A 144,179-nucleotide genomic window follows, 5' to 3' on the forward strand; every position below is an offset into this window, starting at 1 on the left:
GAGTCTTAACGGGTGGATCGGCGGCCGGCTCAGCCTCAGCCGGCAGCCAAGCGGACCAAGTCCGCCGATTCGAGATCGGGAGGTCAGAAGGGCCGCACTTGCGGGAAGTGCCGGAAGGGTCACGAGGGGGCATGTCGATCGGGTGCTTGCTACAAGTGTGGCAAGGAGGGGCACATTGCTAGGGATTGCCCCAAGGGATTTATGGTTTGCTTTCATTGCAACCAGACCGGCCACTGGAAGGCCGAGTGCCCCCAGCTTCGCCAGGGTTCTACGCCTGCTGCCAGGGTTACCGAGACTCGGCCAGCGAAGGCTGAGGCTCCGAAGGCTCATGGAAGAGATTTTCAGTTGACTGCGGAGGAGGTCCGCGCCTGATGTCATAGCCGGTATGTATTCTTTCGCGTATTTACTTTTATGATAAGGTATTGTGCTTATATTATGATACGTGTAGGTACTTTTCTTGTGAATTCTATACCTGCTTTTGTCACAACTGGAAATTTTGTGTCATGTAATCTAAACATTCAAGTTAATGCGAATCAAAAACTTCAATCAAATACATTATACAAGTACTACAAGTAGTCATCAAACAATTGGAAAACCCTAGAAGTTCTTGTTAAGTCTATTTTGGACTAGAACTTCCTTATTGGATCCAAATGGACCAATAAGCTTCCAATTGGACTATCATGGGCTTAGAACCTTAATTGGGCTCTAATTGGACTCACATCTATTTATTTCAATATTGTGAGCCATGTTGGACCTAGAATGAAATAAATTAATGACTATGAACCATAATTAACCTAATTTGACCCTAACAAGTCATAAAAATCACATTTAAATTTATTTGGACCAAAAATCACTCAACTTAACCATGAAAATTGGGCTTAAGTATTTAAGGCCCAAACACCCTCATTTCCTCCATTATTCTCGGCCCAAAAGCTCAAGCCCAAGAAGAGGGTTGACCTTAGTGTGCCACCTCCTTATTGTCTTGTGGATCTCCATGCAAATCCATTCCATGTATCCATGCACATCACTTCATGTCTATATCTCCCTCTCTCTTCTTGAACTCGGCCGAGAGCAACACCACACACAGACAAAACACTCACAAACTCTCTCTAAAATTCACTCAAGACTTCTTCCTCTTCTCCATCCAAAATCTCGAAAATTAGGAAGCATTCAAGGAAGTTCTTCCACAAAATCATCATCTAAGGTAAGGTTTTGCTTGGATCTATGACTTGTATTCCTTATTTATCAAAAATCTCTTCCTAATCCATGCAAAAATCATGATCTTGCACTCTAGAAACCCCATAAACTCGAAAATTTCATCAACGAGTGCAAAGGCCAAAAATCACTTCATTTCTTCCAATCTTTCTTCAAAAACCGAATCAACACCCAAGGTGAGCTTCATACCCCCTATTTTTTGTTTTTATGAGTTTTGTGGTGGGGGAATACAAGTGAAAGTGTAGATCTATATGTGTTTTGTATGCCTTGTATGATTTCCATGCTTATATGTATGCATTTGTGTGTTATAATGTTGGATCTAGCCATAAAACCCCTCAAAACCGAGATATATCTTGTGTGAAATGATTTTAGCTTCAAATATATTTCTACATACAAAGTGGTTCAAGAAAAATGGCTAAGTGGTTTAGTAACAATTTTCTTTGGATTAAAAACACAAATTTTGGGCCTAAAATGTGAAAAATACAAAATTAAGGGTCCAAATTGGCATATCACGAATTCTGCTGGATGAAGTGTGCCAAAACAGTTTCCATAAATCAATTTCTGGAAATATACTCATTTAGGGGATTAAAAACATAAATTCCAAGCTTAATGGGCTAAAAATGACATTTTTGGCCCAATGAGGCCCATTATGCGAATTTTTCTGTTTTGGAGGGCCAAAACTGTGATTTTCTGTAAAACAGTGGACTATAAGTGTTCCAAATCCTTTTCAAAGGTTTAAAATGCTTTTTAAATTTAAAAAGGGCCAAAGTTGCAAAAATTTTCCAATGTGGGCCAAAATTGTCAAAGTTGCGAAAAGAAGGGATTAAAACCGAGAAAACTGCATTTTCAGGGACTTAAACTGTTTTCTATGAAAAATATGCTGAAAAATATTAATTTCAATAATTTTTGGTGTTAAAATGTCAAGAAAATTAGTTTAAGGACCAAACCGGGAAGTATTTAATAAAAGGGTTGAAATTGTAAATTTTACAAACAATGAGGGGCTGGAAACAGAAAAATTTCAAGGCTAATTCAATATACACAATTTGATCAAATAATGGCACCGCGGCTTTCGACGAAATACAATACAATACAATACCAAAAGTCGTTGTTAAACGAATTGGCTCGGTCTCGAACCAATAGAAATCTACAACTACTAACACTACGACACTACTACACTACGATTCATACAAATAACGTTTGGGAACTTAGCTTACATACGAGTGTGCACAGACGTCTACGCACCATCTTCGGGCCCCAAAAGTGTAAAATCTTGCTTGTTGGGCCTAGCTAGCCCAATGACCTGATCTTAAGGCCCGAAGACGCATATTTTCTACGAAGTGTTGAGTTTCACCGACTTGGCACAACGTAGAGGGACTTTCAATGGCTTGTATACCACTGGTCCCCAAGGGTCCTTGGTATTGCTAGAAAAGTCTGCATATTTTGCGAGGCGGGTCGGGGACCCCTCGTACGCATATTATCCCCAACCGATTAATAGAGTCATCGAGGCCTTCGTGTCCTCTTACTCTTCGGATGTGGGACGACACATAGTCAGGGCGGCTGGATAACGTGATTTGTACGAACGACGCCTTCGGGATCGTTAGTATTACTATGAATTGGGCGTTTGTGTAATGCGGGTTTGTAGTAAATAATCATGCTCAAAAATAATCCAACGTCGCCTGGGAATGACACTCCTATCTTTGTAATGGTTTCAACGCAACTTAACGGATATCAAAGGATTAGGAAAACATCGGGTTTTCCTAGGTTTTTCAAACATATCGGACTCGAAATGCATATAATTTTTAATAAACAATTTTCACAAGTACAGAAACAAACAGGCATACCTATGGATCTTCACAAACATTTTCGAAAGTTTTTCATTTCAGAAAATATCGGAATAAAAGGTGGTTTTCAAACAATACAAACATTGGATTTCAAACATTACTTATGAACTCACCAACATTTCATATGTTGACGTTTTTCAAAATACTTGTATTCTCAGGGAACCAGTGAATCAAGGGAAATCATATTCAGTGACGGTTGCAGTTTATCTATGTATGAATTGAACAATTTAATTTTTGGGAATGTAATATTTAACCAATGAATTTCATGTAAACGCTACTGGTTGTACTGTATTGATGAATGGCGACGAATGTTGTTATGTTTCATATATATTCAATGTTATGGTATACAATTGAGTCACGATAGCCCCCGGACGTTTCCGCCGTCTGGTTCGGGGGTGTGACAGGTTGGTATCAGAGCTTTGTTTATAGTGAACTAGCATGTCGAGCCATACATTGATATGCAACTATAAACCAAAAAGAGGGACTAACATAACTCTGAACAAAACAAGTAAATAAAACACACTTGCTTGCATTAGGGATAAGAACCTAACGCCGAATCAAACACAATAACACTGGTATCTCGGTTAATTCGGGACTGTTCTTAGTGATACCAAGGAGTGAATGTAGCCTGATCAACTACATTCTCTCCAAGGTAAAACTAACACACGTCTTGATGAGATCGGGATAGCTAGGGAGCCTAAAACTATACCCTTTATCCCCCAAAAAGAGAATGTTTGCTTAGTTTGTATAATAGTCATAGTACCCTAGGAATAATGTTAGCATATTCACGTACTCGCGCAGACAACATGGCTGGTTTTCATCACCCTGGAGACCCCTACTTCCCTAATCAGGGAAACAACGGGTGGCTAGAGGAGGAGGAGGAGCCTGAGGAGGAGCAGCAGGGTATTCAGTATCATCAGGCCTTAGTAGCTCACGGGAGGCTTGTGGATGAGCCAGGAGAGAATCCAGGTGAAGCACACGATGTCGGACCCGACGAATACGTAGACACTGACTACGAGTTTGGAGGAATCGACAGTGACGACGAGGAAGGTCAGGCTGGGGACCAGGACCCCATCTCGCCATGCGAGGACGAGGCACAACCAGACCACCCCGCTCCACCAGCGAACCTCCCAAGAGAGAACCGTTCCCTCGAAGCTGAGATCGCCGCACTGCGACAACAGCTGTATGCTATGGAGGCTCGGGCAGTGCAAGCAGAGCATGAGAGGGATGAGGTTATAGGAGACATGGCAGAGATGGCGCAGCTACTGGCACAACATTTCGGCATATGACCCCGGCACCACCTCCTGACGCAGCTCATCGCGATTAGGGACAGACTTATCATAGTAGGTTATTAGGAACTATGTTATGTACTCCGGTTCTATGTTTAAGTGACTACACTACTCATGGAGCCGTTATGCTGTCGGATTAGTGTTGCTTATGTATGCTCTTACGAGCAAATTTTCTTGTACTAAACACGGATAATATTAATAAACTTTTGTGTGTTTTGCTATGATATTCTTAGTTGTTATGTGTTGAGACGTTATGATTATATGCTCGATGGTAGTAATGTTTAGGTTCGTGTCATACACCTAGTTAGTAGGGTCGCCACCTCACAGAAACCACGTACACTCAACATCTTTCCGTTTCATGACAGAAAGATGCCTCGCCCAGCTACTCGCGGAAATCCCGAACCAACCCCGCCCGAAGTTGACTCCACTGCTTTCCAGGCAGCCGTGTCTGCTGCGGTCACAGCAGCTATGGCACAACTTCACCGAGGGAACAACGGAGGAGGTAACGGGCAAGGATCCGGAAGTTCGAACAACGGGGCGAACCAAGGACTCACTAAAACGTGCACCTACAAGGATTTTGCGAACGCTAAACCCCGAACTTTCAACGGCACTGGAGGAGTGATCGCTCTAAAGCGATGGATCGAGAAGGTAGAGTCGATATTCGAGATATGCGAGTGCCCCGAGCAGATGAAGGTGAAGTTCGCGGCCTGCACTTTCGTGGACCAAGCACTCACTTGGTGGAATGGTCACGTAGAAGCTATGACACTCCCTGTAGCCAACTCTATTCCCTGGGCAGAAATGAAAGAAATGTTAATGGCGGAGTACTGCCCCCGAGGCGAAATACAGAAGATGGAGCAGGAACTATGGAATCTCACGGTGCAGAATGGGAATATCGATGCTTACATATCGAGATTCAGTGAACTATCTCTATTGTGCCCGGGTATGATCACATCAGAGGGAAAGAAGATCGAACGATTCATCTGGGGACTGACATCCCCTATTCAAGGGAATGTGATAGCTGCGAACCCTGAAACGTTTGACAGTGCAAAGAGATTGGCAAAAAGACTATATGATCATAACCACAAAAAGGGCGAGAAACCGGTAGAGACTGAGAAGAAGAAAGAGAGTGATGGTAAGAAAGGATGGAACAACAAGAGAAAGGGGCGTCAGGGCCCCGAGACCTCTAAAAAGCAGCAAACGGTGGCAGTTCACGCTGTCACTGCGCCGGTTCCAGTCACATCACATGCTCCAGCCTCAGCTGCTTCAAATGCTTCAAGACCCTATTCCGGTAATTCTCCCAAGTGCAATAAGTGCGGGTTCCATCACCATGGAGAATGCAAGTAGTTCCATTGCACCAGTTGCAACCGAAGGGGACACACTGCAAGGTTCTGCAGGACTTATCCTTCTCAGAACCAGAGTCAGGGAAACAACCAGAACAACAACAACCCCCGCAATAACATCAACACCAATACCGGCGGCAACAACGCAGGGCCTAGCCACACCTGTTTTGGGTGTGGAAGGACGGGGCATTTCCGTCGAGATTGCCCTAACAACAACAACTCAGGAAACAGAGGAGCAGGAAGAATGCTGACTATGGGTCAGAGTGATGCAGTTCAGGACCCCGCAGTTGTGACCGGTACGTTCCTCCTAAACCACACTTATGGATGCATCTTATTTGATATCGGAGCGGAGCGAAGTTTCGTAAGCGAGAAGTTTAAACATTTATTAAAACAACAACCCCAGAAGCTAAATGAAACCTATACGGTGGAAATGGCCAATGGGAAAACCGAATCCACTAGGGAGATCTACATCGGATGTACCCTAACCCTCAACCAACACGTCTTACGAATAGATCTGATGCCAGTATCAATTAGGAGTTTCGATGTGATTATCGGCATGGATTGGTTAAGCCCCCACCATGCTGAGATTATGTGCCATGAGAAGGCCATTCACCTTCGTCTCCCAAATCACGAAACCCTAGTAATTTACGGAGATAAACCCAGTACGAATCTTCGTCTCATCTCGTGCATCCAAGCACAAAAACACTTGCGAAAGAACAATTTGGCGTTCTTGGCTCACATAGTGGACAAGACCAAAGAAGAAACTAACATCCAAGACATTCCAGTAGCGTGTGAATTTCCGGACGTGTTTCCCGAAGATCTTCCAGGAGTACCCCCAGAGAGACAGGTTGAGTTCCGAATCGACCTCGTTCCAGGAGCAACTCCTCTCGCTAAATCACCATATCGGTTGGCACCTGCTGAAATGCAGGAATTGTCCAGCCAACTCAGTGAGCTTCTGGACAAGGGATTTATCCGACCTAGCTACTCGCCATGGGGAGCTTCGGTGCTCTTTGTCAAAAAGAAGGACGGATCTTTCAGAATGTGCATCGATTACAGAGAGTTAAATAAACTCACTGTCAAAAACCGCTACCCACTCCCACGAATCGATGATCTATTCGACCAGCTCCAAGGAGCTAGTTATTTTTCTAAAATAGATTTACGGTCCGGATACCATCAACTCAAAGTCCGAGAAGAAGATATTCCTAAAACCGCTTTCCGAACCCGCTATGGACATTATGAATTTGTCGTAATGCCCTTCGGTCTAACAAATGCAGCCGCCGCATTTATGGACCTAATGAACCGAATCTCTCGACCGTTCTTGGACAACTTCGTCATTGTGTTTATCGATGACATCCTCGTCTATTCTCGAAGCAAAGAGGAGCATGGCCAACATCTCCGACAAGTCCTAGAGACGCTGCGATCGGAAAAGCTTTACGCCAAGCTCTCTAAGTGTGAGTTTTGGCTACGGAGCGTGAATTTTCTAGGTCACGTAGTTAGCCAAGACGGAATTCATGTGGATCCCTCTAAGGTCAAAGCTGTGGAAGGATGGGCAACTCCGACTACGCCCACAGAAATTCGTCAGTTCTTAGGCCTAGCAGGCTACTATAGGAGATTCATCCAAAACTTCTCTAAGATCGCCAAGCCGCTTACCTGGCTTACGCAAAAGAGCGTGCCATTCAAGTGGACAGACCGACAAGAGATTGCGTTTCGAACCTTGAAGCAAGTTCTTTGTAGCGCTCCTGTGCTATCTCTACCTGAAGGAACGGAAGATTTTGTAGTCTACTGTGACGCGTCGAATCAAGGCCTAGGTTGCGTTCTCATGCAACGGGGAAGAGTGATAGCATATGCGTCCCGCCAACTAAAGACGCACGAAGTAAATTACACGACCCATGACCTAGAACTGAGAGCCGTGGTCTTCGCTCTGAAAATTTGGAGGCACTACCTGTACGGCACAAAGTGCACCATCTTCACGGACCACAAGAGCCTCCAGCACATCTTGAATCAGAAGGAGCTGAACATGAGACAACGAAGATGGGTGGAATTGTTAAACGACTACGAATGCGAGATCAAGTACCATCCAGGCAAGGCCAACGTGGTAGCCGATGCCTTAAGTCGAAAGGAGTACTCTAATCGCCGTACGAAAACGCACTCGATAACCATTCAGTCTCATCTGGCCACTCAAATTGCATCAGTCCAGGCAGAGGCTATGAAAGCGGAAAATAGAACTAGCGAGGCATTACGCGGAATGGAGAAGAACCTAGAAGTCAAAGAGAATGGGGTATACTACTTCATGAACCGTATTTGGGTCCCAAAAATCGGAGGATTTAGGGAGACCGTTATGAAGGAAGCCCACAAGACGCGATACTCCATTCATCCCGGTTCGGACAAGATGTATTTGGACATCAAGCAACACTATTGGTGGCCTAACATGAAGGCGGAAATCGCGACTTATGTTGGTAAGTGCCTTACGTGCGCCAAAGTAAAAGTGGAGTACCAGAAACCTTCCGGATTGTTACAGCAACCGGCAATCCCTGAGTGGAAATGGGAGGGGATTTCTATGGACTTCGTGACCAAACTGCCCAAGACGTCGGACGGACTGGACACCATATGGGTAATAATCGACCGACTGACGAAATCTGCCCATTTCCTACCAATCAAAGAGTCCTACAAGATGGAAAGACTGACGCGGTTGTACCTACGAGAGGTCGTAAGACTCCATGGAGTGCCAAAATCTATCATCTCGGATAGGGACAGTAGGTTCACGTCGCGATTTTGGCAATCACTCCACAAAGCAATGGGAACTCATCTCGATATGAGCACCGCGTATCACCCACAAACGGACGGTCAAAGCGAACGAACCATTCAGACGCTTGAAGACATGCTTCGTGCATGTGTAATAGACTTCGGAAAGTCTTGGGATACCCACCTGCCGTTGATCGAATTCTCATATAACAATAGTTATCATTCGAGCATCAAGGTGGCCCCTTTCGAAGCACTGTACGGGCGTAAATGTAGATCACCGTTATGTTGGGCTGAAGTAGGTGACACCCAGCTAGCAAGAACACATACGTCGGACAGGGCACTAACAGGACCGGAGATTATTCGTGAAACCACAGAAAAGATCGTTCAGATCAGAGCTCGATTGCAAGCGTCGCGTGACAGACAAAAGAGCTACGCCGATAAACGGAAAAAACCCTTAGAATTCCAGGTCGGTGATCGAGTACTGTTGAAAGTCTCACCCTGGAAGGGGGTTATACGTTTCGGAAAACGGGGAAAGCTGAACCCGCGATACATTGGACCTTTCGAAATCGTCGCCCGAATAGGTCCAGTAGCATACAGACTACAACTACCCGCGGAGCTAAACGGTGTACACCCCGTGTTTCATGTCTCTAATCTGAAAAAGTGCCTATCAGATGAAACCCTTGTCATTCCTCTTAACGAAATCGAAATCAATGAGAATCTCCTGTTCGTCGAAGAACCAATCGAAATCATGGACAGGGAGGTGAAGCGTACTAAGCAGACCCGCATCCCGATCGTGAAGGTACGGTGGAACGCAAAGCGTGGGCCAGAATTCACGTGGGAACGCGAAGATCAAATGAAGCAGAAGTACCCTCACCTATTCTAGCATTCTCAAATCTAGCTTTCAAACAGAATTTCGGGACGAAATTCCCTCTAACGGGGGGATGATGTCACAACTGGAAATTTTGTGTCATGTAATCTAAACATTCAAGTTAATGTGAATCAAAAACTTCAATCAAATACATTATACAAGTACTACAAGTAGTCATCAAACAATTGGAAAACCCTAGAAGTTCTTGTTAAGTCTATTTTGGACTAGAACTTCCTTATTGGATCCAAATGGACCAATAAGCTTCCAATTGGACTATCATGGGCTTAGAACCCTAATTGGGCTCTAATTGGACTCACATCTATTTATTTAATTATTGTGAGCCATGTTGGACCTAGAATGAAATAAATTAATGACTATGAACCATAATTAACCTAATTTGACCCTAACAAGTCATAAAAATCACATTTAAATTTATTTGGACCAAAAATCACTCAACTTAACCATGAAAATTGGGCTTAAGTATTTAAGGCCCAAACACCCTCATTTCCTCCATTATTCTCGGCCCAAAAGCTCAAGCCCAAGAAGAGGGTTGACCTTAGTGTGCCACCTCCTTATTGTCTTGTGGATCTCCATGCAAATCCATTCCATGTATCCATGCACATCACTTCATGTCTATATCTCCCTCTCTCTTCTTGAACTCGGCCAAGAGCAACACCACACACACACAAAACACTCACAAACTCTCTCTAAAATTCACTCAAGACTTCTTCCTCTTCTCCATCCAAAATCTCGAAAATTAGGAAGCATTCAAGGAAGTTCTTCCACAAAATCATCATCTAAGGTAAGGTTTTGCTTGGATCTATGACTTGTATTCCTTATTTATCAAAAATCTCTTCCTAATCCATGCAAAAATCATGATCTTGCACTCTAGAAACCCCATAAACTCGAAAATTTCATCAAGGAGTGCAAAGGCCAAAAATCACTTCATTTCTTCCAATCTTTCTTCAAAAACCGAATCAACACCCAAGGTGAGCTTCATACCCCCTATTTTCTGTTTTTATGAGTTTTGTGGGGGGGGAATACAAGTGAAAGTGTAGATCTATATGTGTTTTGTATGCCTTGTATGATTTCCATGCTTATATGTATGCATTTGTGTGTTATAATGTTGGATCTAGCCATAAAACCCCTCAAAACCGAGATATATCTTGTGTGAAATGATTTTAGCTTCAAATATATTTCTACATACAAAGTGTTTCAAGAAAAATGGCTAAGTGGTTTAGTAACAATTTTCTTTCGATTAAAAACACAAATTTTGGGCCTAAAATGTGAAAAATACAAAATTAAGGGTCCAAATTGGCATATCACGAATTCTGCTGGATGAAGTGTGCCAAAACAGTTTCCATAAATCAATTTCTGGAAATATACTCATTTAGGGGATTAAAAACATAAATTCCAAGCTTAATGGGCTAAAAATGACATTTTTGGCCCAATGAGGCCCATTATGCGAATTTTTCTGTTTTGGAGGGCCAAAACTGTGATTTTCTGTAAAACAGTGGACTATAAGTGTTCCAAATCCTTTTCAAAGGTTTAAAATGCTTTTTAAATTTAAAAAGGGCCAAAGTTGCAAAAAATTTCCAATGTGGGCCAAAATTGTCAAAGTTGCGAAAAGAAGGGATTAAAACCGAGAAAACTGCATTTTCAGGGACTTAAACTGTTTTCTATGAAAAATATGCTGAAAAATATTAATTTCAATAATTTTTGGTGTTAAAATGTCAAGAAAATTAGTTTAAGGACCAAACCGGGAAGTATTTAATAAAAGGGTTGAAATTGTAAATTTTACAAACAATGAGGGGCTGGAAACAGAAAAATTTCAAGGCTAATTCAATATACACAATTTGATCAAATAATGGCACCGCGGCTTTCGACGAAATACAATACAATACAATACCAAAAGTCGTTGTTAAACGAATTGGCTCGGTCTCGAACCAATAGAAATCTACAACTACTAACACTACGACACTACTACACTACGATTCATACAAATAACGTTTGGGAACTTAGCTTACATACGAGTGTGCACAGACGTCTACGCACCATCTTCGGGCCCCAAAAGTGTAAAATCTTGCTTGTTGGGCCTAGCTAGCCCAATAACCTGATCTTAAGGCCCGAAGACGCATATTTTCTACGAAGTGTTGAGTTTCACCGACTTGGCACAACGTAGAGGGACTTTCAATGGCTTGTATACCACTGGTCCCCAAGGGTCCTTGGTATTGCTAGAAAAGTCTGCATATTTTGCGAGGCGGGTCGGGGACCCCTCGTACGCATATTATCCCCAACCGATTAATAGAGTCATCGAGGCCGTCGTGTCCTCTTACTCTTCGGATGTGGGACGACACATAGTCAGGGCGGCTAGATAACGTGATTTGTACGAACGACGCCTTCGGGATCGTTAGTATTACTATGAATTGGGCGTTTGTGTAATGCGGGTTTGTAGTAAATAATCATGCTCAAAAATAATCCAACGTCGCCTGGGAATGACACTCCTATCTTTGTAATGGTTTCAACGCAATTTAACGGATATCAAAGGATTAGGAAAACATCGGGTTTTCCTAGGTTTTTCAAACATATCGGACTCGAAACGCATATAATTTTTAATAAACAATTTTCACAAGTACAGAAACAAACAGGCATACCTATGGATCTTCACAAACATTTTCGAAAGTTTTTCATTTCAGAAAATATCGGAATAAAAGGTGGTTTTCAAACAATACAAACATTGGATTTCAAACATTACTTATGAACTCACCAACATTTCATATGTTGACGTTTTTCAAAATACTTGTATTCTCAGGGAACCAGTGAATCAAGGGAAATCATATTCAGTGACGGTTGCAGTTTATCTATGTATGAATTGAACAATTTAATTTTTGGGAATGTAATGTTTAACCAATGAATTTCATGTAAACGCTACTGGTTGTACTGTATTGATGAATGGCGACGAATGTTGTTATGTTTCATATATATTCAATGTTATGGTATACAATTGAGTCACGACAGCCCCTGGACGTTTCCGCCGTCTGGTTCGGGGGTGTGACAGCTTTGGTTTTATTTGACTCGGGTGCGAGTCGGTCTTTTGTATCGTTGGCTTTTAGCCAGCACATCGGTATTGATCGGGAGGTGATGAGTTGACCCCTGCGGGTTTCTATAGCAGATGAGAAAGCGGTATACGCCACTGATGTGATTCGAGGTTATGTGCTCGAGATTTTCGGGGTCAAATTCCCTATAGACTTGGTTCCTATAGCGATGGGGGATGTCTGCGTCATTGTGGGTATGGACTGGTTGAGTAAGTTTGGGGCAGTCATTGTCTACGAGAGACAGCTGGTGACGATTCGAGACCCTAGTGGGGGAGTGCTTACGGTGTATGGCGAGGGGACCCGGTGTGGGTCGGCGTTTTGTTCGGCTGCCAGGGCGAGGCAGAGTTTGCACCAGGGCTGCAATGGATTCATAGCCTACGTGGCGGATACTCGAGTGGCCGCGGGGAGGCCCAATTCGGTTGATTCCGTTCTTGTTGTATGCGATTTTTCGGATGTTTTCCCCGAAAAGTTACCAGGTGTGCCTCCGGAAAGGCAAGTGGAGTTCCGTATCAATTTAGTTCTGGGAGCGGCGCCCATCGCCAAGGCGCCTTATCGTCTCGCTCCACCGGAAATGCAGGAGTTATCCTTGCAGCTTCAGGAACTGTTGGGGAAGGGGTTTATTCGACCGAGTAGCTCACCTTGGGGAGCGCCGATTCTATTTGTCAAGAAAAAGGATGGTTCGCACCGAATGTGTATCGATTATCGGGAGTTGAACAAGTTGACGGTTAAAAACCGATATCCGTTACCTAGGATCGATGATCTGTTCGATCAGTTGCAGGGGGCATCTTGGTTCTCCAAGATAGACTTGAGGTCGGGTTATCATCAAATGAGGGTTTGGGATGAAGATATTCAGAAGACTGCATTTAGAACTCATTATGGACATTATGAGTTTGTGGTGATGCCTTTTGGGCTCACCAATGCCCCGGCCGCGTTCATGGATCTTATGAACCGGGTGTGCAGGCCGATGTTGGATCGGTCGGTGATCGTATTCATTGATGATATTTTGGTATATTCGAGGTCTAGGGAGCAGCATGAGGAACATTTGAGGGAAATTCTTGGGGTGTTGAGATCGGAGAGGTTGTATGCCAAATTCTCCTAGTGTGATTTCTGGTTACGAGAGGTCCAGTTCCTCGGGCATCTTGTTAACCAGAAAGGGATATTGGTCGACCCGGCCAAGATTGAGGCGGTGTTGAGGTGGGAGGTGCCGAGATCGCCCACTGAGATCAGGAGCTTCCTGGGGTTGGCTGGATATTATCGCAGGTTTATCAAGGATTTCTCCAAGATCGCCATGCCACTTACTAGGATGACCCGGAAGGGTGTTGCGTTTTCATGGGGACCGGAGCAGCAGTCCTCCTTCGAGACCCTCCGTCAGAAATTGTGCGAGGCTCCAGTGCTTGCACTCCCGGAAGGGATGGAGGATTTTGTGGTGTACTGTGATGCATCTATAACGGGTTTGGGGGCGGTGCTTACGCAAAGGGGACATGTGATAACGTATGCTTCGAGGCAGTTGAAGCCTCATGAGTCGAGATATCCCACCCACGACCTGGAATTGGGGGCTGTGGTGTTTGCCCTCAAGATCTGGCGGCATTATCTTTATGGGGTTCGGTGTACCATCTACACGGACCACAAGAGTCTGAAGTACTTGATGGATAAGCTAAATCTAAATATGCGACAGAGGAGATGGTTGGATGTGGTGAAGGATTACGATTGTGAGATCCTGTACCACCCGGGCAAAGCTAATGTGGTGGCCGATGCGTTGAGCCGTAGGGCGGTAAGCACCCCGATCCGGGATATTTGTATGAGGTTGACAGTGATGACCCCGATTTTGGATACCATTCGAGGAGCTCAGGCTGAGGCTGCGAAGCCAGAAAATCAGAGAAGGGAGCGAGTTGTAGGTCAGGTATCAGGATTCATTACGGATGGTCGAGGGCTTATGACTTTTCAGGTTCGGATTTGGGTACCGTTTGTAGGCGGTACGCGTACTATTTTGATGGATGAAGCACATCGATCGAAATTCTCGATTCATCCCGGGGCTACAAAAATGTATTTGGATCTAAGGAAGGAGTATTGGTGGCCCTGTATGAAAAGGGATGTGGCATGGTTTGTTGAGAGATGCCTGACTTGTCGGCAGGTGAAGGCCAAGCACCAGCGTCCGCACGGTAAATTGCAGCCGCTAGAGATTCCCGAATGGAAGTGGGAACAGATTGCCATGGATTTTATCACCAAATTGCCGCGGACTGCGAGGGGAGTCGATGTGATTTGGGTGATCGTGGATAGATTGACGAAGAGCGCTTATTTTCTAGCCATCAGCGAGAGCTCTTTTGCGGAGAAGTTGGCGGAATTATACGTGAGGGAGGTGGTATCGTGGCATGGGGTTCCGATGTCGATTATTTCAGATCGTGATGTGCGTTTTACTTCCAGATTTTGGAAGAAGTTTCATGAGGAGTTGGGTACGAGACTGCATTTCAGTACCGCATACCACCCGCAGACGGACGGACAGAGCGAGCGAACGATTCAGACACTTGAGGATATGCTCCGAGCATGTGTTTTGGATTTCGGAGGGAGCTGGGACACCTATCTACCTTTAGCAGAGTTTTCGTATAACAACAGCCATCATTCGAGCATTGGTATGCCACCCTTTGAGTTGTTGTATGGGCGGAGATGTCTCACCCCCATCTGCTGGGGAGAGGTGGGCCAGCGGGTGATGGGTAGCACGGAGATCGTACTCCAGACGACCGAGCAGATTCAGCAGGTCAGGCAGAGGTTGTTGACCGCGCAGAGTCGCGAGAAGAGTTATGCGGACAGGCGGCGGTCCGAGCTCGAGTTTCAGGTTGGTGACCATGTGCTCCTCAAGGTCTCTCCTTGGAAAGGAGTGATACGATTCAGGAAGAGGGGCAAGTTGGGACCCCGGTACATTGGACCCTTCAGGGTAATTTCTAGGGTAGGCCGGGTAGCCTACCGGTTGGATCTACCTGCTGAGTTGGGGCAGATCCATGATACCTTTCATGTCTCGCAGTTGAGAAAATGTATTGCCGACGAGTCGGCAGTGGTGCCATTGGATGATATTTAGGTGGATGCAGGCCTGAACTATGTGGAGAGACCGGTAGCGATCAGGGATCGGAAAGTTAAGGTTCTGAGGAACAAGGAAGTACCCCTGGTACAAGTACAGTGGCAACATCGGAAGGGGTCCGAGCTGACATGGGAGTCCGAGTCTGAGATGCAGGATCAGTATCCGGAGTTGTTTACAGTATGAGACTTCGGGGGCGAAGTCTGATTCTAGTGGGGGAGAATTGTAACAGCCCGAAATCCAGGTATTCTTCATTTGGCCTTGCATCTTGGTTAAGTTGATAATTTAGGGTTTTCATGGTAGGCGAGTACGCTGGGCGTAGAAGGTGTACGTCGCGCGTACTCGCGCGCCTCATTTGGACGCGTTCCCCCTCAGGTACGCGGGGCGTACCCAAGGTTATGCTCGGCGTAACTCATTCAGATCCAAACCCTAATTTCCTTTGGAGGGGCTATAAAAGGAATGTGTGGCTGGACTTCTCAGCCACCATCTGTAACAATGGAAAATTTTAAAACAATTTTTCATTTCTTAAAAATATATTTCCATACAAAATAAGTCATAAAGATCCAATGTTTCATGTCATAATACAAATCATATAAATCCCCAGATCATAAATCCTCCATCAGTGTGTACAGATCACGCCGGCGCCTTCCCACGGTCCTCGCTGGTGCCTGAAACACATATCACAACAACTGTAAGCATAATTGCTTAGTGAGTTCCCCAAAATACAACCTACGCACATACGCCTTTCCTGGCCCTGACCTTCCGGTCCATGTGTCTCAGGGGACTTCCGTCCCGACTAGGTAAACCTTCCGGTCCTACCCACGCCAACCTTACGGTCCACATTACAACGCCTTCCGGCCCATAACATATTCGCCTTCCGGCCCATAACATAATGCCTTCCGGCCATATCAAGCATATCATACATGGCACATATAACGATTAACTTATCACACACAACACATATATCTCATACCATATCCGACCTTCCGGTCACACAATCAAACCCTTCCAGGTATAGTATAGTGAGAAGACTCACCTCGTGGAAAGTCTAAGATCTCGTGTCCTCGCTAACACCGACCCCGAACGACGGCTCAACCTCGCCTAAACATAAAAATATCATTTATTACACAAGGACTTCCACCACTTAGGACTTTACTCCTTATCATCATTCCTCAAAGGGTAAAAGACCATTTTACCTTTCCTTGACCTAAAGTCCTCAAGTTGACCAAAACCTTAAAAGTCAACAAAAGTCAAATCCTGAGAGTACGCGGGGGCGTACTCTAGATGTACGCGGGGCGTACGTCGCCAACCCCTACCTGATCGGGGTCTCCACCCAGTACGTTGTGCGTACTGGAAGTTACGCCCAACGTAACCCCCAGAATCAGCCACTCTCCATTTCTGGTCTTAATCGGTTAAGCCATTACTTCCACTTCTAGATCCGACTCTTCTAGTGTGTCTAAACCCATAAAGTTGAGACCTTTAAGCCTTGGCACGGTTGTAAAGGCTCCAACATCACATAACAACCCTTTATTCAAACTCAAGGACCTAGATCTCATGCATGGTGCAAACCCCACGTCCAAGATGCCATTTTTATGAGTCTACAACCCCAATAGATCAGAAATATGAAGTATCTAAGCTTATGGAGGCCATTTGCACAAAATTCTCCACCTTTGGGACTTAAACCCTAGAAAATGACCTTTTAAGCATACAACATGAACCAAGTGACAAGATCCGAACTTTATACCTGGAAATGAAGCTTTAGCCCTTGCAAAGTTCAGATCTACACTTGAGCACCACTTCTAGCCTCTCCAACAAGCTCTTCTTCTCCTTTGCAACCTTGAAATGACACCACCAAGCTTAGAATACACACACAATGGACTAAGAACGAGGGTACACTCTTTTTAGGTTTCACTATGCGGGATGGTGGCTAAGAAGACCAGCCACATGTCCCTTTTATAGCCCCATCAAAGGAATTTAGGGTCTGGGTCTGAATAAGTTACGCCGGGCGTAACCTTGGGTACGCCCCGCGTACCTGAGGGGAAACGCGTCCAAATGAGGCGCGCGAGTACGCGCAACGTACACCTTGTACGCCCAGCATACTCGCCTACCATGAAAACCCTAAATCATCAACTTAACCAAGATGTAAGGCCAAAAGAAGAATACCTGGATTTTGGGCTGTTACAATTCTCCCCCACTAGAATCAGACTTCGCCCCCGAAGTCTCATACTAGAAACAACTCTGGATACTGATCCCGCATCTCAAACTCGGTCTCCCATGTTAGCTCGGATCCCTTCCGATGATGCCACTGCACTTGAACCAGGGGTATTTTCTTGTTCCTCAAAACCTTAACTTTCCGATCCCTGATCGCTACTGGTCTCTCCACATAGTTCATGTTGGGTTTTGAGCAATCTAACACTTCCTAAGTGTGCATGCAACCCTAATAAACCTTGGATCTATGTTTGTCTAAATACATGCAAAATAATTATTTTTACAAGGTTCATAACCTATCTAACATGGCATGGGGTACTTTTAAACATAAAAGAATTAGATGAGATTACTTACCTTTTGATGATGAGTTCAATTCCTAAGGAGTTTGAGGGCCAAGCACCAATAGTGTGAATGCCTCAAATGGAATCACAAATCACCACAAACTCTTGGAAAACTTTGAGAGAGTGTATACACACATAGAAATCGGTCACACACAAACACCCATACTCTAGTAACACTAGTCACACTAGTGGCTATTTCATGCAACATAAGCATGCTTATATAGTGTACATGATTAGGGTGAAACCCTAATAACCCATGTCTTTTCCTTTCCAAGGATCCAAGGGTTAAAAGCTCCATGGATCATCCATGGACTTCCATATAAGCCTAGCCCATTAACAAATGAGTGTTAGCCCACACCATATAAAACAATAGCCCACATATTAATTAGTCTTCCTTTTAATCTCTAAATTATTCATAATTAATTTAAGACTAACACTAATTAAATAACTTCATATTAATATATTATAACTTACAATATATTAATAAACATTTGTGTATAACTCTCATAAAATTATCCATAAATAGTTTGGATGAAATGCAACCCAAATGGACCATGCCGGGTCGGGTCAAGTATATACCAAATAAGTTATGGACTTAGACACCTTATCCAACAGACTCCCACTTGGATAAGTCTAATAACTATTTTTGCGTATGTTACTTCAGGAACCAACCAGCAATCGTAGCTCTCGAAAACTCTGTTGAACTATGAAGCGCCATTTTAGATAAGTGATCATATAATCCTCTGTTCTCATGATATCAGCCGGAGAAATACATGGGACAACGTCGTACTTATTGTCCAGCAGTTTGTTTCCCGATTTTCGATTTGTTTGACAAAGAACTTAATCGAACACATCAATTTTAGTTCTGACCGGCCGGTACATAGGTCACAACAAAATCATCGAGGGGCCCAGATATCGCTTCTATTTCTAGAAGGAACAGATAAACTTCGACTCATATGCTTGTTCTACTACCTGTTGAATTGTACACAAAGGCACGTTTTATAACATCAAGTTACTGATGCGTTTACGTGCAATCAATGCACAACCAACTCATAGGTAACAACTCATATCTCTAGGTTTGAAGATTTATATGATATTACCGTCTCACGATCACTCGAGATAAATTCCATGAAGTGATACAAGTGAGCGTGGGTTTATTCCAATACTCATAACTTATGAGGACTCATGAATGTTGTAGCAACCATTGCTATGACTAAACCCATTTAGCCATCTACAAACTCAATTCATGACAGTCTTGATTCATACCTACTTCCAACATATGAACGACTGTGGAGTGTTTAAATAACTTAGTCATTCGGAAAGAATAACCTAGCTATTTTGGAAGTCAAAACATGCAAAGTGAAACACAATAATAATCAAATCCAATATGGTCTCAGAACCCTTTTGAATATAAATAGAACCACCTTTTATTTATCACCATATTGATTACACATTATTCATTGTATAATGTTTCAAACAATCAACTTAAGACTTGAATAAAAAACAACAGTCGTCCCATGCTCCTAGCATGTACAATTTGTTTTTCTAAACAATAGTTATGCCATACTCCAAGTGTGCACACTATGTTTGACTATGATCCTTACATTGTGATGTAGATCAATTGAACATGATTCCATTGATACTCATTTCACAATCCCAAATCCTTATTGTAAATGTGAGAATCCCCGATTCCTATCATTTACCAAAAAATTTGTTAGATGTTAAACTTTTATGCAATGTTCCTCTTGTAATGATTATGCACAAAGTCACCAAAACCTTGTCACCAGTTATTACAGAGTATTCCAAAGAAGGTCAACTTCTATGGAACGGAAGTCTCATATTCAAAGTACATTGCTTTGAACATCCTTCTTGCATTAAGGTTTTCTAATCTTACAATAGATTAAATGACTTCAACCTATGGAGACATTTCCATAGTCTCATTTTGACTATCACTTCCGAACAAGAGTTACTTCTTTTCAGAATATGTCAATATAGTCCTTTCCGACAACTTACATCATACTTCCAACTTTCCCTAAGCAACCAATCTTTGGCGAACCTCAGATTTGTCCTCGACAATTGCTTAATCACTTTAGTCATATCCAGTTCCAAATTTTTCGCTTCTCAATGCCTTAAGCATTTGGAAAATTTAGAAAAGATGAATATTATAGCACATGCAATCGATCCTATATCCGAAGCATATGGGACACGATTCATGATGTTTGACATAAAGACATGATACTAGACTAGTCTTTTGCTACAATATTTTTTTATTTGCCATGTTTTCAAAATTTAACTATGAAGAGGGATGCCGTAATCATAATCGAATTTTGAAAACGCAATATATATAGAATTTCTTCAAGTTGAACCATTCCAACATAAAATTCATATATATATATATATATATATATATATATATATATATATATATATATATATATATATATATATATATATTCTTGACTAAAGATGATTAAAATCTCAATCTAAGCTTTAGAATTGAAATGAAGTATAATTTCCTCTCCCTTAATTATAGCAAAACAACTTTTCAACCCCTGCAACTTCACGAATTGAAACTTTGTTTTCTATAGTTAACATTGCTAATTTGCAACACTAAACGTAATAATCATGCTCCCACTAACATGATGATTATCAGCATAACACTTATGCTCCCACTAGCTCTGACATATTTCCAGAAATCTGCTGGACTTCTGAATTTTAGATTCACACACCCTTTCTTAGATACCTCGCATGTGTGTCTAAAAAATTTTCAGGACTATGAAAAGGGATGCCGTAATCATAGTCTCAACTGCTTAGGCATTTGCCATTTCTCACAAGTCCATGTTAGTGTGCCGGTTAACCACACGCGCTCCACTAACGAATTTTGAAAATGCAAATAACACAATTGATATCTACGTAAAATCTACTTAGTGAAAGCGTTTCCTCACCATCATTTTCATGAATCGGAGAGAAACCTTATGACACTTAGATTTTATAGTGTATGAGTTCCTATCCATGTGAATTTGTCAAAACCATAATCACAAGATAAGGTTAGTGACAAATTCAGCCTTACATGGATTAAACTTGTTCAATCTTAGTTTCTTGTCACCTTGGTAGCACAAGGCCCACCAATGCTTCCAAGTTGAACTCTGATAACTCACATGCAAATTCAACTTATTTGAAGTAGGTACAGAAATAAGAATTTTGTCAACACGATAGGTTGCAAACCTTAAGTCATGTGCTAGTGATAAATTACAGGTTTTACTCTTGATTAAATCTTGAAACTCTTTCAAGATCTTTAAGGCTCCCACTTTCCCCTTGACATATAAGTTTCCCCAGTCAAGAACCATTCCTTGACAAAACAAATATTCAAGGAACAATGCGGATTCTTATCAAGACTAACACTTCACACAATTGGTCTTAGTTGGTCTTTGTCTCATCCAAGACATCACAACTTACCAATCTCAAATGTACAAGAGTAGAAAACATTTTACTCTTACATTTGACTAGTGTTAATAAATCTTCCTTTATGTCACTCAAAGTTACAATCTTGGAGTATGACTCTAAGAATTGTTTTGGAACGAAGTATGACTCATCTTCTCGATCTTAACCAATCCAACAATTCATGACCTCTGTTCTTAGCCATAAAAATGCACTAAGACGTCCTTAGAGTATGAATTTGTAATATGGTTTCATAATCATTAAGATGATCATGAAATATGATACTAAAGTACTCTCCCATCCTTTCAGATTTGAGAAACTTTTATCTTTCTGCCTAATTTGATTCTTCTCATTTGTTTTGTCATACATTGTAACCTTTCCTATGTTACAGAATTATACTTAACCTCATAAGTATAATCATATTTACTAATATTTAGTAAATCATGAAAAATCAATCTTTGTGGTGGTGCTTGACCAGCGCACACCCAGTGTACCTAATTCCTTAGTCCTTCAATTGACTCACATATACATGTGATCAAAGAATTAGTCTTAATTTTTCAAAGATGAAAATTCTCATTCATCATACAATACAACTTGTATGATTCCAAGTTTCTGTCCAATTGAAACTTGGGTGATGAAAACTTTCTTCATTCGGTAAATTCAGACACTACCACAAATGAAAGAATCAAATCCACTTTCCAATATTGCTATTACTGGAAACATATATGCAACAATTTTCCACAGATGCCATTGTAAGGATATTTTTTTTTAAAATAAATAAAATTAAAACCCTTTTTTCTTTTATTTTAAAACTTTGCGGAAAAACTTATCCTTACAATCCACATGAAAACCTTGTTGTTATCTATTCATAAGCAATATATTATAACTCTTAAGCAACAGCTCAAAATTCTGATTACTGAACCATGCGATCGAAACCCACCTTCGCAATCAGAATCAACATATACTTACTTTAAGCTTCCTATCTTTTCTTTGATTCTTAAAAACATCAGCATGTGACCCATTCACATTATGTAATAAGAATTTCCAAATAGGAACTTAATAGAGTTAGATAGTGGACTTTACCCGAAGTAGAGTCAAATCTCTTGACTTGATCAACCTTATGACCTTTCAGGTGAATAGGGCAGCTTCGCAACCAATGCCCCTTCCTTTGGCAACAAAACACATGGACCCTTTGGTAATGGCACATGAGACCATCTCAGACTTAGCCTTTCTCTTTACCATTTGGTCAACCGAGTTGACTATGGCCGATCCCTTTCCATTGGGAAGAGAAATGCTTTTCTAGATATCCAATGCTACCATTGTCAATGTCCATTTAAGACTTGGGAAGTTGTTCTTTTAATCAAATTTTCTTTACTGGTGTTCCAAATCATTGTTGATTCCGCAACACCAAGCAAATAGATAACATCATGGAGCGTTATGTCATAGTCTGTCTCATAGTAGTCCCAAAGAGACTTAATATGTTACTAAGAAAGTGATTGAACATCCAACTTTCACGAGACTTTGACACCCAACTCTCCCGGCTTGTCAATATGTGACTTTATCTCCAAGATGTGAGCACACATAGACTATGCTTGCCAATAGGGATTGAGTGAATTTAAACTTTTCAAGAACTTGTGGGTGAGGGAGAATAATTTAGGAGGTGGAGGAAGTGAAGCATGATGTTGAGGGACACCATCTTCAAGAGATTTGGGAAGATAATAGTTGTCTGAACTAGACATCTATATTGGGAGAAAATCAAGTTAGTTGATTCAAAGTCCTTAATATAACACCCAATATGAAATATTAAGGCTAGGACCCAACACAATATTTTATAATTTGGAAGAGGGATGCCGTAATCCAAGCTATAAAATATTTGAAGGTAGGCGAATGACGATTCACCAATTTCCACCATGAAAAACGAAATAATTTATTAGGTTTTAATTGGATTTGAAATTCCTAGATCTTTTGAGATTCATTGAACTTTTCAACGGCATGTTTCAATCTCGAGTGTGCCCTCTCAAATTTTGTGACTGGGATGCCGAGGATCACAAAACAAGGTGTGAATAACCATACCAATTCACTTGGTACCCTTAATATTATCACATAATCAATGTGCCGGTTAACCACACACGCTCCATTGATCTATGACAAACATTAAGTCACCCTTCGTGATCCTTACCAGTCCAAGTTAGTGTGCCAGTTAACCACACACGCTCCACCAACGACTTGGTAAGGTACAAAGTGTGAATTCCATGGGCTAGCACCAAATTCACATTTTTCCTAAAGTAACTAAGATTGGGAATTAAATAAAACATTTAGTTACTTTATAATATTCATTATACTTTTAATGAGGATTTAAAGTCATTGTCCTACCCGTTCCGCTAACGACCCTCCACCAGTCAAGCAAGCGGTGGGTGAGAGTGAACACCCATTAAGTTGCCATTTTATAGGCAACAACCTTATACCCACCTTATAGACCGGCTTCGTGAATGAGGCCTACTACCGGTAGAACGACTTATTCTTATACATATATATAATAATTAACCATTAATGTTATAAATAGTATAAGGGTTGAATTTTAACTATTAAAACTCTAAGGGTTGGAATTAAAGTTTATTAAAGTGTGTGAAACTTTACAAATTCCAAAACTTGAGGGCAAGTTTTGTAACTATCCAAAACTTTTCATTTCATAACTTATGAATTAAAGGTTCATAAAAATGAAGACTCTTCATTTTCATGTAACTTATGTGTTTAAATGTGTGTGTTAAAGAAAAGTGACCTTTGGATATCCATAACTTGAGGACAAATTATGGACTCCATTAAAACACATAAATGATCAAGAATTAATTCTAAACAATTCAGCAAATAATTCCTATCATCTTTTAAATTCATAAGAACATGAACATGATCATCAAAATTTCAAGAATTATATGAACACATAAAAATCATGGAATTTTGATATATGCTATTGTAAATGGATTAGAACAACCATTACACCAACTAAAACAAGTTTTAAAACACAAAAGCAGTTTAGGGTAATGTTTCTAGTCCATTTCCAGCAGCAAAAGTCGAAATTCTGCATTTTGATCATTCTACTCGCCGAGTGCACGAACCTACACGCCGAGTAGGATGAATTTTGCCTTGAACTAGGCGAGTCCCCCCATGGACTCGACGAGTCCATCAACCAGACAGCAACAATTTCAACTTTTTTCACTATTTTAAATCAAGTATCAAACGAGCAAGCCTAGGCTCTGATACCACTGTTGGGTTTTGAGCAATCTAACACTTACTAAGTGTGCATGCAACCCTAATAAACCTTGGATCTATGTTTGTCTAAATACATGCAAAATAATAATTTTTCCAAGGTTCATAACCTATCTAACATGGCATGGGGTACTTTTAAACATAAAAGAATTAGATGAGATTACATACCTTTTGATGATGAGTTCAATTCCTAAGGAGTTTGAGGGCCAAGCACCAATAGTGTGAATGCCTCAAATGGAATCACAAATCACCACAAACTCTTGGAAAACTTTGAGAGCGTGTATACACACATAGAAATCAGTCACACACAAACACCCATACTCTAGTAACACTAGTCACACTAGTGGCTATTTCATGCAACATAAGCATGCTTATATAGTGTACATGATTAGGGTGAAACCCTAATAACCCATGTCTTTTCCTTTCCAAGGATCCATGGGTTAAAAGCTCCATGGATCATCCATGGACTTCCATATAAGCCTAGCCCATTAACAAATGAGTGTTAGCCCACACTATATAAAACAATAGCCCACAATTTAATTAGTCTTCCTTTTAATCTCTAAATTAATTCATAATTAATTTAAGACTAACACTAATTAAATAACTTCATATTAATATATTATAACTTACAATATATTAACAAACATATGTGTATAACTCTCATAAAATTATCCATAAATAGTTTGGATGAAATGCAACCCAAATGGACCATGCCGGGTCGGGTCAAGTATATACCAAATAAGTTATGGACTTAGACACCTTATCCAACAGTTCAGGCCTGCATTCACCTGAATATCATCCAATGGCACCACTGCCGAGTCGTCGGCAATACATTTCCTCAACTACGAGGCATGAAAGGTATCATGAACCTGCCCCAACTCAGCAGGTAGCTCCAACCAGTAGGCTACCCGGCCCACCCTAGCAATTACCCTGAAGGGTCCGATATACCGGGGTCCCAACTTGCCCCTTTTCCTGAATCGTATCACCTCTTTCCAGGGAGAGACCTTTAGGAGCACAAGGTCGCCAACCTGAAACTCGAGCTCGGACCGCCGCCTGTCCGCATAACTCTTCTGGCGACTCTGCACAGTCAACAACCTCTGCCTGACCTGCTGAATCTGCTCGGTCGTCTGGAGTACAATCTCCATGGTACCCATCACCCTCTGCCCCACTTCTCCCCAACAGATGGGGGTGCGACACCTCCGACCATACAACATCTCAAAGGGTGGCATACCAATGCTCGAATGATGGCTGTTGTTGTATGAAAACTCTGCTAAAGGCAGATAGGTGTCCCAGCTCCCTCCAAAATCCAAAACACATGCACGGAGCATATCCTCAAGCGTCTGAATCATCCACTCGCTCTGTCCGTCTGTCTGCGGGTGGTATGCGGTACTGAAATGAAGTCTCGTACCCAACTCCTCATGAAACTTCTTCCAAAACCTGGAAGTAAAACGCACATCACGATCAGAAACAATCAACATCGGAACCCCATGCCGAGATACCACCTCCCTCACGTATAATTCCGCCAACTTCTCCGTAGAAGAGCTCTCGCTGATGGCTAGAAAATGAGCGCTCTTCGTCAATCTATCCACGATCACTCAAATCGCGTCGACTCCCCTCGCAGTCCGCGGCAATTTGGTGATAAAATCCATGGTAATCTGTTCCCACTTCCATTCGGGAATCTCTAGCGGCTGCAACTTACCGTGCAGACGCTGGTGCTCGGCCTTAACCTGCCGACAAGTCAGGCATCTCTCAACAAACCATGCAACATCCTTTTTCATACAGGGCCACCAATACTCCTTTCTTAGGTCCCAATACATTTTTCGTAGCCCCGGGATGAATCGAGAATTTCGATCGATGCGCTTCCTCCATAAAAATAGTACGCGTACCGCCCACAAACGGTACCCAAATCCAACCCTGAAAAGTCATAAGCCCTCGACCATCCATAACGAATCCTGATACCTGACCCACAACCCGCTCCCTCTTCTGGTTTTCTGGTTTCACATCCTCAGCCTGAGCTCCTCGAATGGTATCTAAAATCGGGGTCATCACCGTCAATCTCATACAAATATCTCGGATTGGGGCGCTTTCCGCCCTACGGCTCAACGCGTTGGCTACCACATTAGCCTTACCCGGGTGGTACAGGATCTCACAATCGTAATCCTTCACCACATCCAACCATCTCCTCTATCGCATATTCAGGTTTGGCTGATCCATCAAGTACTTCAGACTCTTGTGGTCCGTGTAGATGGTACACCGAACCCCATAAAGATAATGCCGCCAGATCTTGAGGGCAAACACCACAACCCCCAATTGCAGGTCGTGGGTGGGATATCTCGACTCATGAGGCTTCAACTGCCTCGAAGCATACGCTATCACATGCCCCCTCTGCATAAGCACCGCCCCTAAACCCGATATAGATGCATCACAGTACACCACAAAATCCTCCATCCCTTCCGGGAGTGCAAGCACCGGGGCCTCGCACAATTTCTGACGAAGGGTCTCGAATGGGGACAGCTGCTCCAGTCCCCACGAAAATGCAACACCCTTTCGGGTCATCCTAGTAAGTGGGACGGAGATCTTGGATAAATCCTTGATAAACCTGCGATAATATCCAGCCAAACCCAGAAAGCTCCTGATCTCTGTGGGCGATCTCGACACTTCCCGTCTCATCACCGCCTCTATCTTGGCCGGATCGACCAAAATCCCTTTCTGGTTAACGAGGTGCCCTAAGAACTGGACCTCTCGTAACCAGAATTCACACTTGGAGAATTTGGCATACAGCCTCTCCGACCTCAGAACTCCAGGAATCTCCCTCAAATGCTCCTCGTGCTGCTCCCTAGACCTCGAATATACCAGAATATCATCAATGAATACGATCACCGACCGATCCAGCATCGGCCTGCACACCCTGTTCATGAGATCCATGAACGCAGTTGGGGCATTGGTGAGCCCAAAAGGCATCACCACAAACTCATAATGCCCATAACGAGTTCTGAAAGCAGTCTTCTGAATATCTTCATCCCGAACCCTCATCTGATGATAACTCGACCTCAAGTCTATCTTGGAGAACCAAGATGCCCCCTGCAACTGATCGAACAGATCGTCGATCCTAGGTAACGGATACCGGTTCTTAACCGTCAACTTGTTCAACTCCCGGTAATCGATACACATCCAGTGTGAACCATCCTTTTTCTTGACGAACAAAATCGACGCTCCCCATGGTGAACTACTCGGTCGAATAAATTCCTTCCCCAACAGCTCCTGAAGCTGCGAGGATAACTCTTGCATTTCCGGTGGAGCGAGACGATAAGGCGCCTTGGCGATGGGCGCCGCTCCCGGAACCAAATCGATACGGAACTCCACTTGCCTTTCCGGAGGCACACCTGGTAACTCGCATACAATAGGAACGTCATCCACCGATTTGGGCCTTCTCGCGGCCACTCGAGTATCCGTCACGTAGGCTATGAATCCATTGCAGCCCTGCTGTAAACATTGCCTCGCCTTGGCAGCCGAACAAAACGCCGACCCACACCGGGTCCCCTTGCCATACACCGTAAGCACTCCCCCACTAGGGTCTCGAATCGTCACCAACTGTCTCTCGCAGTCAATGACTGCCCCAAACTTACTCAACCAGTCCATGCCTACGATAACGCAGACATCCCCCATCGCTATATGAACCAAGTCTATAGGGAATTTGACACCAAAAATCTCGAGCACACATCCTCGAATCACGTCTGCGGCATATATCACTTTCTCATCAACTATGGAAACCCTCAGAGGTCGACTCATCACTTCTCGATCAATACCGTGGTGCTGACTAAAAGCCAGAGATACGAAAGACCGACTCGCACCCGAGTCAAATAATACTAAAGCAGGTACAGAGTTCACAAGAAAAGTACCTACGCATATCATGAAATAAGCACAACATCTCATAAAAGAACAATAAATACATGAAAGAATACATACCAGCCACAACATCAGGCGCCGCGCGGACCTCCTCCGCAGTCAACTGGAAAGCTCTCCCATGAGCCCTTGGGGCCTCGGCCTTCACTGGTCGAGTCTGAGTAGCCCTGGCAGCAGGTGCAGATCCCTGGAGAAGCTGAGGGCACTTGGCCTTCCGATGGCCAGTCTGATTGCAATGAAAGCAAACCATAAACCCCTTGGGGCAATCCCTAGCAATGTGCCCCTCCTTGCCACACTTGTAGCAACCACCTGATCGACATGTCCCCTCGTGACCCTTGCCACACTTTCCGCAAGTGCGGCCCTTATGACCTCCCGTCCTCGAATAGGCGGACTTGGTCCGCTTGGTTGCCGGCTGGGACTGAGCCGGCCGCCGATCCACCCGTTGAGACTCGGCCTCCTCCCTGGCCTGGGTCTCCAACTCGATCTCGCGCTTCCTGGCATTCGCCTGAAGCTTAGCAAAAGTCTGGTATGATGAGTTCGATACAAACTCCCGAATATCCCTCCTCAGCACACCCAAATACCGGCTCATCCGAGCCTGCTCCATGGACACCTGCTCGGGGCAGAACATCGCCCTCTCATGAAACTTCCGCATGATCACCATGACAGAATCATTACCTTGCTTGAGGGATAAGAACTCCTGAACCAACCGTTCCCTCTCTACCGGGGGAACGTACTCGTCTTTGAACATAGTGGTAAACCTCTCCCATGTCACAGCTGAAACCTCTGCCAGAGTGAAGTTTGCCGTCACAAACTTCCACCAATCCTTTGCTCCCAGGCGGAGCTGGTTCAAGGCGAATCATACCCTCAGATGCTCCAGACATGAACAAGTGTAGAAGCATCCCTCGATATCAGCAATCCATCTCATCGCAGCGATCGGATCCTACGTCCCGTCAAACTCAGGTGGCTTCGTGTTGCTGAACTCCCGGAACAGCAACGAGTCACCTCCCTGTGGTCTGGCAGCGGCCACAGCTGCGGTAGCTGCAGCGGCTGCAGCCTCAGTCAACGCGGCGTATCGCTCATCAAATGTCTCCATCAAAGTGGTATTAATAGACCCAAACATCTCCGAAATCTCAGCCCGGATCGCTGCAGCCACCTCCTCATGAATCATCTAACGAATCTCCTCCTCACTCACACTGCTCGTACTGGGTCTGTGGCGTGGTCCAACCATGATGCCTCTGAAATACAACATAGAAATATCAGAGACTTTATCGAGCATAATCGCACTCGATAATGCAACCCTACTCAGTCTCCGATACCCAGGGATTCTTACTTGGGTTGCCCACTGACCCTGTGTTTTCGGTAGTACGGGCCCAATACTACCGACTACACCGCATCAACATTCACCCCCTCCTCCCCAAACCCCGGATCCTGAGTACTCTATTCTTGCCATGCACTAGCTACCCACTCGCTCGCAAAGCACCTCATAGCAACAAATTTCCCTAGACTAAGGCATCACAAATCAGGCCACTCTAGTCCTAATATGAATACCTAGTCTTCTAGCATGCGTATCATATCATATCATATTTCATAACACATATTGTAAGGGTATTTTGGGGATTTTTACCGTTCGGGCGCTGGCTGATCGTACACACTGCTTCATCCTTGGTTATCACAAAATCCTTTATAAAACTTTTATGCTTTTGTTTCTGAAAGATTTCCTCAAATCCTTGGTTTGAGTTCAGTTTCGCTCGAAGGTGCACCCGAATCCCTCAAACCAAGGCTCTGATACCAACTTGTAACAACGGAAATTTTTAGAACAATTTTTCATTTCTTAAAAATATATTTCCATCCAAAATAATTCATAAAGATTCAATGTATCATGTCATAATACAAATCATATAAATCCCAAGATCATAAATCCTCCATCAGTGTGTACAGATCGTGCTGGCGCCTTCCCACGGTCCTCGCTGGTGCCTGAAACACATATCACAAAAACTGTAAGCATAATCGCTTAGTGAGTTCCCCAAAATACAACCTACGCACATACGCCTTTCCAGGCCCTGACCTTCCGGTCCATGTGTCTCAGGGGACTTCCGTCCCAACTAGGTAAACCTTCCGGTCCTACCCACGCCAACCTTACGGTCCACATTACAACACCTTCCGGCCCATAACATATTCGCCTTCCGGCCCATAACATAATGCCTTCCGGCCCATATCAAGCATATCATACATGGCACATATAACGATTAACTTATCACACACAACACATATATCTCATACCATATCCGACCTTCCGGTCACACAGTCAAACCCTTCCGGGTATAGTATAATGAGAAGACTCACCTCGTGGAAAGTCTAAGATCTCGTGTCCTCGCTAACACCGACCCCGAACGACGGCTCAACATCGCCTAAACATAAAAATATCATTTATTACACAAGGACTTCCACCACTTAGGACTTTACTCCTTATCATCATTCCTCAGAGGGTAAAAGACCGTTTTAGCCTTCCTTGACCTAAAGTCCTCAAGTTGACCAAAACCTTAAAAGTCAACAAAAGTCAAATCCTGAGAGTATGCGGGGCGTACTCTAGATGTACACGGGGCGTACGTCGCCAACCCCTCCCTGATCGGGGTCTCCACCCAGTACGCTGCGCATACTGGAAGTGACGACCAACGTAACCCCCATAATCAGCCACTCTCCATTTCTGGTCTTAATCGGTTAAGCCATTACTTCCACTTCTAGATCCGACTCTTCTAGTGTGTCTAAACCCATAAAGTTGAGACCTTTAAGCCTTGGCACGGATGTAAAGGCTCCAACATCACATAACAACCCTTTATTCAAACTCAAGGACCTAGATCTCATGCATGGTGCAAACCCCACGTGCAAGATGCCATTTTTATAAGTCTACAACCCCAATAGATCTGAAATATGAAGTATCTAAGCTTATGGAGGCCATTTGCACAAAAGTCTCCACCTTTGGGACTTAAACCCTAGAAAATGACCTTTTAAGCATACAACATGAACCAAGTGACAAGATCTGAACTTTATACCTGGAAATGAAGCTTTAGCCCTTGCAAAGTTCAGACCTACACTTGAGCACCACTTCTAGCCTCTCCAACAAGCTCTTCTTCTCCTTTGCAACCTTGAAATGACACCACCAAGCTTAGAATACACACACAATGGCCTAAGAACGAGGGTACACTCCTTTTAGGGTTTCAGTCTGAGGGATGGTGGCTGAGAAGACCAGCCACATGTCCCTTTTATAGCCCCATCAAAGGAATTAAGGGTCTGGGTCTGAATAAGTTACGCCGGGCGTAACCTTGGGTACGCCCCGCGTACCTGAGGGGAAACGCATCCAAATGAGGCGCGCGAGTACGCGCAACGTACACCTTGTACGCCCAGCATACTCGCCTACCATGAAAACCCTAAATCATCAACTTAACCAAGATGTAAGGCCAAAAGAAGAATACCTGGATTTCGAGCTGTTACACCATCCCTCAGAGTGAAACCCTAAAAAGAGTGTACCTTCGTTTTTTGGCCATTGTGTGTGTATTCTAAGCTTGGTGGTGCCATTCCAAGGTTGCAAAGGAGAATAAGAGCTTGTTGGAGAGGCTAGAAGTGGTGCGCAAGTGTAGATCTGAGCTTTGCAAGGGTTAAAGCTTCATTTTCAGGTAAAAAGTTCGGATGTTGTCACTTGGTTCATGTTATATGCTTAAGATGTCATTTTCTAGGGTTTAAGCCCCAAAGGTGGAGACTTTTTGTGCAAATGGCCTCCATAAGCTTAGATACTTCATGTTTCCGATCTATTGGAGTTGTAGACTCATAAAAATGGCATCTTGGACGTGGGTATTGCACCATACATGAGATCTAGGTCCTTGAGTTTGAATAAAAAGTTGTTATGTGATGTTGGAGCCTTTACAGCCATGCCAAGGCTTAAAGGTCTCGACTTTATGGGTTTAGACACACTAAAAGAGTCGGATCTAGAAGTTGTAGTAATGGCTTAACCGATTAAGACCAGAAATGGAGGGTGGCTGATTCTGGTGGTTACGCTGGGCGTAACTTCCATTACGCGCAGCGTACTGGGTGGAGACCCCGATCCAAGGGGGTTGGCGATGTACGCCCCGCGTACATCTAGCAGTACGCCCAGCGTACTCTCAGGGTTGACTTTTGTTGACTTTTAGGGTTTTGGTCAACATAAGGACTTTAGGTCAAGGAAGGGTAAAATGGTCTTTTACCCCCTGAGGAATGAAGATAAGGGTAAAGTTTTAGTGGTGGAAGTCTTTGTGTAATAAATAATATTTTTATGTTTAAGCGAGGCTGAGCCGTCGTTTGGATTTAGTGATAGCGAGGACACGAGATCTTAGACTTTCCACAAGGTGAGTTTTCTCACTATACTGTACCCAGAAGGGTTTGTCTGTGTGACCGGAAGGTCGGATATACTACGAGTTATATGTGTTATGTGTGATAAGTTATTCGTTATATGTGCCATGTATGATATGCTTGATATGGGCCGGTAGGCATTATATTATGGGCCGGAAGGCGAATATGTTATGGGTTGGAAGGCGTTGCGATGTGGACCGTAAGGTTGACGTGGGTAGGACCGGAAGGTTTACCTAGTCGGGACGGAAGTCCCCTGAGACACATGGACCGGAAGGTCAGGGCCTGGAAAGGCGTATGTGCGTAGGTTGTATTTTGGGGAACTCACTAAGCAATTATGCTTACAGTTGTTGTGTTATGCGTTTCAGGTACTAGCGAGGACCGTGGGAAGGCGCCGACGTGATTGTACACACTCACGGAGAAACTGTTTTTATGATCATGGGATGTATTTCGTTATGATAATATTGTTCACGTTTGAATTTGGAATATTAAACGATGGGTTTTGATGTTTACAAAAATGAAAAAATTGGTTTTAAAATTTACGTTGTTACAATTTTGATTCCAACATACTCCGATTTCAGTTTTTGGTTTTGATCCGATGACAGTCTTCATAAAGTTCCGATTTGTGATATCCAATTTCAATTTCGAATCCGGTCTTAATTCCAACAATGAACTCGTTCGTTCCTAAATCAATCAATTAAACTTCCATTTACGATTCAACACTTCGCTCCGAATCTAACAATCACAGTTTCGTTTGCATAACAATGACTGTGTGAGGTTCGCTTCAAGTTCAATTACCCACCTTTCGTTTGGTATCCACCAATTACACATCCAAAGCGAACCCAAACGAACGTTCGTTTCCATTCGTTTCTGGGTGAGACTTCCGCTTCTTGTGAGATTCGTGTCTATGAGTTTCGCTTCTGTGACCTTCGCTTCAATGAACGACTTAAGAACTATAAAGCCTTCGCTACCAAGTAATTGCCCAATTAGTAGACTTAAAATTCCGCTTCTAGTTACCAAGTTGGATGAGTTTCGTTATTTTTTTTCGTTTGAAACCAGTGAATTGCAAATAATGTCTATCATATTTTATCATAGTTACGAAATTGACCCCTAGAGAATCAGTGAAGAATCAAATGCAGCCCAATGTATCGACCAAACTTCATCTTTTGAATTTAATTTTTTATTTCTTCAAAGTTCCGAACCAGCCCCTACTAAAAGTACATATGACAGCTTGCATCCACTGTTCACTGCAACATGTCAGAATTTTACCCCTCTTGCTGAAAATGTCTTTTTTCACCCTATCTTTTCATCTTTTTCAGCATTTTGTCATTTCCATCAATTAAAAGTCAATGGAAATTGATTTCTTCAATAAAATATCTCCCATTTGACTGAATCTTCATAAGATTTCACCATATTTTGTCCATTTTTTGTTTTTTTATAATAAAGGACAATATATTTTTATGGGACTTTTGGTACCCATTTAAGGTTCAACATTGAAGTTTGTTTCTTTCAAACCCATTTATTTGAATAAAATCTATCATCTTTTGAAAATAATACCCTCCTTTTAGTTTGAAAACAAAAATTTCCATAAATTTCATTAAACTAACCAAATTCTCTTTTCTTTTCCTTCCAACTTCTAACATTTTTATCTGAAGAAAAATGAGAATTAAGGTTTCTTTGAACATGCTTCACTTTGACTTTATCAACTTTTTCACAAGCATTAGAAACTTGTACATTGGGCATCTAAACCTTCTTTATTTTACTCTTGTGCTTTCTCTTGTTCTTCCTTTTTCTTATTTATAGGCTTCATAAACAAATTTCGGATTTGAACAACCTTTTCACCATTCTGAATCTGATCATAGAAGACTTTGACACACAAACTTTTGGAGTTCGGTAAATCTGAATTTCTTGAAGAATTGGCTTTCTGTAAGGAATCATTCCTTCAAAAACATCATCTGGAACATTCCAAAAATACAACCTAAAAATTTTGTTTTTAAAACATCATTAAAACCATCATTTCATCACCAAAGTATAAAATCAAAAACTAAGTGTTTCGAAATATCACAATATCTATCACATATTAAATCTCATGGAAAATGACATATCAAAATATCAGAGTAGAACTCCCAGGCTGAAGACTGTGGTGTGTGCGATGCGATGAACCCGAGCCCTTCTCTTTGCGTAGTGGAAGTAACTAAAACCAAAACTGAAAACTGTAAGCATGAAGATTGGTGAGCTACCCCAAACTACCACATACCATACAATAATATATATAAAGCAAATACTGGGCCTTGCCCACTGCATCGGACCGAAGTCTGGACTAACTAGGGCCTCGCCCGCTGCGTCGGACCGAAGTCCGGAATAACTAGGGCCTTGCCCGTTGCATCGGACCAAAGTCCAGACTAACTAGGGCCTCACCCACTACATCGGACCGAAGTCCGGACTAACCAGGGCCTCGCCCACTACATCGGACCGAAGTCCGGAATAACTATGGCCTTGCCTGCTGCATCGGACCAAAGTCCGGAATAAACTGAACATAGCATTACATGATCGTAACATATAACATAATCACATATACATGCATGAATCACAAAGACATCAAGCATTCAAACTACTTCTTGGGACTACCTCGACATCGGACCCAAGTCCGGAACTACTATCACCTAAACGGGCCGGCATTGTGGCCGTAGACCTGCTCCTACTGGAAAGAAACTCACCTCGCGTAATTGACTGTTGAAATATTGAGCAGGAATGTCTGACTGGTGCTCCATAATTGCCACAATGACACTTAGTCAAAACACTGATAACTATTGTCAGGGTAAAATGACCATTTTACCCTTAGCAAGAGTCAACATCCTGGTCAAAGTCAACTTCCAGTTGACCTGACTCGCCGAGTTGGCCCTCCAACTCGTTGAGTCCCCTATTCCTTCATTTTTCCTCAACCCGATTCTGCTCGACGAGTTTAGAAAGAACTCGACGAGTACTCCTTTATTCATGATATCGGGAGAACCTTTAACCGACTCACCGAGTTGTATGAACAACTCTTCGAGTCTATCTTCATCATATGAATATGTCTAGTCTGTGACTTGCCGAGTTGTATGAACAACTCGTCGAGTCTATCATCATGGGTTGGGAGATTGCTTTGGACTCGTCGAGTGTGTTCTTCCACTCGCCGAGTCCCATGGTTTCCAGGCCATGGCTATGTCCTAATATGTTGAGTCACTCCTCTGGACTCATTCAATCTCTTCTAAAATCAAATGGGTTCCCTTGAACCCCAATCTGATTTGGGGAATCATCACATGACTCGCCGAGTCCGAAAACGGACTCGTTGAGTCTACTAATGACCAAGTCAATAAGTCGATTTCTGATGTGAAAAACTTAACCATAAGGTAGATCTATGCTCCTAAGGCCGATATATCACGTAAAGTCATAAACTTTGCGTGCTTGCATGAAGCTTTCGAGCTTAAAGAGTCAAAATGGGGGTTAATAGCATGCATGGGGGGTTCTTATGGCCATAAAGATGGCACCTTTATGCCATGAGGACCCTTCAAGGTCCAGATTTGAACGTGTATCAACTTGGGCCGTCCAAATCCCAAGACTCAAGCTTTAAAGCCCAAAATAACCATAAGAAGGTCTAGGAAATCATAAGTCAAGAGAAAATGAGGAGAAGATGGTGCTGATTCTGGATCTGAAATCTCCTCTTGAATTCCTCCTTCTTCCTCTTCTTCACCCAAACTTCAAACACACAAGATAGCTCAAGAAATGACACACAAATACTCACAAGGCTCAAAGGTGGCAGTTTAGGGTTTTCTGGACATTGAGGGAGTGATAAGGGAGGTCATAGGGGCGTTATGTTGTTTAAATAGGGATACAAACCCTTGAAATTAGGGTTTTCATCAGACAACGCCTACTCGCCGAGTCGGTCTTCCGACTCGTCGAGTAGACTACTTAGTTCCTAAACCGGATTCGATCTTACTCGACGAGTTGGGCCTTCAACCCGTCGATTCCAAGGGTAAAATTATAAAATTGACTTAATTAAATGCATACCTGGAACCGGGTTTTACAACTCTCCCCCACTTGCCTTAGACTTCGTCCTCGAAGTCTGCTGTCTTTGAAAATAACTCGGGGTAGTTCCTCCTCATATCTTCCTCCGGCTGCCACGTCCACTCTGAACTTTTGCGGTGCTACCACTGCACTTTAACTAACTCTACCCTTTTGTTCCTCAGCTCCTTCGTCTTACGCTCCAAAATCGCCATCGGCCTCTTGATATTATTCAGGCTATCATCAACCTGAATGTCCTCAAGGGGTACCACCATGGACTCGTCCACTATGCACTTCTGCAACTACAAAACATGGAATGTGTTGTGGATCTAGCTGAGCTCTGCTGGAAGATCTAGCCGATAAGCAACCCAACCTACCTGGGCCAGAACTCTAAATGGACCAATAAACCTGGGGCCCAGCTTGCCCCGTTTTTGGAATCTGATAACACCCTTCTAGGGTGACACTTTCAGGAGGACCATATCGCCCTCCTGAAACTCTAAGTCCGAACGCCGCTTGTTGGCGTAGCTCTTCTGCTGACTCTGAGCAGTTTGGAGCCTGCTCCAAACTTGCTGAATCAGCTCCGTGGTCTTGAGTACCACTTCTATTCTCCTCATGATCCTTTGACTGACCTTTCCTTAGTAGACTGCGGTCCTACACTTTCTTCCGCAGAGCATCTCAAAGGGAGGCCGGTCTATACTGGAGTGATAGCTGTTCTTGTATGAAAATTCCGCTAACAGAAGATACGTATCCCAACTACCCCTGAAATCTAGGACACATGCTCTAAGCATGTCCTCGAGATTCTGAATCGTCCTCTCGCTCTGTCCATCGGTCTGAGGGTGGAAAACAACACTAAAATGGGGACGAGTACCCATCTCGTCGTGAAACCGCTTCTAAAACTTGGAAGTAAAACGTACATCTCAATCCGATACTACCGAGACCGTTACCCCATGACGTGCCATGATCTATTGAACATAGATCTCGGCCAGCCTCTCTACCGAGATACTTTGCTGAATCGGAATGAGGTGAGCACTCTTGGTCAATCGATCCATGATGACCCATATCGAATCTACTCCACGTGCGGTCCTAGTAAGCTTTGTGATGAAATCCATGGTGATGTCTTCCCATTTCCACACGTGAATGGCGAGCGGATGCATCTTGCCATGGGGCCTCTGGTGCTCTTCCTTGACCTTCCTGTAGGTCAGGCATCGCTCCACGTACCATGCTATATCCCGCTTCATACAGGGACACCAATAATCTGGACGAAGATCCTGATGCATCTTCATCGCCTCGGTATGGATGGAGAATCTGGACTTGTGGGCTTCATCCATCAATACTGCCATACCCCTCCTAGTAGTGCACCAGACCGTCCTATGCAGGGTCAATGGTCGATGTTAGGCTAGGGTAGCCTTTATTAGTTAGACACTTAATCGGAGCCTGGTGGTGAGACCAGGTGTGAGAATGTTAGTCTCAATGGTCGATTGGGGATTTGATATCACGATTTAGTGGAAGGTTACCGTGGAATCAGAAAATTTCGGATAGAATTCAAGTGTAGATCTTTGGATTTTGAGATACGAGTTATGCACCGGGTTGGAAAATGGACGAGACTCGCGTTGGGAGTCGTCTTTGTATATATATTTAAAATATCTTTTTTTCAACAAGTTGTGGGTAAGGAATCTGCATGCCAAAGGTATTAGTTGGATAATTCATGATCAAAAAGTTGTTTTTCAGGTTCAGATTATAGTAAGAGGTACTAGTGATTGTATTTCCGGATGGTCCTACCTGTGTGGAGGTCAGGTAAAGTTTTGGGTTTTTTGGAATTATAGCAGTGAGGTGTTGGTGTGTCAGTTTTTGGGTCGATAATTGTTCACCATTAGGGTGTATGAGTTCTGTTAAAGTTGGGTTTCGGTGGTAGCATTGGAAGGTTGCTATGAGTATGATTCATCCTCTTCGATGGAGCGGTGTTTGAGCGGAATTGTTTGGGTTGTCTGGCTTCCAGGAAGGTGCTAAGGAGTGATTTAGAGGATGAAATCTATAACACTCATTTCCAAGTATGAAATTATTTTGATTACGTATGATGTCCCTTTAAGGGCCACAACGTGGAGAATGTCCACCACGATGTAGCAAAGAGTTTTTGGCCACAGGGGTTTAATGAACCACCACGACTTGGTGATTTTGCCATGACATGGTGATGGCTGTTGGGGAAAAACCCTAAAGTTAAGGGATGAGCCCTATTTAAAGATCCTTAACCCCTACTATCCTCCCTCCCATCAGCCTCCGTCCCTCCAAATTCTCCCTTGCAAACCCCAGATCACTTGTGTGAATTTTTGGCATTAAAGAGTGTAGAGGTGGTGGAAGATCAATTGGGGAGTAAAAAGCAAGAAGACCAGGAGTTCTCCTTCCTCTAGCATTTCAAGGAGGTATAAAGTCTTCACCTTGTTGAGATAGTGGATAGATCTATGGATTGTTCCCACTTTTCTCTATTTTTTGTTGCCTTGGATGGTTGAACTTCATAAAATTTGCAACTTTATGAATCTCTAGGCCTTTTGGAGCATTTTGATGGGTTTTAGGCATTCTAACACTTCCTAAGTGTACATGCAACCCTAATAACCTTGAATCTATGTTTTCTCTATATACATGCAAATTTCTTTTTCAAGGTTATATCCTAACTAGCATGGCATGGGGATTACATAAAATATAAAACTAGTAGAAATACATACCTTGTTGTTGCTTGGATTCCTTCAAGACTTTGTGAGCCTAGCGTCCCAAATGTTGTGCCTCAAATGCTTCACACAACACCACAAAACTTGGAATAACTTGAGAGAATACTTCTAGCACTCAAAATCGGTTATGCCCTCTCTAGTAACCTTACTAGGTCCGATTTCACTATTCAAAGGGTCCCTTTTATAGTGGTGTCACAATTAGGGTTTTCACATGAATACTCTTAATTGTCATAACTCTTCATTTCTCATGACCCATGGGTTTGTAACTCCCATGGACTATCCATGGAGCTCAAAATGGTTACATCCACAACCTATAAACCATGGATCATTAATCCACCATAAAAGAATTGATGATTGTCATAATCAACCCATATATATTTAATTAGTCTCACTTTGATCACCAAATTAATACTAGATTAATACTTGATCAATACTAATTAAATAACACTATTGTTAATAAATTAGAACTTATAATATATTAATAATCATAAGTGCCATATTCTCTCATTTAGTCTATCCAAGTATTGCAATGCCATGTAACCCAAATGGACCATGCCGGGTCGGGTCAAGTACATACCAAATAAAGTTATGGACTTAGAGACTATATCCAACACATTTGTCTCTTAGGATCTTGTAGCACCCGATTCCTGGTATGTATTTTAATCAAATATATTTCTTATTTTGACCTGGCACTCGGCGAGTTGGTGACCCAACTCGTCGAGTAGAAGCGAATTTGACACGGGAGTTAAGTGAGCGACTCGACGAGTCGACAACCGGACTCGACGACTCTGCACTGTCTGGACAAAACCCTAATTTTAGGGGGTTTGCAACCTATTTAAACGTCTCATTCAGCCCCCTTCGTCTCTATTGCCCTCAGAACTCTATATAACCAAAACCCTAACTGTTTGTGTAATCTAAGGCCATTTTGGTGCTTGTGGTTGGTTTGTGAAGCTTGAAAGGGAGGAAGAAGCTTGGAAATTCGAGTGGGGGCTTGTAGATCCAGAGATCGTATTCCATCTTCAGCTAAAGCAAGGTATATGCCCCTGTTTTGGTCTTTCTTTTGATTGTTCATCTTTAGGGCTTAGATTTTGGGTGCATTTAGGGCTTTCTAAGCCATTTTCGGATTTGTGGTGTGATTCATGGAGTTCTACTTTCAGATATGAGTCATTGGAGGGGTCTCATGGCATAGAGGTGCCAACTTTATGGCCATGAGAGCCCCATGCACATTTTAGAGCACCTTTTATGGATTTTTGAGCCAAAAACCCAATGCATGTGCACCAAGTTTGGAACTTTACGCATAAAATGGACGTTAGGAGGCCAGATCTATGGTTTTCATGTGTTAAGACCCATTTAAATCGACTGTATAGTATTGGTCAAGGATGGACTCGCCGAGTTGTTCTTGGGACTCGACGATTCGAGGCGTAATGACCATCGAATCCATTCTGTGAATGGACCAGTTGTTAGGGAGGGGAGTCCCGTAGATATTTAGACGCGAAAAAGGACCTAAGAACCATGGGACTCGACGAGTGTATGAACAGATCGGCGAGTCCAAGGTAATCTCCCAACATTCAAAGATGAACTCGACGAGTTGTTCATACAACTCGGCGAGCCAAGGGAAGGACTTGGTCATTGGATGGTAATGAACTCGAAGAGTTGTTTATACAACTCGGCGAGTCGGATGAAGTCTCATACTTACTTATTTTAGAAGGAGAACTCGTCAATTCGTTTCCAAACTCCACAAGTTAAGGCGTGAAGAAGGCTAGATGAAAGGATAGGGACTCGACGAGTTGGCAGCCCAACTCGGCGATTCGGGTCAACTGGAAGTTGACTTTGACTTGGTCAAGGGAAAAATAGTCATTTTATCCTAAGAGTAGTTATCAGTGTCTGATTTAGTGTTTTACGGATTTATAGCCGGAGGATTTCCAGAGCAGCAGCAGACAGAGATTTCCCGCACAGATTATCAGCAGCTACACAATTGAGGTGAGTTACCTTCCAACAGCGGTGGGTCTATGGCCGCAATGTCGGCCCACCAGTAGGAGTTGTATGCTAGATGATCGTCTTTGTGATATCATCTAGGTTGTGTTATTACCAGATATGTTATATGCTGGCATGATATGTTATATGTGATAGTAGTAGAGTTCGGTTGTTAGGACCGAAGGGTAGGTCAGGCACCCCAGATATGTCTGACAGTATGTGACGATATGTTTATATGCTGGCATGATATGTTATATGTGATAGTGGTAGTAGGAGGGGAATAGTCCCCAAGTTTGGTTGTTAGGACCGACGAGTAGGTCGGCACCCCAGAATGGCTTGACACGGGTAGGTTAGCACCCCAAAATGGGTTGACATGGGTAGGTGAGCACCCCAGAATGGTCGTACCAGGTAGGTCGGCACCCCAGAATGGACATATCGGGTAGGTCGGGCACCCTAGAATTGCCCGACAGTATGTATGGTATATGATTGTATGGTATGTGGTATGATGAGGGAACTCACTTAGCTTCATGCTTATAGTTTACAGTTTTGGTTTCAGGTACTAATTCATCGAAGGGGAAGGAACTGGCGCGGTAGCAACACATCATACACACACATTGGTTTCCGCACTTGAGACATTCTGGGATTGTACTCTAACATGTTACTATTTTATGATTTCGGGTTTTCAGACATGACATATTGATTTACGGAATGATATATTAATTTTTACATAATTTTCTTATGAATGTTTTTATAATCAGTTAATTAAAATTAAATTTTTGGACTCGAAATTTGGGTCGTTAGAAGTTGGTATCAGAGCCCTGGTTTGAGGTATTCGGACGCACCCTCGGGGATGTCTGGACTCAAACTGAGGGACTAAAAGATTTTTACAAAGAAAATGGTTTTCTAAAAGCTAAGTTAAAAGGTTTTAAGAACAAGGTGTGTGATGTGTTTCAACTTATGAGAATTGCTAGAATAGGACTAAGGATCTAGGAATGATACCTTATGCGCCTGCTTTCTGTGTTTCAACTTATGAGAATTGCATGCTAGTATTGAGTAGACAGTAGTATGATAGCCTGTTTAGGTTATGCCTAATAGTATGAGATTAACATTGTATGCTAGTACGGTTTCCTTTTATGAGAAGAGAATTGCTTGAGACCGTTCCCTTTTGTCTGAATGTTGCTTGCTTTGTGCTTTGTAGGACTATGAGTGATGGGAGTTAGCTATTAGGTGGTTACGTTAAAGTCACATGGGATCAGGGTTGAATAATCTTATAGGATTGGATTTGACCCTATTTCGCTGCTCTTGTTTGAGTCCTAACCGTTGTAGGGATGAGTTCCTTACTCAAAGGATTATCTGGGCCTCATTGCATGTGATTGTATTCAGGTAATGGATAATTGGAATTTCAAAGAGGCCTTCAACAGCTGAGGACTGATTAAGGTGGATTCAGAGGTACCCTAGGGCAAGCCTAGAATGAGAGTAGCAGAGATCAGTAACAATAAAAGGGACTTGGTGGAGTCAAGGCAGTTCTTGTGGAAAGTACAGATAGATGTGGAAGCTAGTATGGGCCCGTATTACTGAAAGCAGAGCCTCCGTACTTCAATCCAGGAAGGCTAAGACAAGACCAGGGAAATTGTGATAGATGTGATCCCTCTAGATGTATCAGTATCACTGATAGTGGTCACTATGTATTCCAAAATGGTGGTGCTACGTCTGAGGCCAGCAGTTGGTAGTTCAAGAGAGGGATCGGGTTCGGGCTCAGGTTCCAAACCAGTGGATGAGAGGCTACGCGATTTCATCGCGTCCGAGATCACTAGAGGCATCCTTGATGCGACCCTGATCATCTTTGGGTCGATCAAGGAAGGGATTATCGAGCTGATGGAGGATCGCCTCAGGGCGTTCAGGAGTGACATGGCGACCAGCTAGTCGGGATCACGCCCACTGTCCTTCATGGACTTTAGGGGCAGTGGTGCGCCCGATTTCCATGGGTCAAGGGACCCCATTGCTGCCAAACGATGGATTGCAAACATTGAGTCTACACAGTTGACTAGCTCCCACCCCGAGGGGTTGAAGGTGCAATATGCAACATGATGCTTGAGAGACTGGGCCAGGGATTGGTGGGAGTCGGTTGGTGACTCTCTGTGAGCCTCAGTTATTGAGGCTATGACATGGCCGGACTTTGTGACCCGGTTTAGGAGTGAGTTTGTGCCAGTTGTGGAGCTTCAGCAGCTGGCCAGGGAGGTTTTGGATATGAGACATACTACGGAGACTATGGGATCGTCGGGCTGCTACAAGTGCGGCAAGACTGGAAATTTAACCAGGGATTGTACCGCCCCTGCACCCACTGTTGAGAGGCTCCAATGGTGAGGAGACAAGGCTGGACAAGTCAGAGCCTCCAATGGTGAGGAGTCAGGCCTTCCAGTTGACTACCGAGGAGGCACGCGCCGCACCCGATGTGGTGATGAGTATGATTCTTTCCCTCTGATTTACTTATATGATGTTTTGATATTGATATATGCTTGTGTGTGTATATATATATATATATATATATATATATATATATATATATATATATGTTTAGCATCGTTCCTTGTGAACGGTATACCGGTTCAGGTATTGTTTGATTCAGACCCTACCCAATCGTTTGTTTCTCTTGCGCTTAGCAAGAAGTTTTCTGAGTCTTCGGGAATGTTGGATTGTCTGAATCCCAATAGGGCAGTGATTGACTGTGCGCATCAGTTGGTTCGGATCAGGACCCTAGGTGGGGGAGAGCTGGTGATTCATGGCGAGAGGCCACAACAAGGACCAGCCTTATGTTCGGCAGCGAGAGCAGTGCTACCTTCAGCAGGGTTGCGCAGGATTCGTAGCCTATGTTACGGATACCCGGCATGCGGGTAAGATGACTGTGGGTGATGTGCCCGTGGTATGAGAGTTTGCGGATGTATTCCCTGAGGAGTTGACTGGGATACCTCCAGAGAGGCAGGTGGAGTTCAGGATCGACCTCGTCCTTGGTGTGGCTCCGATAGCCAACGCATCGTATCGGTTGGCTCTTCCCGAGATGCAGGAGTTGTCTACACAGCTGCCGGAGCTTTCAAACAAGGGATTCATTAGACCGAGCAGTTCACCCTGGGGAGCCTCGATTCTGTTTGTAAAGAAGAAGGACGAGTCGCATCAGATGTGTATAGATTATCGGGAGCTGAATAAGGTACCGGTGAAGAACAATTACCCACTCCCGAGGATTAATGACCTCTTTGACCTGTTGCAGGGAGCATCTTGGTTCTCCAAGATTGATTTGCGTTCATGTTACCATCAGATGAGGGTCAGAGAGGAGGATGCACAAAAGACTTCTTTTCGGACACGTTATGCTCACTATGAGTTCATGGTGATGCCTTTCGGGCTCACCAATGCTCCTGCCGTGTTCATGGATCTCATGAACCGCGTATGTAGACTGACGTTGAATTTATAGACGATATCTTGGTCTACTCTAAGACGCAGGAGGAGCACGAGCAGCATCTACGAGAGGTTTTGGAGATCCTGTGGAGGGAGAGCTTGTACGCCAAGTTCTCCAAGTGTGAGTTCTTGTTGCGCGAGGTGCAGTTTCTTGGGCATCTTGTCAACCAGAACGGTATTCTGGTCAACCCGGCCAATGTAGAGGCCGTGATGAGGTGGGAGGTTCCGAAGTCTCCATCTGAGATTCGGATTTTCCCGGGATTAACCGGCTACTATCGGAGATTCATCCAAGATTTCTCCAAGATAGCCGTACCCTTGACTCAGCTAACGAAGAAGGTCGTAGTCTTTTGTTGGGGGCCTGAGCAACAGGCAACGTTCGAGACACTGAGACAGAGATTATGCGAGGCGCCAATCTTAGCCCTGCCAAAGGGCATAGTGGATTTTGTTGTATACTGCGATGCGTCCATCTTAGGTTTGGGTGTAATTTTGATGTAGAGAGGATATGTTATTGCTTACGCTTCGAGGCAGCTGAAGCCTCATGAGGCTAATTACTTGACGCCTGATTTGGAGCTGGGGGCTGTTGTGTTCGCCTTCAAGATTTGGCGTCATTACCTCTATGGGGTTTGTTGTACCATTTACACAGACCACAAGAGTTTGAGGTACCTCATGGATCAGCCGAATTTGAACATGAGGCAGCGTCGGTGGCCTCATGTAGTAAAGGATTATGACTGCAAGATCCTTTACCACCCGGGGAAGGCCAATGTGGCGGCTGATGCGCTTAGCCGCCAGGCAGCGCCGATTTGGGACGTCTGTCTAAGCATGGCAGTTTTGACTCCGTTGTTGGAGCAGATCCGGGAGGCCCAATAGGAGGCCATGAAGGAGGAGCATCGGAAGAGTGAGAGGATTGTGGGTCAGGTTTCCTCCCTCGACTATGATAGTCGGCGATTATTGACACTACACCGCAGGGTGTGGGTTCCATACCACGGGGGTGTGTGCCAGGTCCTGATGGAAAAGGCGCACAAATCCCGATACTCCATTCTTCGTCTAGACTATTAGTGGCCCTGCATGAAGTGGGATGTAGCATGGTATGTGGAGCGATGCTTGACCTGCAGGAAGGTCAAGGCTGAGAACCAGAAGCCACACGGCAAGATGCAGCCGCTGGATTTTCCCCTGTGGAAGTGGGAAGATATTACCATGAATTTCATTACGAAGCTTCCCAGGACTGCGCGAGGGGTGGATTCGATTTGGGTCATCGTTGATCGGTTGACCAAGAGCACCAATTTTGTTCTGATTCAGGAGAGTATTTCGGCCGAAAAGTTGGCCGACATCTACATCCGGGGGGTGGTGGCGCGACATGGGGTTCCCATTTTGGTGATTTCAGATAGAGATGTACGGTTTCCTTCTAGGTTTTTGAAGAAATTCCATGATGAGTTGGGTACTCGCCTGCACTTTAGCACTGCATTTCACCCGCAGGCAGATGGTCAGAGCGAGCGGACAATCCAGACTCTAGAGGATATGCTGCGGGCGTGTGTGTTAGATTTCGGGGGTAGTTGGGATACTTACCTCCCATTGGCTGAGTTGTCATACAACAACAGCTACCATGCGAGTATTGACCGTCCTCCCTTCGAGATGTTATATAGGAGGAAGTGCAGGACGCCGATATGTTGGGGTGAGGTTGGACAGAGGGTTATATGGAGCACCGAAGTTGTGCTCAAGACTACAGAGAGGATTCAGCAGGTTTGGAGCTGACTTCAGACTGCTCAGAGCCAGCAAAAAAGTTATGCCGACAAGCGCCGATCAGACCTGGAGTTCCAGGTTGGGGATATGGTCCTCCTGAAAGTGTCGCCATGGAAGGGCGTCATCCGATTCAGGAAACGGGGCAAGTTGGGCCCCAGGTACATTGGACCGTTAAGGGTTTTAGCCCGGGTGGGCAAGTTGGTGTACAGGCTGGACTTGCCATCTGAACTTAGTCAGATCCATAACACTTTCCACGTCTCCGAGCTGCGGAAGTTCCTGGTGGACGATTCAGCAGTGGTGCCCTTAGAAGATATTCAGGTCGATGACGGCCTGAATTACATTGAGCGGCCTGTGGCGATCCTTGACCAGAAGTCGAAGGATCTATTGAACAAGAGGGTTGAACTGGTGAAGGTGCAATGGCAGCACCGGAAGGGCTCAAGATGGACTTGGGAGCCGGTGGAAGAGATGATGGAGAATTACCCAGAGCTTTTCCACGAGCGAGCATCAAACTTCGAGGATGAAGTCTAAAATAAGTGGGGCAGATTTGTAGCACCGATTCCTGGGATGTATTTTACTCAAATATATTTCTTATTTTGACCTGGGACTTGGCGAGTTGGTGACCCAACTCGTCGAGTAGAAGCGAATTGGACATGGGAGTTAAGTGAGCGACTAGACGAGGTGGCAACCAAACTCGAGGAGTCCGCACTGTCTGGACAAAACCCTAATTTTAGGGGGTTTGCACCCTATTTAAACGTCTCATTCAGCCCCCTTCGTCTATATTGCCCTCAGAACTCTCTATAACCAAAACCCTAACTGTTTGTGTAATCTAAGGCCATTTTGGTGCTTGTGGTTGGTTTGTGAAGCTTGAAAGGGAGGAAGAAATTTGGAAATTCAAGTGGGGGCTTAAGTGTAGCACCTGGTTCCTGGTATGTAAAATTTATCTAAATATTTTGCATTCTTAGCCTTGGACTCGGCGAGTCCCCGCTGTCTGATGAAACCCTAATTTCAAGGGTTTGCACCCTATTTAAACCATCATATGCGCCCCCAAGCTCGCCCCCTTCATCCTCAGAGCAACCTTAGCCAAACCCTAACCTTCCCCTTTGTGATTTGACTGTTGGCGTGTCTTTCTTTGAAGTTTTGAGGAAGAGAAGAAGGAAAGATCAAGGAAATGGAGGAAAACAGAAGTTGTGAGCCCATTTCAGAGATTAGTAAGGTAAAACTCGACCTCTTCTTATGTTTCTATGGTTAAACCTCCATTAGAGCATCTTTAAGACTTTTTGGAACCATTTATTGGCTTGGTTGTGGTTTAGAGGACTCCTTGGTTCATTTAGCCTTCAGATCTGACCACATCTGAGCTCTAGAGGCTCAGATCTACAACCTTTATGGGCCATTATCATGAGCAAGCCAAGATCTACACTTCTAACCCCATTAAAGTCCTTAAATCTCTTGATTGAGCATGCATGCACGTAAAGTTGGAGACTTTACGTGAAAAATCAACCTTAGGAACCCAGATCTATGAATGGTATGCACTGGATTCAAGCAGAATCGAGTGTATAGTTCCTGCATGCATGCGACTCGACGAGTCGTTCTTCTGACTCGGCGAGTCGAGTCATGAGTCCCGGATTCTTCCCCCTTTTTCGTGTATGCCGAGTAGCGGTGAGTCATGGGTGGACTCGGTGAGTCAGAAGCCGGACTCATCCATGGAGGGACTCGACAAGTCAATGCCCTGACTCGGCGAGTCCGACGCAATCTTCTTGAATCAAGAACAGACTCGGCGAGTTGTTCATACAACTCGGCGAGTCTCAGCGTAGAGTGTTCTTCGAGTGAAGATGAACTCGAAGAGTTGTTCGTATAACTCGGCGAGTAGGATGAAGGACTTTTGGACATCAGTTTAGAAGGAAAACTCATCGAGTCGATGCCAAACTCGACGAGTAGAGACAGGATGAAGGTCATTCAAATGGATAGGGACTGGACGAGTTGGCGAGCCAACTCGGCGAGTCGGGTCAACCGGAAGTTGACTTTGACCTTGACTCTTGACTTGGGTAGGGGTAAATGGTCATTTTACCCTAAGGACTGTTAGCAGTAATTGACTGAGAGTTTTGTGGGAATTACAGCCGGAGGATTTCCGGAGCAGCAATGGCAGTAGACAGACAGTTCCCACGCATATCAGCAGCTACTACGAGGTGAGTTACCTTCCAGTAGCGGTGGGTCTAAGGCCACAATGCCGGCCCACCAGTAGGAGACGTATGATAGATGATTGTCTCTGTGATATCATCTAGGTTTTCTTCTACCTGATATGTTATATGCTAGCATGATATGTTATATGTGATAGTAGTAAAGTTCGGTTGTTAGGACCGGAGGGTAGTCAGACACCCCAGATACATCTGACAGTATGTGATGTTATGTTTATACGCTAGCATGACCTGTTATATGAGTTAGAGGTAGTAGGAGGGGAGCAGTCCCTGAGTTCGGTTGTTAGTGCCGAAGGGTGGTTCAGACACCCTAGATATGTCTGATAATTTGTTATGTTATGATATGTGATAGTAGTAGTAGTAGGGGGTGAAATAGTCCCCGAGGTTCGGCCGTTAGGACCGAAGGGTAGTCAGCACCCCAGAATGGCTTGACATGGGTAGTCAGCACCCCAGAATGGCTTGACACAGGTAGGACGGCACCCCAGAATGGGCGCATGGGTAGGTCGGCACCCGAGAATGGCTGTACCGGGTAGGTGGGGCACTCCAGAATTGCCTGGCAGTATGTATGCTATGTGATTGTATGGTATGTGGTTCGATGGGGGGACTCACTAAGCTTCGTGCTTACAGTTACAGTTTTGGTTTCAGGTACTTTTTCTTCGAAGGGGAAGCAGCTGGCGCGGTAGCGGCACATCACATACATGCTTTGTATTCCGCACTTTGAGATCTCCCTGGGGAGTTGTACTCTGACATTATTATGTTTTATGAAATGGTTTCCAGACACACGACATCTTTTATGAAATGATATGATCGGTGAATGTTTTATTTCTAATGTTTTGCAAAGTATATGTTTTAAAAATGAAATTTTTGGCTCGTATTTTGGGGTGTTACAAGTTGGTATCAGAGCCTTGATTTGATTCGGGCACACCTTCGGGAGTGTCTAAACTCAAATCGAGGGATTAAAAGATTTTAAAAGAAGAAAATGTTTTCTAAAAGGCTAAGTAAAGAGTTTTAAGAAGAAACGAAGTGTGTGATGTGCACGACCGGCTGAGCTCAAGTAAGTATTCCCCAAAGTACCCATACAAGCTTATGTTATGTTTATCAGTTTTAGTAGAACATCGTGCTAGAATAGGACTAAGGATCTAGGAGTGATGCCTTAGGTGCCTGCTTTATGTACTTTAGTGTATGAAAAACTGCATGCTAGAATTGAGTAGATAGCAGTAGGATAGCCTGTTTAGGTTATGCCTGATAGTATGAGTTTAGGATTGTATGCTAGTTCAGTTTCTCTCTATGAGGATGGATTTACTTGAGATTGTTCCCTTTTGTCTGAATGTTGCTTGCTTTGTGCTTCGTGGGACTCCAAGTGATGGGAGTTAGACATTAGGTGAATACATCACGTCACATGTGATCAGGGTTGAATAATTTTAGAGTGTTGGATTTGGCCCTATTGCGTAGCTCTCGTCTGAGTCTAACCATTGTAGAGCTGAGTCTGTTACTCGAAGGATTATTTGAGCCTCACCACATGTGATGGTATGCAGGTAATGGCTAATTGGCATTACAAGGAGGCCTTCAGCAGCTAAGGACTAGGTGGGGTGGAGTTAGAGATTTCCCTAGGGCAAGCCTAGGATGAGTATAGCAGTGATCAGCGGTAGTATAAGGAATCTGGTGGAGTCAAGGCAGTCCTTGGAGAAGGTATGGTTAGATGTGGAAGGTAGTATGGGCCCGTACTACTGGAAGCAGAGGATCCATACCGGAACCAAGGAAGGCCAAGATAAGACCAGGGAACTTGTATTGGATGTGATCCGTCAAGAAGTATCAGTATCGCTAACGGTTGTTATTTATGTATTCCAGAATGGTTGTACTACGCTCGAGGCCAGCAATTGGCAGTTCAGGAGAGGGATCGGGTTCAGGATCAGGTTCCGAGCCAGTAGATGAGAGGCTATGCGAGTTCATCGCGTCAGAGATCACCAGGGGCATCCTTGAGTCGACCCCTATTATCTTTGAGTCGATCAAGGAAGGGATAGTCGAGTTGATGGAGGATCGCCTCAGGGCATTCAGGAGCGACATGGCATCTGGCCAGTCGGGATCTCGCACACTGTCCTTTAAGGACTTCAGAAACAGTGGTGCGTCGGATTTTCACGGGGCGAAGGACCCCATTGCTGCCAGGCGATGGATTGCAAACATTGAGTCTGCACAGTTGACTAGCTTCTGCCCTGAGGGGTCGAAGGTGAAGTTTGTAGCAGGGTGTTTTCAAGATCGAGCTAGGGATTGGTGGGAGTCCGTTGGTGACTCGTTGGGAGCCTCGGTTGTCGAGGCTATGACCTAGTCGGACTTCGTGGCCAGGTTCAGGGCAGAGTCTATGCCGGCTGTCGAGCTTCAACAGCTAGCCAGAGAGTTCTTAGATATGAGACAGACGACGGAGACTATGGCAGAGATCACTTCCAAGTTCCGGGAGAGAGCATTTTTGGTGCCACAGTACGCGGGTGATGAGGATATGAGGAGGACCTGCTACCATGACATGCTCCGAGCTGATATTCCAGAGCATGTCAGTTTTTCAGCTTGCCCCACCCTGGACTCTATGATTGCCAGGGAGAGGGAGAGGGAGGTAGATCTGGAGCACATCCGGAAGAGGAAGACAGAGGAGGGACAGACAGGAGGGGCTTCGGGGAAGAAGCCCAAGGGATCAGATGGTAGGCCGAAAGGCCAGTCAGGACCGAGCCGCTGCAGGAAATGTGGCAGGCCTCATGAGGGGGCATGTAGACTGGGATCGTCGGGCTGCTATAAGTACGACAAGACGGGGAATTTCAGCAGGGATTGTACCGCCACCGCACCTGTGATACAGACTTCTGAGTTGCTGTGTTTCCACTTCAACCAAAGGGGCCACAAGAAGGCTAATTGCCCCCAGTTGGCAGCAGCCGCGCCAGTGAAGGCGCCAGCTCCAGCGACCCTGCGGATCACTGATGGCCGACAGGGCAAGGCAGAGGCTCCAGTGGTGAGGAGCCGGGCATTTCAACTGAATATCGAGGAGGCACGCACCGCACCTGATGTGGTGACGGGTATGATTCTTTCCCTCTATTTTATTTTATATGATGTTATGTTATTGATGTGTTCCCTGTGTATATGCGTTAGGATCGTTCCATGTGAACGGTATCCCAGTTCAGGTGTTGTTTGACTCGGGTGCCACCTGGTCATTTGTTTCCCTTGCGCTTAGCAAGAGGTTTACTGAGTCTTCGGGCATGTTGGATTTCCCTTTAGAGGTAGAGATTGCCGATGATCGATCGGTGCGAGTAACAACAGTGTTCAGGGATTGTGTTCTAAGGTTATTTGAGGAGCGCTATTTGGTGGATTTGGTTCCCATCCCGTTGCGGGGGAACAAGGTGATTATAGGCATGGATTGGTTGAGCCCTAATGGGGCGGTGCTAGATTGCGCACAACAGCTAGTGCGGATCAGGGCCCCAAGTGGGGGAGAGTTGGTGATCCACGGTGAGAGGCCACAGCATGGACCCACAATATGTTCAACAATGAGAGCTAGGCACTACCTTCAGTAGGGTTGCGCGACATATGTCGCGTACATTATGGATACCCGGGAGGCGGGTAAGGCGACGGTGAGCGAGGATCCAGTGGTGCGAGACTACGCTGATGTGTTCCCGGAGGAGCTTCCTGGAATACCTCCGGAGCGTCAGATAGAGTTCAAGATCGACCTAGTTCCTGGTGCGGCTCCGATAGCCAAGGCACCGCATCGGTTGGCTCCTCCTGAGATGCTGGAGTTGTCTACACAGCTCCAAGAGTTGTTAGACAAGGGATTCATTCGACCGAGCAATTCACCCTGGGGAGCCCCAATCCTGTTTGTAAAGAAGAAGGACGGGTCGCATCAGATGTGTATAGATTACCGGGAGCTGAATAAGGTAACGGTGAAGAACCGTTACCCACTCCCGAGGATTGATGACCTCTTTGATCAGTTACAGGGAGCATCTTGGTTCTCCAAGATCGATTTACGTTTAGGTTATCATCAGATGAGGGTCAGAGAGGAGGATGTGCAGAAGACCGCGTTTTGGACGCGTTATGGCCATTATGAGCTCGTGGTGATGCCGTTTGGGCTCATCAATGCTCCTGCCGCGTTCATGGATCTCATGAATCGCGTGTGTAGACCGATGCTGGATCGGTCTATGATAGTTTTCATTGATGACATCTTGGTTTATTCCAAGACGCAGGAGGATCACGAGGAGCATCTGAAAGAGGTTTTGGAGACCTTGAGGAAGGAGAGCTTGTACGCCAAGTTCTCCAAATGTGAGTTTTGGTTGCGCGAGGTGCAGTTTCTGGGGCACATTGTCAACCAGAACGGGATTTCAGTAGACCTGGCCAAGGTGGAGGCCGTGATGAGATGGGAGGTTCCGAAGTCTCCATCCGAGATTCGAAGTTTCCTAGGATTAGCAGGCTACTATCGGAGATTCATTCAGGATTTCTCCAAGATAGTCGTACCCCTGACGCGGTTGACTAAGAAAGTCGTGGTCTTTCGATGAGGTCCTGAGTAGCAGGCAGTGTTTGAGGTTCTGAGGCAGAGATTGTACGAGGCGCCAATCTTAGCCCTGCCAGAGGGCGTAGAGAATTTTGTGGTATACTGTGATGCGTCTATCTCAGGTTTGGGTGCGGTATTGATGCAGAGAGGGCATGTCATTGCCTACGCCTCGAGGCAGCTGAAGCCTCACAAGGCAAACTACCCAACGCATGATTTAGAGTTGGGGGAGGTGGTCTTCGCCCTCATGATTTGGCGACATTACCTCTATGGAGTTCGGTGTACCATTTACACGGACCACAAGAGTTTGAGGTACCTCATGGATCAGCCGAATCTGAACATGAGGTAGCGTCGGTGGTTGGATGTGGTGAAGGATTATGATTGCGAGATCCTTTATCACCCGGGGAAGGCCAATGTGGTGGCCGATGCGCTTAGCTGTAAGGAGACACCGATCTGGGATGTGTGTATAAGGATGACTGTGGTGACTCCACTGTTAGAGCATATTCGGGAAGCTCAGCAGGAGGCTATGAAGGAAGAGCATCGGAAGAGCGAGCGAATAGTGGGTCAAGTCACCTCCTTCGATTATGATATCTGAGGATTATTGACACTACTTTGTAGGGTGCGGGTGTCATATCACGGAGGCGTGCGCCAGATCTTGATGGAGGAGGCGCACAAATCCTGATTCTCTATTCATCCAGGGGCGACGAAGATGTATAGGGATCTTCGTCTAGACTATTGGTGGCCCTGCATGAAGCGGGATGTGGCTTGGTACGTTGAGCGGTGCCTAACCTGTAGGAAGGTCAAGGCCAAGCACCAGAGACCGCACGACAAGATGCAGTCGTTGGATATCCCATTGTGGAAATGGGAAGATATTACGATGGATTTTATCACAAAGCTTCCCAGGACTGCGCGAGGAGTAGATTCGATTTGGCTCATCGTGGATCGGTTGACCAAGACCGCCCATTTTATTCCGATCCAGGAGAGCATCTCGGCCGAAAATTTGGCCGATATCTATATCCGGGAGATAGTGGCGTGGCACCGGGTGCCGGTGTCAGTGATATCAGACAGAGATGTGCGTCACTTCTAGGTTTTGGAAGAAGTTTCATGACGAGTTGGGCACTCGTCTGCAGTTTAACACCGCCTTTCACCCGCAGACGGATGGTCAGAGTGAGCGGACCATCCAAACTTTGGAGGATATGTTGCGGGCGTTCGTGCTAGACTTTGGTGGTAGTTGGGATACCTATCTTCCCTTGGCTGAGTTCTCGTACAACAACAGCTACCACACGAGTATTGACCGTCCTCCATTCGAGATGTTGTACAGACGGAGGTGCAGGACCCCAATATGTTGGGGTGAAGTTGGCCAGAGGGTCATGGGGAGCACAGAGGTGGTGCTCAAGACGACCGAGAGAATCCAGCAGGTTCGAAGCAGGCTTCAGACTGCGCAGAGTCGGCAGAAAAGTTACTCCGACAAGCGCCGATCAGACCTGGAGTTCCAGGTCGGGGATATGGTTCTCCTGAAAGTGTCGCCTTGGAAGGGCATTAGTCGATTCAGGAAGCGGGGCAAGTTGGTCCCGAGATACTGTGGTCCGTTCAGGGTTGTAGCTCGGGTGGGAAAGGTGGCATATAGGCTGGATCTGCTAACCGAACTCAGTCAGATCCACAGCACCATCCATGTCTCCCAGCTGCAAAAGTGCCTAGTGGATGATTCAACGGTGGTGCCGTTAGAAGATATTCAGGTTGATGACAGCCTGAATTACATTGACCACCCAGTCGCAATCCTCGACCGGAAGTCGAAGGATATGAGGAACAAGAGGGTGGAATTAGTGAAGGTGCAATGGCAACAACGAAAGCGTTCGGAGTGGACTTGGGAGCTAGTGGAAGAAATGATGGAGCATTACCCCGAGCTGTTTCAGGATCGAGCAACAGACTTCGAGGACGAAGTATAAAATAAGTGGGGGAGATTTGTAGCACCTGGTTCCTGGTATGTAAAATTTATCTAAGTATTTTGCATTCTTAGCCTTGGACTCGGCAAGTTGTAGGCCCGACTCGCCGAGTAGAGCCGGGGATATGGAACACGTTAAAGTTGGCGACTCGGCGAGTCCATATTCTAGACTCGGCAAGTCCCCACTGTCTGATGAAACCCTAATTTTAAGGGTTAGCACCCTATTTAAACCATCATATGCGCCCCCAATCTCGCCCCCTTCATCCTCAGAGCAACCTTAGCCAAACCCTAACCTTCCCCTTTGTGATTTGAGTGTTGGTGTGTGTTTCTTTGAAGTTTTGAGGAAGAGAAGAAGGAAAGATCAAGGAAAAGGAGGAAAACAGAAGTTGTGAGCCCATTTCAGAGATTAGTAAGGTAAAACTCGACCTCTTCTTCTGTTTCTATGGTTGAACCTCCATTAGAGCATCTTTAAGACTTTTTGGAACCATTTATTGTCTTGGTTGTGGTTTAGAGGACTCCTTCCTTCGTTTAGCCTTCAGATCTGACCACATCTGAGCTCTAGAGGCTCAGATCTACAACCTTTATGGGCCATTGTCATGAGCAAGCCTAGATCTACACTTCTAACCCCATTAAAGTCATTAAATCTCTTGATTGAGCATGCATGCATGTAAAGTTGGAGACTTTACGTGAAAAATCAACCCTAGGAACCCAGATCTATGAATGGTATGATGGGTTTTATGCATAAGAAACAATCCTATGTGCTCATACAAACCCTAATGCTTGGATCTAGGTTTCTCTATTGTACATGCTTTGAATCCAAGACTAATAAACATAGATCTAACATATTATAAACTGAACTAGGGTATATAGAATTACCTTTGATTGTTATATAGCAATAACAATCAATTCCTTGCTTGGATTGGATTCAAAAGCTTAGTGCCTCAAGTGCTGCACCTCTAATGGAGTCACAAACACCATATACAACTTGGATGAAGAGGAGAAGAAAGGAGGCTGCCCAAAAACGACTAGAAACCCTAGAGAATCAGTTCCACACGTTTTTGGGGCCTAAGGGGTCCTTTATATACTTGTGTGGGCTGCTAGGGTTTCAGTCAAAACCCTAATGGACAGCTTAAACTCTAAGCAGCCCATGGAACCTTCTGGATAAGGCTATGGACGAAAATATGATGGGCTCCCATCATAATTTCGTTCACCCCTTGTTCCTTTAGCATTCCTTAGCCCAATACCTCAATTATCCAATAATTGCAGTCCAGTCCCCTAAATTTAATTAATCTCTTTTAGCCACAAAATTAATTATCAATTAATTCTTGACTAATATTAATTAAACAATATGATTTCTCCTTTAATATATTATTCTCATAATATATTAATAAATCATATTTAAACCTTTCTCTCCTTAAATCATCCCACATATTGCTATGGTGAAGGCAACCCAAAAGGACCATGCTCATAATCGGGTCAAGTACATACCAAAATAGTTATGGACTTAGACACTAATCCAACAGTCTCCCACTTGGATAAGTCTAATAACTATTTTCCGTATGACTTCAGAACCTGATCAGCAATCGTAGCTTTCAAAAGCCGCTGTCAACTCTGATCTTATCAGATAGCGTGTCCTTTTGATAAGGGATTATATATTCCTCCATTCTCAAGATATCGTACAGACATAAGACATGAATTTTAATCATTCTCTCTATACTGTTTCCCGACTTCTGATTTATGACGACTGATAACAGACTACAATTGAACACATCAACTTCGTCCTGGCTTGGCCAAGCACTTAAGTGTCATCACTAAATCATCGAGAGGCCCACATATATCACTTTTATCCCACTTTGGGTAAAAGGAATGGATAAACTTCGACTCAAATGCTCGCTTGCATTTACTGATCGAATCACACACAACAATAAGTTTTATAACACCAAGTTACTGGTGCATTTACTTATTATCAATGTGCAACCGACCAAAAAATAACAACTCACACGTCTCGGTTTTAAGAATATATAATATTATCGTATCACTAATCACTCGTGATAAAACCATGAAGTGATCCAAGTGAGCATGGGTTTAATCCAATACTCTAATCTTATCAAAGCACTCATGAACTCTGCAGCAAACTTGTGCTATGTCTAAACTTTTTAGACAATCTACAGACTCTTCATGACAGTCTTCCTTCATACTTACTTCTAACATATGACCGACTGTGGATGTTCGAATAACCTAGTTATTCGGGAAGTCAAAACATGCAAACTGAAACATAACAATAATACTTAATCCTATATGGCCCCAAACTTGTGAGAGTAAATAAAACACTTCTATTTATCCACCATATTGATCACTCATTATTTATCATTTAATGTTTCGGATAATCAACTCATTACTTGAATTACAACAACAATTGTCACATGCTCTAAGCATGCACACTTTGTTTCCTATGGTCCATGCTTTGTGAAATAGATCACCTGAAAACTTTTCCAATGATGCTCATTTCACAATTCCTTAATCCCCATTGTTAGTGTAAGAACACAAGGTTCTCGCCACTACTAGAATATGCTAGATTCTAACATTTTATGCAACGATCCTTTCGTAAAGTCATAGCACAAAAGTCACCAAGACTTGGCTAATGAAACTACAAAGTACTCTATCAGAAATTGTTACAAGACAATCCCATAGATGTGAAGTCTCACATTCAAAGTACATTCCTTTGAACATCCTTCTTGCATAAAAGTTTCTAATCTAGTCATAGACTCTCAATATCCAACTCCCAATATGGAAACATTTCCACATTTGCCATATGACAACTCATTCTTAATAGAATCTTATCTATTCATAATAATGTCGATATTGTCCATCCAATACCATACTTCCAACTACTCACAAGCGACCAATCCTCAACGAACTTTGGATCGTCCTTTGATAGTTGTTTAATTATTTTAGTCAAAACCAATTCTAGTCCTTTTTCCCTCTTAATGTGCTAGACATTTGGAAAAAAAATTTAGAATGGTAAAATATTATAGCATTTGCAATCGATCCTATACCCGAAGCGTATGGGACACGATGCATAATGTCTTACATAAAGATATGATACTTTACCAATCTTTTTCCATAATATTTTATGTGTCACATTCTCACAATTCGAACTATGAAGAGGGATGTCGTAATCATAGTCGAAATTTGAGAACACACTATGTATCATTTGACTAAATTTATTAAAATTTCTCAATCTAAGCTTTAGATTTTGAAACGGACTATAATATTCTCTCCCTTAATTATAGCAAAACAACTTTTCAACCCATGCAACTTTGCAAATTGAATCTTGTTTTCTATAATTAATATTGCTAACTTGCAATACTCGCCATAATAATCATACAATCATAACACTTGCGCTCCCACTATCATGATGATTATTATCATATAAGCATAACACTTATTCTCCCACTAGCTTTGACATGTATCCAGAAAACAAATGAACTCCCAGAAAACAATGCCTATTGAATTTCTGAGATTCATATTTCTAATACCAGATGCTTTGATAAGCTTTTATCTAAGCTTCTTAAACTTATACACATTTTCCTTAGATAACTCATATGTGTGTTTAAACAATTACGAACTTATGTTACTAAGTTCCAAATGTTCAAACTAACTGCCAAATCTCACAATTCGAACTATGGAAAGGGATGCCGTAACCATAATCGAATTTGAGAATACAATTTTCACAATTGCTATTTTCTTAAGATCTCTCTTAGTGAAAGCATTTCCTCACAGTCATTTTCATGACGGAGGGAATCTTATGACACTTAGATTTTACGGTGTATGAGTTCCTATCCATGTGAATTTGCCAAAACCAAAGTTTGTGGCAAATTCAACCTCATATGGACTGAACTTTCTTAATCTTTATTTCTTGCCTTATGGTAACACGAGTGCCCACCATGTCTTCCAAGTAGTTTAGTAATTTGTCCTTACATATCAATGTACTTTCCATCGCCTAAGGCTCTGGTATGCATTCAAATGAGAACTCATAGAACTCACATACACAATTAACTCAATTGGAATGGCATAGAAACAAAATAATGTCAACACGACAGGTTGTAAACCTCAAGTCGTGTGCTAGTGATGATCTATAAGGTTTATTCTTGATTTGTTCTTGAAACCTTTCAAGACCATTATGACTCCCACTGACTCCTTGATATATAAGATTCTCCCGTCAAGAAACATTTCTTGACAAAGCAAATATTCAAGAGTTAGTGTAGCATTTATCAAGACAAACACTTCACAAACTGGTCCTAGTTGGTCTTTGTCTTATCCAAGACATCACAACTTACCAATTTCTAATGTGCATGAATAAGAAAACATTTCCAAATTCCACATTTGTTAAGTGTTATAAACCTACTTAAGACTTTTCACTCAATGTCACAATCTTGACTCTAAGACTTGATATTGGAACGAAGTATGATTGACTTATTGATTTAACCATTTCTACAATACTTGATTCCTCTTCTTAGACATGCAATTGCACTAATACTCACTTAGAGGATCTATTGAGACATGGTTCTTAATCTTTAAGACTTATCACAAAACACAATAAAAGGTACTCTCCCTTCTTCTTAGAAAGGAGAAACTTTTATTTTTCTGCCTACTTGATTCTTCTTTATTCGTTCTACTATTCATTGAAACTCTTTCAATCAACTCAGAATTATACTCAATCTTATAAGTATAATCATATTTACTAAACTTTAGTAAATCATGACGAATATCTTTGTCACTCTTGTGGTGGACTTGATTAACGCACAACCTTGTGTACTTGATCTCCTTGTCCTTCAATTGACACTTTGCCAAAGAATTAGTCTAAGTTTCCCAAATGTGAAAGTTTTTCATTCATCATACAATACACATTGCACGATTCCAAGTTTCTGTCCAATTGAAACTTGGGCGATGAGAAACTCTCCCTATTTGGTAAACTTTTGACATTTCCACAAATAACATAATTAAGAATCAAATCCATTGTTGCTAATAATAGAAACATTCAAACATCAATTTTTCAGACATGCCATCGCAAGGATAAATAAGATAAAATCAAAATTCATTTTATTGCGGAAAAAATTTGTCCTTACAATGCAATTCAATTGAAAAACTATGTTATTACATATTTATTAACAATCTATTCTAACTCCAAGTAGTAGCTCAAGAATCCATTCTTCAAGTAATGCGATCAAAATCCATTTCTTCAAGATTAGATTCAGCTCACTTCTTCCCTTAAGCCTACTCTCTTTTCTTCGATCCTATAAAACATCAAAATGCAATCTTATCACATCATGTATTAAGAATCTAGAATAGGAACTTAAAAGAGTTAGATAATGGATTTTACCTGAAGTAGAGCCATACGTCTTGACTCTCCCATCTCTTAGATCTCTCAGGTAGTTAGGGCAACTTCGTCTCCAATGCCCATTCTATTGGAAATAAAAGCAAATGGACTCCTTTGGCACAACACATCGGACAATCACAAACTTAGTTCTTTCTGGACTTCCAATGTTGCCAGTGTCCATTGAAGTTTGGGAGTTTGATTCACCAGACAAATTTGCTTGACCATCGTGCCAAATCATTGCTGATTCAGCAGCTATAAGCAAATAGGTGAGATCAATTAGGGTCACGTCATGGTCCATCATATAGTACTCTCTAACGAACTCACTATATGATTCAGGAAGTGACTGAAGAACCCAATCAACAGCCAACTCACTTGAAATCTCGACACCCAACATGTTTAACCTATCAATGTGTGACTTCATCTCTAAGACGTGCGCACACACATGTTTCCCATCTTCGTGTTTACTTGCCAAAAGGGCTTGAGTGAGCTCGAACTTTTCAAGCCTTTGAACTTGTGGGTCAGGGAGAACAATTGGAGGATGTGGAGGAAGTGAAGCATGACTCTCATTTCCTTGATCGTATCTCGGAACGTCATCTTCATTTGGAAAGCTTGTTCCAAAGGATTTGGGAAGACCATTGTAAGATGTAAACATCTACAAAACGGGAGAAAATTCAAGTTAAGTTGATTAGAGTTCTTGATGCAACACCCAAATGAAACATCAAGCTAGTATCCAACACAATACTCTACAACCTAGAAGAGGGATGTCGTAATCTAGTTGCAGAATATTTGAAGGTAGGTAAATGACGATTTACCAATTTCCACCATGAAAAACGAAAAGGAAGTTTAAGTTTTAAATGAATTGAAACTCCTAGATCTTTTTAGATTCATTGAACTTTTTAATGGCATGTTTAATCTCTATTATGCCCTACTATTTGTGACTGGGATGCCGAGGATCACAAACAAGGTGTGAATAACCATACGAATCACGTGGTGCACCCAATGCTACAATCACCTAATCAATGTGCCGGTTAGCCACACACGCTCCATTGATCTATGACAAACATCGAGTCACCCTTCGCTACCAATGTCATCGCCAAATTAGTGTGCCGGTTAACCACACACGCTCCACTAACGTTTGACACGGGTACGAAGTGTAATACTATGGATTAGCATACAATTTCACATTTTTCCTAAAGTAACTATGATTTGGGAATTTGAAAAAGCATTTAGTTACTTTGTACTTCATTATACTTATAATGGAAGGTTTCTGTCCTATCCTACCCATTCGGCTAACGACCCTCTACTAGTCAAGAGTGCGGTGGGTAAGAGTGGATACCCATTCAATCGCCATTTTATAGGCAATTTCCTTAAACACCCCTTATAGACCAACTTCGTGAATGAGGCCTACTAACGGTAAGATTGGCTGATTACTCATACATATATAATATTAGACTTTTAATGTTACATATAGTATAGGGTGTATTTTACACTTTTAAAATACTAGGTGGTTTAACTTAGTAAATTATACTTTTAATTTAATTAAATGTAAACCAAATACTTTATCGGTTTATTAAATCACTTTTAATTATACACTTTAATTAATTAATAAAACCATAAGGGTGTGATTTGAACTTTTTCAAATTACTAGGGTTTTCGAATTTAACATTTCAAAAATATACTTTTAATCAATTTTTAAATTCCAAAACTTGAGGGCAAGTTTTGAAACATTTTAAAACATTAGGGATCAAATAACAAATAATTCAAATTAAACAATTAATTTCATAATTATCTATATTTGACCTAATCTTATTTTAGTCATTAGATAATTACCAAATAACTTTAAATAATCCATAATTATCACATAAACAACCAATATTTAAAAGATTTGAAATTATCTATTGTTTTGGCAAGGATAAACATATAATTAGGATAAAATTCAGATTTTAACTTCATAAAACAATTGAAGCATCAAATCCAAGTCAAAACAGTAGCTAAATCCCGAAATATCCTCTGCCTGACGCACTGACTCGCCGAGTCAGACCTGGACTCGCCGAGTAGGGCCAACTCGCCGAGTCCAGATACTGACTCGTCGAGTTGAGTCGGGTAGAGGCAATAAAACTCGTTTTTCAGTAAATAATTCAACATAGCATCACATACAACAGAAACCAACCATGGCTCTGATACCACTGATGGGTTTTATGCATAAGAAACAATCCTATGTGCTCATACAAACCCTAATGCTTGGATCTAGGTTTCTCTATTGTACATGCTTTGAATCCAAGACTAATAAACTTAGATCTAACATATTATAAACTGAACTAGGGTATATAGAATTACCTTTGATTGTTATATAGCAATAACAATCAATTCTTTGCTTGGATTGGATTCAAAAGCTTAGTGCCTCAAGTGCTGCACCTCTAATGGAGTCACAAACACCATATACAACTTGGATGAAGAGGAGAAGAAAGGAGGCTGCCCAAAAACGACTAGAAACCCTAGAGAATCAGTTCCACACGTTTTTAGGGCCTAAGGGTCCTTTATATACTTGTGTGGGCTGCTAGGGTTTCAGTCAAAACCCTAATGGACAACTTAAACTCTAAGCAGCCCATGGAACCTTCTGGATAAGGCTATGGACGAAAATATGATGGGCTCCCATCATAATTTCGTTCACCCCTTGTTCCTTTAGCATTCCTTAGCCCAATAACTCAATTATCCAATAATTGCAGTCCAGTCCCCTAAATTTAATTAATCTCTTTTAGCCACAAAATTAATTATCAATTAATTCTTGACTAATATTAATTAAACAATATGATTTCTCCTTTAATATATTATTCTCATAATATATTAATAAATCATATTTAAACCATTCTCTCCTTAAATCATCCCACATATTGCTATGGTGAAGGCAACCCAAAAGGACCATGCTCATAATCGGTTCAAGTACATACCAAAATAGTTATGCACTTAGACACTAATCCAACATAGTATGCACTGGATTCAAGCAGAATCGAGTGTATAGTTCCTGCATGCATGCGACTCGGCGAGTCGTTCTTCTGACTTGGCGAGTCGAGTCACGAGTCCCTGATTCTCCCCCCTTTTTCGTGTATGCTGAGTAGCAGTGAGTCATGGGTGGACTCAGTGAGTCGGAAGCTGGACTCATCCATGGAGGGACTCGACGAGTCAATGCCATGACTCGGCGAGTCCGAGGCAATCTTCTTGAATCAAGAACAGGCTCGGCGAGTTGTTCATACCACTCGGCGAGTCTCAGCGTAGAGTGTTCTTCGAGTGAAGATGAACTCGACGAGTTGTTCATACAACTCGGCGAGTAGGATGAAGGACTTTTGGACATCAGTTTAGAAGGAAAACTCATCGAGTCGATGCCAAACTCGACAAGTAGAGACGGGATGAAGGTCATTCGAATGGATAGGGACTCGACGAGTTGACGAGCTAAATCGGCGAGTCGGGTCAACCAAAAGTTGACTTTGACCTTGACTCTTGACTTGGGTAGGGGTAAATGGTCATTTTACCCTAGGGACTGTTAGCAGTAATTGACTGAGAGTTTTGTGGGAATTACAGCTGGAGGATTTCCGGAGCAGCAACGGCAGTAGAAAGGCAGTTCCCATGCAGATCAGCAGCTACTACGAGGTGAGTTACCTTCTAGTAGCGGTGGGTCTAAGGACAGAATGCCGGGCCACCCGTAGGAGACGTATGATAGATGATTGTCTCTGTGATATCATCTAGGTTTGCTACTACCTGATATGTTATATGCTAGCATGATATGTTATATGTGATAGTAGTAGAGTTCGGTTGTTAGGACCGGAGGGTAGTCAGACACCCCAGATACGTCTGATAGTGTGTGATGTTATGTTTATATGCTAGCATGATCTGTTATATGAGTTAGAGGTAGTTGGAGGGGAGCAGTCCCCGAGTTCGGTTGTTAGGACCGAAGGGTAGTTCAGACACCCCAGATATGTCTGATAATCTGTTATGTTATGATATGTGATAGTAGTAGTAGTAGTAGTAGGGGGTGAAATAGACCCCGAGGTTCGGTCGTCAGGACCGAAGGGTAATCAGCACCCCAGAATGGCTTGACATGGGTAGGACGACACCCCAGAATGGCCGCATGGGTAGGTCGGCACCCCAGAATGGTCGTACCGGGTAGGTCGGGCACCCCAAAATTGCCTAGCTGTATGTATGCTATGTGATTGTATGGTATGTGGTTCGATGAGGGAACTCACTAAGCTTCATGCTTACAGTTTACATTTTTGGTTTTGGGTACCTGTTCTTCAAAAGGGTAGGAGCTGGTGCGGTAGCGGCACATCACATACATGCTTTGTATTCCGCACTATGAGATCTCCTTGGGGATTTGTACTCTAACATTATTATGTTTTATGAAATGGTTTCCAGACACACGACATCTTTTATGAAATGATATGATCGGTGAATGTTTTATTTCTAATGTTTTGCAAAGTATATGTTTTAAAAACGAAATTTTTGGCTCGTATTTTAGGGTGTTACATTAAGCAAGGTAAATGCCCCTGTTCTGGTCTTTCTTTTGATTGTTCATCTTTAGGGCTTAGATTTTGGGTGCATTTAGGGCTTTCTAAGCCATTTCCGGATTTGTGATGTGATTCATGGAGTTCTACTTTCTTATTTGAGTCATTGGAGGTTCTCATGGATAAAAGGTGCCAACTTTATGGCCATGAGAGCCCCATGCACATTGTAGAGCACCTTTTATGGATTTTTAAGCCAAAACCCCCATGCATGTGCACCAAGATTGGAACCTTACGTATAAAATGGACGTTAGGAGGCCAAATCTATGGTTTTCATGTGTTAAGACCCATTTAAATCGACCGTATAGTATTTGTCAAGGATGGACTCGCCGAATTGTTCTTGGGACTCGACGAGTCAAGGCGTAATGACCACCGAATCCATTCTGCTAATGGACCAGTTGTTAGGGAGGGGAGTCCCATAGATGTTTAGACGCGAAAAAGGACCTGAGAACCTTGGGACTCAACAAGTGTATGAACAGACTCGGCGAGTCCAAGGCAATCTACCAACATTTAAAGGTGAACTTGACGAGTTGTTCATACAACTCAGCGAGCCAAGGGAAGCACTTGTTCATAGGATGGTAATGAACTCGACGAGTTGTTCATACAACTCGGCGAGTCGGATGAAGGCTCATTCGGAGTTATTTTAGAAGGAGAACTCATCAAGTCGTTGCCAAACTTGATGAGTTGAGGCGTGAAGAAGGCCAGATGAAAGGATAGGGACTCGACAAGTTGGCGGCTCAACTCGGCAATTCCGGTCAACTGGAAGTTGACTTTGACTTGGTCAGGGGTAAAATAGTCATTTCACCCTAAGAGTAGTTATCAGTGTCTGATTTAGTGTTTTATGGATTTATAGTCGGAGGATTTCCGAAGCAGCAGCAAATAGAGATTTCCCGCACAGATTATCACCAGCTACTCATTCGAGGTGAGTTACCTTCCAATAGTGGTGGGTCTATGGCCACAATGTCAGCCCACCAGTAGGAGTTGTATGCTAGATGATATTCTTTGTGATATCATCTTGGTTTTGCTACTACTAGATATGTTATATGCTGGCCTGATATGTTATATGTGATAGTAGTAGGGTTCGGTTGTTAGGACCGAAGGGTAGGTCAGGCACCCCAGATATGTCTGACAGTATGTGATGATATGTTTATATGTTGGCATGATATGTTATATGTGATAGTGGTAGTAGGAGGGGAATAGTCCCCAAGTTCGGTTGTTAGGACCGATGGGTAGGTCGGCACCCCAGAATAGCTTGACATGGGTAGGTCAGCACCCTAGAATGGGTTGACATGGGTAGGTCGGCACCCCAGAATGGTCTTACCGGGTGGGTCAGCACCCTAGAATGGCCATACCGGGTAGGTCGGGCACCCCAGAATTGCCCGACAGTATGTATGCTATATGATTGTATGGTATGTGGTACGATGAGGGAACTCACTAAGCTTCGTGCTTACAGTTTACAGTATTGGTTTCAGGTACTCCTTCAACGAAGGGGAAGGAGCTAGCGTGGTAGCAACACATCATGTGGTTTCCGCACTTGAGGCATTCTAGGATTGTACTCTGACATGTTTCTATTTTATGATTTCGGGTTTTCAGACATGACATATTGATTTACGGAATGATATATTTTTATGTAGTTTTCTTATGAATGTTTTTATAATCAGTTAATTAAAATGAAATTTTTGGACTCGAAATTTGGGTCGTTATAGATCTATCTTAGAATCCAGTTTTGAGGCCATGCATGAAATCTTGATCTTTTTTCCTTATTTTGACCTAATAAGAGCTTAAGACATGCATTTGACATGCTTGGCTGAAAAGCACCAATTTTTATGGTGTGTTTGATGTTAGAAACTCTTTTGAAGCTTTTGTTTAAGTAACCTCATGGATTGGATGATTATTGCTTAAGCCATGAAGTGTTTTTGATCTTAATGTTGAGAATTAAACATTTTGGAGGGTTCTATTGGATAAGGTTGGAAACTTTATCCATCTAGACCTTATTTTGGACTAGATCTGAGTTCGAGACCCTTTGGAATCAAAGAAAGTGGCTGAATGCATTAAGCTGTTGAAAATCCCATTACCACAATGTGGCAAGGCCACCACGATGTGGTGGCGGCGCAGATCGCGACTGTTTTGTCGTATTCGGCACGACGATGTGGCGGTAAGCTGAGTTGACTTTTCTTGAACTTTTGACCGTCTGACTTAGTTTGACTCATAAGGGGCATTTTGGGTATTCTGGATTATATTTGAGAATTTGTCTTTGATGGTTAGGAGTCGGTTAGAGATGAGTTTCGGAGTCAGGACCTCATCAACTATTATTCAGATTGGGAGGTGAGTTTCTCACTGTATCAATGGATCGAAGGCACCAAAGCTGATGCATCCTTTGCCTTACAATATGCAAATTATTTGTGTGAAATGTGTATGAAAGAACATGATGTGAACCCTGACAATAGTTTGGAAGACCAGGATCTGGCCTCTGGCGATTGTACGAAAGACCAGGATCTGGCCCCTGGCACCTGTATGTAAGACCGGGATTTGGGCCTCGTTAATAATTGTAAGACTATGATTTGGGCCATAGCATTGATTGCTTATTGGTATGTTGTAATTTAGGAAAACTCACTAAACGATTGCTTACAGTTTGTGTTTATGGTCTTGGGTACTTCCGGTACTAAGGGGAAGGGCCCAACGTGATGGCACAACATTCTATCCTGTTCTTTCCGCATTTTTGATATTGTACTCTGATGACATAACAAGTATACATTGTGCTGGTTTTGGATAAATTTTATATCTGTGGTACTTGCTTATTTTAGAAAAAATTTATTGTGGTTTTTGGGCTGTTACAAATTGGTATCAAAGCCTTGGTTTGAGGGATACGGGCACACTCTCGGGTGTGTCAGAAATCAAACTGAGGAAATGATAATATTTTCAAAAGAAAAAGAATTGAGTTTTTATGAAAAAGGTTTTTTTAAAGTAAAAAAGGAGAGTGCAATGCGTACAATTGGCCGAGCTCAAGTAAGTGTTTCCCAAATTACCCATACTTATGTATTACGATCAATATGCTTGATATGTGATTTGCATGCTAGAGTAGGGCTAAGTATACCTATAGGAATTATGTGATAGAACTGTCAATTTTTTTTTGATTCCTTATAGCATAGGAAAATTAGATGCCATGTATTACTTGGAATCGATGTTGATTCTGTTATGTGCTAAGTGTATGCTTTTAAATTTATATATGATTACAAATGCATAGCCCTAGAATGATGGACTCTGCCTCATTTCCTGTTCCTTGTTTGGTTGTGGAATTAGGGTAGAAACTGTTGGATAAGGTGTCTAAGTCCATAACTATTTCTGGTATGTCTTGACCCGACCCGGCATGGTCCATTTGGGTTGCATGGCACCATGCAATTGGATAAACTAAATGAGAGAAATAACGCTTGGAGATTATTAATATATTATAAGTTCTAATATATTAATAATATTATTTGATTAGTTTGATCAAGAATTAATTTAGAATTAATTAAGTGATCAAAAGATAACTAATTAAATATATGGGTTGATTAAGTAAATCATCCATATCTTGTATAGTGGGCTAAAAGGCTCCATGGATCATCAAGTTGGGTTCCACCCATAGGATGCTCCATGGATGCTCCATGGGAGTTACAAACCCATGGGTCATGGAAATGAAGAGTCATGACACATTAGGGTTTAACCCTAGATGTGTCAACACTATATAAGAAAGATAATCTCCACCAAAATCGGTTGACACAAAGAAATAGAGGGCTTGGCCGATTTGAAGAAGTGAGTATACTCTCATAAGTTCTTCCAAGAGCATTTGGTGTTGTGTGAAGCATTTGAGGCATCACCACTTGAGGTGCTAGGCTCACAAGGTTTCAAGGAACACAAGCAACAACAAGGTAAGTTATTCTATCTATACTTTATGTTGAAATTGTTCCTCATGTATGCTAGATAGGATATAACCATGGAATTCAACTTTGCATGACAAATTAGACAAACATAGATCCAAGGTTATTAGGGTTGCATGTACACTTAGGAAGTGTTAGAATGCTCAAAACCCATCAGTGGTATCAGAGCCTAGGCTTGTTTGTTCTTATTTGTTCTTAAAAGTTGAAAAACAGAATCGAAAATTTGCTGTCTGCGATCGGACTCGTCGAGTCCATAGGGGGGTCTCGTCGAGTCCATGTGTATCTTCAACCAACTCGGCGAGTCATGTTCATGCACTCGGCGAGTAGGGTCGAATGAGTGCAGAATTTCGATTCAGTTGCTGGAAAATGATTAGAAACATTACCCTAAACTGTTTTAGTAAATATAAACTTGTTTTTGGTGGTGTAATGTTTTACTAATTCATTTACAACAACTAGTTATCAAAATTACAAAGTTTTATGTAATTTTTGATTGTGTTCATATTCATGTTCTTGTTCTTATGATGTTTTAGATGATCATAGGAATTATTTGTAACCTATTTGGTAGTTTAATTCTTGATCATAGTGTGTTTTAATGGAGTCCATAACTTATCCTTAAGTTATGGAAAACCAAGAGTCACTTGAGTTAAAAACCATTAAGAAAAACACAAGAGTTATAAAAATGAAGAGTCTTCATTTTATGACTCTATTAAACTCATAAGTTACAAGAAATGAAAAGTTTTGAAAGTTACAAAACTTGCCCTCAAGTTTTGGAACAAGTAAAGTTCCAACCCCTAGAATTTTAAAAGTTAAAATTCAACCCTTATACTTATATTATGATGATTTAATAATTATATATATATGTATAAGAACAAGTCGTCTTACCGCTAGTACGCCTCATTCACGAAGCCGGTCTATAAGGTGGGTATAAGGTTGTTGCCTATAAAATGGTGACTTAATGGGTGTATATTCTCACCCACCGCTTGCTTGATTGGTGGAGGGTCGTTAGCCGAACGGGTATGACAAGGACTTATAAATTCTCATTCAAAGTATGATGAATATATAAAGTAACTAAACGTTTTATTAAATTCCCAATCTTAGTTACTTTAGGAAAAATGTGAATAAGGTGCTAATCCATGAAATTACACTTTACACTTTGTCTGAGTCGTTGGTGGAGCGTGTGTGGTTAACCGGCACACTAACTTGGACTTAACAAGGTAGGTAAAGGGTGACTTAAAAGTTTATTATAGTATCGGTGGAGCGTGTGTGGTTTACCGGCACATCGATTGAGTGATAAACTTTAAGGGTACCAAGTGATTTGCATGGTTACTTCACACCTCGTTTTGTGATCCTCGGCATCCCAGTCACAAAACCTGGAGGGCACTCCCGAGATCGAAACATGCCTTTGAAAAGTTCATTGGATCTCAAAGAATCTAGGAATTTCTAAAACCAATAAAAACTAAATATTTATTATTTCGGTTTTTGTGGTGGAAATTGGTGAATCGTCATTCACCTACCTTTCAAATATGGTATAGCTTAGATTACGGCATACCTCTTCTAAGTTATATTATATTGTGATTGGGTCCTAGCCTTAATATTACATTTGGGTGTTTTATTAAGGATTCTCTTAAATCTAAACTAAACTTGTTCTTCTTTTCAGATGTCTTCATCTAATGCTTCTGGCTCAAATCCTAATGGCTCCTTTACTCTTATGAGTCTATGTGGGAAAGTCACCTTTAATGGATCCAACTTCAATAAGTGGATCAGAAACATCAGGATGATTACTCGCTACGAGGACAAAGAATATGTCCTTGACAAGGAGCTTAAGGAAATTGACGAGTCCACTGCAACTCCCCAGGAGATCGCTGACTTTCATACTCATGAAAGAGATGCAACCAAGGTGGCTTGCATCATGTTAGCCACCATGACAGCTGAACTCCAAAAGTCTTACGAAGACTTCTACCCTTATGAAATGCACCAAGACTTGATGGAAAGATACCATCAAAGTGCACGACAAGAGAGGTACGAAGTCATCTGCTCCATGATAACAACCATGATGAAGGACGGAGAGTCCGTCACGAGCCACATGCAGAAAATGCAAAGGTATGTGGATCGGTTGCTGAAGCTCAATGTGAACTTCCCTGAGGAGCTTGCAATAGATATCATTTTGCACTCCTTACCATCGTGCTATGATCAATTCCGCATGACATATCACATGAACAAGGAAGACGTCACCCTCAGCAAACTTCAGGGACTTCTCAAGACCGCAGAAACAGGTCTTAAGGGGAAGTCGGTTGCTATCACTCCTACTCCAGAAACAACTCCGGTCTTGGCAATCGGGCAGAGTCGAGGGAGGAAGAGAAAGAGATCTTCAAAGGGTACCAAGGCTCGGACCCTTGATGGCTCTTCTTCAAGTGGAACCAAGAAAGGTTTCATTACTCCTTCTTCTGACCCAAAAGAGGCTGAATGCTTCTATTGCCACGAAAAAGCTCATTGGAAGCGGAACTGCCCAAAGTACCAGCAAGATGTAAAGGATGGGAAAGTCAAACCCAATCATGCAGGTATTTACACTATCATTTCTAATAACTCACCCCATTCGAAATCTTGGGTCCTTGATACAGGTTGCGGAATTCATATTTGCTGTGACTTGCAGGGACTAGGAAGAAGTGAGAATGTGGAGCAAGGAAGAATAAACTTAATCATGGGGAATAGGAAAGTTACACCTGTCACCAAGATTGGAGTTTATACTTTATCGCTAAGTAGTGGGTTAAATTTAGATTTGAATAAATGTTGTTATTCGCCAGAAATGGCAAGAAATATTATTTCCTTTCATGCATTGTACAAACAAGGTTTCACCTTTTCGTTTGATAATGAAGTTGGTTCGATTAATGCTTTCTTTAATAATGTACTTTATTTTAAAGCATTACCTTGTGATGGTGTGTATGAAGCTGTATCTATTATAGATAACTTAGGAAATAATGTTTTGTGTATTGATTCTAATAATAATAACTTGGATAAAGCATCGTTATGGCATTGTCGTCTTGGACATATAAGCAAGAAACGCATAGGCCAACTCCAAAAGGATGGAGTCTTGGAGTCGTTTGACCTAAAGTCAAATGATAGTTGCGAATCATGCTTACTTGGAAAAATGACAAAGTCACCCTTCACAGGCTCATGTGAAAGGGGTGAAGGTTTGTTGGACCTTATACACACGGATGTGTGTGGACCATTCAAACATGCCACAAGGGATGCTAATCGTTATTATTTGACTTTTACCGATGATTACAATAGATATGGATATGTCTACTTAATCAAGCATAAGTCAGAGACTTTCGAGAAGTTTAAGGAATTTAAACAGGAAGTCGAGAATCAATTGGGCAGGAACATTAAGATGCTTCGATCCGATCGAGGTGGTGAGTATCTTAGTTCAGAGTTCCTCGACTATCTAAAGGAATGTAGGATTGTCTCGCAATTGACACCTCCCAGGACACCGCAGTTGAATGGTGTAGCTGAGAGGCGTAATCGAACCTTGTTGGACATGGTTCGTTCCATGATGAGTCGAGCTTCCCTACCAATCTCATTCTGGGGGTATGCCTTAGAGACTGCCGCCCATATCCTCAATCTAGTCCCTACAAAGAAAGTTGCCAAAACTCCTCACGAGATGTGGACTGGTAAAGTACCTAAACTAGACCACATCAAGATTTGGGGCTGCGAGGCTTTTGTGAGACGCGAGACTCATGATAAGCTCGAACCCCGAAGCGAGAGGTGTATTTTCATCGGCTACCCACAGCAATCCTTTGGTTACCTCTTCTACAGACCCAGTGACAATGTGGTCTTTGTAGCAAGAAGAGGAGTCTTTCGAGAAAGAGAGTTTATAAGCCAAGGAGACAGTGGGAGGCAAGTTGATCTTGAAGAAATTCAAGAGTCAAGTGGTGAAGGAACTTCAAACTCTAGCCCTCAACTTGAGGAGGAAACTCCTGTTGAGCCAATTGACGAATCTGTGCCTCTGAGGCGTTCCACGAGAGTTAGGAGTGCGCCTGAGCATTACTATGGATTCCATATTACTGCAGAAGGTGAGACACTTATTAGTGATGAGACACTAGTAAGTCAAGATGACCCTAACAGCTACGAGGAAGCCATGGCAGGCTCCGAGTCTGCTAAATGGAAAGAGGCTATGGATAGCGAGATACAATCCATGTATGACAATCGAGTTTGGAACTTGGTTGAAAATGTACCAGGTCGAAAGACTGTAGGGTGCAAATGGGTCTTCAAGAAGAAGACCGACATGGATGGTAAAGTACACACTTATAAGGCTAGACTGGTTGCAAAGGGCTTCTCTCAAATTCCTGGAGTGGACTATGATGAGACCTTTTCTCCAGTAGCCAAGATTAAGTCTATTCGGGTTCTGTTAGCCATAGCCGCATTTCATGACTATGAAATTTGGCAAATGGATGTCAAAACCGCTTTCCTTAATGGAAAGTTGGCTGAAGATGTTTACATGAGTCAGCCAGAAGGTTTTGTCAGTAACGAGTACCCTAATAGAGTGTGTAAGCTTGAGAAATCCATTTATGGATTAAAGCAAGCACCTCGCAGATGGAATCTTTGCTTTGATGAAAAGGTCAAGGAATTTGGCTTTTCTAGGAGTGAAGATGAATCTTGTGTATATGTCAAGGCTAGTGGGAGTATAGATAGCTTTTTGGTATTGTATGTGGATGACATACTACTCATAGGAAACGACATTCCAACCTTGCAGGAAGTAAAGTCCTGGCTTGGAAAGTGTTTCGCTATGAAGGACCTTGGTGAAGCTGCCTATATTTTGGGGATAAGAATCTTGAGAAATCGGAGTAAGAGACTAACTGGACTTAGTCAAAGTACCTACTTGGAGAAGATTCTGAAGAGATTCAGAATGCAAAACTCCAAGAAAGGAGAGTTGCCCATCCAGAGTAGTGCCAAGCTGAGTAAGACACAAAGCCCTAGCACTGAGGCTGAGATAGCAGAAATGAGTCGATTACCTTATGCTTCGGCTGTAGGTTCGATCATGTATGCTATGACGTGTACTCGACCTGATGTAGCCTTTGCCTTGAGCATGGTTAGCAGGTTTCAGGGGAACCCTGGCAAGGCACACTGGATTGCGGTAAAGAATATTCTCAAGTACCTACGAAGGACTAAGGACTGGGTTCTTACCCTCGGTGGGAGTGATGACTTGAGGGTTGTAGGGTATAGTGATGCTAGCTTCCAGACTGATAGGGATAACTTCCGCTCTCAGTCGGGCTGGGTCTTTACCCTAAATGGAGGAGCAATTTCTTGGAAGAGTTCCAAGCAAGAGACAGTGGTAGATTCTACTTGTGAATCAGAGTATATTGCAGCTAGCGAAGCGGCAAAGGAGGCGTTATGGCTGAGAAACTTCATTGGAGACCTTGGAGTTGTACCAGCTATTAAAGAGCCGATGGAAATTTTCTGTGATAGTGAAAGTGCTGTTGCCTTAGCCAAGGAACCAAGGGATCACGGGAGATCCAGACACATCGACAGAAAATACCATTTCATCAGACATCGGATCGAAGAAGGACTCCTCGTGGAAAAGAGGGTATCATCGGATGAGAACCCGGCAGATCCCCTCACAAAGGGACTGACTCGGGTTAAGCATCTCCAGCATGCTCGGAGCATAGGGCTGAAGGATGATATTAGATTTAGTAGTTAGATAATCTTGAAATTTGTAAAGTGTAATTGACATTTGATGATGAATAAAAGTGTTTTATTTATGAGTAAAGTGTTGCTATCTCTTGTCGATCGTTTACTATATTTCTTTTGCATGTTTTGACTTCCAGAATAATTTTGTTTGGTATAAACATATTATTCAAACCTCCACAGTCGGTCATATGTCGGAAGTAGGTATGAATCAAGACTGTCATGTTTGGTTGTAGAGGTCTGGGACAAGGCTACAACAATCATGAGTGCTCATAAGTTCTGAGCATTGGACTCAACCCACGCTCACTGGAATCACTTCATGGAATTCTATCTCGAGTGATCGTGAGACGGTAATATCATATAAGTCTTTAAACCTAGAGATATGATTTGTTACTTACGAGTTGGTTATGCATTGATTGTACGAAAAACGCATTGGTAACTCGATGTTATAAAACGTGCTCTTATGTGTAATTCAATAAGTAGTAGAACAAACATATGAGTCGAAGTTTATCTGTTCCTTCTTGGATTAGAAGCTGATATCTGGGCCCCTCGATGATTTTGTTTTGACCTATGTACCGGGCCCGGTCAGAACTAGATTGATGTGTTCAATAAAGTTCTTTGTCAAGCAAATCGGAAATCGGGAAACAAATGTTGGACAATAAGTAAGACATTGTTCCATGTATTTGTCCGACTGATATCTAGAACAGAGGATTATATGATCACTTATCTTAAATGGCGTACCATCATCTTCTCAAGTTTCGAGAAACCTTGTAAAGAGCTACGATTGCCGATCGGTTCCTGAAGTCACACTTGCAGTAATAGTTACTAGACTTATCCAAGTGGGAGACTGTTGGATAAGGTGTCTAAGTCCATAACTATTTCTGGTATGTCTTGACCCGACCCGGCATGGTCCATTTGGGTTGCATGGCACCATGCAATTGGATAAACTAAATGAGAGAAATAACGCTTGGAGATTATTAATATATTATAAGTTCTAATATATTAATAATATTATTTGATTAGTTTGATCAAGAATTAATTTAGAATTAATTAAGTGATCAAAAGATAACTAATTAAATATATGGGTTGATTAAGTAAATCATCCATATCTTGTATAGTGGGCTAAAAGGCTCCATGGATCATCAAGTTGGGTTCCACCCATAGGATGCTCCATGGATGCTCCATGGGAGTTACAAACCCATGGGTCATGGAAATGAAGAGTCATGACACATTAGGGTTTAACCCTAGATGTGTCAACACTATATAAGAAAGATAATCTCCACCAAAATCGGTTGACACAAAGAAATAGAGGGCTTGGCCGATTTGAAGAAGTGAGTATACTCTCATAAGTTCTTCCAAGAGCATTTGGTGTTGTGTGAAGCATTTGAGGCATCACCACTTGAGGTGCTAGGCTCACAAGGTTTCAAGGAACACAAGCAACAACAAGGTAAGTTATTCTATCTATACTTTATGTTGAAATTGTTCCTCATGTATGCTAGATAGGATATAACCTTGGAATTCAACTTTGCATGACAAATTAGACAAACATAGATCCAAGGTTATTAGGGTTGCATGTACACTTAGGAAGTGTTAGAATGCTCAAAACCCATCAGAAACTTTATTTGACAGTCTGTGTGATATTATTTGTGTATAACTTGAATGCATAAGGCAACCAACGATGTTTATTGAGGTTTCCGGTTTTGTGAGGGTTGAAAAATCCTAGAAGATTCTAGGATATGTGTGTTGTGTTGTATGGGTTTTGCTCATAAGTATAGTATATGGAATTAGAGGAATTAGGTCTATCCTTGAGGAAGGTATAGGTAGGTGTGGAACGTAGTTTTGAGCCCATACTACTGAAAGCACGTGACATGTACCCGAGACGAGTGCAGACCTGGAAACTCTAAGGAGACCAATCAGGGGAATCCTCTCGAACTTCCTTATTGACTGTTTTCTATGTTGTATTTTCAATTTGAGGATGGTGATTACTACTCGAGGAGGTTCGGGTTCAGGATCAGGCTTTGGTTCGGTTTCAGGTTCAGGCGCTGAGTCGATTGACGAGAGGCTGTATGAGCTTATTGCAACCGAGGTTACTCGCGGCATCCTTAACGCTACCTCGGTGATTTTCGGTACCGTTAAGGAGGGGATTATAAAGATCATAGAGGAGTGGCTCAGGTCATTTCAATATGAGATTGCCACATGTCAGATTGGGGCTTGAACTCCCTTGTTCCGGGAGTTCAAGGCGTGCGGAGTGCTTGAGTTCTTTGGGTTAGGAGGTTTCAGCAACAAGTATGTTATGGGTTTTTGGCTTATGTTTCAGATACATGGGTTGAGGCCATGTCTGGATTGAGGCCATGTCAGAGTTGAGCAGGGTACCCATTATGCAAGATTTTCCCAAGTAGTTGCCGGGAGTGCCTCCTAAGAGGTAGGTTGAGTTTCAGATTGATTTGATGCCTGTTTCGACTCCGATAACCAAGGCGTCGTATCACCTAGCACCGCATGAGATGCAAGAGTTGTATAAGCAGCTGCAGGAGCTACTAGACAAGGGTTTTATCCATCCGAGTAGTTCCCCATGGGGAGCACCGATGCTGTTTGTGAAAAAGAAGAACAGGTTGTACATGATGTGTATCGATTATCAGGAATTGAACAAGCTAACTATGAAGATGTTGGATTAATGTCTATGTCCGTAACTATAATTGGTAAGACTTGACTCGACTCGGCATGGTCCATTTGGGTTGCATGGCATCATGCACTTGGATAGACTAAATGATAGAAATAAGACACTTATCGTTATTAATATATTATAAGTTCTAGTATATTAAGAATAAGGATAATAATATTTAATTAGTATTGATCAAGAATTAATTTAGAATTAATTATGTGATCAAAAGAAGACTAATTAAATATATGGGTTGATTGTGCAAATCATCCATAACTTATATAGTGGGCCAAAGCTCCATGGATAATCAATTTGGGTTAAACCCATAGAATGTTCCATGGAGGTTACATAACCCATGGGTCATAGAAATGAAAGGTCATGACAATTAGGGTTTACATGGTGTGACCCTAATTGTAACACACTATATAAGCATCATATTATTCACCAAAATCGGCCACTAGTGTGTGTAAAAGAAGGGCCAGCCGATTTCATGAGTTGTGGATTTCTCTCAAGTCATTCCAAGTGTATTTGGTGTTGTGTGAACCATTTGATGTGTCACACTTGAGGCACTAGGCACTCAAGCTTCATGAAGACATTATACATCAAAGAGGTATGTATTCTATCTTTTTATATTCATTGTTTTGTATGCTAGATTAGGATAATACCTTGGATGTTCATACTTGTATGTATAATAGAGAAAACATAGATCTAAGGTATTTAGAGTTTCATGTACACTTAGGTGTGTTTGAATGCCCATAACCCAACAGTGGTATCTGAGACTAGGCTTGTTTTCTTGTTATACTTCCAAAACTGCTTTAAAAATCGAAGTTTTTGCTATCTGGGCATCAGACTCGGCGAGTCCATGCCTAAATAGTGATCAAAACAATCCAACTCGCCGAGTTGGCCCGCCAGACAGCATAAATTCGACTTTTTTGGCTGGAATTGGACTAGAAACATTACCCTAAGATGTTTTTGGACTTATAAAATTGTTTTTGATGTGGTAATGTTCATGCTAATCCAATTTCAAAGATAATTTTCAATAGATTCATGTTTTTTATTAGTTTAAGGCTTAGACTAATTACATGAAAAAGTTTGATTTGAATTATCTTGTTCTTATGAGTTGCTTAGATTAATAGGAAGTTATGTGAAATTGTTGTTTTCAATCCATTTTAATTTAAGAGTTGATTCTAAAATGTGTTTTTGTAACTTGTCCTTAAGTTATATGAAAATTCACATTTAAGTTTCATAAAACTCATACAAGTTGGCAATGTTTACAAAAATGAAGAGTCTTGTCCTCTAGTTATGGAGGTTCAAGAGTCACTTCATTAAGTAATAAAATATGTAACCTTAATTAATTCCATAAGTTACAAAATAAAGAAAAGAGCTACATTCTTTAATAATTTAAAGTCTTCCATAACTTGTCCTCAAGTTATGGAACTTGAAGAGTTTTTGGATTAAAACTACTTTAAACATATAAGTTATGGAATTAATTAGTTTTGAATAGTTTCAAAACTTGCCCTCAAGTTTTGGAATTTGAAAAGTTAAAATTCAACCCTTATACTTTATAATATTATAATTTAATAATATATATATATATATATATATATATATATATATATATATATATATGTATGTATGTATGTATGTATAAGAGTAAAGTCAGTCTTACCGTTAGTAGGCCTCATTCATGAAGCCGATCTATAAGGGGGTATAAGGTAATTGCCTATAAAATGACAGTTTAATGGGTGTCCACTCTCACCCACCGCTTCCTTGACTGGTGGAGGGTCGTTAGCCGAATGGGTAGGACAAGGACTAGAATTCTCCCTTCATTAAAAGTATTAATGATAAATACTAAGTAACTAAACCTTTTATAAATACCCAATCTTAGTTACTTAGGAAAATGTGAATAAGATGTTAATCCATGAAATTACACTTTGCATTTTGTTTATGTCGGTTAGTGGATCATGTGTGGTTAACAGGCACACTAACTCGTATCTAACAAGGTAGGCAAAGGGTAACTTAATGTTTATCATAGTATCGATGGAGCATGTGTGGTTAACCGGCACATCGATTAAGGGGTAAACACTTAAGGGTACCAAGTAATTTGCATGGTTACTTCACACGTTGTTTTGTGATCCTCGACATCCCAGTCACAAAACCTGAAGGGCACACTCGAGAATGAAACATGCCATTGAACAGTTCAATGAATCTCAAACGATCTAGGAGTTTCAAATCCAATTAAAACCTAATAATACATTTCGTTTACCTTGGTGGAAATTGGTGAATCGTCATTCACCTACCTTTAAATATTTTATAGCTTGGATTACGACATCCCTCTTCTAAGTTATAAAATAGTTTGTTGGTTCCTAGCCTTAATATTTCATATTGGGTGTCATATTAAGGACTTTAGATCAACTATCTTGAATATCTCCCAAAAGATGTCTGGTTTAGACATCTATGATCTTCCCAAATATCTATGAAACAAAGTAAGACACTCCTCCAATTATTCTCCCTAACCCACAAGTTCTTGAAAGGTTTAAGGTCACTCAAGCCCTATTGGCAAGCAAAGGTCTATGTGTGATCACATCTTGGAGATGTAGTCACATATTGACAAGCCGTGAGAGTTGGGTGTCAAAGTCTTGAGAAATTTGGTGGCTCATCTACTTTCTAAGTCTCATAGTGAGTTCCTTTGGGACTCCTATGAAACAGACTAAGACAAGACCCTTAATGATCTTATCCATTTGCTAAGATCAACTTCCTAAAACTTTATGGACATTGACATTGATGACATTGGATATCCAGTAAAGCTCTCTCTTCCCAATGGAAAGGGATCGGCCATAGTCAACTCGGTTGAACAAATGGTAAAAAGAAAAGCTAAGTCTGTGATAGTCCCGTGTACCATTACCAAAGGGTCCATATGTTTATATTGCCAAAGGAAGGGGCATTGGTTGTGAAGCTGCCAATTTACCTAAGGGTGTTAAAGTCAATAAGTTTGACTGTACTTCAGGTAAAATCCACTATCTAAATCTGCTAAGTTTCTACTCTGAGATTCTTGATACATGATGTGACTGGGTCACATGTTGATATTTTAAGAATCAAAGAAAAGTGAAGAAACTTAAAGAAAGAATATGCTGAATCCGATCGCGTAGATGGATTTCTATCGCATAGTTTGAAGATCGGATTCTTGAGCTATTTCTTAGGAGTTATGATATATTGCTTAGGAATAGATAACAACAAAGTTTTCATGTGCTTTTGCTCTGTAAGGATAGTTTTCCGCAAAGTTTTTAAAATAAAAAGGAAAGTTTCTGATTTTATTGATTTTAAAATATCCTTACAATGGCATCTGTGAAAATTTTTTGTTGCTTATAAGATTCCATTAAGAGCAAGAGTGGAAATATGAATTTGATTCTTTCATTTGTGGTAGTGTCTAAATTTACCAAATAAGGAAAGATTTTCATTACCCAAGTTTCAGTTGGATAGAAACTTGGAATCATACAAGTTGTATAGTATGATGAATGAGAACTTTCAGCTTTGGAAAATTAAGACTAGTTCCTTGTTGACATGTATATGTGAGTCAAGTGAAGGACTAAGGGATCGAGTACACATTCTTGTGCATTGGTCAAGTCCACCACAAAAGATCGATAAGATTATTCTTCATAATTTACTAAAGTTCGATAAATATGGTTATACTTACAAGTTTAAGTGTAATTCTAAGACATTGGAAAAGGTTCCAATGTATGGAAGAGCGAATAAGAAGAATCAATTTAGGCAGAAAGATAAAAGTTTCTCAAATCTGAAAAGATGGGAGAGTACTTTAGTATCATGTTATATAATCATCTTAATGATTAAGAGACCTTATCACAATTCATCCACTAAGTGGATTCTGATAGTTAAGAAGAGGAGTTATGAATTGTTGAAGTGGTTAAATCAAGAAGATGATTCATCCTTCGTTCAAAAAAAAATTCTTAGAGTTATGCTCTAATATCGTAACTTGAGTGACATGTCTTAAAGAAGGTTTAAAACACTTGTCAAATGTAAGAGTAAAAGTTTCCTACTCTTGTACATTTGAAATTGGTAAGTTGTTATGTTTTGGATAAAACAAAGACCAACTTACGCCTATTTTGTGAAAGTGTTTGTATTGATTAGAATCCACACTACCTCTTGAATATCTGACAAGAAAGTCTTATATGTCAAGAGGATAGTGGGAGTCTTAAAGGTCTTGAAAGTATCAAGAACTAATCAAGAATAGAACCTGAAATTCTTCACTAGCACACAACTTGAGGTTTATAACCTATCGTGTTGACATATTCTATGCCCATTCCAGTTAAAGTTGGCTTTGCATATGAGTTCTTAGAGTTCTCAATTGGTTGCATAACAACTTAGAAGCAATGGCAGGCCCTTGAGCTGCCAGATGGCAAGAAATTAAGATTGAGTTTAGTCCATATGAGTTTGGATTTGTCATTATCCTCGTCTTATGGCTATGGTTTTGACAATTCACATGGATAAGAACATATACACCATTAAAGCTAAGGGTCATAAGGTTTCTCTCCGATTCATGAAAATGATGGTGAGGAAAAACTTTCACTAAGTAGATTTTAGCAAGATAGCAATTGTGATATTTGCATTCTCAAAGTCGTTAGTGGAGCGTGTGTGGTTTACCGGCACACTAAAATGGACATGTGAGAAGTGGCAAAGGTCTAAAACAATCAAGACTATGATTATGACATCCCTTTTCATAGTTCTTAAAATTGTTTAGACACACTTGTTAGCTATCTAAGATAAGGTTTATGATTATGATAAAGTTTTATCAAAGCAATCTAGTATCAGAAATCTGAACATTGGTAAGAAAGTCAATAAAGTATTGATTTCTATAAGTCTAGTTGATAGTACATGTCAAAGCTAGTGGGAGCATAAATGTTATGCTAATAATTATCATGTCAGTGGGAGAGGAAACAAAAGGTTTCAATTGGGGAAAAGTTGTTTTGCTATAATTAAGGGAGAGGAAATTATACTTCATCTCAAATCTAAAAGCTTAGATTGAGGTTTTAATCATATTTAGTCAAGGATATATATATATATATATATATATATATATATATATATATATATATATATATATATATATATATATATATATGAATCTCATGTTGGAATGGCTCAACATTAAGAAATTCTATATATGAGTCCATTATTTGCGTTCTAAAATTCGATTATGATTACGACATCCCTTTTCATAATCTGAATTATGAGAACTTGGCAAATTAAAATGGAAATGTTATAGCAAAAGAATGGTTTAGTATTTATGTGAGACATCTTGAATCGTGTCCCATATGCTTCAGATATAGGATCGATTACATGTGCTATATTCATCCTTTCTAAAATTTTCCAAATGCCTGGGGCATTAAGAAGGGAAAAGGTCTAGAATTGGATATGACTAAAAGGAATAAACAATTGTCGAGGACAATCTAAGGTTTACCAAAGATTGGTTGCTCAAGGACAGTTGGAAGTATAGTGATAATTTTGGAAAGACCATATTGTTTAGAAGTGATAGTCAAAATGGAATATGGAAATGTTTCAAAGTTAGAAATTATTCAATCTGTGTAAGATTAGGAAACTTAATGCAAGAAGGATGTTTCAAGGAGTTGATCTCCTTTGGAATGCTCTGTAACGTTTGTTGTCAATTCTTTCTAACTTTGTGCATAATCATTACAAGAGGATCAATGCATATAAGTTTAGAATCTAACAGATTTCTGTAAATGGCATGAATTTGGAATTCTTGCATTTGCAGTAAGGATTTGAGACTGTGAAAAGAGTATCATTGGATTTATGTTCAATTGATCTAATTCACAAAGTGAAGATCATAGACAAACATAGTATGCATACTTGGTGTATGGCATGACTAGTGTTTAGAAAACATAGTGTACATGCTTGGAGCATGGGACAACTATTGTTTTAAATTCAAGAATAAAGTTGATAGCTGAAACAGTATACAATGAATAATGTGTAATCATATGGTGATAAATAAAAGGTGTTTTATTTATGTTCATAGGTTTTCATACCATATTGGATTCAATTATTCTTGTGTTTCATTTTGCATGTTTTGACTTCTAGAATAAACTAGGTTATTCTTCCGGAATGACTAAGTTATTCAAACCATCCACAGTCGGTCATATGTTGGAAGTAGATATGAATTAAGACTGTCATGTGGTTGGCTTGTAGAGGTCTAAGATGTTGGACAAAGGGCTACAACACTCATGAGTGCTCATAAGTTCTGAGTATTGGATTCAACCCGCGCTCATTGGAATCACTTCATGGATTTTATCACGAGTGATCATGAGACGATAATATCTTATATTCTTCAAACCTAGAGATATGAGTTGTTACTATGAGTTGGTTGTACAATGATTGCACGAAAACGCATTTGGTAACTTGATGTTATAAAACGTGCCTTTGTGTATGATTCAACAAGTAGTAGAACAATCCATATGAGTCGAAGTTTATCCATTCCTTTTACCTTCGGGACAAAAGCGATATCTGTGGGCCCCTCGATGATTCGAAGCTTTTGAGAGCTACGATTTCCAGTCGGTTCTTAAAGTCATATGCAATAACAGTTTTAGACTTATCTAGGTGGAAGATGTTGGATTAATGTCTAAGTCCATAGCTATAATTGGTAAGATTTGACCCGACCCGGCATGGTCCATTTGGGTTGCATGACATCATGCACTTGGATAGACTAAATGAGAGAAATAAGACACTTATGGTTATTAATATATTATATGTTCTAGTATATTAATAATAAGGATAATAATATTTAGTTAGTATTGATCAAGAATTAATTTAGAATTAATTATGTGATCAAAAGAAGACTAATTAAATATATGGGTTGATTGTGCAAATCATCCAAAACTTATATAATGGGCCAAAGCTCCATGGATAATCAAGTTGGGTTAAACCCATAGGATGCTCCATGGAGGTTACATAACCCATGGGTGATGTAAATGAAAGTTCATGACAATTAGGGTTTACATGGTGTAACCCTAATTGTAACATACTATATAAGCATCATATTATTCACCAAAATCGGCCACTTGTGTGTGTAAAAGAAGGGCTAGCCGATTTCATGAGTTGTGGATTTCTCTCAAGTCATTCCAAAGTGTATTTTGTGTTGTGTGAACCATTTGAGGTGTCACTCTTGAGGCACTAGGCACTCAAGCTTCATGAACACATTATACATCAAAGAGGTATGTATTCTATCTTGTTATATTCATTGTTTTGTATGCTAGATTAGGATAATACCTTGGATGTTCATACTTGTATGCATAATGGAGAAAACATAGATCCAAGGTATTTAGGGTTGCATGTACACTTAGGTGTGTTAGAATGCTCAAAACCCAACAGAAGAACCGTTACCCACTTCTAAGGATCGACATTCTATTTTCTCAGCTTCAAGGTGCATCTTGGTTTTCCAATATTGATCTTCGGTCAGGATACCATCAGATAAGGATTAGGGATAAGGATGTAGAAAAGACAGCCTTTATAACTCGTTATGATCATTACGAGTGTGTGGTGATGCCTTTTGGGTTCAGAAATGCCCCCAACAACATTCATGGACCTCATCAATCGAGTCTACAGGCCAATGTTGGATAGATCGGTGATTGTTTCTATTGATGATATTCTAGTCTACTCCAAGACCAAGTAGTAGCATGAGAAGCGTTTTCAAGTGCAAGAAGCTATGTGCGGACAAGGTTTGAAAACTCAAACCTTGAATTAACTTAAGATCAATGTCTTCTACTAATATTAAAGGTACCGTCAAGTCTGGTAAACCAATCTTGTCTTGAAATAAGAAGTTCAACAAAGTATTCAAGTATTTTAAGAATGAGTATGAACAAAGTAAATAAAACTTAAGAACAATGAGAATGATAAATAGAAGGATTTGACTTGCAAGATTTGTATTGATCTGAAAGAGAATGTTCCTCTAGTGTTACATGCATGGGAATTACTTCTCCTTAAATAGATAAGGAGTGAGAAAAAGACAAACTGACAAGACTGCATGAAATATGTAAAGCTAAAAAGTCAAAAAGCTAACACTCAGGGTTTTCTTGATCCTGTTCCATGAACTATACAATAAAACATCGAATATAAGACTAGAAACATTAAATGCTAATATAGTCTCAAAGTAATACTTACTACAATGCGCTTCTCCAACCAGTCTTCATCTTGGAAGTAGCAATAGTTCGGAACACATCCCATCTCAGAATGCACCTGACTTTGGTTTAGGCTTGGCTTCAGATTGCTAGAGGTTCTCTTTCATGTATCAATAGTCTTGTTGGATTAGGTGTCTAAGCCAACAAATATTATTGGTATGTATTCGACCCGAAAGTAGCATGGCCCATTTGGGTTGCATATCATCAGGACAATTTGTTAGGATGGACTTTTGAGAGAAGGTTATTTATGGTTTAATAATATATTATTGTTGGATAAGGTGTCTAAGTCCATAAATTCTTTGGTACATACTTGACCCGACCCGACATGGTCCATTTGGGTTGCACTTCACCCGAACCATTTATGGATAATTTTATGAGAGTTATACACATATGTTTGTTAATATATTGTAAGTTATAATATATTAATATGAACTTATTTAATTAGTCTTAGTCTTAAATTAATTATGAATTAATTTAGAGATTAAAAGGAAGACTAATTAAATTGTGGGCTATTGTTTTATATGGTGTGGGCTAACACTCATTTGTTAATGGGTTAGGCTTATAAGGAAGTCCATGGATGATCCATGGAGCTTTTAACCCATGGATCCTTGGAAAAGGAAAGGTCATGGGTTATTAGGGTTTCACCCTAACCATGCACACTATATAAGCATGCTTATGTTGCATGAAATAGCCACTAGTGTGTGTTTTGTGTGTGGCTGAAAGTTACAAGTGTGTGTACACTCTCTAAAGGTTTCCAAGTGTTTGTGGTGATTTGTGATTTCCATTTGAGGCATTCACACTATTGGTGCTTGGCTCTCAAACTCCAAGGAATCAATCTCATCAAAAGGTATGTAATCTCATCTAACTCTTTTATGTTTAAAAGTTCCCCATGCCATGTTAGATAAGTTATGAACCTTGGAATATTATTATTTTGCATGTATTAGACAAACATAGATCCAAGGTTTATTAGGGTTGCATGCACACTTAGGAAGTGTTAGATTGCTCAAAACCCAACAGTGGTATCAGAGCCTAGGCTTGCTTGTTTGATACATGATGCAAAATAGTGAAAAAAGTTGAAATTGTTGCTGTCTGGCTGATGGACTCACCGAGTCCATGGGGGGACTCGCCGAGTTCAAGGCAAAATTCATCCTACTCGGCGAGTAGGTTCGTGCACTAGGCAAGTAGAATGATCAGAATGCAGAATTTCGACTTTTGCTGCTGGAAATGGACTAGAAACATTACCCTAAACTGTTTTGGTGTTTTAAAACTTGTTTTAGTTGGTGTAATGGTTGTTCTAATCCATTTACAATAGCATATATCAAAATTCCATGATTTTTATGTGTTCATATAAGTCTTGAAATTTTGATGATCATGTTCATGTTCTTATGAATTTAGAAGATGATAGGAATTATTTGTTGAATTGTTTAGAATTAATTCTTGATCATTTATGTGTTTTAATGGAGTCCATAATTTTTCCTCAAGTTATGGGTATCCAAAGGTCACTTTTCTTTAACACACATTTAAACACATAAGTTACATGAAAATGAAGAGTCTTCATTTTTATGAACCTTTAATTCATAAGTTATGAAATGAAAAGTTTTGGATAGTTACAAAACTTGCCCTCAAGTTTTGGAATTTGTGAAGTTTCACACACTTTAATAAACTTTAATTCCAACCCTTAGAGTTTTAATAGTTAAAATTCAACCCTTATACTATTTATAACATTAATGGTTAATTATTATATATATGTATAAGAACAAGTCGTTTTACCGTTAGTAGGCCTCATTCACGAAGCCGATCTATAAGGTGGGTATAAGGTTGTTGCCTATAAAATGGCAACTTAATGGGTGTCCACTCTCACCCACCGCTTGCTTGACTGGTGGAGGGTCGTTAGCCGAACGGGTAGGACAATGACTTTAAATCCTCATTAAAAGTATAATGATTATTATAAAGTAACTAAACCTCTTTAATTCCCAATCTTAGTTATTTTAGGAAAAATGTGAACATGGTGCTAGTCCATGGAATTCACACTTTGTACCTTACCAAGTCGTTGGTGGAGCGTGTGTGGTTAACCGGCACACTAACTTGGACTAGTAAGGATCACGAAGGGCGACTTAATGTTTGTCATAGATCAATGGAGCGTGTGTGGTTAACCGACACATTGATTAGGTGATAATATTAAGGGTACCAAGTGAATTGGTATGGTTATTCACACCTTGTTTTGTGATCCTCGGCATCCCAGTCACAAAATTTGAGAGGGCATACTCGAGATTGAAACATGCCATTGAAAAGTTCAATGAATCTCAAAAGATCTAGGAATTTCAAATCCAATTAAAACCTAATAAATTATTTCGTTTTTCGTGGTGGAAATTGGTGAATCGTCATTCGCCTACCTTCAAATATTTTATAGCTTGGATTACGACATCCCTCTTCCAAATTATAAAATATTGTGTTGGGTCCTAGCCTTAATATTTCATATTGGGTGTTATATTAAGGACTTTGAATCAACTAACTTGATTTTCTCCCATTATAGATGTCTGGTTCAGACAACTATGAACTTCCCAAATCTCTTGAAGATAGTGTCCCTCAACATCATGCTTCACTTCCTCCACCTTCTCCAACTATTCTCCCTCACCCACAAGTTCTTGAAAAGTTTAAAGTTACTCAATCCCTATTGGCAAGCATAGTCTATGTGTGCTCACATCTTGGAGATAAAGTCACATATTGACAAGCCGGGAGAGTTGGGTGTCAAAGTCCCGTGAAAGTTGGATGTTCAATCACTTTCTTAGTAACATAGTGAGTCTCTTTGGGACTACTATGAGACGGACTATGACATGACCCTTAATGATGTTATCTATTTGCTTGGTGTTGTGGAATCAACAATGATTTGGAACACCAGTAAAGTAAATTTGATTAAAAGAACAACTTCCCAAGTCTACATGGACATTGACAATGGTAGCATTGGATATCTAGAAAAGGATTTCTCTTCCCAATGGAAAGGGATCGGCTATAGTCAACTCGGTTGACCAAATAGTAAAGAGAAAGGCAAATTATGAGATAGTCTCATGTGCCATTACCAAAGGGTCCATGTGTTTTGTTGCTAAAGGAAGGGGCATTGGTTGCGAAGCTGCCCTATTCACCTGAAAGGTCATAAGGTTGATCAAGTCAAGAGGTTTGACTCTACTTCGGGTAAAGTCCACTGTCTAACTCTATTAAGTTCCTATTTGGAGATTCTTATTACATAATGTGAATGGGTCACATGCTGATGTTTTTAAGAATCAAAGAAAAAATAGGAAGCTTAAAGTAAGTATATGTTGATTCTGATTGCAAAGGTGGGATTCGATCGCATGGTTCAGCAATCAGAATTCTGAGCTGCTGCTTAAGAGTTATAATATATTGCTTATGAATAGATAAAAACAAGGTTTTCATGTGGATTGTAAGGATAAGTTTTTCCGCAAAGTTTTAAAATAAAAGAAAAAAAGGGTTTTAATTTTATTTATTTATTTTAAAAATATCCTTACAATGGCATCTGTGGAAAATTGGTTCTTATATGTTTCCAGTAATAGCAATATTGGAAAGTGGATTTGATTCTTTCATTTGTGGTAGTGTCTGAATTTACCAAATGAAGAAAGTTTTTCATCACCCAAGTTTCAATTGGACAGAAAATTGGAATCATACAAGTTGTATTGTATGATGAATGAGAATTTTCATCTTTGAAAATTAAGACTAATTCTTTGATCACATGTATATGTGAATCAATTGAAGGACTAAGGAATTAGGTACACTGGGTGTGCGCTGGTCAAGGTCCACCACAAAGATTGATTTGTCATGGTTTACTAAAGATTAGTAAATATGATTATACTTATAAGGTTAAGTATAATTCTGTAACATTGGAAAGGTTACAATGTATGACAAAACAAATGAGAAGAATCAAATTAGGCAGAAAGATAAAAGTTTCTCAAATCTGAAAGGATGGGAGAGTATTTTAGTATCATATTTCATGATCATCTTAATGATTATGAAACCATATCACAAATTCATACTCTAAGGACATCTTAGTGCATTGTTATGGCTAAGAAAAGAGGTCATGAATTGTTGGATTGGTTAAAATCAAGAAGATGAGTCATACTTCGTTCCAAAACAATTCTTAGAGTCATACTCCAAGATTGTAACCTTGAGTGACATAAAGGAAGATTTATTAACACTAGTCAAATGTAAGAGTAAAATGTTTTCTACTCTTGTACATTTGAGATTGGTAAGTTGTGATGTCTTGGATGAGACAAAGACCAACTAAGACCAATTGTGTGAAGTGTTAGTCTTGATAAGAATCTGCATTGTCCCTTGAATATTTGTTTTGTCAAGGAATGGTTCTTGACTGGGGAAACTTATATGTCAAGGGGACAGTGGGAGCCTTAAAGATCCTGAAAGAGTTTCAAGATTTAATCAAGAGTAAAACCTGTAATTTATCACTAGCACACAACTGAAGGTTTTCAACCTATCGTGTTGACATAACTATTATTTCTGTACCTACTTCAAATAAGTTGAATTTGCATGTGAGTTATCAGAGTTCAACTTGGAAGCATTGGTGGGCCTTGTGCTACCAAGGTGACAAGAAACTAAGATTGAACAAGTTTAATCCATGTAAGGCTGAATTTGTCACTAACCTTATCTTGTGATTATGGTTTTGACAAATTCACATGGATAGGAACTCATACACTATAAAATCTAAGTGTCATAAGGTTTCTCTTCGATTCAAGAAAATGATGGTGAGGAAACGCTTTCACTAAGTAGATTTTACGTAGATATCAATTGTGTTATTTGCATTTTCAAAAGTCGTTAGCGGAGTGTGTGTGGTTAACCGGCACACTAACATGGACTTGTGTGAAATGGCAAAGGTCTAAGAAATTGAGACTATGATTACGGCATCCCTTTTCATAGTTCTTGAAATTGCTTAGACACACATGTGAGCTATCTAAGAAAGGGTGTATGAATCTAAATTTCAGAAGTCCAGCAGATTTCTAGAAATATGTCAGAGCTAGTGGGAGCATAAGTGTTTTGCTAATAATCATCATGTTAGTGGGAGCATGATAATTATGATTAGTATTGCAAGATAGTAGTGTTAATTATAGAAACACAAAATTTTCAATTCATGAAGTTGCAGGGGTTGAAAAAGTCGTTTTGCTATAATTAAGGGAGAGGAAATCATACTTCATTTCAATTCTAGAAGCTTAGATTAAGATTTTAATCATCTTTAGTCAAGGACATATATATGAATTTTATGTCTGAATGGTTCGACTTAAGGAAATTCTATATATATATTGCGTTCTCAAAATTCAATTATGACTACAACATCCGTCTTCATAGTTAAATTATGAAAACATGGAAAATAAAAAAAAAATATTGTAGCAAAAGACTGGTCTAGTATCATGTCTTTATGTCAAACATCATGAATCGTGTCCCATATGCTTCGGATATAGGATCGATTGCATGTGCTATAATATTCATCTTTTCTAAATTTTCCAAATGCTTAAGGCATTGAGAAGGGAATAGTCTAGAACTGGATATGACTAAAGTGATTAAGCAATTGTCGAGGACAAATCTGAGGTTCGCCAAAGATTGGTTGCTCAGGGACAGTTGGAAGTATGATGTAAGTTGTCGGAAAGGACCATATTGACATATTCTGAAAAGAAGTAACTCTTGTTCGGAAGTGATAGTAAAAATGGGACTATGGAAATGTCTCCATAGGTGGAAGTTATTCAATCTATGTAAGATTAGAAAACCTTAATGCAAGAAGGATGTTCAAAGCAATGTACTTTGAATATGAGACTTCCGTTCCATAGAAGTTGACCTTCTGTGGAATACTCTGTAATGACTGGCGACAAGGTTTTGGTGACTTTGCGCATAATCATTACAAGAGGAACATTGCATAAAAGTTTAAAATCTAACAGATTTTTGGTAGATGATAGGAATCGGGGATTCTCACATTTACAATAAGGATTTGGGATTGTGAAATGAGTATCAATGGAATCATGTTCAATTGATCAACATCACAATGTAAGGATCATAGACAAACATAGTGTGCATACTTGGAGTAATGCATAACTATTGTTTAGAAAACCAAAGTGTACATGCCAGGAGCATGAGACGACTGTTGTTTTTATTCAAGTCTTAAGTTGATTGATTGAAACATTATACAATGAATAATGTGTAATCAATATGGTGATAAATAAAAGGTGGTTCTATTTATATTCAAAAGGGTTCTGAGACCATATTGGATTCGATTATTATTGTGTTTTGACTTCTAGAATAGCTAGGTTATTCTTTCCGAATGACTAAGTTATTTAAACACTCCACAGTCGTTCATATGTTAGAAGTAAGTATGAATCAAGACTGTCATGAATCGAGTTTGTAGATGGCTAAATGGGTTTAGTCATAGCAATGGTTGCTACAACATTCATGAGTGCTCATAAGTTATGAGTATTGGATTAAACCCACGCTCACTTGTATCACTTCATGGAATTTATCTCGAGTGATTGTGAGACGGTAATACCATATAAATCTTCAAACCTAGAGATATGAGTTGTTACCTATGAGTTGGTTGTGCATTGATTGCACGTAAACGCATCAGTAACTTGATGTTATAAAACATGCCTTTGTGTAGAATTCAACAAGTAGTAGAACAAGCATATGAGTCGAAGTTTATCTGTTCCTTCTAGAAATAGAAGCGATATCTAGGCCCCTCGATGATTTTGTTGTGACCTATGTAACGGCCGGTCAGAACTAAATTAATGTGTTCGATTAAGTTCTTTGTCAAACAAATCGGAAATCGGGAAACAAACTGTTGGACAATAAGTACGGCGTTGTTCCATGTATTTGTCCAGCTGATATCATGAGAACAGAGGATTATATGATCGCTTATCTAAAATGGCGCTTCATAGTTCAACAGAGTTTTCAAGAGCTACGATTGCTGGTTGGTTCCTGAAGTAACGTATGTAAATATAGTTATTAGACTTATCCAAGTGGGAGTCTGTTGGATAAGGTGTCTAAGTCCATAACTTATTTGGTACATACTTGACCCGACCCGGCATGGTCCATTTGGGTTGCACTTCACCCGAACCATTTATGGATAATATTATGAGAGTTATACACATATGTTTATTTATATATTGTAAGTTATAATATATTAATATGAAGTTATTTAATTAGTCTTAGTCTTAAATTAATTATGAATTAATTTAGAGATTAAAAGGAAGACTAATTAAATTGTGGGCTATTGTTTTATATGGTGTGGGCTAACACTCATTTGTTAATGGGTTAGGCTTATATGGAAGTCCATGGATGATCCATGGAGCCTTTTGTTGGGTTTTGAGCAATCTAACACTTCCTAAGTGTGCATGCAACCCTAATAAACCTTGGATCTATGTTTGTCTAAATACATGCAAAATAATAATTTTCCAAGGTTTATAACCTATCTAACATGGCATGGGGAACATTTCAACATAAAAGAGTTAGAAGAGATTACATACCTTTGTTGTGTTGGGTTCTTAGGAGTTTGAGGGCCAAGCACCAATAGTGTGAATGCCTCAAATGGAATCACAAACACCACAAACTCTTGGAAAACTTTGAGAGAGTATACACACTCTTGTATTTTCGGCCACACACATGCACACACACACTAGAACACTAGCTTTCTCTTAGGCTATCTTGGGCTCTCTTTCATGCTCCATAAGCATGCTTATATAGTATGCATGGTTAGGGTGAAACCCTAATAACCCATGTCTTTTCCTATTCCAAGGATCCATGGGTTAAAAGCTCCATGGATCATCCATGGACTTCCACATAAGCCTAGCCCATTAACAAATGAGTATTAGCCCACACTATATAAAACAAATAGCCCATAATTTAATTAGTATTCCTTTTAATCTCTAAATTAATCCATAATTAATTTAAGACTAAAACTAATTAAATAACGTAACTTCATATTAATATATTATAACTCATAATATATTAATAAACATATGTGTATAACTCTCATAAAATTATCCATAATAGTTTGGATGAGATGCAACCCAAATGGACCATGCCGGTCGGGTCAAGTATATACCAAATAAGTTATGGACTTAGACACCTTATCCAACAGACTCCCACTTGGATAAGTCTAATAACTATATTTGCCTATAACTTCAGGAACCAACCAACAATCGTAGCTCTCGAAAACTCCCTCGAACAATGAAGACTCTGTCGAACTATGAAGCGCCATTTTAGATAAGTGATCACATAATCCTCTGTTCTCATGATATCAGCCGGACAAACACATGGAACTATGTCTTGCTTATTGTCTAGCAGTTGTTTCTCGATTATCCGATTTGTTTGACGAAGAACTTCACTGAACACATCGGTTTAGTTCTGACCAGGCCTGGTATATGGGTCAACACAAAATCATCGAGGGGCCCGGATATCGCTTCTATTTCTAGAAGGAACAGATAAACTTCGACTGATATGCTTGTTCTACTACTTATTGAATTGTACACAAAGGCACGTTTTATAACATCAAGTTACTGATGCGTTTACGTGCAATCAATGCACAACCAACTCATAGGTAACAACTCATATCTCTAGGTTTAAAGATTTATATGATGTTATCGTCTCACGATCACTCGAGATAAATTCCATGAAGTGATACAAGTGAGCGTGGGTTTATACCAATACTCATAACTTATGAGTACTCATGAATGTTGCAGCAACCATTGCCATGCCTAAACACCTTTAAGGCATCTACAAACCCAATTCATGACAATCTTGATTCATACCTACTTCCGACGTATGATCGATTGTGGAGGTTTGAACAAATTAATTATTCTGGAAGTCAAAACATGCAAAACTGAAACAATAGTAAATAATTGACAATGATAGTAACACTTTACTCATAAATAAATCACAAATTTTATTCATCATCAAACGTCGATTACATTTTACAAGTTTCAGGAAAACTATCTAATCTGTAAAACTAATATCGTCCCTCAGCCCGATGCGTCTCGCATGCTGAAAATGCTTAACCCTCGTCAGTCCCTTCGTAAGGGGATCTGCAGGATTCTCATCTGACGATATCCTCCTTGTCACAAGGAGTCCTTCTTCAATCTTGTGCCTTATGAAGTGATATTTTCTGTCAATGTGTCGGGATCTGCCGTGATCTCTTGGTTCCTTGGCTAAGATAACCGCAGCATTGTTGTCACAGAAAATCTCTATAGGTTCCTTAATAGCTGGTACAACTCCAAGGTCTCCGATGAAGTTCTTTAGCCATATCGCCTCCTTCGCTGCTTCACTCGCTGCTATATACTCTGATTCACAAGTCAAATCAGCCACCGTCTCCTGCTTGGAACTCTTCCAAGAAATTGCCCCTCCATTTAAGGTAAAGATCCAGCCCGACTGAGAGCGGAAATTATCCCTATCAGTCTGAAAACCAGCATCACTATACCCTAATATTCTCAAGTCATCACTGCCACCAAGGGTAAGGACCCAATCCTTAGTCCTCCGCAGGTACTTGAGAATGTTCTTTACCGCGGTCCAATGAGCCTTGCCAGGGTTCCCCTGATACCTGCTGACCATGCTCAAAGCAAATGCCACATCAGGACGGGTACAAGTCATAGCATACATGATCGAGCCAACTGCGGAAGCATATGGTAATTGGCTCATCTCAGCTATCTCAGCCTCTGTACTCGGACTCTGAGTCTTACTCAGTTTGGTATTGCTTTGGATCGGTAAATCTCCTTTCTTGGAATTCTCCATGTTGAACCTTTTCAACACCTTATCCAAGTAGATACTCTGACTAAGTCCAATTAGTCTTCTACTCCTTTCTCTTAATATCCTTATCCCTAGGATATAGGTAGCCTCCCCTAGGTCCTTCATAGCCAAGCACTTCCCAAGCCAGGACTTAACCTCCTGCAAGGTTGGGATGTCATTTCCTATGAGTAGTATGTCCTCCACATACAGTACCAAGAAGCTAACTATACTCCCACTAGCTCTGACATACACGCAAGACTCATCTTCGCTTCTCAAGAAGCCAAACTCTTTTACCTTCTCATCAAAACAAAGATTCCAGCTACGAGATGCTTGTTTTAATCCATAAATGGATTTCTTAAGCTTGCATACTCTATTAGGGTGCTCTGCATTGACAAAACCCTCTGGCTGATTCATGTACACATCCTCAGCCAACTTTCCATTAAGGAAAGCGGTTTTGACATCCATTTGCCATATTTCATAATCATGAAATGCTGCAATGGCTAACATAACCCTAATAGACTTAATCTTGGCCACCGGCGAGAAGGTTTCATCATAATCAATACCTTGAGTTTGAGTAAAACCCTTCGCAACCAGTCGAGCCTTATAAGTATGCACTTTTCCTTCCATGTCGGTCTTCTTTTTGAAGATCCATTTGCACCCGACTGTTTTACGGCCTGGTACATTGTCAACCAAGTTCCAAACTTGATTGTCATACATGGACTGTATCTCGCTGTCCATAGCCTCCTTCCATTTAGCAGACTCCGGGCCTGCCATGGCTTCCTTAACACTGCTAGGTTCATCCAAATTTACTAGTGTACTATCACTAATAAACGTATCACCTTCCGTAGTAATATGAAAACCATAATAAAATGAAGGTGTGTTCCTAACCCGTGTGGAACGTCTCGGAGGTACAGACTCGTCAGCTGGATCAACAGGAGTTTCTTCCTCAGGTTGATTGCTAGTGTCTGAGGTTCCTTCACCAATTGATTCTTGAATTTCTTCAAGATCAATCTGCCTCCCACTGTCTCCTTGGCTTATAAATTCTTTCTCGCGAAAGATCCCTCTTCGTGCTACAAAGACCACATTCTCACTGGGTCTGTAGAAAAGGTAACCGAAGGATTTCTGTGGGTAGCCGATGAAAATACACCTTTCACTTCGGGGTTCAAGCTTATCATGAGTTTCACGCCTCACGAAGGCTTCGCAACCCCAAATTTGATGTGGTCCAAATTGGGAACCTTCCCAGTCCACATTTCATGAGGTGTTTTGGTAACCTTCTTTGTAGGGACTAGATTAAGGATATGGGCGGCAGTCTCTAAGGCATACCCCCAAAAAGAGATTGGTAACGAAACTCGACTCATCATAGAGCGAACCATGTCCAACAAGGTACGATTACGCCTATCAGCTACACCATTCAGCTGTGGTGTCCTGGGAGGAGTCAATTGTGAGACAATCCCACACTCCTTAAGATAGTCAAGGAACTCGGTACTAAGATACTCACCACCTCGATCGGATCGAAGCATCTTAATGTTCCTGCCCAATTGATTTTCTACTTCCTGTTTGAATTCCTTAAACCTTTCAAAGGTTTCGGACTTGTGTTTGATCAAGTAGACATTCCCATATCTACTATAATCATCAATAAAAGTCACATAATACCGATTAGCGTCCCTTGTGGCGGTTTTGAATGGCCCACATACATCAGTATGTATTAGGTCCAACAAACCTTCACCCCTCTCACAAGTTCCAGTGAAGGGTGATTTTTTCATTTTTCCAAGTAGACAAGATTCACAACTATCATCTGATTTGAGGTCAAATGATTCCAAGACTCCACTCTTTTGGAGTTGGTCTATGCGTTTCTTGTTTACATGTCCAAGACGACAATGCCACAATGATGCTTTATCTAGGCTAGTAGAAGAATCAATATACAACACATTATTTCCTAAGTTGTCTACAATCGACACAGTTTCATACACGCCATCACAAGGTAATGCTTTAAAATAAAATACATTATTAAAGAAAGCATTAATACCACCACATTCATTATCAAACGAAAAGGTAAAACCTTGTTTGTACAAAGCATGAAAAGAAATAATATTCCTCGCCATTTCAGACAAGTATACACATTTATTCAAATCTAATTTTAACCCATTATTAAGCAACAAAGTATAAACTCCAATCTTGGAAACAGGTGAAGCCTTCCTATTCCCCATGATTAAGTTTATCTTCCCGTGCTCCACATCCTCACTTCTTCTTAGGCCCTGCAAATCAGAACATATGTGAATACCACATCCTGTATCAAGCACCCAAGAGTTAGAATATGTTGAGTAATTAGACAATATAGTGTAAATACCTGCATAGGTGGGTTTCACTTTCCCATCCTTTAGATCCTGCAAGTACTTAGGGCAGTTTCGCTTCCAGTGTGCCTTTTCATGGCAATAAAAGCATTCAGCATCCTTTGGAATGGCAGAAGGAGTGACAGAACCGTTCTTAGTCTTGGATGAGGAGCCTTCAAGAGACTTTCCCTTGGTACCCTTCGAAGGGTGCTTCCTCTTTTTCCCTTTGCCTTGCCCAATAGCTAAAACAGGGGTAGAAGTTGGAGTAGGAGTAGTAGAGGTAACAACCGCTTTACCCTTAAGACCGGTTTCAGCGGTCTTCAAGAGTCCTTGAAGCTTGCTGAGGGTAACTTCCTCCTTGTTCATATGATATGTCATTCGAAAATGATCATAACAAGAAGGCAAGGAGTGCAAAATGATGTCAATTGCTAACTCCTCGGGGATGTTAACATTCAGCTTCAGCAAACGGTCCACATACCTTTGCATCTTTTGCATGTGGCCCGTGACGGATTCACCGTCCTTCATGCGGGTAGTTATTATGGAGGAGATTATTTCATACCGCTCCTGACGAGCACTCTGATGGTACCTTTCCATCAAGTCTTGGTGCATCTCAAAAGGGTAGAAATCTTCATATGACTTTTGGAGCTCGGCTGTCATCGTGGCCATCATGATACATGCCACCTTAGTAGCATCTCTCTCGTGAGTCCTGAATTCAGCGATCTCCTCAGGAGTAGCACTAGACTCATCAAGTTCTTTTAACTCCTTATCGAGGACATATTCCTTGTCCTCGTAACGAGTAACCATCCTGATGTTCCTAATCCAATCCATGAAGTTGGAACCATCAAAGATGACCCTCCCACAAAGATTCATGAGAGAGAAAGAACCAGTTGGGTTAGAGCCTGAAGCATTAGTGTTGGAAGACATCTGAAAGAAGAAAGTAAGTTTAGATTAGATATTTAGGATCCTTAATAAGACACCCAAATGTAATATTAAGGCTAGGATCCAATCACAATATATTACACTTAGAAGAGGGATGCCGTAATCTAAGTAATAATATATTTGAAAGGTAGGCGAATGACGATTCACCAATTTCCACCATGAAAACGAAATGATTAATTAGGTTTAATTGGATTTGAAATTCCTAGATTCTTTTGAGATTCATTGAACTTTTCAATGGCATGTTTCAATCTCGATTGTGCCCTTCAAGTTTTGTGACTGGGATGCCGAGGATCACAAAACAAGGTGTGAATAACCATGCTAACTCACTTGGTACTCCTAATATTATCACCTAATCAATGTGCCGGTTAACCACACACGCTCCATTGATCTATGACAACATTAAGTTACCCTTCGTGATCCTTACTAGTCTAATTATTGTGCCGGTTAACCACACACGCTCCACTAACGACTTGGTAAGGTACAAAGTGTGAATTCCATGGATTAGCACCATGTTCACATTTTCCTAAAATAACTAAGATTGGGAATTAAAAGAGTTTAGTTATTTTATAATATTCATTATACTTTTAATGAGGATTTAAAGTCGTTGTTCTACCCGTTCGGCTAACGACCCTCCACCGATCAAGCAAGCGGTGGGTGAGAGTATACACCCATTAAGTCGCCATTTTATAGGCAACAACCTTATACCCACCTTATAGACCGGCTTCGTGAATGAGGCCTACTAACGGTAAAACGACTTATTCTTATACATATATATAATAATTAACCATTAATGTTATAAATAGTATAAGGGTTGAATTTTAACTATTAAAACTCTAAGGTTTGGAATTAAAGTTTATTAAAGTGTGTGAAACTTTACAAATTCCAAAACTTGAGGACAAGTTTTGTAACTTTGCAAAACTCTTCATTTCATAACTTATGAATTAAAGGTTCATAAAAATGAAGACTCTTCATTTTCATGTAACTTATGTGTTTTAAGTGTGTGTTAAATGAAAGTGACCTTTGGTAATCCATAACTTGAGGACAAATTATGGACTCCATTAAAACACATAAATGATTAAGAATTAATTCTAAACAATTCAGTAAATAATTCCTATCATTTTCTAAATTCATAAGAACATGAACATGATCATCAAAAATTCAAGAATTATATGAACACATAAAATCATGGATTTTTGATATATGCTATTGTAAATGGATTAGAACAACCATTACACCAAAAGTCGAGATTCAATTTGGGGTAATGTTTCCAGTCCATTTCCAGCAGCAAAAGTCGAGATTCTGCATTCTTTCGATCCTACTCGCCGAGTGCACGAACGGACTCGTCGAGTAGGTTGAAGTTTGCCTTGGACTCGGCGAGTCCCCCCAATGGACTCGGCGAGTCTAGCATGCAGACAGCAACGATTTCGACTTTTTTCACTATTTTGCATCAAGTATCAAACAAGCAAGCCTAGGCTCTGATACCACTGTTGGGTTTTGAGCAATCTAACACTTCCTAAGTGTGCATGCAACCCTAATAAACCTTGGATCTATGTTTGTCTAAATACATGCAAAATAATAATTTTCCAAGGTTTATAACCTATCTAACATGGCATGGGGAACATTTCAACATAAAAGAGTTAGAAGAGATTACATACCTTTGTTGTGTTGGGTTCTTAGGAGTTTGAGGGCCAAGCACCAATAGTGTGAATGCCTCAAATGGAATCACAAACACCACAAACTCTTGGAAAACTTTGAGAGAGTATACACACTCTTGTATTTTCGGCCACACACATGCACACACACACTAGAACACTAGCTTTCTCTTAGGCTATCTTGGGCTCTCTTTCATGCTCCATAAGCATGCTTATATAGTATGCATGGTTAGGGTGAAACCCTAATAACCCATGTCTTTTCCTATTCCAAGGATCCATGGGTTAAAAGCTCCATGGATCATCCATGGACTTCCACATAAGCCTAGCCCATTAACAAATGAGTATTAGCCCACACTATATAAAACAAATAGCCCATAATTTAATTAGTATTCCTTTTAATCTCTAAATTAATCCATAATTAATTTAAGACTAAAACTAATTAAATAACGTAACTTCATATTAATATATTATAACTCATAATATATTAATAAACATATGTTTATAACTCTAATAAAATTATCCATAATAGTTTGGATGAGATGCAACCCAAATGGACCATGCCGGTCGGGTCAAGTATATACCAAATAAGTTATGGACTTAGACACCTTATCCAACACCTTTAACCCATGGATCCTTGGAAAAGGAAAGGTCATGGGTTATTAGGGTTTCACCCTAACCATGCACACTATATAAGCATGCTTATGTTGCATGAAATAGCCACTAGTGTGTGTTTTGTGTGTGGCCGAAAGTTACAAGTGTGTGTACACTCTCTAAAGGTTTCCAAGTGTTTGTGGTGATTTGTGATTTCCATTTGAGGCATTCACACTATTGGTGCTTGGCTCTCAAACTCCAAGGAATCAATCTCATCAAAAGGTATGTAATCTCATCTAACTCTTTTATGTTTAAAAGTTCCCCATGCCATGTTAGATAAGTTATGAACCTTGGAAAATTATTATTTTGCATGTATTAGACAAACATAGATCCAAGGTTTATTAGGGTTGCATGCACACTTAGGAAGTGTTAGATTGCTCAAAACCCAACAATTATAAGTTATAATATATTAATATGAAATCATATGTTTTAATTAGTATTGATCAAGAATTAATTTGGAATTAATTTAGTGATCAAAAAAAGACTAATTAAATATGTGGGGACTAATTATGTTAATTAGTTATATTTATATGTGTTGGGCTTATGATCCATGTTGGACCAAGTTTATGTATGGATACATAAAGAGTTAGGCCACATGAACCATGGGTCATAAAAACCCATGGATATGGATTTTGGTTATATCCATGACCCTAGAAATTTCACATATAAATAGATACTTCATTGCCCAAAATCGCCACTTGTATCTTTTTGGAGTTCATGGTGGCTTTTGTGTGCATGGAATTCTCTCTCAAGTTTATCCTTTGTCCATGGTGTGTTGTGATTCCATTTGAGGCGTTCACACTATTGGGGCTAAGCCCTTTAAGTCCAAATACACCAAGACTTCAAGCTCCATCAAAAGGTATGTTATGCTAACTAGTATATTATATGGTTTATGTTAAATGCATGCTAGTTGTAAGATTAATACCTTGGAAACTGTAAGTCCCTAATTTACCTGTGTATCAATCAGATCTGTTTGATGGTGCGGAATCCCAATCAAACGGATGATGTTAGATCAAATAGAATAGAAGGAGAAGAAGAATACTATGAATCTTTGTATGAATTGATTAGAATTAAAGTTCCAGATACAAAAGATTCACACACACAAAATGCTCTCTAGTTTCTCTCTTCTCTCGTTCATCAATCTGTTCCTCACACCCTAACACCTATATTTATACAAGGGGAACATGGGCTTGGTGGACATGGGCCGTAAATGGGTTTACGGTCGTAAACCTGTTTATGGCCATAAACTCAACCGTAAACACCACCTGACCGTAAACTAGACTGTAAGCTCATAAAATATTACATGAAAAGGTGAAACCTTGTTTGTACAATGCATGAAGGGAAATAATATTTCTTGCCATTTCTGGTGAATAACAACACTTATTCAAATCTAAACTAAACTCACTACTTAGCGATAAAGAGTAAACTCCAATCTTGGTGACAGGTAACGCTTTCCTATTCCCCATGATTAAGTTTATTATTCCTTGCTCCACGTTCTCACTTCTTCTTAGTCCCTGCAAAGCAGAACAGATATGAATACCACAACCGGTATCGAGGATCCAAGAGTTACAATGGGGTGAGTTATTAGATAAGATAGTGTAAATACCTGCATGGTTGGGCTTAACTTTCCCACCCTTCACATCTTGCTGGTATTTTGGGCAGTTTCGCTTCCAATGTGATTTTTCATGGCAATAAGAGCATTCAGACTATTTTGGGTAAGAAGAAGGAGTGACAAAACCTTTCTTGGTTCCACTTGAAGAAGAGCCATAAAGGGTCCTAGCCTTGGTACCCTTCGAAGAGCTCTTTCTCTTCTTCCCTCGACTTTTCCCGATTGCCAAAACCGGACCGGAGTTTGGAGTAGGAGTGTTAACAACCAGCTTCCCTTAAGACCTGTTTCTATAGTCTTGAGAAGACCCTGAAGTTTGCTGAGTGTCCCCTCTTCCTTATTCATGTGATATGTCATGCGGAATTGATCATAGCACGATGGTAAGGAGTGCAAAATGATATCTATTGCAAGCTCCTCAGGGAAGTTCACATTAAGCTTCAGCAATTGATCCACATACCTTTGCATTTTCTACATGTGGCTCGTGACGGATTCCCCATCCTTCATCATGGTTGTTATCATGGAGCAGATGATTTCATACCTCTCTTTTCGTGCACTCTGATGGTATCTTTCCATTAGATCTTGGTGCATTTCAAAAGGGTAAAAGTCCTCATAGGACTTTTGGAGTTCTGCTGTCATAGTGACCATCAAGATGCATGCTACTTTGGTAGCATCCCTTTCATGTGCCTGGAAGTCAGCGATCTCCTGGGGAGTTGCAGTGGTCTCATCAATCTCCTTAAGCTCCTTCTCGAGGACATATTCTTTGTCCTCGTAGCGGGTAATCATCCTGATGTTTCTGATCCATTCATTGAAGTTGGATCCATCAAAAGTGACTTTCCCACACAAGTTCATAAGGGTAAAGGAGCCATTGGGATTAGAGCCAGAAGCAACATTGTTTGAAGACATATGAAGGAAGAGGACAAGATTAGTTTAGATATTAAGAGAGTCCTTAATAAAACACCCAAATGTAATATTAAGGCTAGGATGCAATCACAATATATTATAACTTAGAAGAGGTATGTCGTAATCCAAGCTATAACATATTTGAAAGGTAGGTGAATGACGATTCACCAACTTCCACCACAAAAACCGAAATATTAAATATTAGGTTTTTGATTGATTCTTAGAAATTCCTAAATTCTTTTGAGATTCAATGAACTTTTCAAAGGCATGTTTCAATCTCGAGTGTGCCCTCCAAGTTTTGTGACTGGGATACCGAGGATCACAAAACGAGGTGTGAAGTAACCATGCAAATCACTTAGTACCCTTAAAGTTTATCACTTAATCGATGTGCCGGTAAACCACACACGCTCCACCGATACTATGATAAACCTTAAGTCACCCTTTACCTACCTTGTTAAGTCCAAGTTAGTGTGCCGGTTAACCACACACACTCCACCAACGACTTAAGCAAAGTGTAAAGTGTAATTTCATGGATTAGCACCTTATTCACATTTTTCCTAAAGTAACTAAGATTGGGAATTTAATAAAAGCATTTAGTTACTTTATAATATTCATCATACTTTTAATGAGAATTTATAAGTCCTTGTGCTACCCGTTCGGCTAACGACCCTCCACCAGTCAAGCAAGCGGTGGGTGAGAGTGGACACCCATTAAGTTGTCATTTTATAGGCAACAACCTTATACCCACTTTATAGACCGACTTCGTGAATGAGTCGTACTAGCGGTAAGACGATTTTGATCTTATACATATATATTGTTATTAACTTATAATATTATAAGTATAAGGGTATAATTTTAACTTTTAAAAATCTAAGGGTTAGAACTAAAGTTTTAACATGACTTTACTTGTTCCAAAACTTGAGGGCAAGTTTTGTAAACTTTCAAAACTTTTCATTTCTTGTAAATTATGAGTTTATCAGGCAGATTGCACAAAATCGAATTTTTCTCAACAATTTAGCACAAATAACAAACAAACAAGTCTAGGCTTTGATACCACTAATAGGTTTTGAGCATTCTAACACTTCCTAAGTGAACATGCAACCCTAATAACCTTGGATCTATGTTTGTCTAATTATCATGCAAAGTTGAATTCCAAGGTTATATTCCTATCTAGCATACATGTGGAATAATTTTTTAACTTGAATGAAAGATAGAATAACTTACCTTGTTGTTGCTTATGTTCCTTGAAACCTTGTGAGCCTAGCACCCCAAGTGTGATGCCTCAAATGCTTCACACTACACCAAATGCTCTTGGAAAGACTTTTGAGAGAAAACACACTTCTTAAAATCGGGCTAGCCCTCTTGTTTCCTATGTGTAGCCGATTTTGTTGGAGAATAGGACTCTAATATAGTGTTGACACATCTAGGGTTACACCATGTAAAGCCTAATGTGTCATGACTCTTCATTTCCATGACCCATGGGTTTGTAACTCCCATGGAGCATCCATGGAGCATCCTATGGGTGGAACCCAACTTGAGAATCCATGGAGCCTCTTAGCCCACTATACAAGATATGGATGATTTACATAATCAACCCAAATATTTAATTAGTTATCTTTTGATCACTTAATTAGTTCTAAATTAATTCTTGATCAAACTAATTAAATAATATTATTAATATATTCGAACTTATAATATGTTAATAATCTCCAAGTGTTATTTCTCATTTAGTCTATTTAATTGCATGGTGCCGTGCAACCCAAATGGCGTATGCCGGGTCGGGTCAATTACTTACCAGAAATAGTTATGGACTTAGACACCTTATCCAACACTTTTTTGGCCACCTTGTCAGCCAGAACAACATTTTGGTCGACCCGGCCAAAGTAGAGGCCGTGATGAGATGGGAGGTTCCGAAGTATCCATCTGAGATTCCGAGTTTCCTGGGATTGGCAGGCTATTACCAAAGATTCATTCGGGACTTCTCCAAGATAGTCATACCATTGACCCGGTTGACCAAGAAAGTTGTGGTCTTTCGATGGGGGCCTGAGCAGCAGGAGGCATTTGATACGTTGAGTCAGATGTGTGAGGCGTCGATCCTAGTTCTGCCATAGGTCATGGAGGATTTTGTAGTATATTGTGATGCATCCATTTCAGGTTTGGGCACAATATTCATGCAGAGAGGGCATGTTATCGCCAACGCCTTGAGGCAGCTGGATCCTCACGAGGCGAACTACCCGACATATAATCTGGAGTTGGGGGCGATTGTCTTCTCCTTCAAGATTTGGTGACGCTACCTCTATGGGGTTTGATGTACCATTTACATGGACCACAAGAGTTTAAGGTACCTCATGGATAAACCAAAACTGAACATGAGTCAGCGTCGGTGGCTAGATATGGTGAAGGATTATGAATGTGAAATCCTCTACCACCCAGGGAAGGACAACGTTGTGGCCGATGTGCTTAGCCGGAAGGCAGCCCCTATTAGAGACATTTGCTTGAGGATGACGGTGGTGACTTCTATTTTGGTGTAGATACGGGAGGCACGGGTTGAGGGTATGCAGGAGGAGCGCTGGAAGTCTGAGCGGATTTAGCATGGTCCATTTAGGTTACATTTAACCGGAACAATTTGTAAGGATGGACTTTTGAGAAGAGGATATTTATGATTTGTTGATATATTATACCTTCTAATATATTAATATGAAATCATATTACTAGCATTAGTTATGAATTAATTTGGAATTAATTTAGTGATCAAAGAGAGACTAATTAAATATGGATTCTTATAGAATGGGCCAAGAGGTTATTTAGGATGGGCTAAAACCATTATGGAAGTCAATGGATAGTCCATGGAGGTTTTTACCCATGGATCCTAAGTAATGCGAAAGGTCATGGGCATTAGAGTTTACATGGATGTAACCCTAATCATGCCACACTATATAAGGACTCCTATAGCTACTAAAATCGGACTAGTGTGTGTGTTTGTGAATGGCATAACCAATTTTTGTGTGCAAAGATACTCTCTCTCAAGTCCTCCAATTGTTCGTGGTGATTTGTGGTTCCATTTGAGGTATTCATATTATTGGTGCTAGGCTCTTAAAGCTCCACGTAACAAGCTACAAGAAAGGTATGTTATCTAACTAGTTTTATTATACAAGTATCAACGTTTTGTATGCTAGTTAGGGTAATGCTTTGGAAAAATCAAAATTGCATGTATAATTAGAGAAAACATAGATCCAAATAATTTAGGGTTGTATGTGCACCTTAAGGTTGTTAAAGTGCTCAAAACTCATTAGTAGTATCAGAGCCTAGGATTGTTTTCTGTTATATTGTTGATGGAATATGATTTTTCAAATCAGAAAAAGTGATCTAACATCACAACTCGGTGAGTGCACGAATCAATTCAACGAGTTGATGCATCTTGCCTTGGACTCGACGACTCCACTAGTGGGTTCGACGAGTTTGATGAGCAGACAACATGTTTTCGGGGTTTTTGGCCAGTATTGGATTAGGAACATTACCAAAAACTGTTTTGAATCATTAAATATGTTTTTATGATATGGTAACGAGCATCCTAATCTAATTACAAGGTAATTGTCATAGTTTCAAGATTTGTATTAGTTGATATGATTATGCTAATTTCTTGAAGATTGATAATATGAATTATCTTGTTCTTATGGGTTTAATTAGATCATGCATGACTTATTTGTTTATTGTATTAATGATATAAATGGTTTTAATGGACTCCATAACTTGTCCTCAAGTAATGTTAAACCAAAAGTCTTTTCTTTAAAAGAGTCATTAAACTTATATGTTATAGAAAATGAACAGTCTCATTTTTAAAAGGTCATTAAACTCATATGTTATGGATATGAAATGTTTTGAAGAGTTTCAAAACTTTTCCTCAAGTTTTGGAATTTGTAAAGTCACACACATTAATACTTTAATTCCAAATCCTAGAATTTTATAAGTTTAAAAGTCAATCCTTATACTATTATAATATTAAAAGTTTAATATATATATATATATATATATATATATATATATATATATATATATATATATATGTGTGTGTGTGTGTGTGTGTGTACAAACAAGTCAGTCTTACTGTTAGTAGGCCTCATTCACGAAGCCGGTCTATAAGAGTGTATACGGTTAATACCTATAAAATGGCAGTTTAATGGGTGTCCATTCTCAGGCACTGGTTCCTTGATTGCTGGAGGGTTGTTAGCCGAACGGGTAGGATAGGACACTAATTCTCATTAAGTATGATGATAATTATAAAGTAACTAAACGTCTTATAAATTCCCAATCTTAGATACTTTAGGAAAATGTGAAATAGATTCTAACCCATGAAATTACACTTTGCACCTTACCAAGTCGTTAGTGGATCATGTGTGGTTAACGGCACAATAACATGGACTAGTAAGGGTGGCAAATTTTCGCTTAATGTTTGTCATAGAGATATGGAGCGTGTGTGGTTAACGGGCACATCGATTAGGTGATAAATGACATTAAGAGTACTAAGTATATTTGCATGGTTATTCACAACTTGTTTGTAATCCTCGGTATCCCAGTCACAAACTTGAGGGGCATAATCGAGATTTAAACATGCTATTTAAAAGTTCAATGAATCTCAAAATAATCTAGGAATTTCAATTCATCTAAAACCTAATAATCGATTTCGTTATTTATGGTGGAAATTGGTAAATCGCCATTTTCCTACCTTCAGATATTTTGCAACTTGGATTACGACATCCCTCTTCCAAATTGTAAAATATTATGTTGGGTCGTAGCCTTAATATTTCATTTGGGTGTTATGTGAAGGACTCTTATCTAATCTAAACATTGTCTTTCTTTTTCAGATGTCATCCAACAATGCTTCTGGATCAACCAAAACTGGCTCCTTCTCTCTCATGAACCTTTATGGGAGAGTCATCTTCGATGGTACTAATTTCAATGATTGGATTAGGAACATCAGGATGGTCAATCGCTATGTGGACAAGGAATATGTCCTAGACAAGGAGCTTAGGTCATTGATGAGCCTTATGCTATTCTAGAGGAGATTGTTGAGTACACTACACATGAGAAGGATGTCACTAAGGTGTCTTGTATCATGCTAGCAACTATGACATCAAAACTCCAAAAGTCCTATGAGGATTTCTACCCTTATGAGATGCACCAATACTTGATGGAAATATACCATCAGAGTGCTCATCAATAGAGGTATGAAATCATCATCTCCATGATAACAAATAAATTGAAGGATGGAGAGTCCATCACGAGCCACTTATAGAAAATACAAAGGTTTGTGGACCGTCTGTTGAAGTTGAATGGCAACTTCGATGAGGAACTAGCCATAGATATTATTCTACATTCTCTTCCTCCCTGTTATGATTAGTTTCATATGACTTATCATATGAACAAGGAGGAGGTCACCCTCAGCAAGCTTCAGGGACTATTGAGGACTGTTGAAAGTAGTCTCAAAGGTAAAAATGTTGCCACCACTCCTACTACTGCCCCAGTTCTGGAAATCGGGCTAGGCAAAGGGAAGAAGAGGAAGACCCCTACCAAGGGTCAAAAGGGAAAGTCTCTTGATGGGTCCTCTTCTGGTGGAACTAAAGTTAGTTCCGATACTCCCTCCACCAACCCTAAAGAGCAGTGTGCTTTTATTGTCATGAAAAGGAAAATTGGAAGCGAAGCTGCCCCAAGTACTTGCAGGATGTTAAGGATGGGAATGTAAAACCCACCCATATAGGTATTCACACTATATTGTCTAATAACTCACCATATACTAATTCTTGGGTCCTTGATACAGGTTGTGGAATTCACATTTTTTCTGATTTGCAGGGGCTCAAAAGAAGTAAGGATGTGGAGCACGGGAAGCTAAACTTAATCATGGGGAGTAAGAAAGCTTCACCTGTCATCAAGATTAGAGTTTATTTTTTATTGCTTTGTAGTGGGTTAAAATTACATTTGAATAATTGTTGTTAGTCTTCTAAAATGGGGAGAAATATTATTTCATTTCATGGTTTGTACAAACAAGGTTTTAGTTTTTCGTTTGATAATGAAAGTGGTGTTGTTATTGCTTTTTAAAATGATGTATTTTATATGAAACTGTGTTGGTTGTAGACAACTTAGGAAATAATGTATTGCATATTGATTCTTCCACTAGTTTGGATAAATCATCCTTGTGGCATTGTCATCTTCGACATGTCAACAAGAAATGAATAGGCCTACTCCAAATGGCTAGATTCTTGTAATTATTTGGCTTAAAGTCAAATGATAGTTGTGAATCTTGTTTGCTTGGAAAGATGACTAAGTCACGCTTCACTGGTACTTGTGAAAAGGGTGAAGGTTTGTTGGACCTCATACACACAAATGTCTGTGGACCCTTCAAAACCGCCACAATGGATGCTAACCGCCTCTATGTGACTTTTACTGAAGATTACAACAAATATGAGTATATCTACTTAATCAAGCATAAGTCAGAAACCTTTGAAAAGTTCAAAGAGTTTAAACAAGAAGTGGAAAATCAGTTGGGCAGGAAAATAAAGATGCTCTAATCCGATCGGGGTGGAGAGTATCTTAGTATCGAATTCGTTGACTATATTAAGGGATGTGGAATTGTTTCACAATTGACACCTCCTAGGACACTACATCATAACGGTGTGGCTGAGAGGCACAATCGAACGTTGTTGGATATGGTTCGTTCCATAATGATTCGAGCTTTGGTACCTATCTCATTTTGGGTGTATGCCATAGAGACTGCCACCCATATCCTTAATCTAGTCCCAACTAAGAGGGTTCCCAAAACACCTCACGAGATGTGGACACGAAAGGTTCCCTCGTTAGTAAACATCAAGGTTTGGGGTTGCGAGGCTTTCGTGAGACGCGAGACTCATGAAACGCTCGACCCTTGTAGTGAGCGGTGTATTTTCATCGGACACCCACATCAATCTTTTGGATATCTCTTCTATAGACAGAGTGACAATTTTGTCTTCATTCCGATGAGAAGAGTCTTTCGTGAGAGAGAATTCATAGGCCAAAGAAACAGTGGGAGGCAAATTGACCTTGAAGAAAATCAAGAGTCAAGCAGTGAAGGAACCTCAAACACTAGCGATCAACCTGAGGAGGAAACTCCTATTGAGCCAATTGAAGAATTTGTACCTCTGAGGCGTTCCACTAGAGTTAGAAATACACCTGAGTTTTATGGTTTCGATATTACTACGGAAGGTGATACATTTATTAGTGATAGCACACTGGTAAATTTGGATGAACTTAACAACTACAAGGAAGCCATGGCAGGCCCTGAGTTTGCAAAGTGGAAAGAGGCTATGGTCAGTGAGATTCAGTCCATGTATGACAATCAAGTTTAGAACTTGGTTACCAATGTACCAGGTCGTAAGATAGTTGGGTGCAAATTCAAGAAGAAGACCGACATGGATGGGAAAGTACACACTTATAAGGAGAAACTGTTTGCGAATGAATTTACTCACGCTCCGAGAGTTGACTATGATGAGACCTTCTCACCAGTAGCAAAAATAAAATCTATTAGGGTTATGCTAGCCATAGCTGCATTTCATGACTATGAAATATGGTAAATGGATGTCAAAACCGATTTCCTTAATGGAAAGTTGGGTGAAGATGTTTACATGAGTCAGCCAGAGGGTTTTTTTCAATGCAAAGTTCCCTAATAGAGTGTGTAAGCTTGAGAAATCCATGTATGGATTGAAACAAGCATCTCGTAGATAGAATCTTTGTCTCGATGAGAAAGTCAAAGAGTTTGGCTTTTCGAGAAGCGAGGATGAGTCCTGTGTATATCTCAGAGCTAGTGGGAGTATAGTTATCTTTTTGGTACTGTATGTGGATGACATAATGCTCATAGGAATTGACATCCCAACCTTGAAGGAGGTGAAATCCTAGCTTGGGAAGTATTTCGCTATAAAGGACCTACTTCGATTTCTGACGAAGACGTGCGGTTCACTTCCAAATTATGGAAGAAGTTTCACGACGATTTGGGTACTCGTTTTCACTTTAGCACCGCTTTTCACCAGCAGATGGATGGTCAAAGTCAGTGGACCATCCTGAATTTGGAGGATATGTTGCGGGCATGCGTTTTATACTTTGGTGGTAACTGGGATACCTACCTTCCATTGGCAGAGGTTTCCTACAATAATAGCTATCATGCGAGTATTGACCATCCTCCCTTCAAGATGTTATACGGGAGGAAGTGCAAAACCCCGATATGCTATGGTGAAGTTGCATAGAGGGTCATGGGGAGTACCGTAGTGGTACTCAAGACAACAAACCGGATCCCGTAGGTTCGGAGTAGGTTACAGACTACTCAGAATCGGCAGAAAAGTTATGCCAACAAACGTCGTTCGGACCTAGAGTTCTAGGTCGAGGATATGTTTCTCCTGAAGGTGTCACCTTGGAAAGGTGTCACCCGATAAAAGAAGTGGGGCAAGTTGGGCCAAAGGTACATCGGTCCCTTTAGGGTTGCAGCCCGGGTTGGCAAGGTGGCGTATAGGATTGATCTGCTAGCCAAGATTAGCCAAATTCATAGTACCATTCACATTTCCTAGCTGCGGAAGTGCCTGGTAGACGACTCTATGATGGTGCCTCTAGAGGATATTCAGGTTGATGACATCCTGAACTACATCGAGCGACCAGTAGCGATCCTTTACAGGAAGTCAAAGGATCCAAGGACCAAGAGGGTCAAGCTGGTAAAGGTGCAGTGCCAGCACCGTAAGAGCTTAGAATGGACTTGGGAGCCAGAGGACGAGATGAGGGTTCACTACCCAGAGCTTTTTCCAGATGCAGCAGTAGACTTCGAGGAGGAAGTATAAAAGAAGTGGGGAAGAAATATAACGCTCGGTTCCCGGTATGTATTTTAAAGATGAACTTTTGCATTTTTACACTGGGACTCGACGATTTGAAGGCCCTAACTCGTCGAGTAGATGCGAATCTTGGACGCGGGTGGAAGAGTCTACTCGTCGAGTCAGAAACCCCAACTCGACGAGTAGACCTGTCTGAATGAAACCCTAAATTTTAGGGTTTTCACCGTATTTGAAAACACTTTAACTGGCCTCCATCCCAGCCTCCATCGTCTCCCTTAGTCCAGAAAACCCTAATTTGCAACCCTAGCGCATTTTGTAAGTGTTAGAGCCACTCTTGAGGGCTTTTTGTGTGTTTTTTAAGCTTGAGAAGAAAGAGGAAGCAAGGGAGATCAAGAGGAAGCAAATAGATCCAGAGATTTTGTCATATTCCCAGCTCATTTGAGGTATAAAGTTTAGACATTTTTCATTCATTCTTTAGATCTCTCCATGGGGTAGTTTAGGGACATTTGGAGCTCATTATGGAACCATTCATGGATGCAAGCTTGTTTAGGTGTTAGAACTTCAAATCAAGAGTCTTAGAGGGACTCCATAGAATAAATGTGCCAACTTTATCGTCATGGGAGTCCCATACATCTTATGGAACACTTTTTAGGACATTATAGACTAGTTAACCCATGCATGCATGTAAATTTTGTAACTTTACGTGCTATATCGATCCTAGGAGGTCAGATCTATGTTTTGGATGCATTAAGCCCGACTAAAATCGACTGGATAGACTTGGACTTTGGGGGACTCGATGAGTCGTTCATAGGACTCGGCGAGTCAGGTCATGGTTCCCCAACCTTTTCTATTTCTAAGCAATCTAGTTGAGTCTAGAAGAGGACTCAACAAGATGAACATGAATATGAACTTGAAGATCAAAGAACTCGACGAGTTCAAGGATGAACTCGGCGAGTTCAAGGCAATGTCCTAACTTATATGAAGAAGAACTCAACGAGTCAAGGAAGAACTCGTCGACTCAAGGCATAACATTCCAACTTATATGAAGCAGGACTCGATGAGTTTAAGGATGAGCTCGACGAGTCATAAGCAAAAGGTCCTTATTTTTTATGAAGGAGAACGTGACGAGTTCTTGAAAGAATCGACGAGTATGATCGAAGTTCCAATATTTTGTGGATTATGGAACTTGAAGAGTTGGTGGGCTAACTCGGCGAGTTGAGTCAACCAAATTTTGACTTTGACCAAAAGTTGTATTTGACCAGGGTGTTTATCTTCACTTTGAATTTGACCCGAGTGACCCCTGAAAGAGTTATGAGTATGAAATGGTAATTATGGAAGGTTGTTATGTGTAGGAATTTCAGGAGTTTAAGAGGAGTTGATCCCAACACCAATGACAGTTCAGATACTACACGACATTGAGGTAACTTACCTTCCAGTAGAAGTGGGTCTAAGGCCACAATATTAGCCCACAAGTATGAGTAGTTATGGATGATTGTATTCATGATAATTGTTTGGTTTGTCACTATTTGTTATGTTCCATGTTCTAGTATGATAAGATGTTATGTGATAGTGGTAGTAGGGGGAATAGTCCTTATATTCGGTCGATAGGGCCAAGGGGTAGGTCAGACACCCTGGTATGCATGATAGTACGACTATGTTATGCTTTTATGTTGTAGTAGTAGGTGTGAAATAGTCCCCATAACCGGTTGAGATAAAACGGAGGGGTAGGTGGGACACCCCGATATGTTTGACAGGGGTAGGTTAGGCACCTTAGTATGCCCGGCAGGGGTAGGTTAGGCACCCTGGTATACATAGCAGGGGTAGGTTGAGCACCGCGGTATGCTAAGTAGGTTAGGTTGGGCACCCAGATATGCTTGTCAATATGTGTTATGTATGGTATATGGTATGTGGGGAACTCACTAAGCTTCGTGCTTACAGTTTTCAATTTTGTTTTTAGGTACCTCTACATCGAAAGGGAAGGAATTGGCATGGTAGTACCGAATCACGCATTATCAGATTCTTGGGATTGTACTCTGACATTGTTACTCTTTTTATGATACGATTTTGATACATGTAGTCATGGTTTTTTGAAAGGAGGTGACTTGATGATGTTTTCTTATAATTGTTTTGTAAATCATTTTATCAAAAATGAAATTTTTGGTCTTGAAAATTAGGATGTTACACTAAAACTCCCTGAATCTCTCAGCAGACCGTATCTTTAATATCGCTACATGTTATACAATAAACTGGCTACATGTTATACAATAAACTGAGTGGGTTAGGTTGGGAAACCTGGTGATTACATAGGGATTTCAATCCCACAATGTTATAATAATGTATATCTCAAACCTATAAAACCAACTATTATCATTAATACAGATATATCATATCTCTAAAACAATTTAACTCATCCAATGGATTCCCATGTACTGATCCTATACAATGATTTTACAGGATCTAGCCTAAAGTATCAATACGAACAACAAACTGACGACGCTGTTCGGAAATTCCCTAGAATCAAACAAGGATCAATAAATATGTCAAATGAGGGAAATGGAATAAGTTTCACCACGAACCTCCGTTCGTGAAACCATAAGACAACTAAGTGGTGGTTATCTAGATAATGCTGCCTAGTAGTGGTCTGACATCGTGAGGTATTTTACCCCCAAATTCATCCTATCTGAGAATATAACATCAGACCTACCTACCAGTGGTCTATTACTGACACACTATATTAGGCAGTCTACGAATATCCCTCCATTACTACGTGAGTAGAAACACTGACCCATAAAGTTCATCAAAAGAAAAAGGATGGGGAAATACCAATAAAGTACTATCGTACACTCTCGTACTCCGATACATAGTAGTGTCAAAAAGGACTTGGTACATCATTGTATTTCTGGCACATTATAGTACCATGGTATGAGTAGGAATCGTGCCCCAAAACATAATAATACCTTGGCACAAGCAGCACCTGAGATATAAAGATTTGAAAAAGTCTTGGTAGACAGAAAGAACTTTATACGTAGGACATACTCCATCGATCATCAACCTCCTTGGATAGAGTTTCTACTCTCTATTCCGATCACACACATACCCATAATAAGATGCAACCTAATATCTAAACTTAATTTAACTAATCCTCTCTTTTAAGTCTTATTTCAATACTAGGCAAACCTACAATGCTTATATCATCAAATATACATATAACACATATTTCCATATAATAAGCATATAACTCACATACATTTATATTCTCATTTATAATACTTCTATTATTATTATTATCATGTAAATACATCTTAACACATATAGAACCATGTCTGGTTCTCATAGCGTATATCATCAAATATACATATAACACATATTTCCCGATAATAAGCATCTAACTCACATATGAACTTTCAACATATACTTAATACTTTTATTAATACTTGTTAAAGTGATGACTTGAAATTCAGGCAATGCTTCGTTTCTAGCAATTGTCTTTTGCGTTGACGAAACCTAGTATCATTATCACTAAATTTTAGTCTAATATTTATTGCAACTAATTATTATTCTAGATTCAAAATTAAATCAAAGCATACTTCAAGATCTATCAAATAAGGAACAACCATGTAGGATCATATCAGAGGTAGGGTCTATTTGGTGTACGAAGTATACTATTTGGAAATCCAACTTTGAACACCTCACTAAATCTAGCCTAGACATCATCTCCGTAAGTAGATCAATCGGTATAACGACTTGGAGTCACTGATAAATCATTTTATAAGTTCATAATAATCATAATGAACTTAAACGTAAGTTATATTTAAAGTACGGTAAACATAACTTAACTTACAGGTGGTTTGGCGAGAAACCGGACTCTGCGCGGGCAGAACCTCTAAGCCAAAAGCTCTACTTCTCAGGGCTTTCCAACACTTCGGGGATTTTCTTCTAACACCTAGGAGGTGCTAGGAGAAGGCATAAGGGCTTTGGAGTGTTAGGGAGAGAGTTGGATAGAAAGATGCGAGGAAAATAGTGATTTTCGAGCTCTATTTATAGGCTACCAGTGCCCAAGTATGCGGGGCGTACTAAAAATGATGCTAGGTGTAATGGGTTTTTATGGGTTATGCTAGGCTTACTCAAAATTACATTGGGCTTAATGTGCCACATGTCGCAATCTGGTGTGAAGCCGTGGGGAAGAAGCTGATACCTAGATTTTGCCAAGTGTTACTTTGAGGTTAATCCGAAAATTTATTATCTTCTAAAATCTGTAACTTTCGCATATGAGCTCCATTTTTGACACTCTTTATATCCACACTTAGTTATCGATGTGATCTACAACTTTTGTTTCGAATCCTTCAGCTAAATTTGAATTTATTTTTAAAGTTATAGTTTAACATGCTTAAATAGTTAAAGTCTGTTAAAAATTCATAACTTTGTCATCCGAAGTCTGTTTTTGACTGACTTTATATCGTTGAGATCCTATTAAAATGATCTCCAATTCTCGTTTAGATTGTGTTGGCTAAAAATCAATCGATCTAAAATTCGATTTCCAAACTATATACTGCTACGCTAAATCTTAGAAAAGTCATAACCTCCTCTAATGAACTGAGATTTGGATGTTCTCTATATGCATTCTGTCGGTTTAACGTCTACTATGACTCTCATTTAGATGGCAAAGGCTAAAAAGTATTTCGTCAAAAAATTACTTTTTACGATACGTGGAGTCGTGCCATTTTAATCGTGAAGCTTTGACGGATCATAACTTCTTCGTTATAAGTCAGATTTCAACATTCTTTATATGCAAGGAATCCTTATGACATATACTATAACTTTGGTTAAGATTATTTGCACTAAATAACCTTCTATCAAAAAGTCATTTTAACGCTCATTATTTCTAAATTGACTAATCCGAATCTACAGTCATTACAATAGTTGTACCTAGTAGATAACATCGGCAGCTATGGACTTCTTGTCTGTTAGATAAACCCTGGCAGAGATGGACTTTGTGCCTATACCATAGGAAAAAATCCTAGTAATTAATATTGAAGAATACCTACTAACAAGTATTATGGAGGAATCCCTGAACTAGTATTGTCAGCATAGATTATCCTTAGTGTAGATGCTTATAAATAAAGAAAATAATGGGGATAGGAAATTGGGTTAATTGTTTGATGATTAAGCATATTAATTATATTATTGTGGTTTGAAAATCCTATGTACTCACCAGGTTTCCCAACCTGACCCACTCAGTTTATTGTATCACAGGTAGCGATATTAAAGATACATTCTGCTAAGAGATTCTAGTAGTATTAGAGTAGAATTTCAACTCCATTCTCTCCCAAACCCCCCACCCCCAAGGTCCCTAGGCCTATTCTCTAGCACTTCTTAGGTGTTAGTAGTGAAGATCTGGAACGTCATAAATCTCCAAGAAGTAGAGCATTCGGTTTACAAGTCTGCCCATGTAGTGTTCGGTTTCTTGCTAACCAACCTGTAAGTTAAGTTATGCAAATCGTACTTTAAGTATAAATTATGTTTAAGTTCATTATCGTTATTATGAACCTATAAACTAGATTTATGGTTGATTCCAAGTCGTTATAATGATTGATCTACTTACGAGGATGATGTCTATGTTGGATTTAGTGAGGTGTTTAATGAGCGATTTTGAAACAGTTTACTTTGTATACCATACGGACCCTACCGTCGATATGATCCTACCTGGTTGTTCCTTACTTGTTAGATCTTGAAGTAGACTTTGAATTAATGATGAATCTAGAATAATAATTAATCGCAAGAAATATTAGACTAAGAATTTGTGATAATGATACTAGGTTATGTCAAAAGAAAAGACAATTGCTAGAAACGAAGCGTTGTCCAAATTTCGAATCGTCACTTTAACAAGTGATTGCATAGTCACTTTAATCTTACACATAGATATGAAGTGTTTAGTATAAATACATGTTATATGTGTCTATTATCTGTATTCCTGATATCTATGCTAGATGAACGATTTGTACATATTATTACTTCATTTAAACTTTATATGTATTTTTATACCGATAAATATATTAGGTAAAGATTGGTAGATGAAAGATGATATATATGATGAGAGATGAATGATGATATAGATCATGAGAGATGAAAGATGAAATACATGATAAGAGGCCTTGACTTTAAAGATGTCGTCAACTAACAGAGTATAGATGAAAAACACGTAGTATTCTAGACAGTCCAGTGGAGCGCTGCCAGACTTGCAACCTATACGTGCTTTTTTGAACTACATGTTCAGCAGCTGTGGACTTAGTGCCTTATAAATGAACATTGGCAGTTATGGACTTAGTCTCTAATAGATAACATTGGCAATTGTGCCTAATAGATAACATCAACAACTATGGACTTAGTGCCTATTGGATAAACCCTCGTAGTGATGGACTTTTTGCCTATTCTCTAGGAAAAATCCTTAGGAAGGAATATTGAAGCATACCTACTGACAAGTATTATGGAGTAATCCCTGAACTAGTACTATCAGCATACATTATCCTTAGGGTAGATCCTTAAGAATAATGTGGGGTGGGGGGGGGGGGGATTGGGCTAATTGTTTGATGATTAAACATATTAATTATATTATTGTCGGTTGAAAACCCTATTTATTCACTAGGTTTCCCAACCTGACCCATTTTTTTATGAATCTCAGGTAGCGATATTAAAGATACATTCTACTACTGATTAAATAGTATTAGTCCATTAGTTTAATTATTGTAAGGCTTGTAATATTTTGTTATACTTATGTTTTTGTATTAAAGATGACATCCCAATGTCTTAATATAAATAAAAATACTTTTCTTCGAACATGCTTTGATAATATCATTATCATGTTTTCTAGAAACAAATTACACAATATTATTCTTCAAAAGCATACTCTGGTTTTTAAATAAGCTTAAACAAATTGGTCTTTTCTATCCGGCAAATTGGAGATGTTACATTTAGTGTCATGGTATGCTAGACTAAAAGGGTCTTGTTGGTGGACTATATGATTTTGGACAGTGTCATGGTTGATTAAGTAAATGCTTGTTATGGTTGTAGGTTGTTAAGTTGGATAGCCTGAGAACTCTTGGTCTAAAGCTTGATTTCATGGTTCTTCTCTGATTTACTGCTTTTGGGTGGACCACCTGTTCGACTGTTTATATTATCTATGACTACATACGATTTTATAAATTATATGGAAGACCAGTATGTTGCCCTTGACATTGACCTATTGTGTACGACAGGCAGGGACTATTATGTAGGAGGGTTCTGTTATGTATGTGGGCGGGAATTGTTATTTACGTGGGCAAGGCATATAAAACGTATTATTGTGTGTGATTTGATGAGTAAAAAGTGCAAACATTTCAGTGAACTTTTATCCGTTCCTTTTGCCCTAACGGGAAAAGAGATATATGTGGGCCCCTAAATGATTTGATGTCGGCATCTAAAGCCCTTGACCAAGCCTTGACTGAATTGATGTGTTCAATTGGTAGTCCAAAATAGCCATCATAAATTGAAAATCGGGAAACCAAAACATAGAAAATGAGATTGATTATAATATATATCTCATGTCCATACCATGTCTTGTAGAACATAGGAATATTTGATCACTTATCTTAGGACATGTAACTGACCGGGTCAGAGTTCGACAACGACATTGGCAGCTACAATTTGCTAGTCAGTTCTTGAAGTTATACTGGTATCTATAGTAATTAGACTTATCTAAGTGGGAGACTGTTGGATTTTGTGTCTATGCCCATAACTATAATTGGTATATACTTGAATTGATAGTAGCACAGTCCTTTTAGGTTGCCCTCAATACTAGCAACTAGACATGATTACTTTTAGAGAGAGAGGTTGAATTATTATTTGATTAATAAATTGAAATAAATGATTTATTAATGTATTAAGAAAATTATATATTAATTATAAATCATATTATTTAATTAATAGTTAATCAGAAATTAATTGGAACTAATTTTGGGATTAATTGTATTAATTAAAAGTGCAGGGGTTGTTTGGCAATTTAATGATAGTTGAGGAATTGGGCTCTAGAACCTCCCTAGAAGAGGTTGGACAAAAATCAATAGGAAGGCCCTAGAATTTTCGTCCAATGGCTCATGTATGGGAGTTTATGGGCTGCTTGGTCCTAAAGCTAAGGAATTAGGGGTTCCTCTTAAAAACCTACCTCTGGCTCTATGCTACCTTACTATATAAGGAGCCTAACCCCTTCACAATTTTGGCCACTTGATTCCTTATAGGAATAGCTGAAATTCATAACACGTCTTTTGTCTCCCCTCTCTCATCCTCTTGCTCAGTTTGGGTGTGAACCATTAGAGGTGTGACACTTGTGACGCTTGCTCTTAAAGTTCAAGAAGACTAGGAATGCATTGTTGTTGCAATATAATAATTAAGGCATGTATTCTAACCCTTGTTATGTGAATTTCGAAAATAGATTATACGTCGTAGGGTTTCCCATTGATGTTCAAATATTGTATGTTAAATTCGAGAAAATATAGATCAATAAATTAGGGTTGCATGCACACATAGGTTTTTATTTGTAATGCTCAAAACCCATCAGTGGTATCAGAGCCTTGACTTGTTTTCTATTTAATTTGCTTGCAAATTTTTGAATTTGATCAATTACGGTTTATGGCAACTAAACCCTTTTAACTTAGGATTTTCAATTCTTTCGTTCTTGAACCCTAGATTTCGAAATTTTTTGGAAAAGATTTTAAACCCATTCCCTTGTCCCTCAAATTTCGAATTAATAGTTCCTTAACCCTCAAGGATTTCAAAATATGGCAAGGATTGAAATCATTGCCTTCCTCCCCAAAATATGCCATTTTCGAAAATCGCTAGATATGTTAGGGATTTTATTATTTAGGTAATAATCTCGTTATTTGATTAACTAGATAATTATAAATTTTGTTTATCCCTCCCATGATTTTTGAAATTTAGTAGGGAGAGGATTAGATTAAATTATCTTGGATAATCCTCAATTGGTTTAATAAATTAATTAAAGGTTTAAGTAATACATAATTATTAAATCATTTGTTTTTAGATTTTTAAATTCAAATTAAATTTTCTTTAATTTCAAAATTTATGATTTAAAAACCCTATTATTTTGAAAATTTTAAAATACATCCTTATGGATCTTATTATTAATTTAATTAAGTGGTTAGTGACACGATAATTAATAAATCCATAAAATGTTTAAATTTAATTAAATTAAAGGTTTAATTTACTAAAAGATTAAACCCTTAGTATTTTGAAATGTTTAAAATACACCTTATACTATGTATATAATTAAAACTTTAATATATACTATATGTATAAGACTAAGTCAGTCGAACCGCTAGTACGCCTTATTCACGAAGCCAATCTATAATGGGGTATAAGGAAACTTCCTATAAAATGGTAGTTGAATGGGTGTCCACTCTCACCCAATGCTTCCATGATTGGTGGAGGGTCATTAGCCGGACTGGTTTGATAGGACATAACCTCATTAAAAGTATAATGATAAAAGTAACTAAAATATTTTGTAAAATCCAACTATTAGTTGTTGAGGTTTTAGTTCAACAACAGTTTCATAAACTAGAAAAAGATGGCAACGGAAGACTTTAACTTTTTTGAAATAACATAAACATTTTATACCCACCAAGGATCTTCTTACGAGTTATAGAAGGTTTAAAACACCAACCAAAGAGGAGGTAAAGAAATAACAACCTTTGTAGTTCTTTGGGTCCTCTTAGTAGGGTTGGAAGTTAATGAAGAATGTGGAAACTTTGAGACACCAACAACGACTCAACTTGATGTAGATGCTAGTCCGAACCTTTTAAACCCTTAAGCTTAAAGTTCATAACCAATACGAACTAAAAGAAGGCATGTAGATGCAAGTGTTCTTCAAATTTTCTAACCAAAAGTAGAGAGAAAGAGAGGGATATAAGAGGTTTCGGTCATATGCCTCAAGGAAGGAATAAGCCCCCTTGCCAAATGCAAGCCCTCTTATTTATATGCATAAAGTGAAGTTATAAACATTAGTTACTTCTACTTTAGACAAACTTTTCCTTATTGTTATGAGTGTGTCCATACATGCTTCTTATGCTTAGTAATTTTGATTAAACAACTCAAAAACCCATCACTAGCATGCTTCCAAGAATGCTCACGTTTTTTGATTATTAAAAGGAAGTCAAACTTGGTAAATTTTATAAACTCTTTTTCTAAAAATATAAACCTTAACCTTTTGGTAAAAGACAAAAAGTCCTTTTGGTCCAAAATGTTGTTGAAGGTCTCAATTAATGGTTTGGTCTAGGCTTTCAATTTGTAATAGTTCTTTTGAGCATTTTTGGTATAATTGTAGGTCAAAGTTGGGTTCACGATCAATGGAGAGTTTACGGCCGTAAACCCAGTTTCCGGCCCAGGTTCTGTTTGTGTAACGCCCGGCTTTCGGGGCTAAGCATTTTTAGACGATGTAATAGTCTAGGTCAACTATTGTAACTCTTTTTGATGTAATAAAGATGAAATATTTTAATTCTATGTGAATTATGTGTATTTGTGTGCTTATTACTTTATTATAAATATATATTTAATAAAGAATAAAAATAAGCGTCAAAATTAAAGTGTGAGATAATTCCGATATCTTTACATAAAGTTGTAGTGGTCGAAACAAGGATTTCGGGGATATAAAGAACGTCAAAATCCGAGTTATAACGAAAAAGTTATGGCCCGCCGAAGTATTACGGCAAAACCGGCACGACACCGGGAGACGTAAATAGTGAATTTATGATGGAAGACTTTTTAGCCTTAGTGATCTAAACGAAAGTCGTACAATATGTTAAACCGAAAAAATCCATAAAAAGAACGCCCAAATCTGATTTCGTATGAAGAAGTTATAATTTTTCTAAGATTCGGCTTATCAGTACACAACCCGAAACTCGAATTTTAGTTCGAGCGGTTTTTGGCTTACGCGACCTAAATGAGAGTTGAAGATCTCATTAATAGGAACTCAACGTTAAAAAGATAGACGAAAACGGAGTTCGTATGAAGGAGTTACGAATTCTTCGCGGTCATTTAACAGTCTAAACGCCTCCTACTGTTAAAATTGACATCGGTCGAGAATTAGCCGACAGAGTCTAAACGAAAGTTGTAGATCTTGATTTTACCTACGTGTGGAAAAAAAGAACGTCGAAAATGGAGCTCGTATGCGAGAGTTATGATTTTTCTAAGTTTGAAGGCTGATACGCGATAGAGGGTGATGTGGCACTACCAGAATTGGACACGTGGCACCACCAGAAGGCTGCCACCTGCCCCCACCCGGCGAGTAGGTCCTCCTTCTCGGTGAGTCCGTTAGGATTTCTCCCTATAAATAGAAGTGTCGGGTTCTCTCATTTCTCACACCTTTCCCCACTTCTTTCTCTCTCTACACTCTCTCTCTAGCCTATCCTAGTCCACCTAAGGTCTAGGTAAACCCCTTAGCACCCGAAGGAAGCCCCAAGGCTCCCGAAGCCTTGAGAAAAGAGCCTTTCGGCTTAGAAACTCTGCTCCAGCGGAGCCCGGTTTCCAAGGAAACCTACTGTAAGTGAGCTGTACCTAACCGATCTTTAGTATAGCTTATGTTTTACTATAGTAACATTATTAGGACCTTAAAATAATTATTTGGGATATTATTATGAGTTATATAGTGTTTTTTAACGCTTATATAATAATAATAATAATAATAATAATAATAATAATAATAATAATAATAATAATAATAATAATAGCTAGACTACTAATTAGTCGCGGTTGACGTTAGACTAAACCCTAGTGGTATTGATACTAGGTTTTATTGAAGGAAAATTGTTTTGAGAGTATCGAAGCGTTGTCCGAGTGTTGAGTCACCACCTTTCAAGTGAGTGCATAGTTACTTTCAGCTTACACATAGATATAAAGTATTTTATATAAATTACGTGCTATGTGTGCATATTATCTGAATACTTGTTATCTATGCTGGATGAACATTTTTATACATGTTTTCAATGATTTAAACTATATATGTATTTTATATCTACGAAAATATTGGGGTAAAACATGGGTAGATGTGTTAATTGTTGTGTGATAAAATGAAATAATGATTGGCCTCGTTATAGATGTTATTGATGATCCAGTCGTCTAGCGGAGTATAGATGACGACCACGGACTATTCTAGACAGTCCAGTGGAACACTAGCATGCTCGCAACCTGTAGGTGTTTATTTGAACTATGTGGTTATTTGAACTGTGTGCTCACCAGGTGTACTCCATCCCCCACATGGTTGCCTTAAGGACATTTATTGCTGAGGAATCCCCTTAGCGGTAGTGTCCATCCCGATGATAGTCCTTAGACTAGGTCCCTTGTGTTAGATGTCTTAGGGACGTAAAGTGAGGATAACGGGAACGGGTAATCAGGTTTGTTTGATTTGATAAAGTTAATAAACTTATTTATTGTGGGTTGAAAACCCTATGTGCTCACCAGGCTCCCCAGCCTGACCCACTTAGTTTCTTGTATTACAGGTAGTGGCGCATGAGCATAGATGTGATGTCTTGGGATGAGAGATTAAGGGATTTTAGGCCTGTAAATACGGAATAATGTAGTAAGGCCTATGTTGTATTGTTTATGCTTATGATCTGTATCGAACATGACCTCCCGAGTCTTTTTAATGAAATACATTTCTATGGAAATGCTTTTGATTAATCTTTATCATATTTTGTTTTGGGACAAATTCCGCAACAGTTTTATTTAAAATGTTACTAAAGATTTTTAAACAAAGCATAAATAAAATCGGTCTTTTCTGGCCGTGAAATTGGGGATGTCACAGTTTGCGGTCATTGTCTATTATAAATAGGGGTTGTGTAGGTCTTTATTGGTTGTTGATGCTAGACAGTTCACGGCCAAGTGTAAACAAGTTGTACCCGACGTTTTCAAGTAATAAACGTGTGCAAGCTTGTTTGAATTCTTCTTCTACTCATATTCATGTTTCTGTGATTGTGTGATTGCTTGATCATTGGTAAAGATCCGTTTTAGGACCCTACAGTTGGTATCAGAGCAAAGCCAATGTCAAATCATCTTGTAATCGAGATTTTCGGCCGTATTCCTCACTGTTCGAGATTGGAATTGGAGTTGTTACTGCTAAATGGGATCGAATCTACTCCAAAATCGTGTTTTCGTGAACTGTTGCGAGTTTACTGCCAGGAGATTACGACCGTAAACCCTGTTTACGGCCGTAAATTTAAGAACATTCTTGGACCGTAAACATTGTTCTTGGACCGTAAACAAAGCATCTTCAATAACAATAAACTAAGTTGCAAAGACCGTAAACACTGACCGACCGTAAACTATGTTCATGGCCGCAAACTCATTGACTGGAAACTCAAGTCTAAATTTTCTATTTTTTTATTTTAATCTTTGATTTAAAATAATAAAGAAAATGGATTCTCAAAGCCAAACACACCATCATGAGTTGGATTCCATCATGGGCACTACTACTTGCATTCCGAGACTTATGTCTGCAGATGGTTTTCCTGAATGGAAATACCGCATTGATATGTATATCAAAATGAAAGACTTCAAAGTCTAGTGAAACATAGTCAAGGATCCTATCAGAATTACCACCACCGTTGTTGGACTAGTGGTTGAAAAAGCAGTTGAAAATTATACAGATGAAGATTTTGAAAAGGTTGAAGAGCAGGAAAGAGCCTTGGCTACTCTGACAATGGCGTTATCTCCTTATATTGCTCAAGGTTTCAGAGAGTATAAAATCAGCTAAAGCTTTATGGGAAGCCCTGATTCAGGTGTATGAAGGAAATGAAGATATGAAGGAAATCCGCCAGGATATGCTGCGTCAAAAATTTAATATGTTTAACTATATTCCCGAAGAAACCCTGGAGGCACAGCTGCAACGATTCACCACTCTTACTACTGAGATGAACATTTCTGGAATCTTCTTGCAAAGTCAGAAATAAACAAAAAGCTACTAAATGCTCCTCCTAAGTCATGGGACATGTGTAACACCGTGAAATTTCAAAACAATTTTTCATTTTTAAAACATACTTTTTATCAATAAGTAATACAAAACATGAGGTGTCCACTGTTATTACATCAAAACATTTCCCAATATCTCATAACATAAACTTCATAAGTGTGTACGAATCATATCGGCACCTTCCCGCGATCGTCATTGGTACCTGAAACACATACACAAACATTGTAAGCATAAATGCTTAGTGAGTTCCCCAAAATACCACATACAGCACATACGCCTTTCTAGGCCATAACTCTATAGGATCTTCCGATCCAAGTGTCTCAAGGGATTTCCATCCCATAACTCTATTCACCTTCCGGTCCATACTCTGTTGACCTTCCGGTCCATATCAACCTGACCTTCCGGTCCACATCATCATAATCATATCATAACATATCACATATACAACATGCATCACATATTCATCATACACATAAGACCTTTCGGTCACACATAATTACCCCATCGGTTAAGGCATAGTGAGAAGACTCACCTCGAAGATGTCGGATAAGCACTCGTGCTCAATCTTCCGACCTCGCTTCGTCCTATAACATAAGTACATCTCTAGTTATTACTTCCCTGACTTAGTTTGACTAATACCCTTAAATCAACATAAGTCAACTCTGGTCAACGCTAGCCAACGGTCAACTCTTGACCCAACTCGTCGAGTCATGCACCGACTCAGCGAGTTAAGACGTGAACTCCAATTCCTTAAATCCGATCTAACTCACCGAGTCACTCACCCAACTCGGCTGGTCACCAACTAACATGAGTCACAGATCAACCCGATCCGAATCGTCGAGTCTACTTATGGACTCGGCGAGTCCATTCCATACTCAGACAAAATGACCTTCTGAGGTTAGATTTGTTCCTCTAATCCATAGATATGTCCTTCCTAAGCTCAATAACCACGTAAAGTCCGAACATTGACACTCATGCAATGTCCACATGACTCTATTTGAAGAAATAGTTTATAAAATGGCATTCTAGGTTCATTTCCTCCATGAAATAACATAAAGCATGATTGATAATACTCTCTGGACCTCTAAAGATCCAAATCTAGAGTCTAACACCCAAAGGGACAACTTATATATCATCACAAGAAAATAAACGGGGTTGGGAAAACCCTAGGTTCAAGGTAATTAACAATTACACGAGATTAAACACAGATTGATACCTCTATCAGATCCATCTGACCAAAAGATAGTAGATCTAAGCTCCTCAATCCTCCTAGTATGCCCTCCTTCCTTCTCTATCGCTAAAAACACTCAAGAAATGATGAATTAGCCTTACTCTTGCTCCACAAACGATGTCTCTGCCCTCTAGGGTTTCTCAGAGGTGAAGTGGCCGCAAATAACAGCCATAAGGGCCCTTAAATAGGGCTCAGGCCCTGAGATTTAGGGTTTCACATAACAGTCGGACTCGTCGAGTCCACCCATCGACTCGTCGAGTCCCTTCATTAATCCAGTCAACCAATCGCGATCCTACTCGACGAGTCTAGGCATCGACTCGTCAAGTCCCTCCTCATGACTTCAAAAGAACTAATCAAATTAACATGCCTGGAAATCTGGATGTTACATTTCTCCCCCACCTAAAATAGATTTCGTCCTCAAAATCGCTCGTAAACCACATAGATAGAAATCAAACACTCATAAAGCTCCACTGAGAGGCTATCCCATCAAACGTTATCTTTCTCCCTGCATACCTGAATCCGCCTAGGTACTCCAAATTTGGAACATAACCGGCTCCTCTGCCGCTAAAATAACCCTTTCGAACCTTACCGAACAAGAAATCCTTGTGCGCCCACTCAAGCTATCACCATGATATTCACCCTTCGAATTGATAGGTTATGAGCATTCTAACACTCCTAAGTGTACATGCAACCCTAAATACCTTGGATCTATGTTTTCTCTATTATACATGCAAATAAGAACTTCTAAGGTATTATCCTAATCTAGCATACAAAACAATCACTATAGCATGATAGAATACATACCTCTTTGGTGTAGAAAGTCTTCATGAAGCTTGAGTGCCTAGCGCCCCAAGTGTGACACCTCAAATGGAATCACAATCACCAAAACACTTAGAATAGCTTGAGAGAATTCTACAACTCATGAAATCGGCTAGCCCTCTCTAGAATAACACTAGCTCCGATTTTGCCAAGAATAATATCTATATATAGTGTTACAATTAGGGCAAACCCTTAATTCTCATGACTTTCCATTTCCTTGGATCCATGGGTTCAAATACACCATGGAGCATCCATGGCGCATCATATGGGTTTTGGCCCAACTAGATAATCCATGAAGCATTAGCCCACTATACAAGTATGGATGATTTACACAATCAACCCATATATTTAATTAGTCTTCTTTTGATCACTTAATTAATCCTAGATTAATTCTTGATCAATACTAATTAAATAATCTTATTATTCTTATTATTAATATACTAGAACTTATAATATATTAATAACCATAAGTGTCTTATTTCTCTCATTATAGTCTATCCAAGTGCATGATGGTATGCAACCCAAATGGACCATGCCGGGTCGGGTCAAGTCTTACCAATTAGAGTTATGGACTTAGACATTAATCCAACAGTCTCCCACTTGGATAAGTCTAAAACTATTATTGCGTATGACTTCAGGAACCAACTGGCAATCGTAGCTCTCAAAAGCTTTTGTCGAACTCTGACCTTGTAGATGAACTCTGACCTTTGTCAGTGACTTGTCCATTAGATAAGGGATCATATATTCCACCATTCTAGATATCATATGGACTGAGACATGGATTATAATCATTCTCTCTGTCCATTTGTTGTTTCCCGATTTCCGATTTATGACGACTGACTAATTGAACAAATCAAATCAGTCCTAGCCCGGCCGAGCACTTCCATTTGTCATCATCAAATCATCGAGGGGCCCACAGATATCGCTTTTATCCCGAAGGTAATAGGAACGGATAAACTTCGACTCATATGGCTTGTTCTACTACTTGTTGAATCATACATAAAAGCACGTTTTATAGCACCGAGTTACTGTATGCATTTTCGTGCAATCAATGTACTATCAACTCATAGTAACAGCTCATATCTCTAGGTTTGAAGAATATAAGATATTATCATCTCATGATCACTCGTGATAAAATCCATGAAGTGATTCCAATGAGCGCGGGTTGAATCCAATACTCAGAACTTATGAGCACTCATGAGTGTTGTAGCCCTTTGTCCAACACCTTAGACCTCTACAAGCCTACCCATGACAGTCTTAATTCATATCTGCTTCCAACATATGACCGACTGTGGATGGTTTGAATAACTTAGTCATTCCGGAAGAATAACCTAGTTTATTCGGGAAGTCAAAACATGCAAAATGAAACACAAGAAGAATTGAATCCAATATGGTATCAAAACTTTGAACATAAATAAAACACCTTTTATTTATCACCATATGATTACACATTATTCATTGTATACTGTTTCAGCTATCAACATTATTCTTGAATTTAAAACAATAGTTGTCCCATGCTCCAAGCATGTACACTATGTTTTCTTAAACACTAGTCATGCCACACACCAAGTATGCATACTATGTTTGTCTATGATCCTTACTTTGTGAACTAGATCAATTGAACATAACTTCAATGATTCTCTTTTCACACTCCCAAATCCTTACCGCAAATGCAAGAATTCCAAATTCATGCCATTTACTGAAATCTGTTAGATTCTAAACTTATATGCATTGATCCTCTTGTAATGATTAGGCACAAACTTACAAAGACTTGGCAAAAATCATTACAGAGTATTCCAAAGGAGATCAACTCCTTGGAAATATCCTTCTTGCATTAAGTTTCCTTAATCTTACACAGATTGAAATTTCTAACTTTGAAACATTTCCATATTCCATTTGACTATCACTTCTAAACAAGAGTTGCCTCCTTCCAGATTATGTCAATATGGTCCTTCCAGAATTATCACTATACTTCCAACTGTCCTTGAGCAACCAATCTTTGGTAAACCTTAGATTGTTCTCGACAATTGTTTAATCCTTTTAGTCATATCCAGTTCTAAACCTTTTCCCTTCTTAATGCCCTAGGCATTTGGAAAATTTTAGAACGGATGAATATAACACATGTAATCGATCCTATATCCGAAGTATATGGGACACGATTCATGATGTCTTACATAAAGACTAAACCAGTCTTTTGCTATAATATTTCCATTTCAATTTGCCAAGTTCTCATAATTCAGATTATGAAAAGGGATGCCGTAATCATAACCGAATTTTAGAACGCAAATAATGGACTCATATACAAAATTTCCTTATGTTGAGCCATTCCAACATGAAATTCATACATATCCTTGACTAAATGATTAAAGCCTCACGATCTAAGCTTATAGATTTGAGATGAAGTATAATTTCCTCTCCCTTAATTATAGCAAAACAACTTTTCCGAATTGGAACCTTTTGTTTTCTATAATTAACATTGCTAGCTTGCAATACTTATCATAATTATCATGCTCCCACTAACATGATGATTATTAGCATAACACTTATGCTCCCACTAGCTTTGACATGTACTCAGAAATCAGCTGGACTTCTAGAAATCAATACTTCATTGACTTTCTTACCAAAGTTCAGATTTCTGATACTAGATTGTTTTGATAAAACTTTATCAAAATCATACACCTTCCCTTAGATAGCACATGGGTGTGTCTAACCAATTTCAAGAACTATGAAAAGGGATGTCGTAATCATAGTCTTGATTGTTTTGACCTTTGCCATTTCTCACAAGTCCATATTAGTGTGCCGGTTAACCACACGCGCTCCACTAACGACTTTGAGAATGCAAATATCACAATTGCTATCTAGATAAAATCTACTTAGTGAAAGTGTTTCCTCACCATCTTTTTCATGAATCGGAGAGAAACCTTATGTCACTTAGATTTATATGGTGTATGTGTTCTTATCCATGTGAATTTGTCAAAACCATAATCACAAGACAAAGATAATGACAAATCCAAAACCATATGGATTGAACTCAATCTTAACTTCTTGCCACCTGGCAGGTCAAGGGCCTGCCATTGCTTCCAAGTTGTTATGCAACAAATTGAGAACTCTAAGAACTCATATGCAAAGCCAACTTTAACTGGAATGGGCACAGAATATGTCAACACGATAGGTTATAAACCTCAAGTCGTATGCTAGAGAAGAACTTCAGTTTTTATTCTTGATTAGTTCTTGAGACTTTCAAGACCTTTAAGACTCCCACTGTCCTCTTGACCTATAAGACTCCCTTGTCAAATATCCAAGAGATAGTGTGGACTCTAATCAAGACAAACACTTCACACAATTGGCCTAAGTTGGTCTTTGTTTTATCCAAAACATCACAACTTACCAATTTCAAATGTACAAGAGTAGAAAACTTTTACTCTTCCATTTGACAAGTGTTTTAAACTTTCTTTTGAGACATGTCACTCAAATTACAATCTTGGAGTATGACTCTAAGACTTGTATTGGAAAGAAGTATTACTCATCTTCTTGATTTAACCATTTCAACAATTCAAGTTCCTCTTCTTAGTCATAAGAATGCACTAAGATTTCCTTTGAGAAATAATTTTGATATGGTTTCTTAATCATTAAGATGATCACAAAACTGATACTAAAGTACTCTCCCATCTTTTCAGATTTGAGAAACTTTTATCCTTCTGCCTAAGTTGATTCTTCTTATTCACTCTGCCATACATTGGAACCTTTTTCCAATGTCTCAGAATTACACTTAAGCATGTAAGTATAATCATATTTACTGAGCTTTAGTAAACTATGACGAATAGTCTTATCAAACTTTTGTGGTGGACTTAATCAGTGCACAAGAATGTGTACTCGATCCTTTAGTCCTTTACTTGACTCACACATCCATGTGAACAAGTAATTAGTCTTAATTTTTCCAAAACTTGAAAGTTCTCATTCATCATGCTATACAACTTGCGTGATTCCAAGTTTCGGTCCAATTGAAACATGGGTGATGAGAATCTTTCCTTATTTGGTAAATTTAGACATTACCACAAATGAAAGAATCAATTTCATATTTCCACTCTTGCTCTTAATGGAATCATATAAGCAACAATTTTTCCTCAAATGCCATTGTAAGGATATTTTAAAATAAATAAAATCAAAAATTTTCTTTTATTTTAAAACTTTGCGGAAAAACTTATCCTTACAATCCATATGAAAACTTGTTGTTATCTATTCCTAGGCAATATCTCATAACTCCTAAGAAGTAGCTCAAGAATCCGATCTTCAAACTATGCGATAGAAATCCATCTACGCGATCAGATTCAGCACATTCTTTCTTTAAGTTTCTTAACTTTTCCTTAATTCTTAAAACATCACCATGTGACCCAGTCACATCATGTATCAAGAATCTCAGATTAGAAACTTAGTAGAGTTAGATAGTGGACTTTACCTGAAGTAGAGTCAAACTTATTGACTTTAACATCCTTAGGTAAATTTTGGCAGCTTCGTGACCAATGCCCCTTCCTTTGGCAATATAAACATATGGACCCTTTGATAATGGTACACGGGACTATCACAGACTTAGCTTTTCTCTTTACCATTTGGTCAACCGAGTTGACTATGGCCGATCCCTTTACCATTGGGAAGAGAATGCTTTTCTGGATTTCCTGTGTCACTATTGTCAATGTCCATCAAGTTTTAAGGAAGTTGATCTTAACAAATAGATAAGATCATTAAGGGTCTTCTCATAGTCTGTTTCATAGGTGTCCCAAAGGAACTCACTATGTGACTTAGAAAGTGATTGAACCACCAACTTTCTCAAGACTTTGACACCCAACTCTCCCGACTTGTCAATATGTGACTACATCTCCAAGATGTGACCACACCTAGACCATGCCTTGCCAATAGGGCTTGAGTGACCTTAAACTTTTCAAGAACTTGTGGGTTAAGGAGAATAATTCGAGGAGGAGAAAGAAGTATGATATCCATGGGACATCATCTTCATTAGGAAAGCTTGTTTCAAGAGATTTGGGAAGATCATAAATGTCTAAACCAGACATGTTTTGGGAGATATTCAAGATAGTTGATCTTAAGTCCTTAATATGACACCCAATAGAAATATTAAGGCTAGGACCCAACAAACTATTTTATAACTTAGAAGACGTATGCCGTAATCCAAGCTATAAAATATTTGAAGGTAGGTGAATGACGATTCACCAATTTCCACCAAGATAAACGAAATGTATTATTAGGTTTTAATTGGTTTTGAAACTACTAGATCTTTGAGATTCATTGAACTGTTCAAAGGCATGTTTCAATCTCGAGTGTGCCCTTCAGGTTTTGTGACTGGGATACCGAGGATCACAAAACAAGGTGTGAAGTAACCATGAAAATCACTTGGTACGCTTAAGTGTTTACCCCTCAATCGATGTGCCGGTAAACCACACACGCTCCATCGATACTATGATAAACATTAAGTTACCCTTCGCCTACCTTGTTAAATACGCGTTAGTGTGCCGGTTAACCACACACGCTCCACTAACCGACTTAAACAAAGTGCAAAGTGTAATTTCATGGATTAGCACCTTATTCACATTTTTCCTAAGTAACTAAGATTGGGTATTATTAAGAGTTTAGTTACTTAGTATTATCATTAATACTGTTAATGAAGAGAGAATTATAGTCCTGTCAAACCCGTTCGGCTAACGACCCTCCACCAGTCAAGCAAGCGGTGGGTGAGAGTGGACACCCATTAAGTTGCCATTTTATAGGCAACAACCTTATACCCACCTTATAGACCGGCTTCGTGAATGAGGCGTACTAGCGGTAAGACTGACTTTACTCTTATACATATATATATTATTAACTTATAATATTATAAAGTATAAGGGTTGAATTTTAACTTTTAAAATTCTAAGGGCTAACTTGGAATTAAAGTATTCATAAGTGAAAACTTTACAAATTCCAAAACTTGAGGGCAAGTTTTAAAACTATTCAAAACTAATTAATTCCATAACTTATGTGTTTAAAGTAGTTTTAATCCAAAAACTCTTCAAGTTCCATAACTTGAGGACAAGTTATGGAAGACTTTAAACTAATAAAAGAACTAACTTTTCCTTTATTTTATAACTTGTGGATTTAATTATGGTTACATATTTTTTCTTTAATGAAGTGACTCTTGAACTTTCATAACTTGAGGACAAGTTATGGAGTCATAAAAATTATTCAATGACACAAGACTCTTCATTTTGTAACCATTGCCAACTTTTATGAATTTTATGAGTCTTTAATGTGACTCTTCATGTAACTTGAGGAGAAGTTACACAAACACATTTTATACTCAACTCTTAGATTAAAATGGATTGAAAACAACTATTTCAATTAACTTTTCTATTAATCTAAGCAACTCATAACAACAAGATAATTCAAATCAAAATTTTTCATGTAATTAGTCTAAACCTTAAACTAACACAAAACATGAATCTATTGACAATTATCTTTGAAAATGGATTAGCATGAACATTACCACATCAAAAACAAGTTTATAAGTTCAAAAACAACTTAGGGTAATGTTCCTAGTCCATTTCTAGCCAAAAAACTCGAAAATATGCTGTCTGGGGGTCCAACTCGTCGAGTGCATGAACCAACTCGGCGAGTTGGATCGAATTCATCACTTTTAGGCATGGACTCGCCGAGTCCTCTGATGGACTCGCCGAGTCTGATGATCAGACAGCACCAGATTCGTTTTTTCAGCTTCTATTGCAGGTATAACAAGAAAACAAGCCTAGGCTCTGATACCACTGATGGGTTATGAGCATTCTAACACTCCTAAGTGTACATGCAACCCTAAATACCTTGGATCTATGTTTTCTCTATTATACATGCAAATAAGAACTTCCATGGTATTATCCTAATCTAGCATACAAAACAATCACTATAGCAGGATAGAATACATACCTCTTTGGTGTAGAAAGTCTTCATGAAGCTTGAGTGCCTAGTGCCATAAGTGTGACACCTCAAATGGAATCACAATCACCAAAACACTTAGAATAGCTTGAGAGAATTCTACAACTCATGAAATCGGCTAGCCCTCTCTAGAATAATACTAGCTCCGATTTTGCCAAGAATAATATCTATATATAGTGTTACAATTAGGGCAAACCCTTAATTCTCATGACTTTCCATTTCCTTGGATCCATGGGTTCAAATACACCATGGAGCATCCATGGGGCATCATATGGGTTTTGGCCCAACTAGATAATCCATGAAGCATTAGCCACTATACAAGTATCGATGATTTACACAATCAACCCATATATTTAATTAGTCTTCTTTTGATCACTTAATTAATCCTAGATTAATTCTTGATCAATACTAATTAAATAATCTTATTATTCTTATTATTAATATACTAGAACTTATAATATATTAATAACCATAAGTGTCTTATTTCTCTCATTATAGTCTATCCAAGTGCATGATGGTATGCAACCCAAATGGACCATGCCGGGTCGGGTCCAGTCTTACCAATTATAGTTATGGACTTAGACATTAATCCAACATGAACATCAAACCTTGATAACTCACTGCTCCTCTGATTCTCTCAACACAAAATCCGGCAATCGGCTATCAATCACTCATACAAACATACCAAAACAGTCTGAATCATTCCCCAAAGAACGAAAGGTTCTACATCGAACCAGGGCTTATCCACTGAACCACTATCAGAATCCATCCGAATGAATAACTTTCAACATCCTGTCCCCTGACACAAGGGGACCATGCCCGCTCAGAATTCCTCCATCTAAAATCATGAACCTCAGCTGCAACCCTCATATCCCTATTTAACACTGAGCACCAGGTCTTATCTTGACCCGAAAGTTGACCTCTAGGGTTACCCCTTGCATTATCCTAACCGTCTCCATGGTTTACTTCTTACTATCACCATATCGGCCCAAAGCGACACCCAAGTAACGAAGTTCGCTCAACCCTAAGCGAATGCTCCCTTCCCCAACTGGAGATCGACTCGACCCTAACCTCTGCCTTCTGATACTCATCGCTCAAGCAAATTGTGGTACCTCCTGTACTCGAGTACTGAACCACATAGGTCTAAGATGTCAGATGACAGACAATACTCCTCATCATGGAACCCACCTCAGAATCCAAAATCTCATCTCGCCTATCCCACGTACAATCGGACCCAAACTCAAACTCGAGAGTTTAGTCCGAACTAGAGTTGGAACCACTCGTCCCAACGAAGCAGTTAACTCTGAACTCATTTCCTGCAACCCATGCATTCCTCACTCATCCCATTCCTTCAGATTGCGATAACCACACCTTACTCAGATCATAATGACTACTTATCATTGAGGAGACCCCGATCTTGCCCTTGGTCCGACCATTAAGTTCCCCAAAACTCATAAATTAAGGCCACCCCATGCCTATGACTCTTCTGCGTCATGCTCTGATCAAAGAGTACCTTATCATGACAACTTCGTGCTGACTAGTGAGTACTACGACTTCACGTAGCAACACAACAACCCTGACCAGTGAGTACTACGACTTCCTGTAGCAACACAACAACCTCTAACTAGTGAGTACTACGGCTTCCCATAGCATCACAACAATCTCCGACCAGTGAGTACTATGGCTTCCCGTAGCAGCACAACAACCTCTGACCAATGAGTAGTACGACTTCTCGTAGCATCACAACAACCTCGGACCAGTGAGTACTATGGCTTCCCGTAGCGTCACAACAACCTCTGACCAGTGAGTACTATGGCTTCCCGTAGCATCACCACAACCTCTGACCAATGAGTACTATGGCTTCCTGTAGCATCACAACAACCTCTGACCATACCACTGAAACTGTAGCTTCTCGCAGTCTACCACACTTTCTCTTACCTCTTAACAACCTCCTCCTCGCATTGACGCCATACCGCGATCAATAACTCGTGCCCTGTGCACCGACCGTGCATAAATATAAACATCTACTCAAGTTACGCATTACCATTTCTGATGACATCCACTATAACGAAACACCTATCCCTGCTGCAATCCTCATTCTCAAATAATCTCGCTTGATGTCCATTGGTCGAAAGGTCCCCACTTTCCATCTCCTTTTCACAACTCGAAATAATCAAAACGTAATGACATCATACTCATACACCTCAAGACACCATCACCAAGTCTCACGATGCCTTGCCCCCCATTTACATACCTCACGCTCACGACATCATACCCATATACTGCCTTCCTTCACTAGACTCTACAAACCGAGCTTCCTCTTGCAACGCTTGCATCCTCGAAATATATCCTTTCCAAAATAAACATCGGGAATCAACATTGACTCATAACCCGACTATGAAAACTCAAAGTTTCACCCTCTGCTGATCGCTACATACACAAAGTTAATCATACCGCCTCTAAAACTACCTGACAAACCAAATGTTTGCTTTTCTTGGAGTGTAGATCACACTTTTCACATATACCCGCAACCTCTACTTTTGATCTCTACACTCAAATACTCAATCGACTACCTCACCCAACGAGCCAACCATCTCGAGTCCACCATTGTGACCTTGAAGGACTTCCATCCACCCCAAGGTCTCTGATCAACGGCCACTTGTCGTGGAGGCACTCATCCTCTTCAAACATTATCTCACTCTGCACCTCGTCTCCATCACCAACAACTTCAGCTCAATGATTACGCCCTGCCAGACTCTGTATCCATATCTTTATCCATTCCCAATCAAATCTCTGATCCTCCCATCAAAATACCTAGTTCTCCCCCACTTAGGGTTCGAACCATCCCTAATTGGCGCACCAGAAATCATCACACCGACTGTTTTCCACTAGTAATCATTACACCCCCTTTGGAAGGTGCTACTCAACGCTCAATGATCTCCCGACAGAGATCGAGCAACTCCAAATGCCCTGAAACTCAGATGAAATCCTCAGAACTTCCCACCATAACTGCCTCTAGTCAATCAGACTCTCACACCATTTCATCATTGGACCTCCCACTATCCAGTATTATCCCTGACTCTTAGTCAGGAAGTAGTGATCTACCGTACTCCTTGTCATCGAATCCTCAATCGTCGTTCCATCATGTCACTTATCATAAAAGTAGGAACCATATTTCCACTCTTGATATCCATCAAAGACAATAAGGGCCACCGCCCTGATATACTCCTCTTGATCGCTCGACGCTGCAACTAACACATGCCCTACTATACCCACTTAGGGTGCATCTTGGTGCTTGACAATCTCAGTCCCCAATGACAACCTGGTCAAGCTATATCTTTACCTCGTGGCAGACCTACTGCCATATACTCTGATTGGAGATCACCATCTGTGCAATCCCACAATTCTTTACCCCCAAACTCAAAAACCGAAATTTCATCACCTCATACATTTCCCACAGGGAATGGGAATAACACTACTCGGGTCGCAGAAAGTTACCTTTCTACTATCGGCTGGTCGTCCAGCCCCGACCGCATTCTCCCATAATGCACCATCCCTACTCATCACTGAGTCCGGTGACTCCAACTTGCAAATCATCCACAATTCCTTGGCACTCACTCTATTTCCATTTTCCAATGGATGCTCCATTAAAACTTTCTCTTCATGGCCTTCCGGCCCCATACTCATTCACCACTGATCTCAGCCTAAACAATCCCCACAGAAATAACTGGTAAACCAGAAATACTAACCACCACAAGCCATGGTACTCAAACCGCGTGGCCACCTCTCGATCTGCTATGAATCGCAATACCTGCACCACGATATCTCCTCTTAACCTCCTACCGAACCATGTTCCATATTCTCATTCCATCTCACATCATGACATCACTTCTTAACCCGCTACTCATCATGGTAATCAAACCATGTTCCATCTTCCCAATCCTGCTACTTAAATCCTCCGGATTAGCCTTCCGTATCCCCGTGGTCATCTCGTCATAAATCATACAGTGAATCTCATCATCACTAACACCGCTGCTCTCCGGTGTGTGGTGTACCAACCATGATGCCTCTAAAACACAACAAAAAGATACCAGAGACTCGATCGAGTATACTCGCACTCGACCACCCAACGCTACTTGTTCCTTGGTACCTTAAGGATTCTTACTTGGACTACCCATTGATCCGGTGTGTCCAATAGTACGGGCCCTATACTATCTTTCACACCGCATCAATATTCATCCCAAGTCCTCCTCCTAGGATCCCAGCTCACAAGTGCTCTACACCTTACTAAACATAGGCTACCCTTCGGTAGAGCTCTCATAAGCTCCTCACAGCTACTTAATCACTCTCGAACCATCACATAGCAGCATAAATCTCCTAGGATAAGGCATCACAAATCAGGCCACTCTAGTCCTAATATGAATACCTAACCTACTATCATGCATAGCATATCATATCATATCTCATAATACATAATGTTAGGGTATTTTGGGAAATCACCGTTCGGGCGTTGGCTGATTGTACACACTACTCCTTTTTGCCTTTCTCAAAGTCTTTACTCATTTAGAAAAATTGTTCCTTTTTATGAAAAACTTTCTCATATCCTCAGTTTGAGTTCAGATACGCCCCGAAGGTACATCTGAATCCCTCAAACCAAGGCTCTGATACCAACTTGTAACACCGTGAAATTTCAATACAATTTTTCAATTTTAAAACATACTTTTTATCAGTAAGTAATACAAAACATGAGGTGTCCACTGTTATTACATCAAAACATTTCCTAAGATCTCATAACATAAACCTCATAAGTGTGTACGAATCATGTCGACACCTTCCCGCGATCTTCATTGGTACCTGAAACACATACACAAACACTGTAAGCATAAATGCTTAGTGAGTTCCCCAAAATACCACATACAGCACATACGCCTTTCCAGGCCATAACTCTATACGATCTTCCGATTCAAGTGTCTCAGGGGATTTCCATCCCATAACTCTGTTGACCTTCCGGTCCATATCATCCTGACCTTCCGGTCCACATCATCATAATCATATCATAATATATCACATATACAACACACATCACATATTCATCATACACATAAGACCTTCCGGTCACACATAATTACCCCATCGGGTAAGGCATAGTGAGAAGACTCACCTCAAAGATGTCGGATAAACACTCGTGCACAATCTTCCGACATCGCTTCCTCCTATAACACAAATACATCTCTAATTATTACTTCCCTGACTTAGTTTGACTAATACCCTTAAATCAACATAAGTCAACTCTGGTCAACGTTATTCAACGACCAACTCTTGACCCAACTCGTCGAGTCATGCACCGACTAGGCGAGTTCAGACGTGAACTCGAATTCCTTAAATCCGATATGACTCACCGAGTCACTCACCCAACTCAGCTGGTCACCAAATGACATGAGTCACGGATCAACCCGGTCCGACTCGTCGAGTCCATTCCATACTCTAACAAAATGACCTTCTGAGGTCAGATTTGTTCCTCTAATCCATAGATCTGTCCTTCCCAAGCTCGATAATCATGTAAAGTCCGAACCTTGACACTCATGCAACGTCCATATGACTCTATTTGATGAAATAGTTTATAAAATGGCATTCTAGGTTCATTTCCTCCATGGAATAACATAAAGCTTGATAATGCTTTCTGGACCTCTATAGGTCCAAATCCATAGTCTAACACCCAAAGGTACAACTTATATATCATCATAAGCAAATAAACGGGATTAGGAAAACCTTAGGTTCAAGGTAATTAACAATTACATGAGATTCAACACAGATTGATACCTCTATCAGCTCCATCTGACCAAAAGATAGTATATCTAAGCTCTTCAATACTCCTAGTGTGCCCTCCTTCCTTCTCTATTGATAAAACACTCAAGAAATGATGAATTAGCCTTCCTCTTGCTCCACAAACAATCTCTCTACCCTCTAAGGTTTCTCAGGGGTGAAGTGGCCACAAATGACGTCCATAAGGGCCCTTAAATAGGGCTCAAGCCCTAAGATTTAGGGTTTCAGATAACAGCGCGGACTCGTTGAGTCCACACATCGACTCGTCGAGTCCCTTCATTAATCCAGTCAACCAATCGCGATCCTACTCGACGAGTCTAGCCATCGACTCGTCGAGTCCCTCCTTATGACTTCAAAAGAAATAATCAAATTAACATGCCTGGAAATCCGAATGTTACAACATGAATGTAGCAGTTACTAAGAAGACCAATGATTTGAATCGTCTCACTCTTGCTGAAACAATGGCGATCATCAAAGCGTATGATATTGACGATAAGCAATGAGAGATTAACCATGTGACTTCGTACTCGACTGCAAATCTCAAAATTTCCTCCAACAACGCTTTTTCATCAACCATTCCTTCCACAGGTCAAGCATTTGCTGTTCAACAACCCCAGCTTTAAACCATTACCGTTGTGTCATCCACGCCTTACTCGCAAAGCCAACTGCATGTCAATCCTCAAGCTGCTTTTTCCTCCAATGTACCAATTGTGGCCTCTTCCTCAAACACAAATGATTGTAATGATAATCTTGCCATTGTCATAGGATTAGTGAACTGCTATAATGCTCTTCTTGCTGGAGATCTTCCACCTCAGTTGTCATTCGCTGATTTGAATCAAATTCATCCAGAAAATGTGGAAGAGATGGACATCACATGGCAGATAGCCATGGTTGTATTCAGAGCTAAGCAGTTTGACAAGAAGACTGGGAAGAATAACTGGGCTATGAATGCTGATAAAAAGGTGGGGTTCAACAAAGGGAAGCTGCGTTGTTTCAACTGTTATGAGCCTGGACATTTTGCTCGTGAGTGCCCTAAACCGGATAGAAGATTGAATAGTAATAGGACAACGGTTGCGTTAGGAAACAATTGGGGAGGTGCTCAGGTCAACAGTGAGAAGGCTATGGTTGCTCAGTCATTTGACTGGGAGGACCAGATTCAGGCTTTGAACATTTCAAAACCTGAAAATGCTCACCTGGCCCAAGTTATGGATGAAGCTTCCATGGAGTGTGTTGCAACTGAAGAAAAGATGATGGAGCTGCAGTTTGTGATGATGGTATATTCTACTTCTGAACCAAAGAAAAATGAGGTAAGTTCGCCTAATTCTGATGTTTGTGATACATCTAATGAAAACACACCAATTCCACAAATTACACCAACTAATACACCCTCACTTATCTCACAACCTGCTTCATTTACATATTCTTGTGGGAAAAGTAAGGATGTAAGGAAATAAAACAAATATGAGAAAAGCAGTACCAGTTTTAATAATAAACAAATTGGTTTTAATTGTGGTATTGGTGGACTTATAGCTAGGAATTGTCCCAATAGGATTTTTGTACATTATATGTCTCTAAGAGGAAAGAACGAATCTAGAGGATGGTATTTAACTAGAAATTCCTCTAGAACTCGTTCTAGGAATGATGATTGGAAGGATGATCGTAGTAAAAAATGGGCAGTTTTTCAAAATACAAAAAGTTTTTTTCATAACAAAGTCACCAACTGTTGGCTAAAAGCAAACAAGGCTCCGCCATGATTGGTTTCGTCAAGGAGCAGCTCTGGGTCTTCAACCACTTTTGGTAGAAAACCCAAGTGCTCAATGCAAACTAATAAGAAATATATTTCAAAATCACCAGTGACTGTTAAGAAACCCAACTACCAATGGATGCCCAAAATAAATTCCAATCCATCATCAGCTTCCTCTGAAAAGGTTGTGAATAATGATAATTCATAGAAAGTGAAAGGCCAACCCAGGAAAGTGATGACCTGGGTTTCCAAATCTAAATGATCTCGCTCATTTTGCAGGGACAATTGCAGAGGAATGTCGTCAGACCTTGGTTCGTCGAAAGCGGCTGCTCCCGACATATGACAAGAGACATCTCCCAACTGAACACCATTCAATCTTTTAATGAGGGATATGTTTCTTTTATGGGTGGAGAAGGTAGCAATATCACTCAGAGGGGAACCATTACAAATGGGGTGCTAAGTTTCGAGAATGTCAACTTTGCTCCCGAGTTAAAACATAGTTTCTTGAGTGTGTCTCAGATATGCGACAAAGGTTAGTCTCTGACGGCTTACCCGTCCGAGACTTCATAACTTTTGAGAAGTGTGTGCCATGTGCCCAAGGAAAGCGCTATAGAAAACCACACCTGCCAAAACAGGTTAAATCAATCAGTCAGGTGCTCCAATTATTACATATGGATTTATTTGGTCCAGTCAACGTCCTCAGCATCAATAAAAATTCATACTATTTGGTTGTGATTGATGAATTCTCTCGTTTTACGTGGGTTTTCTTCTTATCCAACAAAGTTGGGGTTGCGGATCTGATAAAGAAGTTCATAGTGTTGATTGAGAACCAAAACAACAACAGGGTGAAAGCGCTTCGTACTAATAATGGATCAGAATTCAAGAATGTTTTTCTTGAGCGAAGAAAAAGGAATTATGCGTCAATACAGCTCCGCCCA

This window comes from Lactuca sativa, chromosome 8 (assembly GCF_002870075.4).
Source record: "Lactuca sativa cultivar Salinas chromosome 8, Lsat_Salinas_v11, whole genome shotgun sequence".
Taxonomy (NCBI): domain Eukaryota; kingdom Viridiplantae; phylum Streptophyta; class Magnoliopsida; order Asterales; family Asteraceae; genus Lactuca; species Lactuca sativa.